At 49.5% G+C, this 122862-nt stretch overlaps 1 protein-coding gene across 5 annotated transcripts; it reads left to right on the forward strand.

Annotated features, from left to right (window-relative positions):
* The first annotated feature begins 59392 nt into the window (after positions 1-59392).
* SLC2A1 (solute carrier family 2 member 1) lies at positions 59393-96953 on the forward strand. 5 transcript variants are annotated; one of them, XM_030537568.1, is made up of 10 exons: positions 59393-59456; positions 73630-73722; positions 86867-87027; positions 89720-89960; positions 91005-91167; positions 91254-91441; positions 91786-91890; positions 92962-93063; positions 93598-93801; positions 95104-96953. In XM_030537568.1, the coding sequence occupies exons 1-10, from the start codon at positions 59403-59405 to the stop codon at positions 95299-95301; spliced, it is 1509 nt and encodes a 502-aa protein (XP_030393428.1). In that variant the 5' UTR covers positions 59393-59402; the 3' UTR covers positions 95302-96953. The 5 variants fall into 5 exon arrangements, with proteins under 5 accessions (XP_030393428.1, XP_030393430.1, XP_030393429.1 ...); XM_030537570.1 differs by lacking the exon at positions 59393-59456 and adding an exon at positions 60274-60366; XM_030537569.1 differs by lacking the exon at positions 59393-59456 and adding an exon at positions 60278-60366 and having other exon boundaries at positions 73627-73722.
* Positions 96954-122862: the final 25909 nt, after the last annotated feature.

The following is a 122862-nucleotide window of genomic DNA, read 5'->3' on the forward strand; positions in this document are numbered from 1 at the left end:
GCAAGCAGGGGAGAAGGGGCAGGGCAGGGGTGTTCGGTTTTTCTCCATTAGAAAGATGACAACCTTATGCCTTGGCTGGGCAGGGGCTGGCCTGGGTTAATGATCCGGCTCCTCCCCCTGCCCCACAGTAACTGAGCTTTTGGTTCGGGTGCCATTTAGGATTCCCAGGGGGCTGAAAACCGGGTACCTGGCAACCCTAAATGGCACCCGGACACAGGAACCAAAAACCGGACTGTCTGAGTAAAAGAACCCTATCAGGACAGCTGCGATCTGGCCTCTTCCATCCTAGTGGTTGGCATATGCATGAGAACTGGCTGGGTTGGTTCTGTGCCACTCAGACAAGGGGAATACTCAGCTGTCCTTTTAAGGCAGCTTTCCCCTTGCCTTGCACTGTCAGAGCTGGGGCTCAGGATCACACTTAGATTGTCCACTCTCTGAGCAGGGACTGGCTTTGTGCTCTGAGTTTGTGCAGCACCTGGCACAGTGGAGGCCTGGTCCAGGACTGTGGCTCTTTAGATTCTACAGCAATACAAATGAATCATAATAATAAAACTGACTGAGGCCAAGCTTCTCAAGGGATTTAGGCACATGACTCCCACTGAGGTTCTGGGCCTGAGTTCCTTGTCCTGGTCTGCTCTCAGCCTTCAACATCTGCAGGCTTGGCCATTCCACCCTCCAGCCCCGTTGGAGGCTTATCCTATTGTCAGCATATTTGTAAAGTTAGGGGGCAACATTTTCAAGCTCCTGTGTCCATCTCCTAAATCCACATCCAGGCACCCGAACAAAGCTTTGGAGGAGACCTTCACCTCCTCGGCTGTCTGCCTGGCTCCTTGCACATGCACCAAATGCATCTGAAAACCAGTAGCTGATCTGTACTAGCCCAGGAGCTAACAGGAGCTTGGTTCAGAGTCTGGTACTCTCGGTGCCTTTTTCCTGAGGAAGGCAGGAACAAGTGATAGCTGCAGGCTGCTCTACCTTTCCTTGGCCTCTCCATCCATGTCTTCTCCTGGGTCTCTGGATTTCATTCATCACTTTCTCCTTTAATGAGCAAATAATTTCCCTTCCTCTCCCACTTTGTATTTAATAAATTGCTCATTAAGGCTTCAGCTTTAATTGCTCTGGCAGAGGTCCAGTGTGTTTCCGATTTCTTTTCTTTAATTGCTTGACTTGGGGGAAACAGCGGGATGGTGACCCTGTGGGTCCCTGATCTAAAGCAAGAGGCACCAGGGAGTTCTCTGAGGTTCCACTGTGGTAGGTCGATTTTAGCTTCTAAGATTGAGGTACCACTAGCCAGCTTCTGGACTGATATCCCAGCGAAGACTGACAGCTTTCTAGCAGCACAAATCATGATGGAAGCAACCGGAATCCGTACATTCCCTCTTGCCCAAGGGACGGGCCTGGTGTGAAAGCCCTGCACCTTAAGGTCAGGAGGTTTGTTGTTGTATGACCTGCCGTGTATAGTTTGTGACAGGAATCAGGCAGCAGGGATGGGGATTTCTCCGAACCTGCGCACTCACTAGCCTGAAGAACGGGTTAGACCAAAAGGACCTTAGCCAGACTGATATCATGTGTCTCTGCAGCCAAGTGGAGAAAACATTCATGCAACAGACACAGAGCCAGTGAAGGCTAGAGAATGGGGATGCTGCTGTTTATTTTTGTGTCTTAAGGCCTGAACCAACACCCACTGACTTCAGGGGAAAGGATCCCCCTGACTTCAATGAGCTCTGTGGAAGGTCAAGCCCATAGTCCATAAGAGTCCAGTGCAGGGATAGCCAGACCTCAGTGGTTCAGGAGACAAAATGGCAATCAGCATTACCCAAAGAGCCACAGTCATGTGAATTTATTGGTTCATTTCCTATAGCGCTAGAGCTTCATATTTAAACAGTACGATGGGAAATCATATCGATCTCATTCTCACAGCAAAATGACGGACCAAGCATTATTATTTTATCAGCTGCAATTGGTTAATAACATAGTAACAGCACCCGGATTGGTTAATAATTAAATCACCCAGTGTTTTAATATCATGCGCTGCAAAGAGCCATAGGAGACACATTAAAGAATCACTTGTGGCTCGCAAGCGTCAGTCTGAGAATAACTGTTACAGTGCTTAATTTGTAACGAAAGACATGCTGGGGCTCAAAATGGCATCCTCCTCCACTCAGTAGGACCTCACATGCACCATACATGCAAAGTCAGACCTTGCATACAAGTGTAGAATTGCATGAGGTACTAAACGCCACTGGCAGAAAAGGTGCCAGGGCTCCGCCCCGGCTTGAAAAAGGGAGCCAAGGCTGAGGCCTGGCAAACCCCAGCACACATGAAGCTCTGTATAACACAGAGGTTCTTGAGTTGTGCTCTGTGGTTCACTGGTGGGCTGCAGAGAGCATGCCGGGGTCCCGGGAGGTCTGGCTTGTCACATGGTGCTGGCTTCGAATTATCTCCAGCTCATAAATTACACTTAAAAAACAGTTCAAATGCACACATCCCTGGTGTCACCATCCCATGTATGCGGTCCCTGAAGTTAAACACAGGAATGGGATGTCATCGCAAATGGCACGAGGAGGGAGACTGCACCATTTCAAAGGAGAGCAGAGGTTGGGGCCGGGCAATGGGGAATGGGAGGAGAGATGGGGGCCAGGCAATGGGGAATGGGAGGAGAGGTGGGGGCCGGGCAATGGGAGGAGAGATGGGGGCCAGGAAATGGGGAGTGGGAGGAGAGATGGGGGCCGGGTAATGGGAGGAGAGATGGGGGCCGGGCAATGGGGAATGGGAGGAGAGGTGGGGGCCGGGCAATGGGGAATGGGAGGAGAGGTGGGGACCGGGCAATGGGAGGAGAGATGGGGGCCAGGCAAAGGGGAGTGGGAGGAGAGATGGGGGCCGGGCAATGGAGAATGGGAGGAGAGATGGGGGCCGGGTAATGAGGAATGGGAGTAGAGATGGGGGCCTGGCAATGGGGAGTGGGAGGAGAGATGGGGGCTGGGCAATGGGGAATGGGAGTAGAGATGGGGGCCGGGCAACGGAGGAGAGGGGGGGCCTGGCAATGGGGAATGGGAGGAGAGATGGGGGCTGGGCAATGGGGAATGGGAGGAGAGATGGGGGCCGGGCAATGGGGAATGGGAGGAGAGATGGGGGCCGGGCAATGGGGAATAGGAGGAGAGATGGGGGCCAGGCAATAGAAGGGTAGGCGTCCTGAGACAACAGCATCGGTACTAAAGTGTGGTTCAAATTATACTGCAGTTAGAGATACACACACACACATGCTCCTAAACCATGGCAGTTACACACAAGAGCAATGAGCTCATGTTACAGCAGGAATGAACTCGGCCCGCCCTGTTCAAACTGAGTTCAGCCCAGGTTTATGCTCTGCATATGCATCCTCACTACTCGGGCTCCGGGTAAGTTTTTTATTGATTTATCATTTCCCCACCTTCTTGGTACTTCCTGGTACCCTGACAGAATCCCAGACTACATCATGCTGTGACATCACAAAAGGGTTGCCAACTGTCCAGGTTTTCCTGGGATCATCCATTTCAGAGGTGGCTGACCCAGGAAATCCGTCAGGGTACGTGTGGCCAGCTGACCAGTCTTATGGGCTCAGGATCATCCCAAATGTCCTAGGTTTTTTGTACTTCAGAGGTGGAAGCCCTAATCACAAACACTGTGTGTCTTCTGCAGACTTCTGGCATTTGGGAAAGCATCTTCTGGGAATTGGGATGGGTCCAGAGAACCAGGACTGCATAGATGGGAAACAATGATATTAAAAAGGGTTACACTCATCTCTCTGCTCAGTGCCCTCCACAAGCTCCGTTAGTGGGGACATGTAGCATGGAAACAAGGGCTTAAATCAGTTTCTACTTTTCCTTTGAAGCTCACCTGCACAATCAGGGCCGGCGCTTCCATTTAGGTGACCTAGGCAGTCTCCTAGGGCACCAGGATTGGGGAGGCCAGCATTTTGCGGCCCTCAGCGGCAATTTGGCGGTGGGAGATCCTTCCGTGCTCTGGGTCAGCGGCGGCAATTCTGCGGCGGGTCCTTCACTCGATCCAGGACCCGCCTCTGAAGTGCCCCGAAGACCGGGAGTGGGGAAGGACCCCCACCTAGGGTGCCAAAAACCCTGGCGTCACTCCTATGCACAATTACTGATAAAAGACAACATTTATTAAATCCAGAGGCTGGATTCGTTTGGAGAGGCAAACACCCCAACTTTCTCCAAATCTCAGATTAAGCTATGGAGACAGCAGGAGTCTGAGGATGGCATGAGAACAACTTTTGTCAAGAGATTTCTTGTACTTCCTCCTTCCCATCAGGATATAAATCTCATCCAGACACCCTTGCTCGTGCATTTCACTTGTATTTTGCCCCTCTGTGGATGAGGGGAAAGCAGTGGATGTGTTATTCCTTGACTTTAGCAAAGCTTTTGATACGGTCTCCCACAGTATTCTTGCCAGCAAGTTAAAGAAGTATGGACTAGATGAATGGACTGTAGGGTGGATAGAAAGCTGGCTAGATCATTGGGCTCAACAGGTAGTGATCAATGTCTCGATGTCTATTTGGCAACTGGTTTCAAACGGAGCAGCCCAAGGGTCGGTCTTCAGGCCAGTTTTGTTCAATATCTTCATTAATGATCTGGAGGATGGCATGGACTGCACCCTCAGCAAGTTTGCAGCTGACACTAAACTTGGAGGAGTGGTAGATACACTGGAGGGTAGGGATAGGATACAGAGGGACCTAGACAAATTAGAGGATTGGACCAAAAAAAACCTGATGAGGTTCAAGGACAAGTGCAGAGTCCTGCACTTAGGATGGAAGAATCCCATGCACCGCTACAGGCTAGAGACCAAGTGGCTAGGCAGCAGTTCTGCAGAGAAGGACCTAGGGGCTATAGTGGATGGGAAGCTAGATATGAGTCAACAGTGTGCCCTTGTTGCCAAGAAGTCTAATGGCTTTTTGGGCTGTATAAGTAGGGGCATTGTCAGCAGATCGAGGGACGTGACCATTCCCCTCTATTCGACATTGGTGAGGCCTCATCTGGAGTACTGTGTCCAGTTTTGGGCCCCACACTAAAAGATGAATGTGAAAAAACTAGAAAGAGTCCAGTGGAGGGCAACAAAAATGACTTATGAGGAGCATATGACTTATGAGGAGAGGCTGAGGGAACTGGGATTGTTTAGTCTGCAGAAGAGAAGAATGAGGCGGGATTTGATAGCTGCTTTCAACTACCTGAAAGGGGGTTCCAGAGGCTGGAGCTCAGCTGTTCTCAGTGGTTCCAGATGACAGAACAAGGAGTAATGGTCTCAAGTTGCAGTGGGGGTGGTTTAGGTTAGATATTAGGAAAAACTTTTTCACTAGGAGGGTGGCGAAGCACTGGAAAGGGTTACCTAGAGAGAGGTGGTGGAATCTACTTCCATAGAGGTTTTTAAGGTCAGGCTTGACAAAGCCCTGGCTGGGATGATTTAGTTGGGAATTGGTCCTGCTTTGAGCAGGGGGTCGGACTAGATTACCTCCTGAGGTCCCTTCCAACCCTAATATTCTATGATTCTATGATCTCCACTGCAGGGTGGCAAGCACTATGAAGTCTGAAAAGGATAAACAATGCTGAGAAGGAAACCAATCACATTTATCTTGAACCTCAGAAATTATCCCTCTTGAGTTAAGAGCCAAGATTAGATGGAATTTTTAATCTCTCCATAATTGTTCACCTATCCCTAAATAACCGGATTAAGATAAAAATAACATTTCACATTTCCACAGCCCTTTTCATCCAAGAACTTTTACAAACTTTAATTAAGCATCAACTCCCAAGATACATTTTACCAATGCCGCGTTGCTGGTTCTTACAGTTTTATTACAAGTCTCAGAACAGTTGAAAGAACAAGGAATACATGCTGACACAGATTAACAAGGCTACCACTCTGAAATCTGTCACAACAGTTGATGATTCTCTTAAAGCCCCAGCCCTTCGAGTCCTGTCCTTACATGAGAATCTCAATTTAATTCTTTGCAAGTGAGTTTCTAGCCCTCTTGGTTATAGAGAAAAGCTTGAAAATGTGATCCTGAAAGACTCCAAAACCAGAAGAAGATACATGTTAAAAATTATTTTAAATCTTGTGATTTTTTAAGCCAATCTCTTGTGAGGTTTGATCTTTAGGTTGGCCAGTGAGTATACTGAGTCACAGCAGAGGTAATGACTTGGCTACATTCACACAGCAAGTAGTGGCAAAGTCAAGAAGAGAGCCAGGAGTTCTGTCTCCTAGTCCCCTACTAAAACTGCTAGCCTGTACTCCCTCCCTATCTAGTCATATCAAGTCACATTAACCCATTGAAGGCCTCCTGAAAATCTGTGAAAACAGGGCCACAATGTTACCCCAGTTCAGCTGCGATTCTCTGAAATCAACTTAGTAACTCCAGCATGAAAAGGGAGTAACTGGAGAACGGGGTCAGGCCCACAGTGTGCAATGGGAGAGAAAGGGACCTAAAACCAAGTACGTCACACAGAACAGAGCAGCCAGTGCTCAGCCTGCAAGCACATAGCCAGAATGCAACACAAGGACCTAGGCAGCTCCATGGAATTATTAATGTTGGGTCTAAACTTTTGGTGAACTTTGGAGCCAAAAAAACACCCAGACTGGCCGTCTCTGCATAATCCTTTCTGAACCTTTTTTTTGAACAAAGCACTGACCTGCAAACTACTCATGACACCCCCTTCCTCAAGTAGCCATTAGCCTTTATCTCTATGCATTTACTTGTTAAACTTGCTTTTCCTGTAAAATCTTGATTGATTATGCATGACCATTATCTTTTATTAATCACTTTGTTTACTTCTGTGTATAAATATTGATGCTCACCCCTAATAAAGGGGCCACACTTATTCTAAAGCTTTTGGGGTAGTGTGAGCCCGTTGATCAACGCATTGGTGTCTGGTCTCTGACAGAATTGTGTGCCCAAATTCCAACTCCGCACGAACTTGGGTGTTGGAGAGGTGAGTGAGGACTTGCTTTATTACCTAACAATTTGGGGGCTCGTCCGGGATTCCTTCTGGTGCGGTACCTCTGTCCAGTGGTCAGACCACTCATATATGAATTGGCAAGGCGCCACAGGAGATTTCTCCCAGCCAATTCAATATTGAGGGGTCGTGTATTGGACAGCAGGGTAAACGCCAGTTGGAGGGCTCCTGTCAGACACCATGGGTCAAGGGACTAGCGTGCCTCTTGAGAGTCCGTTGGGGATTGTAAATAAGTTATGGAACGAAGGGAAACTCCCAGTACAGACAGGAATGTCTAGGAAGAAGTTGTACACACTATGTGTAAGGAATTGGACTGGGTATACCGCGGTATTGGCCGACCCGGAGATGAGGTGGCCTTCGTATGGCTCTTTCGAGCAGGCTGCCTTAAGAGGAGTAAAGAGCCAGATCGAAAAAGACCATCCGGGACAGTTATGTTACTGGTTTTGTTGGGACACAGCAGCAGAGCTGTGGAAATCTTTAAAAATTATGGCAGTCAGGTACTCTCCCGAGAGTGAACCCCCTCCAGGTTATTTCGATGAAGGGTGTAGACCACGGCGTGTTTTGACTCGTCAGCTGGTCCCCTCTGCACCTGCCCCTATTCCTCCGCAGGAGGACTCTCTCCTTGTAGCAGAGGGGAATCTGCAGGATCCCAGATTGGAATTTGTGCAGAAGGATGAGGAGGAATTGGAGGGGCAAACCTCGGGAGGAGTAGTTACTAGGCTTAGGTCCAAGCAGGTACAGCAGGGTGCATGCCCCCCCCCTGAGGATAGCCCAGAGGATGTCTCCGTCAAATCTCTTGCGAATAATAAAAGTATGGTTATAGAGATGCCTTTACAGGTGCACGATCAACCTTATATGGGCAATGATGGACGATTGCAACATGCTAGTATTGTGGAATATAAAGGATGGCTAGAATGGGATTTGAAAGAGTGGGGACAGTTGTCAGGGTCTTTTGGGGAAAATCCCCGAAAGATCATAGAACTTCTAGAAAGATTGTTTTTAAGTTATAATCCTACTTATACAGATGTGGATCAGTTGTTAAGTAGAGTTTTGACCGGAGAAGGACGTAGTAGATTGTGGATGGCAGAAAGGACATGGGGAGATAGCAATGCAGCTAATTTTACTTGGATGGATAGGCGGGATCTGGCCGCTGGCTGGAATCCCCTAGACTGGACTCAGCTAAGGCTGACTCAGCTGCAAACAGACCGAGAGCGATTGTTGGAGAGACTCAAGGAAATGGCTCGCCGCTCGCCTAATCAGGCTAAGTTCATGCAGATTCGGCAGGAATCTGATGAGCCGCCCAGAAAGTTCTGGTCGAGGCTATTGGAGGGGGCCCGAATGTTCACTCAGATGGATCCTGAGAGAGAAGCAGACCACCCTACTCTTATTTCATTTTTTGTGAATCAGTCGGTGCCCCCTGTAAGGGATTACTTCTTAAAGTTTCGCCCTGGTTGGGGAGGTGAGTCAGTCACTTCAGTGTTGGACGTAGCTGATTTTGCCTGGGAGAAAGAAAGGGAAAGTAGTAAAAAGAAAGAGAAAAAGGAAGAATATAAGCTGATGGCTTTAGCTTTTCACGGTGGTGTTCGAGGCAAAGGCCGTGGCCGTGGCAGGGGATTCCAGGGTGCCCGGGGAAGAGGGTCCTGGCGACCCCAGCCATCAGGAAATTGTTTTCAGTGCGGACAGCCTGGTCACTTTAAACGTGAATGCCCCTGGGGACGCCCAGAGGGTCTGGTTGCATCCGCAGATGCTTATACAAGTGAGGAATACACCCCTGCACCACCAGCTCAGCCCATCCCCCATGCCTGGATCAACTACGGGAAACAGCAGCAGCCGCAGCAAACTCAGCCTCCTCAATGACGGTACCCCGGGGGCGAAGGCAAACAATGTGATGGTCTTATTTCCTTAATGTCTTTAGCCGGCTCCTTTCTCACTTTCTGCCCTCCCAGCAAAGAGCCTCGTTTAACCCTTTCAGTCCAGGGACTGCCTGTCTCTTTCCTCATTGATACTGGGGCTACTTTCTCTCTTTTAAATCATGCCCCCTCTCCCTGGCTATCCTCTGAGGTTAAAACTGCGACTGGGGTGGAGGGCAACCCACAGTCTCTGGGACTCACTTTGCCTTTGAATGTTGTTTATGCTGATAAATGTTTTCCTCGCCGTTTTCTTTTTTCCCCAGCTTGTCCGATCCCTTTGATGGGCCGGGATTTACTCTGTAAGCTTGAGGCTACTTTAACCTGCACTCCTGAAGGGGTAGGATTATTGATGACAGTGTTAGGAGATTCGGCCCCTACTCAGGGTAATTGGGAAACACCTCTCTCTCTCTCCCCTGACCTCACTGACTTGCCTTCAACCCTCTGGGGAATTTCTGACACTGATGTTGGCCTGCTCCTTTCGGCAGAGCCCGTAAGGATTCAGGTAAAGCCTTCCTTAACCCCCCCCGTCAGTCCCTCAATACCCCCTGTCTCTGGAAGCCCGGGAGGGCATCCGCCCCATTATCGAGGGATTCATTGCACAAAAGCTAGTCCGCCCTCAGCGCACTCCCTGTAACACCCCTATACTGCCTGTCAAAAAGCCTCCTAAAAAGGACGGAGACCCTGTTCGTTGGCGCTTTGTACAGGATCTACGAGTTGTTAATCAGTATGTGGTCCCTCTTCATGCAGTAGTTCCTGACCCAGCTACTATCATCAGCCAAATCCCCTGGGATGCTGAGTGGTTCACTGTTATTGACTTAAAATCAGCTTTTTTCAGCATTCCTGTGCACCCAGACTCTCAGTATCTCTTTGGTTTCACCTGGGAGGGACAAAGTTATGTCTGGCAACGACTTCCTCAAGGCTACAGAGACAGCCCCACGATTTTCAGCCAGTGCCTCCGCCACGACTTGGAAGGTTTCACCAGTCCGCAGGGATCCACATTGGTCCTATACGTAGATGACATCCTATTAGGTAATCGCGAAGAAGCTGCCCTCCGCATCGATGGTAAGGCACTTTTATTATACCTACACACCAGAGGCCACAAGGTAGACCTAAAAAGATTCAGTGGGTCTCACAGAAGGTCCGATATCTGGGCTTCCTGTTAACCCCAGAAGGAAGACAGATGGACCCAGCCCGCATAAAGACTATTCAAAACTGCCCTCTACCGAACACCAAGAAACAACTTCGAGGTTTCTTAGGATTAATTGGCTTCTGTCGCCCCTGGTTGCCGTCCTGCGGGGAGTTAAGCAAACCGCTCCACCGACTCACTGCTAACCTTGCTCCTGACCCTTTGCAGTGGTCCCCGGACACTATTCAAGCCTTTCAGTTACTCAAGGACAGTGTGGCCTCCTCCATGTCTCTCCGCCCCCCCAATTACAGCAAACCCTTTCACCTTTTTGTCCACGAGAGGGGCGGAATTGCTAGTGGTGTCCTTACCCAGCTGAGCGGGCCCCATCATTTCCCGCTTGCTTTTTACTCTCAGCAAATCGACCCTGTCGCTCAGGGAACCCCATCCTGCACCCGGACTCTGGCAGCAGCTGCCCTGCTGATCACAAAGGCAAAGAGCCTAACCCTGGGTCATTTTACCACGGTTTGGACCTCTCATGCCTTGTCAGCCCTTCTGCGTAGGGGCACAACCCAAGTCTTTTCGGCCCATCGTCAGCAACAGCTAGAGGCCGAACTCTTAGAAGACACTAACCTAATTTTTGAAAGGTGTGGACCCCTTAATCCAGCTACCTTGCTTCCTGACCTGCCAGTCCCCCAGGACCAGCACGACTGTGTGGAAGTAGTTTACAGCATCTTACAGATAAGAGACAACCTGTTTGACGTGCCACTGGACAACCCCGATTGCATCCTCTTCTCGGACGGAAGCTCCTTCTATGTTGATGGCAAGCGTTTCACTGGTTATGCTGTCACCTCTGAATGGGACATTCAAGAGGCCGCCTCACTGCCAGGCAACTGGGGAGCCCAAGCCGCTGAACTCTATGCCCTGGCCCGAGCTTGCCAGTTGGCCGCTGGTAAGACCGTTACCATTTTTACTGATAGCAAATATGCTTTTGGAGTTGTGCATTGTCATATCCACCTCTGGAAGTTTCGAGGTTTCCAGACAGCTGCCGGTAAACCCATTCAGCACCTCCCCCTCATCCACAAGCTTTTGGACGCCCTCCAAAAACCCTCTGTCCTGGCTGTAGTTCACTGCCGGGCCCATACTAAAGATAGCAGCCCCGTTACCCGTGGGAATGCCCTGGCTGACGCCTCCGCCAAGAAGGCTGCCACCTTACCTTTAGCCATGCCCACATTGGCTATTGCAACCTCCTCCTTTACTCCACCGCACCCCGTACCAGTACCCGCTGCTGAACTAAAATCATGGGAAAGCCTCGGGGCCACTCTGGTCAAAGGGACCTGGCTTATGCCAGATGGCCGAGCCTGCCTCCCTCGCTCCACGTACCCCGTGGCAGTTCGCTGGCACCATGATAAAGGGGGTCACTACGGCACGCACGCCCTCGTGGACACTATCGCTCGCTTTTGGTATGCTCCAGGCATTCAACCCTATTGCCTATCAATAGTGAAAGCATGCAGCACATGTCAGCGTAATGGACCTGCTCCACCTCTTAACAAAATTAAGGGTGGAAGACCTCCGCCTGCTGCTCCATTTCAACATCTTCAAATTGATTTTGCAGATATGCCAAAGGCTTTGGGAAAAAGCACCTCCTTGTTTTGGTTTGCCCTCTGACTTCCTGGGTCGAAGCTTTTCCTACTGCTAATTGTACTGCTGCCACAGTGGCGAAGATTCTCCTTAGAGATATTGTACCCCGTTTTGGCATCCCTCTTGTGCTCGACTCAGATCGCGGACCTCACTTTACTGGTCATGTCCTTGGCCATTTAGAACAAGGACTGGGCATTTCACACTCCTTTCATACACCCTACCACCCCCAGTCTAGCGGGAAAGTTGAGCGTATGAATAGGGAACTTAAGTTACATTGGCTAAATACTGTCAGGAAACAGGATTAAAGTGGCCTCAGGTACTTCCCTTGGTCCTGTTTCACCTTCGTACTCGCCCAACCCGCGCATTGGGATTATCCCCCTTTGAACTGCTCTATGGACACCCCCCTTTCAAAGGCGGGGCACTACCACGTGCTGATGTTTCACTATTGGGAGGGGATCATATGACTGCGTGTCAGTTTCTCTCCCTACAGGCTCGCCTCCGTACCCTTTGGAAAGCCTCGCAGTTTTCCCAGACCGTGCCGCTGGAGGAACAAATCCACCCGTTCCAACCAGGGGACTTCGTCTGGGCCAAAAAGTTCATTCGTGACGACACCCTCCAGCCAAGGTTTACTGGACCCCACCAGGTTCTTTTGACAACCCAGACTGCAGTGTTCCTGGAAGGACGCAAATCTTGGATCCACCACTCCCACGTCAAGCCAGCCGTAGTGGACCACAGTGACGGACCAGCAGCTCTTGTCACCACTGAGGACACTGCCTTCGACCAGTGGACCAGCTTACCTCTCTCAGACATTAGACTTAAATTAACTCGAAAAAAATGAGAGGACCCTTTATTCTGACAACTGTATGTTTTTTATGCTTTTTTAGTTTATTTTCTGCTTATGAAGATAATGCTTTTATTAGATATTCCCACGAGGTTAAAACTCGTATTTTAGGAAATAGAAGTGATTGCTGGGTATGTACTCAATTTCCAGTAAATGCAGCACAGGGACTCCCCTTCACACCCATTCCCCTAACCACTGCTAATATGACTTGGATGCCACCGACTAGAATAAAAGATCCAGTCCAACCCAATCTTACATGGGACAAAACAGGAGTGCCAATTAACAAATATCTCAGGGTAACCAATCAAACAGGATCACTGTGTTTTGTTAAAGAAAAAGGGTCAACTTTTGTGGGAACAAGTAAATGCAACATATATTTTAATGGCACCGCCTTTAGTAAAAATCTTGGCTTCAAGCCTTGCGCATCCCACTTATCCCATATGTGGATCCCTCACCCCGATCCAACCTTTTCAACTTTTTCATGGAGGGGCAGGTTTTCAGAGTCAGTTTTTAAAAAGCCCTGCTCAGATCTCGAGGGTGTCCAACTAATTGTTAAAGGATACACAATTGCCTTCTACAACTGCTCAAGCAGTACTACACTGCCCTTTGAGGACAACACTACCAAATTGTGCCTCTGCAGTTCACACAACGACCCCTCTGCGTTACCGGGGGAACAGTGGTACAACGGGTGGTGGGTTACCTCCTACTTTGAGAAATGGAATACCCAAAACGCATTATATGGAACATACTGGGTGTGCGGGCCCAAGGCTTATTATTTTCTCTCCCCTGATTGGGCAGGGTCATGTTATTTGGCATGGCTAGCACCGCCTTCTCGGATCTCCCTCACTCCCCCTCATTTTCCCCACGTTCGTAACATCCGTGAAACTGACAGAGATATTAATCTCCGTGATGGTTTGTCCTGGCAGCGGTGGGCTGGTCACACTAGCTTGAAGGGTGCCATCATCCGTCTACAGGGACTATTAGAATCTTTGACCAATGAAACTGCAACCCTATTTGAGAATCAGGCCGGGGAAATGTCCCAGCTGCGCCAGTTGGCTTTGCAAAACAGAATGGCTTTAGATATGATGTTAGCAGCCCAGGGAGGAACTTGCGCCCTCATAAATGAAGAATGCTGTGTTTTTGTAAATGACACCTACTCTGACACTTTTCAACGTACCAAACACCTAAGGGAAATGGCTAAAAACTACTCCTCTGGCCAGCCACCTTATGATTGGTGGGGAGCCTTATGGAATTGGCTGCCCGGATTTGGGTGGGTTAAAAACCTCGGTGGGTGTTGTTGGGGCCATGGTAGTCCTTATAATACTGTGTTGCTGTATTCAGTGTGTCCCCTCCCTCATAAACTCATGTAAGTCAGTTTATTCTTTTCCCACTTCAGCTAAAAGCCTTACTCTCTTCGAATTGGCCCAGGCTGAAATTGCCAAGCGGCCCTTGAGATCTTGAAATAGGGTGTAGCTTTTTGATTAATAGTTATCTCAAAGCTACAAATGGAGGAATGTTGGGTCTAAACTTTTGGTGAACTTTGGAGCCAAAAAAACACCCAGACTGGCCATCTCTGCATAATCCTTTCTGAACCTTTTTTCTGAACAAAGCACTGACCTGCAAACTACTCATGACACCCCCTTCCTCAAGTAGCCATTAGCCTTTATCTCTATGCATTTACTTGTTAAACTTGCTTTTCCTGTAAAATCTTGATTGATTATGCATGACCATTATCTTTTATTAATCACTTTGTTTACTTCTGTGTATAAATATTGATGCTCACCCCTAATAAAGGAGCCACACTTATTCTAAAGCTTTTGGGGTAGTGTGAGCCCGTTGATCAACGCATTGGTGTCTGGTCTCTGACAGAATTGTGTGCCCAAATTCCAACTCTGCACGAACTTGGGTGTTGGAGAGGTGAGTGAGGACTTGCTTTATTACCTAACATTAGTAGACTCCCACCATGGAGAAGGCAGACTTAGGATGCTTTTTTTAGAACTATTTATTTAGAAAGTTTTGCCAAGTTTACAAATCCCTGCTATGTAACTATCAGAAACAAAATCTTTAACAGCAAGTAGCTCTCTTGTTTTACCTGCCTACTGTAATTTTCACTCCATACATTTGAAGAAGTGGGTCATAGCCCGTGAAAGTTTATGCTCTAATAAATGTGTTAGGGTTTGGCTACACTGGCGCTTTACAGCGCTTCAACTTTCTCTCTCAGGGGTGTGAAAAAACCCCCCCCCCCCCAGAGTGCAGCAAGTTACAGCGCTGTAAAGTGCCAGTGTGAACAGTGGCCCAGCCCTGGGAGGGCAGCTCCCAGCGCTGTAAGCTAATCCCCATGGCGAGGTGGAGTACGTGCAGCGCTGGCGCCACGACCATACTCGCACTTCAAAGCACTGCGACAGGAGCGCTCCCATGACAGCGCTTTGGAGTTTCGAGTGTAGCCAAGCCCTTAGTCTTTAAGGTGCCACAAGACTCCTTGTTGTTTTTGTTTAAAGAGACACTACATAGGAAAATAGTCATTAGATCTTTCTCGTTAAGAGGGTGTTACCATATTACAGAGTGAGCCTCATTACAGCACCTATGTTATTTGGAGTGATTTTATTGAATTAAGAGACACCTCTATATTCACATATTTAACAGACCGGGTATGTCTATCAAATGTTACTCTTCAAAAAATTGGATCGGTGTTCTGGTTTTCTGCTGGTGAATGTACTTTGTCTGAGTACTGAATAAAAGGTAACCAAGTATCTAAATAGTTATCTGTCCTCTGTCTATTGTCATGTGTATGTAACTGGTGTGTCCATATTTCCACAACTACAACCTCCCATCTCTTTTGAACCACTCCTCAGTGATTGGCTCTGTTTCCTTTCTCCAATGAGAGTTTACCACCAGCTGAGAAGCTCCCAGCAGAGCTTCATTCTTCAGTTCCTTTTGTGTGACCCTTTCCACCAGCTCACCCCAGGACGGTTACCAAACGATTCTCTGGTAATAAATAGCCAACAACTTGTGGTACTTGGCTATGGATTGCAGTGCAACCAATATTCTCTAATGACTGGCCACGTAAGGAGCCTTGTGAAGCACCTATGAAATCAGTCCGCGCACCATCTCGGAGGGATCGTTTTCAGGGGGGAGTTTAGTTGCAGAAATGAGCTTTCCTTAGCAAGAAGTTCACCCTAAAAAAGGCCGGCTTTGGACCCCAAGCCTGGGGCAGTGAAAAGCCATTGTCTTCGTTGTTTTCTCTCCAACTGCAAGTAAGCACCTGTACTGGGGCTGTCGTGCTGGGGCAGGTCAAGGGTGAGTCTTTCCAGCCTGGGGGAATTTTTTACTGTTCCCTGAGTCAGCAGAAGAATGTGTCTGTGTTTGATATCTGGGGCCCTGTTTTAAACTTGCCTCTACAGAACTGCCTCTAAAGGTTAACCATGATTGCAGATTAATAGCACTTGACTAGTTACTGTTCAGGGCATTGCTTAGGCAATGGGCACTAATCTCTCTGTGTTTGCTACTATAGTGATGGGTGCTAAAGGAAACCCAAAGACAGACAGATATTCCAAATGGAGTACTTCCAAGAGAGACTGTCAGCTGAAACCAGCTCAGCAGGGCTCATCCTACTTATCCGGGGGAGGTGACTCCCAGCTAAGAGCTGCTCAGGGTGGCTTCCCTTAGGCTGGCCAAGAGGAGGCGATACCTGATCTGGAGGTATAATTCTCTGCTTGGGTGGACTTACACACGAGCTTTGGTCGAGCTAGCGTTGTACCAATGTAGCCATGGTGGCATGGGCTGTGGGATAGGCAGGCCACCCGAGTATGTAGGGTCTCGTACAGGCTCATGCTAGGGGCAGCTACCTGTCCGACTAACCATGCCATTGCAGCTACGCTGCTATTGTTAGCACACAAGCTCAGTCAAATCTAATGTGCCATGTCTGGCCAAGCTGGAAATCACACCTGCAGGTCTGGTGTAAACATACCTGTAATTTAGTCAAGCTCAGCATGGCTTCTGCTCTCTGGGGTGAGGGCAGACTCATGCAGGGTAGGGTCCTGGTCTGCCGCCTGCAATGTCATCACAGCTGAGACCTGATCACCACAGCGCAAGCCTCAGCCATGCTGATGGGCTGGAGGCTCACAGAATAACTAGCTCTTGGGTGGCTGGTTGCCACTTTAGAGTCTGGCCAGACCAAGAGCTCTCTGATGAGTGTTCTGTGCTCAGGAATGGCTTCATCAACTCCTGTTCCATCCAGAAAGGCAGGGGAGAGATGTTACAATGAGAGGTCTCGGTGAGACCCTGATGGGAAAATACTCAGAGCTAGCAAGGAAGCCCTGTCCCCACTGTGGCTCAGCAGAAAGCAGAAACTCCACCCCTACCCCAGTGATGTAATGACCATTTAGAGGGCTGTCCCTTCAAACACACAGACGGAGGAATTGCCATACCTAGGGTGACCAGACAGCAAATGTGAAAAGTCGGGACACGGGGTGGGGGGTAATAGGAGCCTATATAAGAAAAAGACCCAAAAATCAGGACTGTCCCTATAAAATCGGGACATCTGGTCATCCTAGCCATACCCAGCCCGACCAGGCCTCTCTCAGCCAATAGTGACAAAGACCAGCTGCTTTGGAGGAAGGTGCTCAAACCCAGAAGAGACATTTATAGAATAACCTGCTTGTGATTGGCTCTCATTTCTCTGGGAGAAACCTACCCATCATTTCTGGGGGCCTTCTGTGAAAGCCTCTCATATACCATTGGAACAATGTACCAAAGGTCGTGTGGCGTCTCCATCACTTGCTATTTTTAACTCAAAATGGGAGTCCTTCTCCTAGATCTGCTCTAGGGATTATCGTGGGGTAGTTCTCTGGCTTGTGTTATCCCAGAGGTCAGACTATCACAGTGGTCCCTTCTGGCCTTGGACTCTAGGAGTGTTGGGTACAAGGTGCATTCCTTTCAGAGTAGTTTTCCCTAGACAAGGTTCACATTGTTTCTATGCACAGGGCAAGTCCCTGTCCCTGTGTGCTTGGCACAACCTCCTGCTCACTTGCCAAGCCCTAAATGGGTTCTTATGTTCACCCAGCTTTTTGTTTCTCATGAAGTCTGATGCCTAGCAGGAAAGCTGTCGAGCAGGAGGGGGAGCATCGGTGCCATTCAGCTGGGGTAGGCTGACATGGCCATGCGGGAATCATAGCTGACATTGTTATGCAGCTTCTGGGATGAAGATGCACTCAGAGGCATGCCAGCAGCTCCACACTTGACTGGGTAGCACTTGAGAGGCACATTCGAGGAGTTGTAATGGGAGGAAGTGAGCAGCAGGCAGCAATATGGCCCTGACATGAGCGATATCTTCATGATGAATGATTGATAGGGGATGGAGACAGTGCGGCCTGGCCAAGATTATCCTGGGAACCCACCAGGAGAACCTTTAAGGTGGTTTTACCCAGATGCCTCCTGCACGCCAATCCTCCAAAGTGTAGCAAGCACGTTTAACTCCTAATCCAGCAGACCCAGGTTAATCCTTAGGGACTGACACATTTCCCCTGGGTTCAGTTGGGCTGTCGGGTGCCCTGCAGGGGTGGTGGGTGGCTTCTGGTTGCTGGGAGAGAAGGTTGGGGACACTTAGGAGGAGCCAGTCCTGACCCACCCATTCTCCCACTCTTCTAGGAATGTTTCCATCCCTACATCCAACTCTCCTGATGTGACCTTCTTTTCCCCATTGCTGTCAGTAGACACCTTCCTCAAACCAGCAAATGGCAGAGTGATTGTGTCACCAGTAGGCTGGGTGTGGAGGTGGGGCTGGGAGCTGAGGAGGTGGACAGGCAGCAGGGGGTCCCAGCCGGCCAAGAGCATTCTGGAGGAGTTGCGGGGAGGTGAACAGGAGGGATCAAGAGTGGGGAATGGAGCACTTTGGCTGTTGGATGGGGAGGGGTGAAGAGGGTAGGGAATGGAGCCGTGCAAATCACAGATTTGTGGTTCACTGGCAATTCTGAAAAACTGGGGAACATCGTGTAGGGCCAAACCAAAAATGAATTTTTTTGAAATTTTTAGCACATTGGAAAGTAAAAAAAATCATTTCCAGTCGAATGAAACTTTTTGTTGTTGACCATTTTAAAACCTTATTCTGTTTTTAACCAAATTAAAGGGAATTTTGATATGAACAGCCATTCCCAACCAAAAAAAATCCATGTTTTAGTCTGAACATTTCTAAATGAAACAGTTTGATTTTTCTCAATTTGGGGTTTGGGTTTTTTGTTGTTGTTGTTGTTTTTTGGGGGAACGGGGGCTTGGCAACCGAAACAATTTAGCAAAACCTACATAAATTTGTGAAATATTTTGATATAATTCAATCTGTATTTTTCATTGAACAAAAAGTTTTAGCCAAAATATTTCACCCAGATCTATTCTGGAGCCAAATTGATGATAATCTTGTGCACCTCACTGGCCCCTTCCAACAGAGTGTCTCAAAGTGCTTTACCTGTGGTCATGAATGTAACCCGCAGCCCACACCAGAGCCACTCTGGAGTGACATGGGTGGAGCAGACTGGGGAGTCAGACCCCAGGGGAGTTAAAATAAATGTACAATAAAGAAGACCATCCCCCCTTGTGTTGCTCTAGGTTCCTTATTCTCTTGGGTCAACCAAATAATTAAGGATAGACAGAGACAGAGAGGGAGGAAGGGAGAGCTCTCCCACAAATGAAAGAGGTAATTATTGGTATTTTTTCCACTGGATGGGTTGACACAGGCTCCTGGTCTCATTCACAGAGGTTTGGGATGTTTCCAGTGGTAAAGAGAATTTGTTTAGGAAAGATATCTCTGGGAGATGGGTATGTTTCATTGTCCTTATACTGCAACTGAGGCATGGAGAGGAGAAGAGGCTTACCCAGACTCCTATAGTGAGTTGGTGGCAGAGTGGGGAATGGAAAATCCCAGAGCTCCCACTCCCAGTCATGTGCTTTAACCACTAGCCCACGTTCCCTATCACTGCTCTGTTTTCTTGGCTCCAGACCCTCAGAGAAGAGCACTCCAGGCAAGCATGCTCATCCTTAGTTTGCAAAGGATTAACATGTGGTTTTGTGCTGGACTCCTCACCGCTCTGTCTTTAACATATTATCCTGAGTCACTCATCCATGTGAGTGTCTCCAGGAACACGGCCTGTCTCTCACGGACCTTTGTGGGACATGTTAGCCTCCCTGCAGTGGAATTCTCCCCACAGCTCTGGGCAGTAGCCTTGCAGGGTCATTTCCCTATAGAAACAAACTAGGAGATGGAGAATACGCATTACATAAATACAGCGCCGTTGCGTGCCCAAAATCTCCCTGTGCCTCCTCAGTTGTTGTTTCTGGGATATGTTTGGGTGCAAGAGTTTCCTCCCCCTACCTGGACTCCCCTTCCTCTTTGCCATGAAGCCAAGTTACTTGTTTGTGACATCACAGTCTGTTGGCATGGAAGTGACTCTGACATCACACACTTGGCATTATGGCTCCTTGCAGGATACCGTAGGGAAGATGGGAAGGAGAGACGCTAAAGATTAAGGAACAGATTCTGATCTCAGTGTGCTGTGTTCAATACTGAGTAAATCTGCTGAAATCAGCTGAGTGAGTCCAGATTGATGCTGGAGTGGCAGAGATCAGAATCTGACCCTTCTATTTTCAATATAATTAGTCAATGTGGCAAGAAAGGCGATGTTTGCTTAGAGACCTCCCACTAACTAGAGATCCTGACCCAGCATCTACTTGTGGTAGGTCAGGTCTGCTCTAGTGGCCACTACCATATGGCACTGACACCCCCCTTACTATCCCTCTCAGGCCAGCCTTCTCTGAGCTTCTAAAGCACATTTCCCCCCATAATCTGTGAGTATTAACCTGACCCTGTTGGTGCTAAATTTATTATCTTCCCCTCTCTCCCAGCTCCTTGGCCACTTCCTGCATCATTTCGTTTTGTTTGAATTTTGTTTATTTTTACTCCTTTCAATTTAGCATATTAAAACAGCTTAGACATTACAGTGATGAGTGTTCTACTAGATAGATAGATAGATAGATAGATAGATAGATAGATAGATAGATAGATAGATAGATAGATAGATAGATAGATAGATAGATACTCTAGGTCCCTTGGCAATCATTAAGGATACAGTCCAGAGCAGTCTTTAAAACAAGCAATCAGAAAAGAGGACAGATCTCACCCAACCCAGCAACCAACCATCTGAAAGGAAAACAGCAAAACGTCCCCACCCATCAGCGATCTAAAGACCCCTCTCAACACCTCGGTCCTCCCCAGATGATGGACTTTGCAGCCTGTCAAAAAATTCAGCCAGGGCAGGAGAGAGAGTTCCAAAGCAGCAGGTGCCTCCTTCCTGCAGCCAAGAGAGAACTCAAATGAGGATGGATCTCTGGGGCCTCCTTAAACTCCGGCCATGCTCTCTCCCTGCAGCTGGTCTGTGTCCCCTACCTCCCAAAGGGAATCAGGTACCTGTTGCCTTCAGGCTTGAGCAGATCTTGCTAGAAAACTGTTCATTGCTGATGCTGCCCAAACCCCTCTCTTGATCAGTCTTTTGGAGACTGGGAGCCAGAACCTCAGCTGACGTGTTAGCAAGAGCTGCAGCTCTGACCCAGTGCTGAGCATGAAGGAGCTGCGATGGCCAAGGACGAGCTGTGCTCAGTGGCTGTGAGTACAACCAGATCTGACAGGTTAATTTGACAAGCCTGTAGGTTGGCAGCAGTTATTGGGCTTAAGGCTAGAACAGGGTTTAACTCATGGGTTGCCAGGCCCTTAATCCACTCTCCCTTACAGCCATCAATGAACTGCCTGCCCAGCTGTAAACTGGGACAGGTGGGCTTGCACCTGCCTGCTCCCAGAATTTCAGTAGCTGCAAATTGGGTCGACAGTGGAGAGGCCCCGTGTGTCTGGTGGTCGGGAAAAGCAGTTGCCTCAGCAGGGTAAAGCTTTGAAATAACCTTGTGCCGCAGCCTCCGCATGCCCCACTCTTTATCCAAACTTTGCTGGACCTGCAGCTGAGGTGAATCAGCTGAGCTCCCCTGAAATCCCTGTGTCCTGATTTACTCCAGCAGAGGATCTGGCCCGTCTAGTCAAACTAAGCTCTGTGGGACAGGGAACTGTCGTTTCACATGTCTGTTAAGCACCTAGCCTAGTTAAGGCCCTATAGAAATAATAAATTACTAACAGAATTATATTAATTAGACTAATTTCCAGAGCATTCCTGGGCAATGATGGAACATGCTTGTGTCTCTGAATTTCCCATTAGCCAATCATTGATTGCATTAGAATCATAGAATCATAGAAGATTAAGGTTGGAAGAGACCTCAGGAGGTCATCTAGTCCAATCCCCTGCTCAAAGCAGAACCAATCCCCAACTAAATCATCCCAGCCAGGGCTTGGTCAAGCCAGGCCTTAAAAACCTCTAAGGATGGAGATTCCACCACCAAACTAAGTAACACATTCCAGTGCTTCACCACCCTCCTAGTGAAATAGTGTTTCCTAATATCCAACCTAGACCTCCCCCACTGCAACTTGAGACCATTGCTCCTTGTTCTGTCATCTGCCACCACTGAGAACAGCCTGGCTCCATCTTCTTTGGAACCCCCCTTCACGTAGTTGAAAGCAACTATCAAATCCCCCCTCACTCTTCTCTTCTGCAGATTAAATAACCTCAGTTCCCTCAGCCTTGCCTCATAAGTCATGTGCTCCAGCCCTCTAATAATTTTTATTGCCCTCTGCTGGACTCTCTCCAATGTGTCCACATTCTTTCTGTAGTGAGGGGCCCAAAACTGGACACAATACTCCAAGTGTGTCCTCACCAGTGCCGAATAGAAGAGAATAATCACATCCCTCGATCTGCTGGCAATGCTCCTACTAATACAGCCAAATATGCCATTAGCCTTCTTGGCAATGAGGGCACACTGCTGACTTATATCCAGCTTCTTGTCCACTGAAACCCCTAGTTCCTTTTCTGCAGAACTGCTGCTTAGCCAGTCAGTCCCCAGCCTGTAGCAGTGCATGGGATTCTTCCTTCCTAAGTGCAGGACTCTGCACTTGTCCTTGTTGAACCTCATTAGATTTCTTTTGGCCCAGTCCTCTAATTTGTCTAGGTCACTCTGGACCCTATCCCTACCCTCCAGCATATCTACCTCTTCCCTCATTTTAGTGTCATCTGCGAACTTACTCAGGGTGCAATTAATCCCATCATCCAGATCATTAATAAAGATGTTCAACAAAACCAGCCCCAGGACCGACCCCTGGGGCACCCCGCTTGATACCAACTGCCAACTAGACGTCAAGCCATTGATTACTGCCCGTTGTGCCCGACGATCTAGCCAGCTTTCTATCCATCTTATAGTCCATTTATCCAGCCCATACTTTAACTTGCTGGCAAGAATACTGTGGGAGACCGTATCAAAAGCTTTGCTAAAGTCAAGGAATAACACATGACCACTTTCCCCATATCCACAGAGCCAGTTATCTCATCACAGAAGGCAATCAGGTTGGTCAGGCATGACTTGCCCTTGGTAAATCCAGGTTGGCTGTTTCTGATCACTTCCTCTCCTCCAAGGGCAGATCAGCTTCTCTTCCACTTCCCAAAAACGTTCCCCTCTGTGTGTTATTCCCAGTTTGAGCAATAGGCTCATTGAATGTTTCTCAGGCTGCTGAGTCACTGGCATGTGTTGGTGCCAGTTTCTGAGGGGAGGTGTCTTAGGCTGAGACCCATAAAGGTATTAGGCACCTGCCATTGATTTCAATGGGTGCAAGGTGACTAAAAACCTTTGAGGATCTGGGCCTCAGTCACTAGACCATGCAAGGAATGACCCTTATTAAATGGGTGGTGGTGTGGCACAGTCGTGGCTCAGCCGTGGATCAGCGACAGTGCCAATGAAGTTGCAGCATGTGGAGCCAGCCCTGGACTCAGGGTATAAACAGCTATTGCTGCCAGCTGGAGGGGGCATGGGAACGAGTGCTGGGTGTGAATGTGGGGCGAGGGAGGGGGAGAGAAATAGGGATGGATCCAGAAAAAACAAATGCAACATTGGGGTTGCCAACTTTCCAATTGCACAAAACCAAACATCCTTGCCCCACCCTTGCCCTGCCCCTTCTCTGGGGCCCTGCCCCCCACTCACTCCAGCCCTCCTCCCTCCATCGCTCGCTCTCCCCAAACCTCACTCACTTTCACTGGGCTAGGGCAGGGGGTAGGGGTGCGGGCTCCAGCTGGGGGTGCGGGCCAGAAATGTGAGGTTCAGGATGCAGGGGGGGCTTTGGGCTAGGGCAGAGAGCTGGGACATGGGGGCGTGAGGATTCTGGCTGGGGGGTGCGGGCTCTTGGGTGGGGCTAGAGCCAAGGGTTTGGAGTGCAGGAGTGGGCTCAGGATTGGCACAGGGGGCAGGGGTGTCCTGCCACTGCCTCACCTGGTGCTCCTGGCTCTTGCCACCGTCTCACCCAGCACCCCAGTGTCCTGCCACTGCCTCACCCGGCACCCCAGTGTCCTGCCACTGCCTCACCCGGTGCCCTGGCTCCTGCCACCACCTCATCCAGCACCCCAGTGTCCTGCCACTGCCTCACCGGCACCCCAGTGTCCTGCCACTGCCTCATCCAGCACCCCAGTGTCCTGCCACTGCCTCACCGGCACCCCAGTGTCCTGCCACTGCCTCATCCAGCACCCCAGTGTCCTGCCACTGCCTCACCGGCACCCCAGTGTCCTGCCACTGCCTCACCCAGTGCCCTGGCTCCTGCCACTGCCTCACCCGGCACCCCAGTGTCCTGCCACTGCCTCACCGGCACCCCAGTGTCCTGCCACTGCCTCACCGGCACCCTAGGGAGAGGAGCCGAGTGGAGCTGGCAGAGCCCTGTAAGCAGCAGATCAGTTCCGGTGGGGCCTTGGCCCCAGTGCAGCCTGGAAGTTGGGCATGGACCCTCCCCCAGCCAGGTGCCCAGAACCATGCTGCAACAGGCTCAGAGCCAGGCCAGTCGGGAGGGATGGGGCAGGGAGCAGCAGGGATGAGAGAGCACAGGGAGCACTCTGGGAAGGGCAGCATCCCCATCAGGGGCCCCTGGGACTCATTGCACCCTCAGAGCGACACTCCATCCCCAGGAGACTCCCACTGTCACTGCACCCCCAGCCCCAGAGAGACACCCCCAGCCACACTGTGTGTCAGTGCACCCCCAGCCATCCAGCCCCAGAGAACCCCTCCATCCCCCGAAAGACACCCCCAGCCACACTGCCTGTCAGTGCACCCCCAGCCATCCAGCCCCAGAGAAACCTCCATCCCCAGAGAGACACCCCCAGCCACACTGTGTGTCAGTGCACCCCCAGCCATCCAGCCCCAGAGAAACCCCCCATCCCCAGAGATACACCCCCAGCCACACTGCCTGTCAGTGCACCCCCAGCCATCCAGCCCCAGAGAAACCCCCCATCCCCAGAGAGACACCCCCAGCCACACTGCCTGTCAGTGCACCCCCAGCCATCCAGCCCCAGAGAAACCCCCCAGCCCCAGAGAGACACCCCCAGCCACACTGCCTGTCAGTGCACCCCCAGCCATCCAGCCCCAGAGAAACCCCCCATCTCCAGAGAGACACCCCCAGCCACACTGTGTGTCAGTGCACCCCCAGCAATCCAGCCCCAGAGAAACCCCCCATCCCCAGAGAGACACCCCCAGCCACACTGTGTGTCAGTGCACCCCAGCCATCCAGCCCCAGAGAAACCCCCATCCCCAGAGAGACACCCCCAGCCACACTGTGTGTCAGTGCACCCCCAGCCATCCAGCCCCAGAGAAACCCCCATCCCCAGAGAGACACCCCCAGCCACACTGCCTGTCAGTGCACCCCCAGCCATCCAGCCCCAGAGAAACCCCCATCCCCAGAGAGACACCCCCAGCCACACTGCCTGTCAGTGCACCCCCAGCCATCCAGCCCCAGAGAAACCCCCTATCCCCAGAGAGACACCCCCAGCCACACTGTGTGTCAGTGCACCCCCAGCCATCCAGCCCCAGAGAAACCCCCATCCCCAGAGAGACACCCCCAGCCACACTGTGTGTCAGTGCACCCCCAGCCATCCAGCCCGAGAACAGTCCCCCCCCGAAAGACACCCTCAGCCGCACTGCCTGTCAGTGCACTCCCACCCCTCTTCCCGAAGAAAGACCCCAACCCCACTCAATGTCACTGCATCCGCCTGACACCAATCTCCCAAGATGTGTTTTAGTTCATTAATTCATATGAAGCCGTGTGCCTCACTGGAAAAATACCACCATAACTAGGTAGTTTTATAAGATAACAACTGAAGGCTTTTCGTACGTATTCACATGGATACCCATTTATGAACTGTCTGTATCCAGTGCGTGAAAAACTTACTTTGGCTGGGACTATAGCAGACCCCCACCAGGCTGTTTTTAGACCACAGTAAGCCCTAGGAGCAGAGGCCTTTCCTTCCTGCAGACAGAGATGTTTCTGGCTGCATTGTTTCCATGGCATTCCTTGGGAAATGCTTCATGGTGCTCTTGGAGGAGACAGCTTTGAACAGCGAGGCGATAGCTTGCTGCTTCGCATTACTGCTCTGCACCTCATGCGGGAAACCTGAGGTCCACTGCCAGTCCTGCTCCTTTTCCGGGGCAGAGAATGCTGAAGCCCGCACTGGTCAACAGAAGAGGCCCCCTCCTCGCTCCCATCCTCTTTAATACAGGCATGTGACCACAGAGGCTTTATGTCCCAACGTGCATTGCTGCATCTTGATCCAAACAGCATCTGCTCTTAGCAGGACGGAGCATCTCAGGCTAGGCAGCAGCTCCATATTAGAGTTCAGAGATGGCCACAGTCTATTGCATTTTATGCAAATAAAACACAGTCCTCAGGGTCTTGGCAAGGTGCAGGGCCAGCTCCAGGTTTTCTGCTGCCCCAAGCAGCAATAAATAAATAAATAAATAAATAAATAAAAGCCTCGGCAGCGCGACCGCACCGCTCCTCTCTTCAGCAGCAATTCGGCAGCAGGCTTTCGCTCTGAGAGGGACTGAGGGACCTGCGGCCGAATTGCCGCCAAAGACCAGGACGTGCCGCCCCTTGGTATTGGCCGCCCCAAGCACCTGCTTCTTTAGCTGGTGCCTGGAACCAGTCCTGGCAAGGTGGCAACATGGCAGTGTGCCCTAATCGAGCAGCCATCCCACCCATGAGAAGAGCATGGCGTTCTCAGCTGTCATCTGACCTGACAGGATTAGTTCTGGAGCTAGACCTGTCAGAGAAACTGAGCAGGACGTCAAAGATCTCACAAGCTACAGACAAGCTTTTCTCTGGAGCACTCCTCAGAGGCTCAGCACTGCCCACCTAGGAGTAACAGGAACATGACTGCTTGGAAAATGTTTGGATTCTTTCAAGACAGCATCAAATTGTTCTTTGTTCCCAGCTCGCCGTGTTCATGGGAAATGGGTCTGTAGCTTGTGAACATCAGCCACAGACTGCCAGAGAAAGGCTTGCCAAAAGCAAACACCAAATTAAACAATAAACCAAGTGGTGTCATACCAGCTAGAGCAGATTCTGGAAACAAATGTCCATTTTCTCTTGTAGGTATGACTTCTCTGGAACGGCCAAGCTAGGGTGACCAGATGTCCCGATTTTATAGGGACAGTCCCGATTTTGGGGTCTTTTTCTTATATAGGCTCCTATTACCCCCCACCCCATCCCAATTTTTCACACTTGCTCTCTGGTCACCCTAGACCAAACTTCCTAGTTCCCAGCTATGGGTCCCTGAAATCAACAGCACCAAGAAATTCATCAGACCCTTTGTGTCTGAGTCCCAAGTTAGCCAGAAAATGTTATGTTTGCCCATATGCAAAGAGCAACAAATATTTTTAGCTTGACTAGTAATTGATTAGTAATTAAGGAAAAAAACAGCAAGAAAGAACAAAAATAAAGTTCTCTAGCAGAGAGCACAATGTGTGTGTCTGCAGTAAAACGCAGATGGAGGATCCAGAAAACAGGTGGCATCACAGATTCATGTCCCACAGAGTTGAGGCAGTGTTGCAGTTTTATTGCCAGGCTGGTGATATTTGGTGTTTCTCCTAGAATCCTGTGATTACATGAGAATCTCATGTGGTTTTAGCCTTGATGGTTGCAGAGAAAAGCTTGAAAATGGGAACCAAGAACAACCTAAAGCCCCCCAAGCCAAAAGGTAATTTTTGAGCATTTGGGGTTGGTAATGCTGTCAAGGGCTCCTGGAGGGGGAGGGATGTGGGAGAAGTGGCTGTTTCACTTCTTTCCTCTGTCACTTCTTACTTTCCTTCTCTCCTTCTCCCTAGCTGTGAGCTGACTGACAGAGCCCGTCACACCTACTCCCTGCTTCCTCTGCTCCTCTCTGGTAACTCTTGGGCTGAAGTCTTATTTGCTTGGGTTTCTAATACCTCTCCCCCATCACACTTGGGACAGTTTATTGTCCATTATCCCACAACCCATTAACTACTGATGGCTTCTTCTAGAGACGGCCGTTCTTAGCACAATGGAAAGAAAATGCTGCTCCCCACTGGGCCAATTCAGCAGCACCCCAGGGATAAATGCCTGCAAAAACCATTCCTTTTTCCTTAGAGTAGCCCACAGGGCTCCCATGCCACCCCCCATTTAAAGAACCTAGGGTGTTGGCTGGGGGTCATTTGCACCTCATGGCAATGACACTAAGGGCTTGGCTACACTCGAAACTCCAAAGCGCTGCTGAGGGAGCACTCCTGCCACAGCTCTTTGAAGTGCAAGTGTGGTCGCGGCGCCAGTGCTGCACATACTCCACCTCCCCGTGGCGATTAGCTTACAGTGCTGGGAGCCGCCCTCCCAGCGCTGGGGCACTGTTCACACTGGCGCTTTACAGCGCTGTAGCTTGCTTCACTCAGGGGGGTGTTTTTTCACACCCCTGAGAGAGAAAGTTGAAGTGCTGTAAAGAGCCAGTGTAGCCAAGGCCTAAATAATACACTGCCCGTAGACCAATTTGAGACCTTCTCATCTGACTCATCTGTACCAGTAAAAAGGACAGGACTACTTGTGGCACCTTAGAGACTAACAAATTTATTTGGGCATAAGCTTTCGTGGGCTAAAACACACTTCATCAGATGCATGGAGTGGAAAATACAGTAGGAAGATATATATACACAGAGAACATGAAACAATGGGTGTTACCATACACACTCTAACGAGAGTGATCAGTTAAGGTGAGCTATTACCAGCAGGAGAGAAAAAGAACTGTTTGTAGCAGTAATGAAAATGGCCCATTGCTAGCAATTGACAAGGAGATGTAAGGAACTGGTGGGGGGAATAAACATGGGGAAATAGTTTTACTTTGTGTAATGACCCATCCACTCCCAGTCTTTATTCAAGCCTAATTTAATGGTGTCCAATTTGCAAATTAATTCCAATTCATCAGTCTCTCGCTGAAGTCTCTTTTTAAAGTTTTCTTGTTGTAATATTGAGACTTTTAGGTCTGTAATCGAGTGGCCAGGGAGAATGAAGTTTTCTTCGACTGATTTTTGAATGTTATAATTCTTGACGTCTGATTTGTGTCCATTTATTCTTTTACGTAGAGACTGTCCAGTTCTGTTCCATCTGTACCAGTGTCCGTGCAGAAGCTGACAAACTGACTTTGTGTGGCTGCATTGGTCACGCAGCCTGACTGTGTTTGTGCTGGTGCATTCTGAGAGAATCTGGGTGGCTATTCCAAAATGCCTCAGTAGGGGAACAGAGCGACTCAAGGATGAGCACACAGAGCAGCACCAGCAGCCTGGGCTATAATACATTCTGGGATCTCCTCCTGCACAGATTGCTGGGAGGAGGGAGGATGGCCAAGTGGGTACACAGCATGGCTCAACCCTGCGCCAGTCAAGTCCCCTGGCAAGACTGCAGCATCATTGCCATGGTTACTGAGTGTTCCCATGCTACCTGCCCACACAAAGCATGTTTCAAGCTGCCATGGCTGCAAACTTGATGACAGGGCCAGCTCCAGGCACCAGCATTCCAAGCTGGTGCTTGGGGCGGCAGTCTACAAGGAGCGGCAGTCCCTGTTGTTTTGCCCCCAAGTAGCGTGCCAAATTGCCACTGCGGGCGGGGGGTGGGGGTGGGAGGAGTCTGTGTGCTCTTAAGGCGGCAGGCACATTTCCGCAGGGTCTGCAATTCAGCGGCAGCTTCTATGTTTAGCTGTCCGGGCCGGCTTCAGCTAAACACAGAAGCTGCCGCCGAATTGCCACCGCCGCGGAAACGCACCTGCTGCTCTAATGGTACAGAGACTGCCCCCACCCCCGCCTGTGGCGGCAATTCGGCACGCTGCTTGGGGCGGCGAAAACTGTAGAGCCGGTCCTGCTTGGTGAGCAGCTGCCAGCTGTTGTACAGAGAAAATCAAACTGACGACAGCCAGACAATGCAACGCCAAGACCAGAGTCCAGTGCTGTGCAGACCCATGGAACAAGTTATGTGCGCATCGCCGTAATCATTCTGAGCACCAGTCGCTGTTCCGGGCACCGGGTTTTTTGCAGGAGATTAGTCTTATCAACAAAAGCACAATCAGGCTTTTGGAGCCAAGAAGGGGGCAGTGTCTGCAGCTGAGAGTGGAGTCATGTCTGGTGCTCTACATTGAGCATGTCACATTGGCCCAAAGGCTGCACACTCTGCATTCGGTGAGGCTACAAAGCTGAGTTTATGCAACAGTGGAAAATGTACTGGATTAGAGCAAGATTCACTATGTCAGTGGTCCCCAACCTTTTTTGTCTAGCCAGACGACAAGCCATGGAGGACCATGGCAGTGGACAAGCATCCGCTGAAAAGCTGCAGACAAGCGACAATGTCAATAGGCGTCACCACAGACAAGCAATGTCATCCAGAGGCGTCACCACTGAAATGCCACCGAAAATCAGTGACGACGCTTCTGGATGATGATGTTTATCGGCAGCATTTTGGCAGATGCTTGTCCACCAGCCAGTACACGGGCACACTTAGACGCCCCGGCGGATGCCATGGCACCCACAGGCACTGCTTTGGGGACCCCTGCACAGGGTAACTGAGCTCACCAGCCTAGCTGGCTTCCGACTTTGGTTCTCAGTTGGAATGATGATGACAATAATTAAAGAAGGAGATTTGTCTAGGGGTGAGAGCCCAGCCGTGGAAGTCAGAATTCCTGGGTTCCTTTCCCATCTCTTGCTATGACTCAAAGTCATTTAACCACGGCATGCCTCAGTTTCCCCATCTACAAATGGGCCACAGCTGCTATGTGTTATGCTATGGCACCACACGGAGAGGTAAGAGATGGGAGTAGAGGAGACAGGCAGGTGCTGGTTAGCTGCTTCTGACAGTGCTGGTTCCAGGAAAGCGGCAGGACTGAGGGTGCTGTCAGAAATAGGTACAGCTGTGTGAGCCAGGACCCGTCCATCTTGGCACAATCAATTCAGGCATGTTTGAGCATCACAGATGTGCTGCTCCCCCTTCCCCGTCAGAGCCATCAGCTCTGCAGCAGGGGTTCCCTGCACAACAGCTGAGAAAAGCAAGATGGCCCTGCTGTGTGCTGGTCCTGACCCACCATGTGTCTGGTGGAGACAGCATCTGTCCTCCCTGCCCCATGAGCAAAGGAACATGTGCCTGTGATCGGCTGCCCCAGGGAGGGGGGAGAAGAGTCCCTTTGGGGCTGCCAGTAGATGCAGGGGATGAACTAGATACTAGAGCATTCGATCAGTTGGCAGAGGGGTAGCCTCTACCTCAGGCACTTCTGCCACCCCCATCACCACAATATCTGAGCACCCCCCCAGCAGGAAATGGATTTATCCACACAGTCTCCCCAAGAGGCAGGGGCAGGCCTACTGTCCCCATTAGGAACTAATGCAAAGACAGACCACTGGACTTGCCTAAATCCACACAGGAGGTGTATAGCAAAGCTCGGAATTGATATCAGCTACCAGCCTTCTGGGAAGCACCATGCCCTCATCACAGTGGGTAGCAAGCCCAGGTATAAGAGCCCTCACACTGCTGGTCACGGCTTCGAGGATGAACTGGCCTGCATCCCGCACAGGCCTCAGTGATGACAGGCACACACCAGCTGGGAATCGGGGCCAGTGATCCCCTAGTCCTGCTCGTGAGGTGACTACACCCCTTGTTCTCTCCTCCTCAGACACAAGCTGCTCTTCAAACAACAGAAGATGGAGCCTTTTCTTTTTCCCCATCAGCTTCTCCTGAAGTGTCTGCCCGGAATTACTAGGACAGCTGAAGGAGTAGCTGGCTTTTCTATGCAGTGATTTATGTGTTTGTGAGGGGAAGCTATGGAAATCCCACCTACACGCCTCTGAACTAGTCATCCCTTGGCTCTGAATGTTCCTTCACTCCCCAACCAGGGACTGTGGTTCTTCACAGCTCCCTGCAGTTGTGGATTGCCTTCTCATGTATTGCACAAGTGTCTTCACCTCAGCCCACGGCTCTGCAAGGTCATCTGGGCTTCCCCGCCTGGAGAATGACACCAGCTAAGCCTTGTTTGGATGAGCGATTCCTCTGCTCTGCATCAGCTGCTCTCCACTGGGCTTCTGAGAGGCACCTCAAATCTGTCCTGGGAAAGGCTTCCCAGGAGAACCTGCTGGACAGTGTTCGCTTCACTCCCCCTCTTGCTGCGTGTTTCCCCCTGCTCCCTTTGTCTATCTTGTCAATTTGAAATGTGGGCAGTGTGGTATAAAGGGTAGGGCACTGGGCTAGGACTCAGGAGATGTGTGTTCAGTTTCTGGCTCTTCCATTAGCCTGCTAGGTGACCTTTGGCAAGTCATTTTAACCTCTTTGTGCCTCAGTTTCCCCATCTGTACATTGGGAATAATGACCCTGACCTCTGTTGTAAAGAGCTTCAAGTTCTACTTATGAACAGCCCTAGAAAGAGCTAGGTGTTGTTAGGGACTGTCGCTTACTGTGTGTTAGTACAGCACCCAGCACTATGGGAGCCAGATCTTAGCTGGTCCCATTCACTACAGATAATACTGCCGTAAAAAAGTCCTTTTTAATTAAAGTAAAACTGTGCATCTGTATCCTGCACTGGCATGTGTGCTGCTGGATCTGTGACCCCCCAACAGAGCTGAGTGCAAGCCGGGGACCGTACTGCACTGATGGGCAGGGCGGGCCGAGAGATGACCTGGAGCAGCAGGCATACAAGCAAACAACCAGCCCAGCCAGGCATGAAGCCAGTCAATGTGGGATGGCAGAGGGAGGCTGATAGACTCTGAATAGCTAATGGGGATGGATGTACCTGAACCTTACTCTGGGATAACTCATTCTGAAATGGAGTAACCTGCTTCCAAGGTGGATTAATTAATGCGGAATGAGAGGCCTGATCATTTGAATACAGAGCTTTGTGTGTGGATGCAGCAGGCCAGGCTGAAAAAAATAAAGTTAATCCCAAAACCTTTGCTGGGTAGACAAGCCCTGATTCTCCTTTCGCTCTTCTCAATGTACGGCGCCAGGAACCCAGTGAGGTCTGTGAAATGGGACTGGTGTCAGCCTGGTGTGAAATGAGAGTCAGGCTCTGAGGGTTTGGCTACACTTGCAGCTGCACAGCGCTGGGAGTTAAACCTATCTTCGTACAGCTGAGTAGGGAAAGCGCTGCAGTCTGGCCACACTGACAGCGGCCAGCGCACTGTCACGGCCACATTTGCAGCATTTGCAGCGGCGTTGGGAGTAGTGCATTATGGGCAGCTATCCCACAGAGCACCTCTTCCCATTCTGGCGCCGTGGGTTGTGGGAAGGGGGCGGAGAGTGCAGGGCATTCTGGGTCCTGTCCCAACGCCCCATGATGCATCACTTCACATCCCAGCAATTCCTGTGTTTCCGTCCACATTTGGCGCTATCTTTCAACGGTTTCTGTGCAGCGCGATCCGTGTTCCGTTTCGGTCTGCGGGAATGGAGCCCGAACTGCTGAGGAGTACGCTGACGAGTCTCGCCAGCACATCACGTTTGGCGGTTGAGCTATTCCTTAAGATCCAAGGTGACAGTGAAGAGTCCGACGATGATAGCAAGTCGCATAACAACGCATACGACACGAAATTGCTTGTGGCGTTCACAGACATGCTCAGCACCGTGGAACGCCGCTTTTGGGCTCGGCAAACAAGCACTGAGTGGTGGGACCACATCGTCATGCAAGTCTGGGATGATGAGCAGTGGCTGCAGAACTTTCTGATGAGAAAAGCCACTTTCATGGGACTGTGTGAGGAGCTCGTCCCCACCCTGCAGCGCAAGGACACGAGATTGAGAGCTGCCCTGCCGGTGGAGATGGGGGTGGCTATTGCAGTCTGGAAGCTGGCAATTCCAGACAGCTACCATTCAGTTGCGAACCAGTTTGGAGTGGGAAAGTTGACCACTGGAATTGTGTTGATGCAAGTTTGCAGGGCCATTAATCGCATCCTGCTAAGAAGAACCGTTACTCTGGGAAATGTGCAGGACATTGTGGATGGCTTTGCACAAATGGGTTTCCCTAACTGTGGAGGGGCGATAGATGGGACACGTATTCCTATTCTGGCACCACCCCACCTAGCATCCGAGTACATTAATCGGAAGGGGTATTTCTCCATGGTTCTCCAGGCGCTTGTGGATCACCGTGGGCGTTTCATTGACAACGCAGGCTGGCCCGGAAAGGTGCATGATCCACGCATCTTTCGGAACACTGACCTGTTCAGGAAGCTGCAGGCCGGGACTTTTTTCCCAGAGGGGAAGATCACAGTAGGGGATGTCAAAATGCCCACTGTGATCCTTGAAGACCCCCACTTATCCGTTAATGCCATGGCTCATGAAACCATACACAGGGAGCCTTGACAGCAGCAAGGAACGGTTCAACAACAGGCTGAGCTGGTGCCGAATGACTGTGGAGTGTGCTTTTGGCCGTTTAAAGGGCCACTGGCATTCTCTGTATGAGAAACCGGACTTGGGCGAAAACAGCATCCCCGCGGTTATATCCGCGTGCTGTACCCTCCATAATATTTGTGAAGGGAAGGGTGAAAGATTCAGTCAGGCATGGACCTCCGAGGTTCAACGCCTGGAGGCTGAATTTGCACAGCCAGAGAGCAGGGCTACTAGAGAGGCCCAGCACACGGCTGCAAGGATTAGGGATGTCTTGAGGGAGGAATTTGAGGCTGAAAACCAACAGTAATGTTTGGTTCCCTGCACAGGAGTGAAGTGCAGTGGTTACAATGTTAGTAGGAATCTGTGTTTGCTAAGCTGATTTGCAGTGCCTGTTTCTTTCCTGGGCTAAGGTATCTTTAACTTTATGCAATAATAAAGACTGTTGTCAAAGCCAAAACTTCATTTACTGAAAAGAAAATTCCTTTATTGAAAGAAATACAACTTTATGGGCATCAGAGAGGGCAAGAAGGTGAGTTAGGGAACAATACAATCACAGATTTGTGTCTGTCCTGTCTGGAGTGCTGTACAATGAGTGCTGCACTTCAGGATGGCTATACTGCATGGTGATGGGGCTTGAGTGCAGAGGGTAAGGGTCGTAGTTCTCAGGGCTGGTTGGTGAACATACAGGTGTTGGAGGCAGCTGGTGGTGGTAAGAACCCAGATGTTGGGGAAGGGGGTTGGAGCTGACATGGGGGCACAAGGGAAAGAGCTTTGGGACAAGCGCTGCAGGGGCGGGGCGGGGGTGGTAGTGCTCCGCCTGCATGTCTACAAGCGCCTGGATAGAGTCCACTTGGCACTCCAGGATACTTATCAGCCCCTCCATGCTTTGCTTCCGGTGCATCGCGTTTTCCTTGCGGATCCTGCTTTCCCTCTCCCTCCACTCCTGCACTTCTTAATTCTCTGTGAGAGATTGATGCATCACTTCGTGCAGCATGTCATCTTTGCTTTTTCGCGGTCTCTTCCAGAGGTTTTGCAATCTCTCAGCCGGTGATAACACGGACAGCGAGATCTCAAGGTTGCATCTGTAAAGGCAAAATGCAACACTTAACAGAAGCAGCATTGTTTATACCAGACAGAGTAATGATTCCCCCGCTCTTAAGGAGGGCCATACAGTGTTCACAATAGCATAATTTTTCCATCCCAAAGACAGCGCACATAACCCACAGGAGCCCCAAAATGGTGAGTAAGGGAGACTGATTGTTTCAGGGCTGTACTGTCCTCTGGGTTTCTGTGCCTTGGGGAGAGCCAGCAACTGCAGGGGGCCCCTACACTGAACACTATCCCAACATTTTCCACCGGAGTTTATCCTGAAAGATATCTCGCTGCTGAGGGTGACCTGGGAAGGGGGAATGATTGTTTCAGGGCTGTACTGGGCTCTGGGTTTCTGTGCCTTGGGGAGAGCCAGCAACTGCAGGGGCACCTACACTGAACACTATCCCAACATTTTCCACAGGAGTTTATCCTGGAAGATATCTCGCTGCTGAGAGTGACCTGGGAAGCAAGAGAGGGTCTTCTACTGCAATGTGGCTTCTACCCTGGCCCCTATGCAGCTTGCCTGTGTGCAGCAATGGTCCCCCCACCCCTCGTGGCACAGTGGCGCAGACGCGTTAGCCTGACTGGGACAAGGACCACAGTGGCTCTACCAATAAACCTGCGCAAGCACATTGCCCACATTCTGGATGAGACTTTCGAAGAAATTACCAAGGTCAATTACCGCGATGTGATAGACCACATCAATGTGCTATTCCACATCTAGGCATGCATGCATGCAGCCCTAAATCCTCCCTCTTCTCCTGAAAAATTTCCATCCTGAAAATAAAACCGCTTACCGGGAACCTGCTCCTCTGTTTGTCCTCCACCAAGTACCGGCTGCTGCGACTGGCTACCTTCCTCCTGGCTTGAGAAGAAGTCCTGGCTGCATGCCTCCAAGGACTCCAGGGTGTTTCTCCCCACCCCAACTCCCTCACTCTCGCTTTCCTCCTCCTCCTCCCCCCGCTTGAAGTGTCCATGGTGGCCCTCAGAGTGGAGGTGGGGTCACCCCCAAGTATCGCGTCCAGCTCTTTGTAGAAACGGCAGGTTGTGGGGGCAGCACCGGAGCGGTGGTTTCCCTCGCGGGCTTTGCAGTAGGCACTCCGCAGCTCCTTCACTTTAACCCTGAACTGCAGTGCATCCCAGTCATGGCCCCTTTCCATCATGGCCTTTGATATCTGCCCAAAGGTATCATAATTCCTATGGCTAGAGCGCAGCTGGGACTGCACAGCTTCTTCCCCCCAAACACTGATGAGGTCCAGCAATTCGCCATTGCTCCATGCTGGGGCTTGTTTGGCACGTGGAGGCATGGTCACCTGGAAAGTGACCTGCACTCCACACCTGGCTGAGCAAACAGGAAGGGGATTTTTTAAATTCCCAGGAAATTTAAAGGGCAGGTCTGACGGTTGGCCACCTGAGGCCATGGCAGTAGAGTTCGAACTGATGAGCAGAGTGGTTAGAACCGCCGAATACTTCTGGAGGCCAATCACAGCGCTTTTGGTGGCCACACTGGCCGGGCAGCGCTGCATCAGCAGCGCAATAGTCATTATTCCTCTTGTGGAAGTGGAGTACAACCAGTATTGTAGCCAGGGAGATACAGCGCTGTATGTGCCTTGCCAGTGTGAACGGGGAGTGAGTTACAGCTCTGTAAAGCCACTACCAGCGCTGTAACTCTCAAGTGTAGCCAAGGCCTGAGTCTCCTTCACACAGACTCATATGAGCTACCGTGCTCATTTCCTTTCGCAAAGGGGTGACTTGGCTTCCTAAGGACAAAGGCAGAGGGGCCTCTCCCAGGGATTTGTTTTCACATTCTTGGATGAAAGAGGCTAAAGTTACAGCATTTTCCCACCACTAGAAAGTGGAAGCCAAGCCAGCAGATTCTGCCTTTTCAGATTCCTACAGGAAGCTTTACAAGAGGCGCATGTTTAGTGGGTCACACAACCAGCACAGACACAAGCCAGACGCTCAGAATGTGACTGGGAAAGAAAAGTTTAACTATGTTCAACGGGTTAAAAAAGTCTCTAGCAAGCTAAGGAAGTCTTCTGGCTGACGTCTCAGAGAGGCAATAATGGTAATTATCAAATTGGTGTCTCTCATTCAAAAGTCAGTTGCAAAGAAATGAAGCACTGATAGATTTTTTTTAAATCATCACAGGAAAAGCAGAGCAAGCATGTGGGTGTATAATTATAGACACCAGGCCAGACCCCCAGCTGGGGTGAATTGGAGTAACTTCATTTGAAACTGATGGAGATGTGCTGACTGACTCCGAAAATCAGTCACTGAACAGAAGCAAGCCCCGCTTACAGTCACATAACAGTGACTAGTCACAGCTGAGTGACACAGTGAGGGAAGAGAGAATCAGTATCAAGGTACCATAGTGAGTCAGTAAAGTACAAACAGCAAGGCTGCGATGAGTATGTCAGATAGGGGTGGGGACAGCTATCACAACATCCTGCAATTTCCTGGACAAACCATGTGAAATTAACTTTAATATGTTGGAGTCCATAGCATTGAAAATGCAAAGGTTTGTGTACTATTGTGGGATTATACAGAACTTCTCTAGGAGGCAGGCAGGATTAATGCAATCTCTGGGAGTTACTAGGAACTTCAGAAGACTTTTTGGGACAATACGTGTGAGGTGGATTCCCACCTCTGGATAACTGAGGAACTCCCAGTGACTGGGTAACTGAGTGATGCTCACTCATGAGACTTCTTGTTCGGAGCACAGGCTGTGACGAACTTCATAGATTCATAGATTCCCAACCCAGAAGGGACCATTGTGATCACATAGTCTGACCTCCTGTGTAACACAGGCCAGAGACCTGCCCCACAATGATTTCTAGAGCAGAGCTTTGAGAAAAACCCAGTCTTGATTTAAAATTTGTCACTGATGGAGAATCCACCACAACCTTTGGTAAATTATTCCACTGGTTAATTACCCTCACTATCAAAAATGTACGTCTTAGTTCCCTCTGAATTTGACTAGCTTAATCTTCATGTCATACCTTTCTCTGCTAGTTTGGAGAGCCTGTTATTAAATATTTGTTCCCCACATAGGTACTTATAAACCATAATCAAGTCACTCTTAACCTTCTCTTTGTTAAGCTAACTAGACTGAGCTCTTTGAGTCTATCACTGTAGTAAATCCTGTAATCATTCTTGTGACTCTTCTCTGAACCCTCTCCAATGTATCAACATCCTTCTTGAATTGTGGGCCTGAGAACTGGACACAGGATTCCAGCAGCAGTCACGCCAGTGCCAACTAAAATAACCTCTCTAGTTCTGCTTGAGTTTATGCATCCCAGGATCACATTAACTCTTTTGGCCACAGCATCACACTGCGAGCTCAAGTTCAGCTGATTATCCACCATGACCCCCAAATCTTTTTCAGGGTCACTGCTTCATAGGATAGAGTCCTCCATCCAATAAGTATACCCTTCATTCTTTGTTCCTAGATCTATACTTTTACTTTCAGGCATACTAAAATGCATATTGCTTGCCTGTGCCCAGTTTATCAAGCAACACAGATTGCTTTGAATCAGTGACCAGTCCTCTTTATTATTTACCACTTGCCCAATTTTTGTGTCATCTGCAAATTTTATTAGTGATGATTTTATGTTTGTTCTAGGGCATTAATACAAATATTATATAGCGTAGGACCAAGAACTGATCCCTGCAGTACGCAACTGAAAACACAGCCAGCAGATGACAATTCCTCATTTACCGTTTTGTTTTTAGACCAATCAGTTAGCCAGTTTTTAATCCATTCAATGTGTGCCATGGTAATTTTCTATCATTCTAGTTTGTTAATCAAAATGTTGTGCAGTACCCAGTCAAATGCCTTATAGAAACCTAAGTATATCACATCAGCATGTGATGATTTATCAACCAAACTTATAATCTCATCATGAAAAGATAAGTTAGTTTGACAGGATCCATTTCCCATAAATCCATGTTGATTTCCATTAAGAATATAAGGAATATTTTATAGAACAGAGGAATATTAAGACCTGCTATACTGGGTCAGACCAATGGGCTGCCTAGCCCAGAATCCTATCTCCGGCAGTGGCCAGTACCAGAGCTTCAGGGGGAGTATACAGACAGGGCAGTTGGAGTGATTCATTCCCAGCTTCCTATCCTGGTTTCTGGCAGTCTGAGGTTTAGGGACAGCCAGAGCATGGGGTTGCATCCCTGACCATCTTGGCTAACTTATCTAGCTGTTTTTTGAGGCCAGTTATACGACTGAGCCTCACAACATCCCATGGCAGTTGTGCATTGTGTGAAAAAGTACTTCCTTTATTATGTCTTAAACCTGCTGCCTATTGAGGAGGGATAGCTCAGTGGTTTGAGCATTGGCCTGCTAAACCCAGAGTTGTGAGCTCAATCTTTGAGGGGGCCACTTAGGGATCTGGAGGAAAAATCAGTACTTGGTCCTGCTGGTAAAGGCAGGGGGCTGGACTCAATGACCCTTCCCTTCCAGTTCTAAGAGATAGGTATATCTGCAATTATTAAACACTTACTTAATAAATTCATTTCACCAGGTAGCACCTCGTTTTTGTGTTGTGGGAAAGGATAAATAACACTTCTCTAGTCACTATTTTCACAACATTCATTATTTTAAAGATCTCTGTCATATCCCCCCTTAGTGGTCTCTTTTCTAAGATGAGGAACCCTCACATGGGCTCTCTTCATCTCTCCTTGTATGGAAGCCATTCCATACCTTTGGACACAGTATTCAAGGGCTGGGCATACATCACACACCCCTACCAGTGTGTAGGGGCGGGCGCACCTAGTGAACTCTGACTACAAAAACATAGGTGCCGATGGAGATAGTGGCAGTTTTGTGGCTCACAATGATACCTAAAAATGGGGCTTAGACCCCTAAGTAAGTTCGTGCATTGCACCCCAAGATGCTAAGGCCAGATTTTCAAAGGTATTTAGGTGCATAGAGGAATTTTCAAAACACTCAAGCAAGCAACCAACCTAGGTGCTTTTGAAAAAACACCCTGTACATGCCCTCATACCTTTGAAAATCTGGCCTTAAGTGACTTGCCCAAGGTCAGAGATTAATTTTGTGCCAGAGCAAGGAACTGAATCTGTTTCCCAAGTCCCAGATTAGTGCCCTACCCTTCAGTCTGTAAAAAAAATAAAATAAAAGAACAAGCTTTGTTTCTCTGGGCAGGGGAACGCTGAGTCCCAGATATGGAAAAGTACCAGGCAAGTTTCTTGGTGTGCCTGCAGCCCTTTTGTGCCACTCCTCCCCACCTCCTGGGGGTTCCTTCTTGTCAAGGTTCCTTACCCACTCTGAACTTTAGGGTACAAATGTGGGGACCTGCATGGACACTTCTAAGCTTAATTACTAGCTTAGATCTGGTACACTGCCACCATCCAGAAGTCAGTGTCTGGAGCACTTCCTGTCCCCCCAAAACTCTCCCCTCCCTGGGTGGCCTTGAGGGACTTCACCAATTCCCTGGTGAACACAAATCCAAACCCCTTGGATCTTAAAACAAGGAGAAATTAACCACCCCCCTCCTTTCCCCCTACCAATCCCTGGTGAGTCCAGATCCAATCCCCTTGGATCTTAAAACAAGGAAAAAAGAAACAGGTTCTTAAAAAGAAAGCTTTTAATTAAAGAAAGAAAGGTAAAAATCATGTCTGTAAAATCAGGATGGAAAAATACTTTACAGGGTACTCAGATTCATATAGCCCAGAGGAACCCCCTGTAGCCTTAGGTTCAAAGTTACAGCAAGCAGAGGTAAAATCCTCTCAGCAAAAAAGGGACATTTACAAGTTGAGAAAACAAAAATAAAACTAATCCGCCTTGCCTGGCTGTTACTTACAATTTTGAAACATGAGAGACTGATTCAGAAAGATTTGGAGAGCCTGGATTGACGTCTGGTCCCTCTTAGTCCCAAGAGCGAACAACCCCCAAAACAAAGAGCACAAACAAAGACTTCCTTCCACCAAGATTTGAAAGTATCTTGTCCCCCTATTGGTCCTCCAGTCAGGTGTCAGCCAGGTTTACTGAGCTTCTTAACCCTTTACAGGTAAAAGAAGCATTAACCCTTAACTATCTGTTTATGACACTCCTTCATGGAGGAATCCCTGGGTGGTGCAGAGTCAGGGTAGTGGCCTCATGTCACCCCCTCCTCCACTCTCCAGAGGTCCTCCCAAGGAGAAGCTCTGCTGTGCTCTGGTGATTTTCAGCTGCCCCTTGAGGCCATAGGCAGCCAGATGCAAGTTAAAGTAACCCTGAGACTGAGCTGTAAGGCTGACATAAAACCCCCTTTGCTCCCCAACTTGGTCCTTCACTGAGACCAGCTTGCCTGGACCACAGGATCCAGACCTTTACCTCTTGATACAGGTATATGATTCATTGGATAGGCATTTAGGGCCAATCCTGCAAGGTGCTGAGTGCCTGCTATGCGCACTCTCCATTTCTATTAGCTTCAGTGGAACTAAGGGTGCTCAGAACCTTGAAGATTGGGTCAAATCTTAATTGAGACAAATGTCCCCTTGTTCCTCTGGAGCAGGAGGAATAAAACCAAGCTATAGGGATCCAACTGTAGGAGCAGGACCGTAACCAGAGTGGAGTGCAAATCCTCAGACAGGAACTCTCTGGCCTGTGTACGGAAAGGCCTCAGACTAATGAGCAGAAGGGTTTATTTTGGCCCTGTACATTTTAGTTCATAATTATTGGTGATGAAAGTAGCCTATAGTTAAGGTTGCCTGACACTTTCTGTTATAAGACCCTATTTTCATTTCCTTGTAACTTTGCCAAACTATAACCGCTTAGGCTGAAATTCTCCATGCTGGGCACCTCTGCCTCCAGCTGAATGTTCTTGGAAAGTTTTGACAGCTAGGGGGAAATATATTATTTTGCCGATGTTAAAAAAAATCTTGCAACCATATTGTTGAGAAGCTCTAGCACCTCCATGCTTTACAGAATGGACTTGACTTTTGGTGAGGGGGGCTCATACTGGTGTCAGGGAAGTCTTTTGCTTGCCAATGTGAAAATCTGACCAAGTTATGGGCCTCTGCAGGGGGATGGGAGAGGAATGGTCTATACCCACTAGACAACGCTGCCTTCTGAGCCGAGAACAGAACCCAGAAGTCCTGAACGTCACCATTCTGCTGCTGTCCTCAGCAAATAACTGTGAAACCCACTGACAACAGCTCATCCACCTAAAAGATAACAGCCTTCTATTGCTGCAGGTCATTCCGTGAGCAACTGTGGCAGAGGACAACGATTCCAACCCAGTGGAGGGGTCAGTATGATTCTCTGTGTTGACATTTTTGTTTTTTTAAGTTTAAAACTGTAGGAAATGACATTTCAAAAAATACATATGTTAAAATAATGTTGAGGTGCGAAGTCAAGCCCTCGGAAGGTAGGAGATCCCAGAATTCATGTTGCCTGTGTTGCACAGTGGCATGGTCTCTTGTATCCCCACATTCTGCACAACCTCCTGCTAGACTGATGTTTGTGAGTAACATGAATACATTTGTCCCCGTTGCCCAGCTGTGGGTCTTGAAGGCCCCTGACACAGGGGCAGCTCTAGGTAGTTTGCCGCCCCAAGCATGTCAGGCAGGCTGCCTTTGGCGGCTTGCCTGGGGAGGGTCCACAGTCCCGCAGATTTGGCGGCATGCCTGCGGGAGGTTCGCCGAAGCCGCGGGACCAGTGGATCCCCTGCAGGCATGCCACCAAAGGCAACCTGCTTGCTGCCCTCGTGGCGACCGGCAGAGCACCCCTCGTGGCTTGCCACCCCAGGCATGCGCTTGGCGTGCTGGTGCCTGGAGCCATCCCGGCCCTGACAGCCAGTGCGAAGGAATGGGGACATAACAGTGGGGCAGCCACCTCAGAGTCAGACCACAGGGTGATGGCTATTTCTAAATAGGTTTGGACAAAGGTCTCTAAGGGGATCTGGCTCCTTGAGAGAGAAGATGGAGCTCAGAACAGCCCTGTCTGCTCTCACAAAATGGTTGTGGGCAAAACCAGGGGGTCAGTCTCCCTGTCCAGCTCTCGTCTGCAGCTCCTCTCCTGCAGGGGCTCAGGGGGGAGTGTCCTTCCCTCTGCTCCTTCTCCCAGAGCAGCATGGAGGCATCACAGGCAGGAGTAGGGGGTTGTGTGACCCATCCACTGTCCAGGATGCTTTATAATTAAACTCTCTGGTGAATGAAAAGATTTCCCCATGGCCATCCCTCCCCATGGAGATTAGAAAACATGTCTGCAGGTCTAGCTGTGCCAAGAGCAGGGTAACCCTCTCCAGGGGGACAGATATTGGAGCTGCCCTCTCCTTCCTTTCTCCACATATGAAGGCAGCATCAGCCAGTTGGCAGCTTTCACCATGAAGAGGAAGAAGCTGACTTGCCACCCACAGGTTTTCCTCACTGAAGGGTTCCTGCCAACTATGGGCCAGGTTCCCCAGGGTGCTTTGATCTGGGGCTGTGCATAGACCATCTGGCTCTCATTTCAACCTCCTTCCCAGTGCCTCTCAAAGCTTGCTCCCTTGGGCATCATGTAGAGGAGCTGCCCAGCCACATAGCTTGGCAGCTGGTCAGGAGCCAGAAGCACACTGGGCTGGCCTTGAGGAGTGTCCTCATGACAGCACACAGGGAGGCAGGATAAGGGAGCCCACAAGCACTGGAAGAAACCCCCTCTGTTGGCCTCACCTTTCCCTCCAGCACATGGGAGGGTACATGTACTTGGGAAGAGGGCTGCCTGACCTGCTCTGCATCTTGGGTCCCATCCTGCATGGAGAGAAACAGCTGAGTCTGCAGGAGCGCAGCTATCATCCCCACCGCCAGGGGACCCTGACCTGGTACGCCTCCCCATTTGTGATACTCCAAGTTCCTATGCAGAAACACCATTATGACTTTTACTCTTTGGTGGGGTCCTTAGGGTGCTTTCTTAGAGAGCTGCAGCATCTGGTGTCCCAGAACAGATGGCGGGGTGCTTTGCAATGTTACCAGCCTGTATCAACCTGGCCAGGCCAGCCCAGGGGACCAGGAGGTGGGCATGGATCTTCAGATAGCCCCCAGATACCTGGAGGGACCCTGCCTTTCACATACCTTCAGCAGGCACTGGTCCTTGTCCTTGGTCAGGGCCGGTGCAAGGATGTTTCGCGCCCTAGATGAAACTTCCACCTTGCGTCCTCCCCCCCGCGTCCCCGCCCTGAGGCGCCCCCCCGTGGCAGCTCCCTCCCTCCACCCTGAGGTGCCCCCACCTCGTGGAAGCTCCCCACCCCCCATCCTCTGCCCTGAGGCACCCCCCCCGCCCCAGCTCACCCCTGCTCCGCTCACGAACACAAGCACCCTGAGCGTGCCATCGCTGCTTCACTTCTCCCGCCTCCCAGGCTTGCGGTGCCAGTCAACTTAGGCACCGCAATCCTGGGAGGCGGGAGAAGTGAAGGAGCCACGGCGTGCTTGCAGAGGAGGCGGGGCAGGGGTGAGCTGGGGCGGGGAGTTCCCCTGCTTGCCGCCCCCCCTTACTTGCTGTAGGCGGCCCTCCCCACGCTCCCCTGGCCCAGCTCCCTCTGCCTAAATGTCAGCGGCAACTGGGGCGGTCAAAGATCCGGCTGCTGCGGACGCTGCTGAAAGAAATGACGACTCTCAAATCCTAGAGCCCTAGGCGACTGCCTAGGTCGCCTAAATGGTTGCACCGGCCCTGTCCTTGGTACCCACGTCCCTTGGCACCCTGGGGATGCAATGGCCTCTGGACACTCGGAGTAGTCTTGCCTTTCATGTGCCATCCACCCAGGACTAGCAGGCACCATTCCTGGCCTCTACATGTCTTGCAGCATCCTGGAGATATAATAGACCCCAGCCACCTCAAATCCTTGCTCATTCTCTTTCATCATCCACCTGGCCAGGCTAAAGAGGGGATCAGGAGCTCAGCATGGACTTTGCACTGAAACACTGAAACTTTTCACATCCAGCCTCCTGGGAATCCAGCCAGCACAGATCCCACTCAGGAATTTGCCACCCACCCTGCTCAGAATGCTGAAGGCAGAAACCTGCTCTCCTGAGTGATTTCAAAGGAATGTAGAAAACAACAGTGTGATTTCTTAAATTGTTTAGTCTGTTGATTTCTAAACTAATCCCAGAGCTTGTCTACATGGAGACATCCAGGAAAATCAATCCAAATTAATTAAAGGTATGATTCATAAGTGAATTAAACTAAACTGAATTAAGGCCACTTTAAAACTAAATAATAGTGTCCACAAAGGGATTTAATGCAATTTAACTAATCCACTTCAAATTCACACCTTCAATTAATTTGGATTAATTGTCCTGGATGTCCCCATGTAGACAAACCCTCATTTTGTGGGGTGGGGACCAATGTTTGGTATTAGAATGGTGGGATTTGGCTTCCAGCACATTAATGCACCAAGCTTAGCAATGGGCAAAATCTCCAGGGCCTCAATGGGTGACACTCTGAGAAGCCTCTGTATTTCTCATCTCAGCTTCCCCAAAGAGTGGGTCTGGGAGATTAGAGAGCTCTTTGTTCCTTCCCCACTGAGCTGCTGGGTGAAAATGTGGGTGAAGCATGGAGGTGTTTCTAAGGATGCACATGGATCTTCTTTTGCTGACAAATATCTCTGGGATTCTCCCCTGGATCCCTTCCCCCTCTTCACTCCTCCTCCACAGGGTGCATTAAGCAAAGGAGCCTTTAACACAGAAGAACATAAGAATGATCATACTGGGTCAGACCAAAGGTCTGTCCAGCCCAGTATCCTGTCTACTAACAGTGGCCAATGCTGGGTACCCCAGAGGGAGTGAACCTAACAGACAATGATAAAGAGATCTCTCTCCTGTCATCCATCTCCACCCTCTGACAAACAGAGGCTAGGGACACCAATCCTTACCCATCCTGGCTAATAGCCATTAATGGACTTCACCACCATTAATTTATCCAGTTCTCTTTTAAACTCTGCTAGTCCTCAGGCAAGGAGTTCCACAGGTTGACTGTACAGTGTGTGAAGAAGAACTTCCTTTTATTTGTTTTAAACCTGCTGACCATTAATTTCATTTGGTGGCCCTTAATTCTTATATTATGGAAACAAGTAAATAACTTTTCCTTTATCAGGGGTAGCCATGTTAGTCTGTATCCACAAAAACAAGGAGTCCGGTGGCACCTTAAAGCCTAACACATTAATTTGGGCATAAACTTTTGTGGGGAAAAACCTCACTTCTTTTCTTATTCACATTCTCCACACCACTCATAATTTTATAGATTTCTATCATATCCCCCCTTAGTCTCCTCTTTTCCAAGCTGAAAAGTGCTAGCCTCTTTAATCTCTCCTTGTATGGGACTCGTTCCAACCCCCTAATCATTTTAGTTGCCCTTCCCTGAACTTTTTCTAATGCCAGTATATCTTTTTTGAGATAAGGAGACCAAATCTGAAAGCAGTATTCAAGACAGGGCCGCAGGGGGTGGGGGAAGGGGCAATTTGCCCCAGGCCCCACAGGGGTCCCTACGAGAATATCTAGGCTCCCCCCCCCCGGGCCCAGCCACACCCCTGCTTTCCCCCATCCCCAAGCGCCTCAGCACACCATGTCCAGGAGCGGCCCTGGACAGAGCTAAGGCGCTATGGCTCGGGCGGGGCCTGAGCTCCTCCAGCTCAGAGCCGAGTGGTAAGGGGGCAAGGCTCCAAGCTCCGGGCAGAGCAGCAGGAGCTCAGGTCCCGTGGAGCCATGCCACTTTAGCTCTGTCCAGGGCCGCTCCTGGACACTGCTCGCTGAGGCTCTGGGAGAGGGGGAAGGTGGGGGTAAGCAGCATGGTAAGGAGACTGGGGGGGTTGGATAAGGGGCAGGGAGCCCCGGGGACAGTCAGGGGACAGAGAAGGAGCAGAGGTTCAGGGGAGTGGTCAGGGGATGGGGAACAGGGGGTTGGATTGTGGGTGTTCCAGGGGTCTGTCAGGACTCGACCGGGGGGGTGGATAGGGGTCGGGGCAGTCAGGGGACAGGGAGCAGGGTGGGTATGTGGGGGTGGGGTCCTGAGGTGGTGGTTGGGGGTGTCTCGAGGGGGCAGTGAGGGGACAAGGAGCAGGATGGGTCAGGGATTCTGAGGGGGGCAGTCGGGGGGCAGGAAGTGGGTGGGAGTCAGATGGGGGCAGGGCCAGGCTGTTTGAGGAGGCACAGCATTCCCTACCCTAAAGCTCATTCAGCAGTTTGAGGCTTGCAGACAGCTATTTAACACAAAGAGCCAAGCTGTTATCTTTTTCCTTAGCGCTACCATCCCTTTCACTTCTCAAATGCCAAATTATAGTCTACATTGAATTTCAGTGCCATAGGCAGATTTATGTCAGGGGAGGGTAGCCTCATTCAAAATTAGCCACTTTAGATTAACAGAGATAGAGCCAAGAGAGACGGGGGGAGGGATCACATGAGAAGAGCAATATCCTACACCACCTACCTCCTTCCGAACCCTATCAAGGGAGACGACCCCCGCCCCTCCCCTGCATTCCGAAAGGCTCCAGAGGGGTTAATTCAGTGGTTCTCAAACTATTGTACTGGTGACCCCTTTCACATAGCAAACCTCTGAGTGTGACCCCCCCCTCATAAATTAAAAACACTTTAAAATATATTTAACACTATTCTAAGTGCTGGAGGCAAAGTGGGGTTTGAGGTGGAGGCTGACAGCTCGCAACCCCCAGTAATAACCTCTTGACTCCATGAGGGGTCTCAACCCCCAGTTTGAGAACCCCTGGGTTAATTTAATTTTAGCACCCTGTGTCCATTCACAGGCATGTGCTCTTTTGAGCATTTTAGTTTTCACAACATAGGCTCATCACAGATTCTGGAACAAGCTCAAATGCTCAGTTTGTGGAGTATGTACATAAGTTATACTAAAGACAAACCCACAGTGACCGCCTCCAGTTTGTTAGGGACCCCATGAAGCCAGTCTCTAGGAAACAGATAAATTCATGGTGGATAAGTCCATTAATGGCTGATGGGTAAGGAAGGGTGTCCCTAGCCTCTGTTTGTCAGAGGGTGGAGACGGATGGCAGGAGAGAGATCGCTTGATCATTGCCTGTTAGGTTCACTCCCTCTGGGGTATCCAGCATTGGTCACTGTCGGTAGACAGGATATTGGGCTGGACAGACCTTTGGTCTGACTCAGTATGGCCATTCTTATGTTCTAACCTAAATGAACCCAAAGTTATGGAGACAGAAATGAGTCAAGGAAGCCAGCAGAGTAACAGAAACCTGGAAAAATCTGACTGGATAGGCTCAGGCGTTTGGTCACAAGCTGAGGTAGTTCAAAAATTTGGGATTTTTTTTTAAGCAGAATTTTTTTTATTGTTTCTTTAAACAATCAAACACAGCAAGCAGCAAATATTTGGCCACACACTTCTGAAACCAAACCATGTTCATGTTTTGGCAGACTAATTTCAGCTTTTCAATTAAAAAAACAACAAATTTTGAAGGAAAGCAAACATTGTCCGTGATTTTTTATGCTTTTTAAAAATCCCTAGTTTTTGATCCAAAAAAAGTTTGATGGAAAATATTTTCCAACCCTTTTAATGAGCTTTAGTGCCTTTTAGCATTAGCTGATGCTGAGAACCAGTGATAACTTGTAAAGGTGACTTGAAAAGAAGCTTTCTCAAAACTGGGTTTGTGCCGAGATGCGGAAGGTTTTTAGATGTTTATTTTTCCCAGGGCCACCAGGAGGGGGTGGAGGGTGCAAGTTGAGCAATTTGCCCTGGGCCCCACAGGGGCCCCCAAAAGAATATAGTGTTCTATAGCATTGCAACTTTTTTTTATGGAAGGGGGCCCCGAAATTGCTTCGCTCCAAGTCCCCTGAATCCTCTGGGCAGCCCTGATTCAAGATGTGGGCATACAATGGATTTAATTAAGGGCAATAAGATATTCTCCATCTTATTCTCTATCCCTTTTTGAAGATTCCTAACATCCTCTTTGCTTTTTTGACTGCCACTGCACACTGTGTGAACATCTTCAGAGAACTATCCATAATGACTCTAAGATCTCTTTCCTGATTAATTGTAGCTAAACTAGTCCACATCATATTGCATGTATTGTTGCAGTTATTTTTTCCAATGTGCATTACTTTACATTGGGATCAGCAACCTTTCAGAAATGGTGTGCCGAGTCTTCATTTATTCACTCTAATTTAAGGTTTTGCGTGCCAGTAATATATTTTAACGTTTTTAGAAGGTCTCTTTCTATAAGTCTACAATATATAACTAAACTATTGTTGTATGTAAAGTAAATAAGGTTTTTAAAATGTTTAAGAAGCTTCACTTAAAATTAAATTAAAATGCAGATCTCATCAGTTTAGTGTGATCCTTGCCCTTGCTTTTCCTTGCTGAGTTTTCCAGTGTCTGGCTTGGATTTGGATACTTTAAGCTGCACACAGGCTTCTGAGTGATCACTTGTTAACTGGCTCCGAGAGGGACTGAGGACAGATTTCATGTGTGAAAATACCTGTTCACACAGGTACATGGATCCAAATGCTGAAAGCATTGCCAATGCAATTTTCTTCAAACAGTTAAATTTCACTGGCAGGGACATCCAGCAGGTCAGAATAGAGGCCCCATGATCTCTCTCGGTAGCTTCAAGTGTGCTCTGCAGATCTCCAAACTTTGATGACCACAATTCTGAGCTTTTTAACTGAATGAGCTGCATTTCAAAATCTTCAACACCCATCCACTGAAATACAGACAAATTCAAGTCGCTTTTGTTGAACTTTTCAGGTTTAATTAAAAAAGAAAGCTTAGGGCCAAATCACTGGAAATCTTTAAAACTGTCAGAAAATTCTGATTCCTGTTCTTGCATGTACATTCTAATCTCAATGTCAAATGCAGTGCGTTGTCCCACGTGGCGTGATAGTGATGTAAGCCACAAATCAGGACTTAAAAATATCCCAGCAGTAGCGCTGGAACAATTTTTAAGGTGGGGGTGCTGAGCTGCACCCCCTCTTGCCCTGTCTGCACCCCTCCCTGCCCTAGGCTGGGGCCAGGGGCCGCAGCTGAGGGAGGATGCAGAGACCTGGGCTGGTGGCCAGGACCCCAGGAACCAGTGGCCAGGACCTCAGCACTTTGAGTGTCACTGAAAATCAGCTTGCGTGCCGCCTTTGGCACACGTGCCATAGGTTGCCTATCCCTACTTTACATTTATCCACATTAAATTTTATTTGCCATTTTGTTGCCCAATCACTTAGTTTTGTGAGATCTTTTTGAAGTTCTTCACAGTCTGCTTTGGTCTTAACTATCTTGACCGGTTTAGTATCATCTGCAAACTTTGCCACCTCACTGTTTACCCCTTTCTCCAGATCATTTATGAATAAGTTGAATAGGATTGGTCCAAGGACTGACCTTTGGGGAACACCACTAGTCACCCCTCTCCATTCTGAAATTTTACCATTTATTTGTATCTTTTGTTCCCGGTCTTTTAACCAGTTCTAAATCCATGAAAGGATCTTCCCCCTTATCCCATGACAACTTAATTTATGTAAGAGCCTTTGGTGAGGGACCTTATCAAAGGCTTTCTGGAAATCTAAGTACACTATATCCACTGGATCCCCCTCATCCACATGTTTGTTGACCCCTTCAAATAACTCTAATAGATTAGTAAGACATGATTTCCCTTTACAGAAATCATGTTGACTTTTGCCCAAGAAGTTATGTTCTTCTATGTGTCTGACAATATTATTCTTTACTGTGGTTTCAACTAATTTGCCCAGTACCAGCGTTAAACTTACCCATTTGTAATTGCCGGGATCACCTCTAGAGCCCTTTTTAAATATTGGTGTTACATTAGCTAACTTCCTGTCATTAGACACCGAAGCTGATTTAAAGGACAGACTACAAACCGTAATAGTTAACAGTTAACAGTTCCGCAATTTCACATTTGAGTTCTTTCAGAACTCTTGGGCTATCTGGTCCCAGTGACTTGTTACTGTTAAGTTTATCAATTAATTCCAAAACCTCCTCTAGTGACACTATAATCTGTGACAATTCCTCAGATTTCTCACTTACAAAGGACAGCTCAGGTTCGGGAATCTTCCTAACATCTTCAGATGTGAATACTGAAGCAAAAAATTCATTTTGTTTCTCTGCAATGACTTTATTGTCTTCAAGTGCTCCCTTTGTATCTCAATCGTTCAGGGGCCCCACTGGTTATTTAGCAGGCTTCCTGCTTCTGATGGCTCAATCCTCTTTGGAACCCCCCTTCAGGTAGTTGAAGGCTGCTATCAAATCCCTCCTCACTCTTCTCTTCTGCAGACTAAACAAGCCCAGTTCCCTCAGCCTCTCCTCATAAGTCATGTGCCCCAACCCCCTGATCATTTTTGTTGCCCTCTGCTGGCCTCTCTCCAATTTGTCCACATCCTTTCTGTAGTGGGGGGACCAAAACTGGAGGTAATAGTCCAGGTGTGGCCTCACCAGTGCCAAAAAGAGGGGAATAATCACTTCCCTCGATCTGCCAGCAATGCTCCAATTTGAACACTTTTGGCGGGGCCCTGGCAGGGATGACTTAAAAAGAAAAAAGTGTAAAAAGAAGCCTTCCCCATTTTTTCCATGTATTATTTACTTTCCATAACTATATAAATAATAAAATTGTATATTATGTACATTGCATCATATATGCTGTTGATTGGTTATTAATGACTGCCGTTTCACATGTGTGGGTCCCCGCCACTCCCTGGGGGTGTGCACATGTGTGGGTCCCCGCTGCTTCCTGCCCCCCTCATTGAAGCAGGTGTGCAGGTTACTGGCCTGGGAACTGCAGGGCAGCAGTGGACATGGGGCTGGTTCGAGGCAGGGCAGGGGCTGACTGGAGGTAGGGTCTGGCTGCAGGCAGGGCAAGGGGTGTGGGGCTGGCTGGAGACAGGGGAGTGTGGGGCGGGCTGGCTTCAGGCAGGGTCACAGGGGGGTGCAGCAGGGGTTGGCAGGGCTGGAGACAGGAGTATGGGACTGGCTGGCTTCACGCAGGGGGGTGCAGCAGGGGTTGGCTGGAGACAGGGCAGGGCGAGCAGTACAGGGCTGGTGTGGGCAGGGGTTTGTGGCAGGGATTGGCTGGAGACAGGGCAGGGAGTTTGGTAGGGGCTGGCTGTGGGCAGGGGCTGCAGAGCTGGCTGCAGGCAGCGGGGGGTGGGGTTGGTGTGGGCAGGGAGTGCAGCAGAGGCAGCTGGAGCCCCAGCCCTTTAAAAAGCCCCCAATCCCCCCACTATCCCAGGGCTCTTGGGGCTATTTAAAGGGCCCGGGACTCCCCTGCTTCTACCCTGCCCCGGACCTTTTAAATAGCCGTGGGAGCCCTGGGGAATGCATGGGGGCAGCGGGGCTCCGGTGGCTATTTAAAGGACGAGAGTGGCAGAGGCAGCTGGAGCCCTGGCCCTTTAAATAGCCCCCAGAGCCCCCTGCTACGCCAGGCTTCTCGCGTTCCGGCCAGAGCTCCAGCTGGGGCCGCGGGGCTTGTCGCGCTCCGGCCAGAGCTCCAGCCAGGAAAGCGGGGCCGCGGGGCTTGCGGCGCTCTGGTCAGAGCTCCAGCTGAGAGACCGGGGCTGTGGGGTAGCCGCGCTCCCGCCGGCACTTTGGTCAGGGGAGCAGGGCCATGGAAGACCCTGGAGCAGACCGCAGCCAGGGTAAGTAAAAAAATTTGAAAGGCACCTAAAGCGTGGGGCCCTCTTAGGCGCGGGGCCCGATTCCCAGGAATCGGGCAAATCGGCCTAAAGCCAGCCCTGCTTGGCAACAAGGGCACATTGTTGCCTCATATCCAGCATCTCATCCACTGTAATCCCCAGGTCCTTTTCTGCAGAACTGCCACTCAACCAGTCAGTCCCCAGCCTGTAGCAGTGCATGAGATTCTTCCTTCCCAAGTGCAGGACTCTGCGTTTGTTCTTGTTGAATCTCATCAGATTTTTTTTGACTCAATCCCCCAATTTGTCTAGGTCACTCTGGACCCTAGTCCTATCCTCCAGCATATCTACCCCTCCCCCCAATTTAGTGTCATATGCGAACTTGCCGAGGGTGTAATTCATCCCATCCTCCAGATCATTAATGAAGATGTCGAACAAACAAAACCAATTCCTGGGGCACTCCACTTGATACTGGCTGCCAACTAGACATCAAGCTATTGATCACTACCTTTTGAGCCTGACAATCTAGCCAGCTTTCTATCCACCTTATAGTCCATTCATCCAATCCATACTGCTTTAACTTGCTGGCAAGAATACTGTGGGAGACCGTATCAAAAGATTTGCTAAAGTTAAAGTATATCACATCCACTGCTTTCCCCATATCCACAGAGCCAGTTATCTCATCATAGAAAGTAATCAGGTTGGTCAGGCATGACTTGTCCTTGGTAAATCCATGCTGACTGTTCCTGATCACCTTCCTCTCCTCTAAGTGCTTCAAAATGGTTTCCTTGAGGTCCTACTCTGTGATTTTTCTGAGGACTGACGTGAGGCTGTAGTTCCCTGGATTCTCCTTCTTCCCTTTTTTAAAGATGGGAACTATATTTGCCTTTTTCCAATCGTCTGAGACCTCCTCCAATTGCCACAAGTTTTAAAAGACAATGGCCAAAGGCTCTACAATCACATCAGCCAACTCCCTCAGAACCCTCGGATGCATTGCATCCAGCCCAATGGACCTGTGCACGGCCAGCTTTTCTAAATAGTCCTTAACCTGTTCTTTCATCATTGAGGGCTGCTCACCTGCTCCCTATACTGTGCTATCCAGTGCAGCTGTCTGGAAGCTGACTTGGTCTGTGAAGACCACCACCACAAGTCTCTGCTAGGCTTTGTATCATAGAATCATAGAATAGAATAATAGAATCTCAGGGTTGGAAGGGACTTTAGGAGGTCATCTAGTCCAACCCCCTGCTCAAAGCAGGACCAATTCCCAACTAAACCATCCCAGCCAGGGCTTTGTCAAGCCTGACCTTGAAAACCTCTAAGGAAGGAGATTCCACCACCTCCCTAGGGAACCCATTCCAGTGCTTCATCACCCTCCTAGTGAAAAAGTGTTTTTCCTAATATCCAACCTAAACCTCCCCCACTGCAACATTGCTCCTTGTTCGGTCATCCGCTATCACTAAGAACAGTCTAGATCCATCCTCTTTGGAACCCCCTTTCAGGTAGTTGAAAGCAGCTATCAAATCTCCCCTCGTTCTTCTCTTCTGCAGACTAAACAAGCCCAGTTCCCTCAACCTCTCCTCCTAAGTCATGTGCTCCAGCCTCCTCATCATTTTTGTTGTCCTCCACTGGACTCTTTCCAATTTTTCCATATCTTTCTTGCAGTGTGGGGCCCAAAACTGGACACAGTACTGGACAAATATCAGCTCAAATGGAACTCAGCATCTGACTGTAGCTTTAAACAAGTTTATCCAAAGAGACAAGCACTTAATAGCGGTCAGATTTATTCATTAAAAGAAAACATATTTGTTTTAAACAAACTATTTATTAGAAGGAGTGTGAATTGAAGGGTTGGTAATGAGATTCACCTGAGAGTCACTGGTTCTAATTCAGTCTATACTAGTAAAGGCTGTTCAGGGGGCTATGTAAATAAGTAGGTGGGTTTTGTTCCAGCCCTGGTGGATTGGCTGTACTGCAGAGGTGGAAGTGCCCGTCTTCATAGAGGAGTTGGGTCCAGATCAGGATTCAGGCAGGGGAAGCTTTACTGCCACTTTTTTTTTTTCTTTTTCTGGGTATGTTCAGACTAGAGTTAGTGATCCTGTTCTAAAGTGAGTGAATCAAAGTCAGTGTCCAGACTAGCAGCTGCAAGCATGTTCATTCCCTCGAGTTTGTTGGCAATCATTTCAGGCCTACAAACCCTCTGTGCATGAACAGTGTCAGTCACCAGGCCTGTCAATCTGATCTCTTTCACCAGAATTAAATTGCCTTGTCTACCTTTCAAGGGAGAATTGTTCAGTGAATGTCTTCCTGGAGTTCTGGCCAGGTGAAAGCTGGCTGAGTGCTCACCAGCATTACTAAGAATATAAAGTCATAAAAACTTTCACAAGATATTTGTTCTCTCATTGCGTTTCAAAATATTTGTTAACAGGCAGGAAGAACTGTGAGTGGGAATACTGTTATGGCAGAGGGAAGTGGAAAGTGTCAGGTATGTCTGGAATATACAGCCAGAGACCAACTTTGTTTTGCAATGCCAAGGTGTTGCTTCTATGGAAATAGAAAGAAGACAACTTCCTGGAATGCTGGTAGAGATCAATCTATAGAAAGCCTGACTGTTAGTCATGTGACCAGTCCTCTTTTGGGCAAGACATGCCAATGTCAGATTTCCATATATAGCCCTTTGAGTTTACATATTGCTCACTAGATGATGAATCCAGGCACATTCTGATAAGAGTTAGTGGTTCATTCTTTCTTATTTACATATGTTTGCATCTGTTAAGTCACTACATGGGAGCATGAATAACCAGTCTGTCTGCAAGAGGAATATATACCTGGTGACCAAAGCCCCCTTCTCTGCTGGGTCCTGTCCGGCGTATATCTTTATAAGCAGTGTACTATATAAACGTTAGCTGGTAATTCATTAGAGATGGTGAGGCTCAGGGCAACTGGGTGGATCACAGGACGGCTACTGGCAAACTGAGACTTCCACTTCTAGGTCAGTGACTGAAAAATGACCCAGATTCATAGTTCAACTTTAAAGGCTGAAATCTGAAGTTTTTATGGCCCCAGTTTATCAAACCACATATGCACATGTTTAACTCTGATCATGAGCTTAATAATAATAATGCCTCTTTTCATCAGCAGAGCTCAAAGTGCTATACAAAGGAGGTTAATATCATTGTGGGGAAACTGAGGCACAGAGAGGTGACATGACTTGCCTAGGTCCCCAGCAGGCTAGTAGCAGAGGCCAGAATAGCACCTGGCTCCCCTATATCCTAGTCCATTACTCGAGCCATTAGCCCACACTGCTCCATCTGTATTCAGCAAGGCACTTAAGCACACGCTTAAGTGTTTTGCTGACTTGACTTCTTTAAGCATAGCTCCTTAGAAAGGTAGCTCGTCTTGAGGATCTGTGTCATAGAAACTATCAGAATTGGCCCTCTTGTTACCAATCTCAGCAGAAAGGTCAAAACGAGTGAACCATGGAACCCTCCTCTCACCTACAATAGCGACCCTTCCAGCTCAGAACAAGGAGGGGTGGAGATGGCATTGTGAGACAAGCTTGCAGTGCACCTATCCCTGTTGTGTGGACAGAGGAATCCGGTTTCCAGCACTGCCAGGCTAACACCTTTCACCAGCACTGAGTCCAAAAGGAGAGGGAAAAGGCCAGATTTTGTTTTGTCGAATGGAATATCGAATCCCTCCCATGTTGCACATATACCAACTGACACTGAAAAAATTGGATGGTGTCTCTGCACACTTGGACTAACAGTTAGAAACATATCCATTCTACATAATTATTAATAGCTTGTCTACCCACCCACTCAAAGGATTGGACTAGCAAATATCCCTTAAATCCCCCTGTGAACACTGATGGACCGGCCTTACTCAGCACAAAGGGAGATTATTGCCTCTGTATTTACAAAGCCCCAATAAGTTTCCCTCCATCAGCACTTCTCCATGATTTTCGCTACTAAGATTATCTCCTACCACCTTCCTTTAAAGGGAAGAAATGCAGGGTTTCCCAAGGAAACAAACAAAGATTGTCATCTCTTTGTGCCATAAGGGTAATCCTCAGATCAATATTCCACACCTTCAACTTCTATGTCTATGCAAGAGACAGGCATGTCCATGGATTGTTGAAGACAGGGAGGAGTCAGTGAACATGCATCCTGTCACATATACACTGTGAAAAGGTCTCCTCTCCCTCCCTCTCTTCCTCGTGTTTCACAAAGATTTGCTGGCTCAAGATTTTAAAGTAATCTGGATCGAGATGCCCAGATGCAAAAGGCAGATATTGGAGTCTGCATCTCATGTGACCGGATCAGATAGAAGGCACTCCAAGGGGCTGAGCCTACACCCATTGCAGACAATGGCAAAGATCTGGCTGTTTAGCATGGAGAATAACAGGCTCCTGCACAGAAGCAATCAGAAATTTTCATTAGAAAATGCTGATTTGTCAAACATGAAATATTTTACACAATATTTAGTCAACCCGCAGGCAGGATTTGGATGGAAATCTGCCTGGTTCTGAGCAAGGGTCACCAGACAGCAAGTGTGAAAAACTGGGACGGGTGTGGGAGGTAATAGGATCCTATATAAGAAAAGGACCCCAAAATCAGGAATCTCCCTATAAATAGGGGTATCTGGTCACCTTATTCTGAGCCAGGGCACCTAGTGGTCTGCTGGAGACCTCAGGGCTTTCAAGGATCCATGGCCCCCAGACAGCTACCATGCAGTCAGCCCCAAAACTGGGGACCCCATGGTCGTCTGCTCTGGGGTAGCTCCACCATGTGGTCTTTCTCCCCCAGGATGCGGGAGCCGGGCAGAGTGGGGAGCCAGCTGGCCAGGGAATTTGGAAGCTCTGGGGTCCACAATGCTGGGGCAGTCTGCATGACAGGGCTGCCCCGATCCTGGAATCTCTTGGAGAGAAATTGACATGATTCTTGTCAGTTTCATGTCTTCTGTTTAGATATGGGCAGCTGTGAAATATTGACATCAATGATGTCAAGATCACTTAGTTACTGGGGTTCTGGGATGAAAAGTGTTTTGGAAATAACATGTTTCCATGTTTCCTAAATGAAATTTTTGGAATCCTCAGTTCTGAGAAGTTTAGAAAAATCTGTTTTGTGCATGAATCCACCTGAAACAAAATTTCAAAATGACAAAAATTCCTGGGAACTGGAAATTCTGGATTTTAGTCTTCTCTGCCCAGATGTACAGGTTCAGCATGTAGTAAAAAAGTGACTTTAAAACCAAAAAAGCAATCCAGCAGGGAACAGATGGGGGAGATGATCTCTCTCCATTGAAAGGGATGACAGAGTAGTAGAATGTCTCCAGACTTATATTAGGAAGGTGTTTAGAAAGGATAAAGCCTTGTGCTACAGGCCTACAATTGTTTGTGTGACGAGGTTAGGATTAGGCAGAAATTGCCCACTATGGTGTTTATTGCCCCTTCATCTGGTGCTCGCTGCTGTCAGAGACAGGATCTCATGAGATCTGGCAATTCATGCCACCTTTATCCATGGTCACAACTATAGTAGATGCAGGTTCCTGTTGTTTCTTACTTGTTTGTTTTTTTAATGCTTTACAGTGATAAGAAAGCACATTGATGCCGTCACTTCGTTTTGTCCTGGTGTTAATCAATTTGCTAGTATTAACTTTTTACAGAGCTAAAACATTTCCACAGGAAATTAAAATTCATTCCTCATGTTTACTCAGTGATCCTAGTCACGCACAGGGCCCACCGTGGCAAATTTCAAAATGCCAATCAAAACTACATGCCCAAGAGCTCTTTGGCTGTCTCTCTCTTCCTTATATTAGTATTTAACCTGCGGTCCTGGCAAGACTGATTGTTGTTCAGTAACAAGTGATTTTACTCCGTTCTTTTCCCTCTTCTGGAGAAGGGACCCGGAGCAAGGGGGTGGGGAAAATATGTTTTGTTTTCATTACATGAAGTGTGGAATAGAGTCAGTGTCCTGTGTGAGAGCCTCCAGCAGACGGAGCAAAAACCTTTCAGTGAGGGGCCAGCTCCATCTTCAAGCTCACCAGGTGCAGTGAGGGCCCGAAAATTCACAACAGCGAAGCCACCGAGGGATGAAAACACAACAGGAGAAACTCTAGTGTGAAAACACTGTTTAAAGCTGGCACTGCCATCCTCTCCCCTCTCTGCCCCAGCACAACATCGCCACTGGCTGAGTGAACTGCAAAGGGAGGAGTTTGGTACCGAGCAAGGAATGAATTGCAGGCCCTGTTCCTTTCCCCCGGACCCTTTTATAAATGAGGTGGTTGTGGCGTGTGTATGTGTGAGACAGAGTGTCCATGGGAGGAGCGTAGCACCTTTAAATCTCTGTCTCTGGCCAGGCCAGGCAGGAATATTCTCTAAGGCTGCTGGTCTATCAGAGAAATGCCAAGCAGGAGTCCCTCGGAAGAGGAGACAGACAGACACACACACACACCGGTGAGCAGCTGGGGAAGGACCCAGCCAGGAGGATTCTGCATGCCAAGGATATAGCTTCAGGCAGGGCCGGCTTTAGGAAGTGCGGGGCCCAATTCGAACAGTTTTGACGGGGCCTGGCAGGGATGACTATAAAAAAAAAAACCATGTAAAAAAACACCTGGGGCTTGTACTCACTGGGCGGTGCGCCGAGTCTTCGGCGGCGGGTCCTTCACTCGCTCCAGGTCTGCAGCACTGAAGGACCTGCCGCCGAAGTGCCGTGGAAGACCCGGAGCACTGCCAGGTGAGTACAACTTTAAAGGGCGCCTCTAGCCAGAGAAGAGATTCTTCCTGGGTGCGGGGCCGGATTCGGGGAATTGGTGGAATTGGCCTAAAGCCGCCCTGGCTTCAGGGACTGCAGTGCTGCCCTCGTGTTTGCAGCTCGCCTCTGCAGCGCGCTCCTGAGGGATCGGTGCGGGGTGCAGAGAGCCGGGAAGCGCCCGCGGGAGCCCGCCCCCGGCTCAGCCAGTGCATTAAAAATTAGACCGAAATCCGCTCCCCCGCCCCGCCCCCCGCCGTGCGGAGCCAGCGTGGGGGGTGCCATGACGGACGGACGGGCCAGCCACTCAGGACCCCGCTGCCCGCCCCCTCCGGCCAGCCAACTACACACCCTCGACACACCCCCGTGCCCCTCACGGCCCAGCCAATCAGGAGGGCGCTCGCGACACACACTTAAGCCGGGTCAATGAGCCGCGGCGGTGGCAGGGTTTGCACGGCGCCTTGCGAGCGCGGCGCAGGCAGCAGCGCGCGGGGACTCGCGTCAGCTCGCGGTGCGCACAGGGCTCCGGCGGGAGCGTGGCCGGCTGGGCTCGGCCCGGCGTAGCTGCCTTCGGCGGGAGCGCGCGGGCGCAGCACCATGGAGTCAGGCAGCAAGGTGAACGCGCGGCCGGCGGGCCCGGGCAGGCTGCCCCGGCTCCGGGACCTTCCGGCGGGGGTGGGGGCAGCGTGTGCCGGGCCGTTTTGGAGGGAAGCGGGACTTGGGGGCGGGGCGAGCGGGCTGCGGGAGGTCTCTGCTTTACAGGCTCTTTCTGCTCCAAGCATCCCCCAGCTGCAGCCCTGGGCGGGCTCCCCGGCCGAGCCTCATTGCACGGCAGCGCGTGGGGCAGGGTGGCTGGGCTGCGCTCGCCCAGGGACAGGGCACATCACATTCCCGGCAGCCATCAGCTTGGCCGCCGGTCTGGGGGAGGCCTCGCTGCTATTCGGGCGCCGGAAGCCATTAGAATCCCCCCGCCCCATGGAGCACCCCCGGTGGCCGGGGCTCCCGGGGGGCGAGGCCTGGGCGGCTGTTTTAAAACAAGGAAATGACCTTCCCTTGCGGGCTTGAGCCGCCAGCTGCTTTTGGCTCCCTTAGCCAGTGCCCCGCTGGCAGTGATGGGACCCGCGGCTCCTTCCTGGGACTCGCCCTCCCTCATTGCCGGGCATGGGCGCTGGTACCGGGGGGGGGCAGTATTGCATGTACTACGCAGCCCACCCGGCTCTGAGCAGCGTGCGGAGTGGAAAACTTTCAGCCTGAATCGGCGATCGTGTGTTTAAAGTAACTAAACAAACAAATTAACCCCCAGACCAGTGACTGGGGGGCCCAGGCGCAAATGAATCGACCCATGTCCGAGGTGTGGGTTAAAAAGGCCAGTTTGCAGCTTAGGACGGGGTTCCGCTCCGGAGCCTTTGAGGATGGACGCGGGGGGTTGGGGGTCGTTCAGACTTTGTGTTGAAGCTTGGTGGGAAGGATGTCCGCGCCCTGTAGCCAGTCTGTGGTCAGTTGCTTAAAATACCCCGGTCCTTCTGTGTGCCCGCCTTAGGATCGGCCCGCTGCCAGCCTGGCCTGGCAGACACCGGGCACTGGGGACCCCAAAGCTCAGACTGGCACAGCGGCGCATGTCTGTAGCCTTACGGGTCAGAAGGGGGCTCGATGTCCCGCGTTCGCAGAAAACTCCCCCTGCTTTTCCAGGTAGTCTGGGACGAGAGGATGCTGGCAGACTTGCGATGTTGCCAACTCCCGGGGATTTGTTTTATTGATACTTGTCGGTTTTTTCAAGCCCTACCTACTGGAATCGAGGGTTTCAATGAGAATCTGCACTTTTTACATGTTTTTCTGAGCACTCTTTGTAAGGGAGAAATGTCTGGGAGTGAGCCCAGGTGCCCTCTAAAGTTTTAGAAACTAGAAGGCAAATAACCCCCCTCCACAAAAAAATCTTATTGGGGGAACCCCATGATTTTTAAGCTATGTGGGGCCTGACTCAGTACTTTTGAACATGTGGGGTTGACAGTCCTGATCGATCGGTCATTAGTTAGTTTCATTACTTCACGGTCCGACCATTATGATCATCTAGTCTGGCCGGAGAATTTCATCTGGTGGTATTTGTGTTTGAACTAGAGCGGGGGTCTAATCCCAGAGACATTGAGGTCCATGGCAAATATCCCATCGATTTTTTCACTAGGGCTAGGATTTCATTCCATGTTTAAAGACTCCGAATTAAAAGGCTTCAGGGCTTTTCAGATTAAAACTGATTCAGATAAAAAGTTAAACTGTTTGTCTCTAAAGCGAAATGTGATCTCTACCAAGGATACAGTCTTACAAATTATACAATCACAGTAAGGCCTGACGGGGAAAAACAGTATGTGCGTATTTCTAGTAATTCTTCCCTTGAGTTGGCCTGGCATCAAGGTTCAAATCTCCTATAGTCTAATCCCCACACAAACTTGATTTTTTTTCCCCCTCTTTGGTGCATTTGCAGGACTGTGTTAAAAGGATTTTTCCCCCCCTTGGTTTTTATTTGCTTGGTGGAAGAGCCCCTCTTCAGGGTAGGGACACTACCTCTTTGTTCTGTGCTTGGACCATACCTAATACCATCCAGTGCTGATCTTAAACACTAAAGGGATTAATTAACCCTTAGTCTTTGTTTTTCTTTCCCCCTCCTCCCCCGCTCCATCCACAGCAGTCAGCTTGTTTGACTTTCTTGGTCATATGGGGGATGTAATATCAAGAGTGTTCGTGTGATGTGATTACATTGGTGCTCGTGGTAAAAGGAGTAGGTTTTATAACAAAGAAAAAGGTGAGGGATCCAAAGCAAAAAACAGAAAAATCCCATCCCTGCCCAACTCCAGCAACAAGATTCAGACTGCGGCTCGAAATTGGGCTTTTCTGATCTGACTTCCTGTGGGTCTCGAATACTCCGAATGAGTAACTCGTTCCTCAGTTGCTCACATCTTCCCTGGTGACCTTCCATTTCACAGGTTCATCCTGTTGCGTTGCCCTGATATAACTGATTTGGGTGGTGCTACCCCAGATTACAGCTGCTAAACCATGGCCGTGGAGCAAACATTTGTACTATGTCGGGCTGGGAGCTGCACCAGGCGAGTTTATAACAGTGTATAGTTAAATACTGAGTATCCATGCGAACCCCTATGTAGCCTCTCTTTTGGTATAAATCTGGCTTACATGATTTAGCTTAAATTGATTTCTTGCTAATTTAAACCAAATCAATGTATGACTGGGTTAAATTGAATTAAGAGCGTCCACAAAGAGGGTTGAACCAGTTTAACCAAATTGATTTAAAATGATGATAGTTACACTGGCAGCTCCTGTGTGAAAATAAATGTGTAGACTAGCACTTAAATCACATTAAGTAACGAGTCAACTGGTAATCAATGAATTCAAGTTGCACACTAGGCGGTCGGCCACAATGTGCAATGAAAGGGGATTCCAGGGCGTGGGGTTCAGTCCAGCAGGCTCCTACCCTCTCCTACGATCTCTTTTAAAATAGCCGGTCTTGTGACAATGCAGTGGGGGCCCACGAGCAGCAATGCCCATCTTTGCAATGGCGTTCCCGCAGTCTGGTGTCTTTCTGGGTCAAGATGCTTGTAAAGCTTTTGTGCAACACTGTCTCCAGATTCCCTCCTTTCTCCCTAGCTGCGGAATGTGTTTTGGGATCAGCGCGTTACTGTATTTAGTTCGCTGAGCATTTCCAGGAGTGCTGCTGGCGGGGAGGGGAGGGGAGCGTCGCTGGGCTCTAGAGCTGTGGGTTTGGAAGCGGAGCTCTGGGACGTGACAGCCAGGAGCACCTCACAGGCAGAGCCTGGAGGAGGCGAAGGGCTAGGGGGCCATAGAAATCCAACACCCCGCGCCAGATTCTGATCTGGGTCTCGGTGGTGTAACTCCGCAGTAGGTTGCGTTTCCTTCTAGAAGCCCCAAAGGGGCACAAGGGGCCGGTTCACCTACAAGAAACACTGAGGCTGGTCCCAGTCCGCTCCGTGGTGTGTGTGTGGGGGGGGGTGTCAAGCTGTTTCGGGTCGAGACAGTTTAATCATAAAGGGCCTGGGGGCGAGTAGAGCCCAGAGCTCTGGCCAAGCACCCGTTAAGCGCCCCCCCCCCCCCGGGGGAGGGAGGCAGGGAAGCCCGTTACCCGCTGCTCCCCTCCAGCCGGGCCCGGGTGGAGCTGCCTGACTTGGGGGCGCCCCGTGCTGCCCGGACCGGGCGTGGCTCTGTCTCCCGGGGACTTCCCGGGCTCGGGTGGGATTTCCCCGCGCTGGGCTCGCGCAATGCCGGGGCTGCCCGCGGCGCGGCGCGGCCCCGCCCGCTCGCCTCCATTAGGCGGGGAGCTGCCGGCATGTCCCCGGCGTGCGGGGGGCGGGGGCGGAGGTGTCGCGCCAGCCCCGGCCATGCAGGCCAAAGGGGAGCGCCAGCCCCGCCCCCGGAGGCGGGGCCTCGACGGAGCTCGCTCCCCATTGGCGGCCGGGGACGAGCCCCTCGAGCGGGCTAAGGGGCTCCCAGCGGGGGGCCGAGCCGCGAGCCTGGGGGCGGGGATAGGGGGGCACAGCTGGGGGCGCCCCCGGCTGCCTTTCTTCCGCCTCTGTCATTTACCTTGGCTTGCCCGGCAGGGTGCGGCGGCTTCTTCTGGCCCGCCCAGATCTCTCTAATGGATCGAGGCCATTGAGATCCAGTCATTGCTCTTTTAATGTCCCATGCTGTCTGGGCAGAGAGAGGGGAGGGAAGTCCCTGGTCACATCCCGAACATGGTAACGTTGACAATGAAACCTTCCTCAGCTAGCATGATCTGGACAGGACCATGCAACCCTGGCTTGCAGGAATTTGAGGGACCACTTGGGAGGAAGGATTATGTACCCGAGTAGGGGGTTGCAGCTCAGACTGTATTTCTAATGTATGTCACAAGACCAAGCCTTATTCTCTCTTTACAAAGCACCAGGCATGATAATACTAAACCAATGAATATTTGACTGACGCACCCTCCCTTGTACAGCTGCAATACAGCCCCTTCTGATGCCAGGCAGGGCCCACAGCTTTGCTTGCAAAGTGCTGTAACCTTCCTCTTCCCTCTAGCCCTCCTACCAGTAGCCTTCAGACAGAGCCCTGATACTTTTTTATCATGTTACAGGATATGCTGCTACTGACTGGGTCATGTTATGTAGCAGATTGCATTACACTTTTTATCCTCAGTCATTTAAAAGGTGGAAACTCCTGTAATTTCCTTCCAGGACTAAATAATTCCTTACTTCCTGTGCCTTAATTGTAGGCTGAGCCCTTTGAAATAAAGTTGTGAGGAATGAATAGGTAAAAGGATGGAGGGGAAAGACAAACGAAGCAAATACAAACCACAGTAGAGAGACAATCAGCTGTGGATACTCCTGTCTATCAACTAGACAAACTTAAGTCTTAACTCAGTGGTAGACTATTTTGTTGTGTGGCTCTAAGTTTGAGATAATGGATGATCCATTTGGGATAAAATGAGTCCATTCAGACTTTCAACTAATTTTAGCCCTAAATGAACCTTTTGTGAGAGTCGGAGGCTACAAATAACACCTTTAAAAGTACTTTCTTTGGGAGTGTCTACACTTCCTGGTTCAGGCTAGTCCATGAAGCAGGAAGTGGCAAAATACCATGGGAAAGGCTGTGCTTACAGAATTTCATTCCCAATCTTGCAGACTCCAGATATCTGGGTAAGATTTGGCTAAACTTATCTTTAAGGGTGCCTGATCTGACCATTAAACCTATTAAAGAGATACAGATCAAATTTAACCCAAGTTTAGGTTTTGTAAAATTTATTGGTGGAGTTTCTATTATAGGAAATGCTATAAGAATTTCCTGGGGACAAAAACAATAGAATTGTAGGTAGAAACTTAATTTGGTTCTATAACAATTAGTCTCAATATCTGCAGAATTTAATAAAGCACAAAATCCTCTTCATATGAGTTTAGAACCATCCTTTAGAATTCTATAATAAAGATGTCATTTTATTTGATCTATATAATGTTTTTTTTTAAAAATCCTGTAGAAAAGTTAGGGTTAGGGTGATTTTTGGATGCCCATCTTGAAATACCTTAAAGGGGACCTGATTTTCAAAGTGCTGAGCACACATTCTATAAACTATTTCCCCTTTATGGTGCTCGAAATATAGCTAATCACTTTTTAAAATATTGGCTATGGTGTAAGATGACTGTTAGATGTTCAGCCACTGATAATTTAAACAGTCCTGCAAGAGGAAAGGCACATCTGGCTGAGGAGAACACAGATCAGTGTGATTCCAAATGTAATCGGAGAAAGCACATTGAATGGTGAATTTATAGTAGCATGTGTGGATCAAATTCCCTTTAAATGAGAGTTTTTTTGAGAGAACAGGTACAGTACCTGACTGTACCAGACATTCAAACCCCTCAAGGACCTGTGCTACAGTCTCCTTCCATAAAAGCTCACTGTACAAATAATTAGTTTTATGCAAACAGTGTGGTGCAATCTTATTGACGTAATGCTTCATGGTACAATATTCTGCAGATCCATTTATTGTTGCCTGGTCATTCAAGGTGTGCAAAAGCATGATGACTAATTAGAAATATTCTTGGACTTTCAGGCTGGTGTGAACTGCTCTGCTCTAGCACTGAGCAGAAGGAAAGTCTTTCTGTTTGGTAGGAGCTGATTCCATGATAGCAGGGGAGAGGAGTCTGCCTCTTGGCCCTTTCTTTAAGGGGACAGGGGATGATTTGCGTGCTTTACATAAGGCTGTGACTACTGGCCTTTTAAAAAAAAATAAAATCATTTTATAACGGTGTTAGGTGATGTTCAAACACAAGCTGCTTTTCATGTCCACGATGATGAAGCACTGTAGCTTTCGTAGGGGGAAGCTGTTCTGTGTGGTCATGGTGTGTCAGTGATTTAGGCAAAATAGCCTTGGGAAATCAGCTGTGCAGAAAGGAGTGCTGTCTGTTGGACAGAGTATGGGAAAGGGAGTTGTAACTTCAGGAATCTGTTCCTGGTTTGTGTAACAGGATGGCTTGACGCTTTAAGGGCTAGAAGCCTGGCTAGCCAATCCTAGTTAGGAGGCAGGCACACCTGTGCCAGGGATCAGGTGATTACCCTATAAGGAGCAGCAGGAAACTGCAGATAGGGAAAGGGGTTGATGCAATCTTGAGAGAGAACTAAAGGAAGCTGTGGAAAGCAGTCAGCAGCTCCTGCAGGAGACCCTTAACTAGGGATAGATTTGAGCCTGGAAGCCAGAGAAGGCAGATGCCACAGCTGTAAGAAAGAAAAGAGTCTGGCCTGGCAAAGCAGGAATGGCCCCGGGCAGGAAGGCTGGAGTTGGAAGAGAAACTTTTGTAGTCTTGAATTTAGGACATGGAGCTCTTTTGTTCAGATGACTTGATGTTAAACCTGACCCAAGGAGGGGTATTTTTGGTCACAAAACCTTTTGGTCACTGATGGTTCAAGAGGGCGAACAGCAGGGCTGCTTTCAAGCCTGCCCTGAGGCCAGTGGGGCATGTGAGAGGAGGACACTCATTGACATCCTGCCACTTGCTTCCTGTGACCTTGGGCAAGTTAGCCTTGCTGTGCTGCAGATCCACTGTGTGCTGTGCTGATACTGACCCATGCTCCAGGGATCAGGCTTCGTTCAGTGCTGCCTTGAGATCTGCTGAAAAATGCCAGGCTCTGCAGCACCAGTCTGGTCCAGCTCCATCAAGTGCTGGTTTGCTGGGAAAGATTCCCATTGGATTAACTGGGAGTTGGATTGAATCACTGATGAGAGGGAGCTGGCACAGAGGGGGCTGCTCCACAGCTGTCCAGCCACCTCTAGGCCTGTCTGAGGCATACAAGGCAACCCATGTTTTCTGCTTCTTCCAAACCAGCCACAGGTTGTAAAAAGACAGGCCCTGATCTTGCCATACTGCTAAGGATGGCAGGGACCACTACGATCAATCCACAGGGAGCAGCTTTCAGGACTGGAGTCAGAGGCTTCATGCACACGAGATAAACGAGTGTGTCTAAGAGCTGCATTAAAACCAAGCTATGGCCAAAAAAGGCTGAAATGCTGTGGGGCTGGCCAGTGGGAATGGCTTATTTCTTTTGATTAGCCCAATTTGGCCCCATCCACTGTAGGGCTTGGTCCTACTTGCATTTAAGTCAATGTCAAAACTCCCATTGGTGCCAGGCCCACGGAGGGACCAGGGTGCCAGCCAGGCTCCCAGCCATATGATGTGCATGGCAAGCAGTTTCATGATCACTGTGGGTATCACCCAAAAAACCTGGCACATTGCCAGTCAAAAAATGAAATGAGCAAGGCAGTACAAAAGCTAGCCAGGTGGCAAGGCCAGACCCAGAGCCATCCTACCACATGATAGTTCAGTGTGGATGGGAGCACGTGGTGGTTTGTGCATTACCCAGCATAATGGGGCCAGATCCTTACTGGAACTTGAGGGTGCAACTGTATTAACCACAATGGGCCCCACCTTGTGCCTTCTTTAAAGAAGAGTTTTACATAGTAGACAGTAAACATAGTCACACACACAAAGCCTCCTGTTCAATGGTCTCTTGTTAGCAGAGAGGCAGCAGGTAACACCGTGGGTGCTCAGCCTTTGCCTGCTGGGATTCTCGGGTTCGTTGGTTTCATGCCTTTTAAGGGACACACCACTTCAGAGAGTAGCACTAGCGCTGGTTGTATGTGCTGCAGGAGCATGAGTGTCAGCAGGTGTGGTGGCTGGATGCCATGCCTGGCACTTGGGAGTGTGAGGTGGGAAGGGGGAGCATGTATTGCTGGGAAAGAGGATTTCTTTCCCCTCTGAACCTGTGCAGACAGGATGTGGCCCCTTTCTACATACGCTCAGCAAAGCGCCCATGAGAAACAGGAACAATGTGAGCAGCTAAAGGAATCATTGTAAACCTTTCTGAAAACCTCTGCTTCTGCCTGAATCCCACTCTACACTTGCCCCATGCATCACAAATGGGGTGTGTGTGTGTACTCACATGTGCCACCCCTTCCTCGTTAGTCTCTGGTGCAGGCAGCTGGTGACCCAACTCAAGTGAGACCTTTGTCCAGAGCCACCAAAGTTGACTTCATATGTCGGCTCAGTGTCCTCTTCATTCCCCCCCTCCCCTCCACAGCCCTTTGGGTGTATGTCCTTGTCCCTCAGTGTGTTTGGGGAGATGGCTCCTGGGGAGCTCTGATCAGCTGGGCTTGAGGGCTAGCTGTACCCAGAGCTATTCACTTCTCGCAGTGTCCAGTATCTCCGGTCCTTATGATGTCAGGCTGTAGAACCTGGCTTCCCTTAACTGGAAGGGATACAGTAACCATTACCAGTACTTCCACAGGGTGAAATTCACCCCTGTGCAGACAGACATCCCCAGTGGGGCACAGTCTTGTGGACTTGTGTGCCTTGGAACTTGTACTGGTCTTCTTGATGCTAGCTTCTGTTCCTTGATTTTTTGAAAGCCAGCCTGCATGCTCCTGTATGAGTTAGAGCAGCCTAGGGCCTGCGCTAATTTATGCCAGCAGCATATGGACCTTATATCAGCTGTAGACTGGGGTTGCAGGTTGGAACTCAGTCCTGTCCCTCCCCACTAAATTACTCTTTGTGCCTCTTGTGCCAGGCTGGGGGAAGAGTAATTGGCACATAACCCAGCTCTGATATCTTTACACTAGCTGATACCCCTGCCACCGGCTGGCCACTGACACCTAGAGCCTGGCTTCTTTATGCAGTTGGCAAAACTGGCCCTGTGTCAAAAAGTGGTGCTTGGAGCTCTGCGACAATCATGCAGTGTTTCTTTCCTTAGCCCTAAGCCCCTCTGAAATCCAGGGGAAGCTGTCTGACAGAGGAGGGCCTGAGTCTTAAAACAAAACACATCCCCCTTCTCCCCATCTGTTGCGTCACAACTGAGAGCACCCTCCAAATGCAGGGCCAAATGTGCTGGCATACTCCAGCCACTGTGCTCATCTGTCACCTGAGCAGGGCAAAGCTACTGGTGGCTGGCCTGCAACATACTTTTCACCATTCACACCCTTTGTTAACCTTTTGCATTTTACTCTGCCTTGTCAGTTTCCCTTTACATAGGCTCCCAGATCATACAGCTAGAAGGGACTGTTAGGATAACCTAGTTGGACCTCTTGTGTAATACAGGCCAGAGGACTTCACACAGCGATTGGATGACCACTTGTGACTGAACTAGGGGACCTGGCCAAGGAAGGAGGTTTTGCTTCCAACTGAGCTGCGGGGAGAGATGCAGAGCCCAGGCAGGTGGCTAAGCCAAGAGCTGCACAGGAAAGGGCTCCTGAAGCCGGGCTGCCGAGGGGAAAAGATGAGGGATCTGAGCTGTGTGGCTTGCTGAACCCCCCTGTGGAGGGGTTAATGAAGGAGGCAGTTTAAAGGAGGATTTTGACATGAGTAAGGGCCCAGAGGGATCATTCCAGGACAGCAGGGGTGATGTAAGCAGGCAGGGGGCATGTGCTAGTGTCTGGGGAGCCAAGATTGGTAGATGCTGTAGAGCAGAGTTGCTGTGGTTAAGACAGAGGAGGAGCCAATGGCTAGTGCACAGGGCTCAGTCATGGTCTGACCTCTGCAAGTCCTTCCTGAGCAGAGAAGTAATTGCAGTTAATTGTGACTCTCAGAATGAATCTTCCCATGTGACCAGGCTCTCGGTCCTGGCTCTGTACAACAAAGGGGTTGGGGTGGAGCTGGATCATTGCCCCATTACCCCTAGTCAGATGCACATGGCCCAGGTTAAAGGTTTGGGATCTCCAACAAAGGCACACTGAGATTTGGCAAATCTGCACTGCTGTTTCAGCAAACTCTGCTTCCACCAAAACCAGCATTGCTTCCGTGAGCTGGTGTGAAGCAATCAAAGGGGCTTTAATTTCACATGGCTATTCCAAAGCTGATCAGCCCAGCCTGTGAAAAGTGGATCCAGTTTTCTAGGTACAGCCACCAGGCTGAGCTGCTGGTGACTTTCCTGCCTGGATAAATGGGCCATTCATGGAGGTGTCCCGTTACCAGCCTGTGCTGACACTCTCTACCCCTAGCAGCTTGGGACTTCAGTACCTTGCCTTGTTTGCAGCAGGCAAGCATGTCTGGCTCAAACACAGACCCAGGTCTGAACCACATCCCCCACAAGCTGCAGGCTTAACTGAAAACTGCTTAAGAAGTGCTCCTGCCTCCAGCACTCTGAACCCCATTGGATCTGGGTATCCAACCCCAAATAAAGCCATTTTACTCTGTATAAAGCTTGAACAGCTGTTTGCCCCCCTCCAGGTGTTAATACATACTCTGGGTTAATAAGTTTAAAAAGTGATGTTATTAAATACAAAAAGTAGGATATACATGGTTCCAAGTCATAACAGACAGAACAAAGTAAATTACCAAACAAAATAAGATAAAACACGCAAGTCAGCACCTAATACAGAAGGAGACTAAATGCAGGTAAATATCACCCTCAGATGTTCCAATAGTCTGCTTTGACAGACTAGCCTCCTTCTGGTCTAGGCCTAATCCTTTCCCCCGGTACAGCCCTTGTTCCAGCTCAGGTGGTAGCTCAGGGATTTCTTATGACTGCTGCCTCCTTTGTTCTGTTCCGTTCCCTTATATAGCTTTGGCACAAGGCAGGAATCCTTTGTCCCTCTCTGGGTTCCCACCGCTCCTTCTAAATGGAAAAGCACCAGGTTAAGGATGAATTCCAGTTCAGGTGACATGGTCACATGTCACTGTAAGACTTCATTACCCACTTGCCAGCACATGTAGGAAGACATACAAGTAAACAGCCATTTACAACCAATTGTCCTGCTTAATGGGAGCCATCAAGATACCAAACAACCATTAATGGCCCACACTTTGCATAACTACAATAGGGCCTCAGAGTTGCATTTTATATTCCTAATTTCAGATACAAGAATGACACGTTCATACAAATAGGATGAACACACTCAGTAGATCATAAGCTTTGCAAAGATATGTTACATGGTATGTCTAGCATAAAACATTCCCATTATGTCATATTTACACTCATAAGCATATTTCTGTAAACCATTATGGGGTGCATTGTCACAGTAGATTTGTGGTGATCAGCTTTGCAGAGATTTAAACTAGTGAACGCCAATACATGATTCTTATCTTGCCTACACTTAACTTAAAGCCAGAGTAACTCCATGAAGGTCAATACAGTATCACTATTATTTATTTAGCATGTGCCTAGTGTAGCCAAGCAATGACACTTTCAGTGGTGTGATGCAGTTCCTGTAGGCCACCGCTGAACCTAGTCATCAGGCCTTCATCGATATTGTGCATCATCATCTCTTGTGCCATAGCTGCACAAAAGGCTGTCACGGAAACCTCGGCGATACTGGTTAGCTGCACAGAGACCTTGCCCTGCATGCCCAGATTAAAGGGCAAGGCAGGCCCGTGCCTATGGCCCAGTACCTGGAGTCACAAAATTTCAACATACATTTAAAAAAAAAAAAAATCAGCCTCTGTGGATTGAAAGAAAAGCATGAAAACTTGACCCAAGTTTCCTTAGATTGTAAGCTCTTTGGGGTAGGGACTGTCTTTTCTGTTAGTACAGCACCTAGCACTGTGGGATTCTGGTCCATCACAAGGGCTTCTTGGCGCAATTGCAATTAATAAATGACTAATGCCTGCCTAAGTCTGCAGACACCCTGAAACAGTAGCCCCAGCCATCTTAACTCTGAAACCTGCTGCCTCCCCAAGAAGGGACCACAGCCTCAGTATGGTGATTGGGGCTCCCATCTGAGATGTGCTGAGGGTCCTGGATTGTTTCGTTCAGGCCTGTATCCTTTTAAGTGAGAGGAGATTCAGGCACCATATCTTTCCCAGGAAACTGCTTTTCCTAATATCATACACATACACCTCTTCCTCGATATAACGCTGTCCTCAGGAGCCAAAAAATCTTACCGCATTATAGGTTAAACTGCGTTATATTGAACTTGCTTTGATCCACCGGACTGTACAGCCAGGGACGGCGCTTCCATTGAGGCAAACTAGGCAATCGCCTAGGGCGCCAGGATTTTCGGGGGGGGGGGGGGGGGCGGCAGGTGGCTCCGGTGGACCTGCCGCAGTCATGCCTGCGGAGGGTCCGTTGATCCACCGGAGCCAGGGACCAACAGACCCGCCGCAGAAATGGTTGCGGCAGCTCCGTGGGAGCGGCGCACGGGGCGGCGAAATGGCCGTGCACCTAGGGCGTGAAAAACTAGCGCCAGTCCTGTGTACAGCCAGGCCTCCTCCCCCGAGCACTGCTTTACCGTGTTATATCGGGTTGAGTTTTATTGAGATAGAGGTGTACATGTATATATTAACCCCTGAAAGATCTGGTCAGACACTCTGCTTTAGAAAATGGGTGGATTTAATCGATAAATGCATTGATGGAACAAGTCATGAAATGCTAACAAGGGATAACCTTATGGGATATTAACTCAGTGGGCCAAACCTGGCTTTTCATGTAAATCAGTGCAACTCCACTGCAGCTTGTGAGTTTGCATGGGTGGACTTTGGATTTTTTAATTCACAAAGAGCTACACCATGCCCTGATCTGCAAGCCTCTCCACGAGGAGCTACTTTTCTGTGTAGGGAGAAAGCTGGGGAAGGGCTGCTCTGCTCAGCCTCTTGCTCAGTAGCGGATATGCTGGGAGCCAGGAAAAGATGAGCCCTAATTCTCCTGGCTCATTGCAGATGGGAAGGGGACAGGGACGGGTGTACAAGTCTTGTACGTGCACAGCTGCTGTTTGGTTGGATCCTACAATGGTTCAGGTCAGGAGCCAGGTGGGTGCCCTGTATCGGGGGGCTGCCCTCACAGTCCTGCATTGGAGAGAAGAGTGTTTCCCAACTTGATTGCATGTTGTTTCTCTTGAAGCAGATGACGGCTCGCTTGATGCTGGCAGTGGGAGGAGCAGTGCTGGGCTCCCTGCAGTTTGGCTATAATACTGGAGTCATCAATGCCCCGCAGAAGGTAAGGGTGAAAGGCTTGGTCTAAGTACAAAGCTCCTCTGCTGTACTCATACTGCCCCCCGTTTCTTTTGCAGTGCATCCTCACACCGGCAGACCTACACAAAGCACACACCCACACAGCATGCATCCATTGCACACTCCACAACATGACACCTCTCAAACTGCAGCACACCACCACACATGGAAACAAACTGCCATGCAGGTGCATACATGCAGAGTAATGCAGCCATCATTGTAACACAACACTCGCATGCTGCAACACAATATGTGAATACTTGCACACTCCAAAACAACTCCACACATGAAAACACACACACACCTACACATACTACCCACCACACCTCCCCACTCCAAGCTCAGCTAAAATAGCACATCCTGTTAGCAGCTTACTGATTCTAATGAGATTTATTAAGCAGTTATTTAGCTGTTCCCAGGAGCATTAAAGTTTCCTCTTTGTTTACTGTTTTGTTAAAGAATTCTGGGGAAGTTATTACATAAACTGACCTTGTCTCATGACTAATGAGAGAGGCCCCAGCAATGCAGATCTGAGCATTCCCAAATTAGTTCAGACTCAGGACTTGGATCTGGGACCCTTTTCTAAAGGTATGTTTACATTGCAGTTAGACACCCGGGCCAGTCCATGCCAGTTGACTCAGGCTCATGGGCAGAGAGGACCCATGCCTGTGACTAGGGGGAGCAGGGAGGGCAGCTGGCTTCAGCAGTGTTACTGAGCATGTTCAGTACAAACCAGGCAGCAAATCTTAAGGAGCATGTGACACTACACATCTCTCCTCCACCCCCCGCCTGCCCCCACACACATGTCGCCTCTGCTCATGGTGCTCAGGCTAAGGGGCTGTTCAATTTGATATTTGGATTCTGGGACCCTCCCACCTCCGTTGGGGACAGTGATGGAGGAGCCTGTAATATAGATGGGATTCAGGAGTTTTTGTGCTGGCTCAGAGCAGGTCTGGACACCACTGAGCATTGCCTAGATTATAGGTCCTGCTGTTGTGATGCCTTTGGGCTGGGATAAAGACAATCTTAGCTGCTCTGAAGCAGGGGGAGTTTTGACAGCCTTTGGTTCTGCCCGCAGGGAACCTGATCTCTCCAACTGCACAGGTGCTGATAATGGGTATTACCTACACTTTATTGGCCACTCTTACCCTCCTCCATGTTCCTTCTTGTCTGCTCCCTCCCTGTGCTGCTCTTTTAGATCAGCTGTCTGAGTGTTTGGCCAGCTGAGTCATACCGCAGCTCTGCATCCTCATGCTGAGATTATTGCAACCAGGGTGGGAAGAGACTCCCTGTGAAAAGGGATCGTAGTCAATAGGCAGAGCCTGAGCCAAATCCGGACCACCAGATGCTTTTGAATGGACCCCAAAATCTTAATTGATAACTTATGGTTATTGAGGTGTGAAAAATGTTTCTCTGGAGTCTGGACCTTAACAAAAACCAAACTGCCCCAGCTCTAAAACCTGATTCCATTTAACCTGCTGTCCTTGAGGGCTGCCCAACCTCCCTTCCTAGCTAGCTCGCAGGGGCAGGGTAGCCAATACCAGTGTCGGAAATACTGGGCTTTCACTCACACTTCTAATGGAGTTCCATTAATTCACTGGAGTCACTCCTGATTCTTCCTGGGGTGAGCGAGGGTGGAATCAGTGGGGAAGTGCAGCGCTAAGGTACCTAATGATCTCCTAGCAGAATACAGCTAACTCCCAATAGCTTCAGCAGGGTTACTTGTATTCCCTAGTGCAGGACACTACAAGTGTTGGGGACTGGAGCCTGGGAGAAGATGCCTAGGAGACAGATGAGGAGACCAGGGGGAGAGTGCCCTGAAGTGGGGGTGGAGGGGAGGTAATGCCAAAGAAACCAGGATGGGGTTCTGCTCTGAGTGGATCATCACCCAAGGGTCGGGTGGGGTTCTGACACCTTTGTGTGTTTGGTGCCTAGTGACAAAGCCCTATTGACAGTCAACAGGAGCTGGGAACTAATTCACTTAGGTGACTTTGAAAATCCTACCTATCACTGTTTCATTCTGGTATCTAATGTGCACGCTGGAGATTCAAGAGACTTGTAGAAAAAGCTCCAACATGTTTCTCCCAGATGCCAGACTGTTTTCAGGGCCCCAACATGAAGGACAATCCACCCCCACCCTGATGATCACACCTGCTGCCCTAAGGCAGACAAAAGACAAGCCTTGAACTGACTGCAGCCGGTCAACTTGAAAAGGACCAGGCATTCCAGGGCCATGGAGAGAATTAAAACATCAAAGCATCTGTGTACAATCCCAAATAATTAAAAAATGCAGAGGTAGAATTTGTGCTGCAGGAATATTAAACCTATTGCAGGAGGGATCAGCAGGCCAGTGGCACCATTTGAATTACCATTTGTTACTCTGAAACAGCTCAAAGAGGTTAAAAAAAAAAGCTTCTTTTAAAAACTTTCTAATCTTTGTAAACAGTATTGAAATTTGTAATGACTTGATCCATATTCATTTGAGGTGAAAATGGATTATCTAGCTAATTAGACTGCATGTTGCAATGAAAAACATTCTTGCAAAGTACAGTTGTGAGCCAGAAATCTTGTTTTGGGGGGGTTAACCCCTTTGACATCAAGGGGTAGGCTACAGTCTTGCAAGAGCAGAGCTAGTGTTTGCACAATTCTCTGAAGAGGCAAAAATGCTGGCTGAGCACTAGAATCACTATTCGGTGATGCAGCTAAACAGAGTGATTCTGCACGAGGGGTTTAATCCAGTGAGATGCTGAAGAGCCAGTGAAGTCAGTGGCAGCCCAGGATGCTCAGTGTTCACCAAGAGCACTGAGTCTGTGGTGGTGTTGGCTGCAGATCCATCCCCACTGAGCAGAGGAGCAGCCTTCCCTGTCCTGCAGAGCCACAGTAGAGGGAGGGCATGGCTGCAAAGGAGAGAGCCAGAGCAGCCCTGCTGCACAGCCCTACGGGAGTTACTGAGTCCTCGCTGGTGCTGCAATCCCTCGTGTGTGTCGCTGGGACTTGGGGGTGCACCCCATAGTTCTCCATGCTGCAGCAAGCTGAGCTGCTCTGATTCTTGCCAAACTTGTTCGTCCTGTTGGGCACATGAGAGGAATTGTGGGAAGGCTCTGGAGGGCTCATTGCAAAGAGGGCAGATTACCAGCCAGAGTGGAGGTGCCTGCGCTGAAAGGCTGTTGTGGCATATTTAGAGTTAGTGGGACCCTGTGCACAGCTTCATTTTTCAGGGCCCTCCAGGACCTAACCAAGAAAAACATTCTCATCTCCCCCTGTTTTCATTCTTTTTTCCCTCCTCCTATCTTATAAGTAGTAAGAAGTAAATGAAAATCAAGTGAGGTACCTTGATTGGGGGAGGGGGTGCAGGGGTCAGGCTCTGGGAGGAAGCTTGGATTCAGGGTGCAGGCTTTGGGCTGGGATTGGGATATGGGAGGGGGTGAGAGGTGTGGGCTCTAGGTGGAAGTTTGGTGCCAGCTCTGGGCTGGAGCAGGAGGTTGGGGTGCAGGAAGGGTCAGGGGGTGGCTTACTTTGGGCAGTGCAGCTCCCAACTAACCAGCGCACCCCTCTGGCAGCGGCTCCTAGGTGGAGGGTGTAGGGGAGACAGGGGATCTCTGTGTGCAGCTGCCCATGGGGGCCACCCCCACAGCTCCCATTGCCCACAGTTCCCAGCCAATGGGTGCTGCAGAGTTGGCGCTCAGGGCGGGGGGGAGGGGGGGGAGAGAAAGCAACACATGGACACACACACCCCGCAGGGACTGCTTCCTGGACTGGTGAAGCGTGGAGAGGGGGAGGCAGCGTGGGTCCCATCTCAGTCCTGCTGCGCTGCTGCTGGCATGTCTCTGTGTGCCCCTGGGGGGGGGCCGCACAGAGCATGCAAGGACATGCCAGCAGCCAGCCGCTTCTGGGAGTGACGTGGGGCCACCGGTCACAGCATGCAGGGAGCCACCAGCCAGGACTCGGGCAGGTTGACAGATGAGATTTGTCCTGCATTTGGGGGGGGCTGTCACTAAATCCACTGCTGTTGTGCATGGCCGTGACAGGTAAGAGCTCTCAGGCTTACAGCTGCAGCGAAGAGACCCTAAGCAAGAAAGTTTGGGCCCTACCCTGCCCCCAGGAGGCCTTTGCTCCTTCCAGCCCAAGGGCACCTGCAGCCCAACTGTTAGAAATAATCACATCTGGTACTCTGCACGGGGAAAGGTGTGAGGAAGCCTAGGCTGGATTGTAGAAACCTGGGGTCTCAGCAGAAATCCCCCTGCCCCACAGTGGTTTATTCCCCATAACCTCCAAATCTGAGTTATTGCTTTTCAGGATAGAATTCCCCATCCCTTATGTAGGGCCTGCATTCTTTGTTCCTGGATGCAGACATTTGCATTTAGCCAGATAAAAATACATATTTGACTTGCACCCAGATGATTCTAGATTGCTTGGTAAGTGACCTGTACTCTTCATTATTTATCACTTGTCGATTTATTATCTGCAAACTATTGTGGCGGTTTTGTTTTCTTCCAGGTCATTGGTGAGCCTGGCAGCTGATGGAGTGGTTGTTTGACCCTGTGACGATAAAGTAAAAGCCCTTACACACAAAGGGATGCATTTGAGAAGTGAATCCCCAGTAGGTTACCCAGGCCTTGGCAGGGCGTACAGGGAGGTTATATTGGGAGCATTCCCCATAGCCCGTCCATGCTACTTTGTGGAGGGGGGGGGGGGAGTGTGTCCCCACCAGGCCAGGCATGATCCCCTGGAGGTGTGCACAAAGGGCCAGTGGAAGTCTGAGTAATACATTCCTTATGAAGAGGGTTTGGCTGGTTTTGATTTAAATGATGCATTTGGGGGTTAAATGCTGCCCTGTGAGGAAGGAGGGAAGCAGGATTTAATCAAACCCATGAACATTAATTACCCTCCTGGGTTTCTTTGTGTCCTGACTCTCTAAATTATCTGCAGAGCCAGTGTCCAAGCCACTTCCCTGTATAGCCAACCTTGACCAGCCCTGCTGGCTGGGCTCAGCTCAGTTCTGAGGGTGCATTGTGGAACAGGAGACTTCACAGGCCTGCTGCGGTGTGCGGGAGGCAGGCTAGCTGGGAGGGGTTGTGCTGTGGTCCAGTGCCGAGGGGGGGGGTAGGGGAGATAGCGCTGAGGGGGATTGGCAAGTGGAGCTGGGGGAGAAGGAGCTGGGAGTGATCCCCTGTTGCTAGGGGACCACTGGGGAGAGGGAGAGGAGAGGTCAGGGCTGTGTCAGGGAGAGGGGGGGATGTGGAGCAGCAGCAGCAGTTTGCTGAGGGGCCTCCCAGCTGCTTGGGCTCTCAATAGCCATTTCCCTGTGAGCAGCCTGGCTCTGGCTGTTCGCTGGTTCCAGCCTACGGGGTCCAGGTGCAGCTAGGCTCACTCCTCTTCCCTAGGCATGGGACAGGGTCTCTCTACTGCCTTCCCCCTTCGGTGGGCACTGAAGGGAGTGTTTGTGCCAGGTCGTTCCATTGCACTCCAGGGATGAGGTGGTGGGGCATGAACTTTGTCACTTTTCTTCTCCGTGGCTGGCCTTGATGCTGTTCAATGTGAGCTGTTGGGAGGCGAGGAGGTGCAAAGTACCAGTAACCTGGCCAGCCCGAGTCCCCATCAGTGACCTGGTCAGGCTGTTGGACAGTTTGGGGTTGGGATATGGAGCCAGTCGGTGTGAATATTGCCTGAGCTGCTAGCATATGATCGTTGTTATTGGTGATGGCTGGGGAGTGAACGAGCAAATCCCTCCTGGACAGATACCCCCAGGACATACCTAGCATCATTGCTGGCCAAGAGTTTAAGGGGCTGTGGAGACTGAAGCCCCCTCTCACCTGAAGAGACTGGGGCTGAACCCCCTGGACAGAGCATGGCACAAGCTTATGTAACTCACTGGCAAAGTGTGGGTTGTGCCCACCCTTCTGCCCCAGGGGCTGGGCTGCTAGAGGGCAATAGCTGATGACAGCTGCCAACCAATGGAGTTGCTTTGTTGGCTCAAGAGGTGGAGATCAGTGCTGAAGGTCTTGGGTTTCAAACCCTGCTAATGGGCCCTGTGAACAGGCCTCTGGGCTGCAGGGCCCTTGGGCCACCCCCTTCCACCAGCACCTTATTCACCAAGCTGTGTTCAAAGATTTCAGCCTCTGGGCTACCCTTGGGAGCTGCTGGCCTGTGTTACGCCCTGCACACATAGTTGCCCAAGCTCCTGATGAGCTTGTTTTGACCATAGAACAATGGTCAAGACGACAACGGCTGCAGCAATTTGGTTTCCTGGCACTGCTGTGCCCATAAAGACACCCCCATGCTTCAGCAATGCAGCAGCAAAGCTTAGCTGGTTACAGAACCTGACTCACCAGGCAGCCTGCAAGGGTAGGGTGAGCGCTAGAAACAGGGAGACTAAATGAGAACTGCTGCTCTTTAAAATGACCCTCTCGATTTCGGGACAGCCTGGGAACTTGGGCTGGCAGGGTTGGCAAACCTAAGCATTGTCCCTGCTCTCCAGGGAACACCAGCCTGGGATGACAGGTATTGTAGCTAATAGTCTGAGTAAAATAGCTGGTGGAGCAGAGCTGCTGATCTACATCTAGAGAACCAGTCAGGTGGTGATGGAGCTCCAGCAGCAGAGACCCTTCACACCTGGAACAGTTAAGTGGGATATTCAGCTAGTGTAAACCAGTGTTGCTCCACCAGTTGTAATTGGCTGGATTTCATGGGGTAGCTTCAGTGGTACAAATGGAGTAATGTTGACTTATCCCAGCTGAGGATCTGGCCCTCAGGTTTCCAAAAACCTATGTTGTGCTGGAGGAGAGCCAAAAAAATCCATCCTTGCAGAAGATCTTCAGGGCAAACAGTGGGGGATGAATAGCTGCTGTGCTGTCACTTTAAGATCCCCCTCCTCTCTCCTCCTCCTTCCCCGCCCCCCCCCCACACATTGCTGAAACAGCTTCTACTTAATTCCTTGGGACGTGGGGGGGAGGGGTGTCAATACAGGCTGGACTAAGTATTTGCCAAATATGTAGGGGAAGGTCTCTGCCGTTGACATTGTGCAGTCAAAGCAGCTGATCCTGCTCTCACAAGCAGCGGCAGTGAGGGCTTGGGTAGAACGTTTTTCATTGAATCATTTTTCTGCTTGGAAAATGGCTTTTAACAAAACAGAAAATCTCATTGAGGGGAAAACCCAAAATATTTTCAATAAAAATGGAGTATCTCAGTGGGGGGAAATTCTGTGGGGGATGAGATTGGCAACTGAAAGGTTTTGATTTTAAACAAAATCTGGTTCTTTACAAACACCCCAAATTTCAGAAACAAATTTTCCGTCACAAATGTTTGTGAGGGCTGGGGAGACCTTCCCAGCCAGCTGTACCTGTGCTCAGATCTCTGTTTCCCCCTTTCCCTTCCTTGACACAGCAAGGACACCCCTTGTGTTCTCACTTGCTGCACCAAACTCTATCCCCTCCCTACCCCCACATCCTGCACTATTTTCTGCCAAACTTGAACCAGTTCATAACCCACCCCCAACCTCCCAGCAGGGAGTGCTGGATTGCCACTGCAGTACGTTTCCCCATGCCTTGTGTGAAGTATCACGCCGCACTCTTTAATAGATCAGTCAGTTGGTGTCTTCTGCTCTTCCTCCTAACGTGACAGCAGGGTTTGGAGTAGCCCAAGCTCTGAGGCAGGTCAGAGGTCACTGGGATTTCAGATTACATCAGTTTTCCTCTAAATTCTTTCTCCAAAGTATTGATAATGTCTCTTCTGCCAGATCTGAGCAGAACTAGAACAGCACATGCGTTCCTCCCATGCCTTAAACTGTTTGCAGATTAGCTACCTTGGCAGCTGCAGGAGGCGAAGCGCAGAATCTGAACTCAGACCTTGCCAGAGGTGGGAGAGAAGGAAACTATTTCCGAGCTGGCCTTTTGCAATCTATTTGCAATTACACAGAGTCCATTGAAGTCGACGGGAGCATTGGATAAGGTCCATAATGAATAAGTACAATTCTATGTTTGGAAGGGGAGATTGTGAACATGAGATAATGAAACAGGCTCTTGCACATAAATCTGCACCTGTACTTCCCTTAGAACCCTGTTTTTCAGCTGGTATGGCACTGTCAGAAGAAATATCTGTGTAGGTTGAAATCCAGTGATGGATCCAGTGTCATCTTGTTGGAATCAAATTTGGTCCCTTTGGGGAGTGTTTTCTTTCCCTCTGTCTGAGAAGAGCAATAAAATCCAGTTTCTGACATTTTCAGTCTGATTTTTAAAGGGACACAGGCAATTTGAAATCTAATCTACTTCAAAAATGACCAGTCGTCACATTGGCCGTGCCTGCCTCAGAGTCCCACTGGCAATCTTTGTAGTTCCACAAACACAGTTTCCTCTTTTTAAAAGTTTTTCTTTTCCCTTTTGCAGTGTGGAAAATTCTGTAGGGGAACTGATTGGGGTGGGGTGGGAGGGAAGCTGTGAAAAGTAGTAATCACAGAGGCACTGGCAGCGGGCACCCGGGCTGTCAGGATTTAGAAATCCACTTGTAGTTTTTTTTTGTAAGTCATGGTTTTTGCCCTCCATCAAATCAACCAGGTACGCAAGGCCCCAGCCTCGGGACGGCAAACATACGTTTAAAAAATAAAATGATGGAGAGAACCAGCAAAGCAACTCAAGGTGTTTAGCCAAACCTAGAGATCCCATGCCACCCTCCCCCCACTCCCAGCACGTTGACCATCTGCCCCACTTCACTCTCCTCAGGATCAGGGATGTAATTGATCAACATTCTGCCAAGTGTTGGGCAACTTGCCCTTCTCTCTCCTCCTGAGGGTCCTTGCTCCACCCACCCAAGAGACTCCCTGAGATTTCACATTCTGCCATGCAGACCCCTGCGCGATTCACCTTCCGATTAGTAAACATCTCCTTTCTCTGCATTCACATTTCTGCCTGGTTCTGGCCTGGGGGGAGCCTCTCCTTCCCCACAGGCACAGCAAGGAGGCAATTTCAGAGGTCCTGTGGTTTTGTTCACTGTCACTAGGGTGAGGTCACAACTTGTCTGGCTACATTTCTTTGCAGGCAGTTTCCTCCCAGTGAGCTATGGGAATGTTATCAACTTGCTGCTGGCCTGACCTGTGGGGACGGGTTTGGTGATTCCCATCTAGTGGAGGAAAAGTGTCATTGGTTTAAAAAGACACTCCAGCCTCGTGCCAACAAGGGGGTGAGCTCTGTGACGCAGCAGCTTGTGACTGAGGAAGACACGAGCCAAGCCATGTGACTGAGGCATATGGCCCAAGTATGGGGGGAAGCGAAGTAGCCTTTAGGTGAGGCCTGGGAATTTGTGGCATTTGTCACTGCAGATGAAATCCAAACTGGAACAGAGTGTCCATGGGGATGGGAGGAAAGGGACAGCCCTAGTGCCTGGACAGTAAATTAACAGCCCGGGAGAGTTCCTTGCTTCTGTCACTGAGCAGGAGTAGGCTCAAGGGTAGGCACAGTGGTTCATCTAAGTAGCGGGAGTAATAATACTTTGCAGTGCTATAATGTGTTCCCAGAGGATCGCAGCACATTGTGTCTGGTCTGTGTCTCTGAGGTTCCTGCACTGGCACACATTACCATAGTATCTGTACAGACTATGGATGCAGTGGTCGCTTCACTCTCCACTGAGATGCAGCCATTTGTGGGGAGGAGCATGGTAACAGCACCCAGTAACACAACATGGCAAGGAGAATTTTGTCTCCAGTTGAAATGGAAGGGGGAATTTAAAGAGGCAGAAGACAGTTACCCAAAAAGGGGCTGCCAGGTTCACCGCCCCAACTCTTGTGAAAATTGCCATGTGTCTCATCTGACATGCAGCCACGGGCTGGGGTATCGATTCAGTGTTGGAGATAACAAAGGAGCTAAGTTATTTGCTCCATTTGGAAAGCACTGCATTTGGCTTTGGCATATTCCTGGGTCTGGCTGCAGGGCCGTCCTTAGGATTTATGGGGCCTTACACAGTATTCTTAAACTGGTGCCCCTATGCCTGACGGCAGCCTGGGCTTGCAGCCCAGGGGAGGGACCAAGCACCTAAAGATACCATGGCCACCTCATGGTGGCAGAGAGTCACAGTTCCTTGCAGAGACCCCTCTATCTCCCTCATGCAGAATGCATGGCACCACCGGCACCGGTGCATTCGGCTCTGTGAATATGGCCCTTGCCTAAGGACACTGCAACATGTGCTGGGTGTGCGGAGCCGACCCTCTCTTATCTGCTGTCATGGGCAGAGGGTGAAGCTGCTGCTTGGGGAGGCTAGCTCCCCAGCCCACCTCTTCTGCCTGTGACCCTGCCCATACCCCACCCTGCTCTGCCCAGGCCCCACCTTCTCCCCGTCTCCCTCCTCTGTTCCTTCCCCCTCCCTGCTCACCCCCTTCCAGCCAATCCCTGAACCCAAATGAAGCAAATGACATTTGAAAAAAAACACTTTTCTGCAATTTCTTTCTAAAGAAAGTGGCACGTTTTCCACTGCATGCCAGATGGTGAAGACTGGACATGCAGAGGGTACCTAATTAAAACCATGAAATTTGGGAATAAAAAATGTCAGTCACAGGTTTTTTGATCTGCCCTGAAGTTTGTCAGAGATTTATTTGCAAAAACTTTACACTGAGGGCAAGTCAGCTGTCCTACTGAATACAACATTAAATATTATGGAATACATGATACAGCTCTTCTGTTTTACATTTTCTTAATCAGTATTTTTAAGCTGATTTTATATTTTAAATGTACTCTTTAGCCTTCATAGAATCATCATTCCAGATTACTACATACACCTCTACCCCAATATAACGCTGTCCTTGGGAGCCAAAAAATCTTACCGCATTTTAGGTGAAACCACGTTATATTGAACTTGCTTTGATCTGCTGGAGCACAAAGCCCCTCCTGCCCCTCCACCCCACCCTCCGGAGCACTGCATTGCCACATTATATCCAAATTTGTGTTATATCGGGGTAGAGGTGTATTTATCTCACTGAAACAAAGACATTATTTTAAAGTAATCAGTTACAGAGGTTTAGTGTGTTCATAACAATGTTCATTGCTTTTAGAAAAAGGGAGCACTAATTTACTTTGTGATCACTGTAACAATAGATATGGTTATGAAATTTCACCAACTTTAAAAAATGTTTCCAAAGATTTTAGGAACAATAAAGGATTTTATATCTTACTAAGGTATGATTTTGCTGGAGGGTTCTCTTCTGACTATTTGATGAACTAGTTTTAAGTAAGGAAAGAAATTAATTTGTCCAGCTATCTGGAAGGAAAGGGGTGTTGTCCTTTTAAGGGCTCTCTTTAACAGGAGAGAAGGGAAAACGGGATGGCCAGGAAGACTTTGGAAGCAACTTTTTGTACTATAGTCATGAAAATTAAAATGTATTTTAGATCAGGGGGGTCTTTTGAAGGATTTATTTAAAAAACTACGTCTGGAGATCCTAGCTAAAGATGAATACTCAGATTGTGTATCTAAAACTCTGTGCAAGGATTTTTTAGAGATGTGATTTTATAATCTTCAGCAACACACTGATGAAAAATTTTAAACTCAGGTTACTGTTCTGAGTAAATATTATAGTGACGCACAACTGGTTGTGTCAGTAAATTCAGAAACCCCGGGGTTGGCAAATGCCTGTGAAATGGCTTCATTACCCCTTGAATGGCTCTTCAACAGGGTTGCTGTTGTGCTGATAGGCCTGGCAGGCTGGAGGCTTTTCCCACCTAAGGGCCTGGCTACACTTGCAGCTGTACAGCGCTGTGAGTTAAACCCACCTTCGTGCAGCTGAGCAGGGAAAGCGCTGAAGTCTGTCCACACTGACAGCTGATAGCACACTGGCGTGGCCACATTTGCAGCAGCATTGGGAGCAGTGCATTATGGGCAGCTATCGCAGCATTCAAGTGACTGCAACGTGCTTTTCAAATGGGGGGGAGTGTGACGGAGCATGGGGGGAGCAAGAGGGGGGTTTTGGAGTGCTGAGAGTGTCAGCACGCTGCCTTGTAAGTTCAGACCCCCCTCCCTCCCTCCCCCCAGTGAAAGCAAACAGCAGCTGTTTCTTTTTTTCTCATAGACACCCCCCCCCCGCCTCTCTCTTCAAGCAAACGTTAGCTGTAGGTACTCCAAATGGGGCCCCCCTGCCTGCCTCTCACTCATTCAAAGCAAACAGGAGCTGTGTTTGGTTTTTTGATGAGCAGCCCGCAGAGGAGCTTTGAAAGGGCACCTCCTCCGGAGTGCACAACAAAACAAGAGAGAACGCTTCAGTTAAAAGGATTATGGGGCGTTTCCGGAGGTCTGTCAGTGCATTGCTCCCCGTTTACACTGGAGCAGCAGCCAATACGCAAGAGCTGTTATTCCTCTCGGGGAGATGGAGTACCAGCAGTACTGTACGTGCCTTGCCAGGGTGGACGGGGAGTGAGGTACAGCGCTCTGGGAGGCTTTATTGCACTGTAACTGGCAAGTGTAGCCAAGGCCTAAGTCACTAGATCCCCTCCGGAGGAAGACTCCCCAAGCTGCAGCAGCCAGCTGTTGGAACCTGCAGGAAGGGTCAGAACAGGGATAGAAAGAGGCAGGAGGGTGGACACTTAAGACCCAGGGGTGTCCCAAATTTTTGGGTGCCCTACGCAGTTGTATATGCCTAAGGACGGCCCTATCTGGCTGCCAAGTCTGGGAACTCTGAGCTTGAGAGAGGCTGGATGGTTGAGTGCTTATGGATATTAGCCTGGGACTTGGGGGACTCCAGTTCAATTCCCTGCTCTGCTACAGCCTTCCTGTGTGACCTTGGGCAAGTTGCTTGTATTATGTGCCTCAGTTTCCCCACTGATCAATGGAGATAATAGTGCTGCCCTGCCTCAGGGGTGTGTGAGGATAAATACATTAAGGATTGTGAGATCCTCAGCTGCTACAGTGAGGAGAGCCGGATAAGAACTGTAGGTAGATAAATATCTGGCTAATTGTAGCAGGACTTTCCCATATTAAGGAGTCTCTGGTTGGGGCAGGAGCTTAATATGAAAAATCTTGAAAGCTACAGCACCAAGTGTGGGTGGATCTGTGCAGATAATGGATGAGAAGTGAGACTCTAGGCTTCACGTGGAGCCTGTGAGCAGGGTGAACCTGGGTCTGTCCCTAACTGATTGGATTTTCCTCTACCCCCGATGCAGGTGATTGAAGAGTTCTACAACCAGACGTGGCTAACTCGCTATGAGGAGCCGATCACCGCTGGCACCCTCACCACCCTGTGGTCCCTCTCCGTTGCCATATTCTCCGTTGGGGGAATGGTTGGCTCCTTCTCCGTTGGGCTGTTTGTCAATCGCTTTGGCCGGTAAGTACCATGCGTGCTGGAACTGTTCTTTCCATCCTGGGGCTGGTGGGGGCCTTTCACCTTAGTATTTGGGTACATCTCAATCAGCTCCCCCAAGTGGTAGGCCGATACCGTTATCCCCCCCACCCTGCCTCCCATACTGTTGTCCTCTAGCCTCCCAAGCGCGCACACCCATCACCTCCATAAAAGGCAGTCTCTTAAATCCTCTTCCTTATCTGTTAATTTCATCACATCGGAATCCTCTTGAAATCCCTCCACTGGCTCCTCATCAGATCTAAGCTTCTTGTCACTACATAACTCTGCCCCTGCCACCTCATCCTCCCTCCCCGCACTCCACCAGCATTCCCAGGCTTGCTTACCTCTGTCAGCTCCCCCCCAGGCGCCTCTGCCTTTTCCATCATGCCCCACCATGCATGGGACCAACTCCATGAGCTCATCCACAAGGCCTCTGCTCTGCTGTGTTTCAGTCCCTCCTCAGCTGTGCTGCCTACCTTGAACTGAGATGATTTGTGTATCCTGCCTGTGGCTGTTCCGTTTCCTCTATCTCTAGAGCAAGGGCCATCCTTCTCGATGTCTGGAATATGCCCGGCAGACAGTGGGCACTACAGAGTGGGTCCTGAGGGACAGCAGAGTTCATTGACTTATCCACAGCTTCAGAGAGGCAGGAACAGAGCACAGCTCTCGAGTCCTAAGACATGGCTTTGCCCATAAAACCACCAAGCTGCACTCGGGTAGCTCGACCCCACTCACCCTTCTGAGAAGATGGGACCCTGGAGCCGGGGCTGCTTTAGTGCAGAATTCTATCCACACAGGCCAAATGTGTGTAATCTCCATGTCCCATAGAATTTTTCTATTGGTTTCTCCAGCTCTGTGTGCACACTCCTGTCAAACAAAGCTGCGTTGAGAAAGTAGATACTTCTCATAACACAAGAACTAGGGGTCACCAAATGAAATTAATAGGCAGAAGGTTTAAAACAAATAAAAGGAAATATTTCTTCACACAACACACAGTCAACCTGTGGAACTCCTTGCCAGAGGATGGTATGATGGCCAAGACCATAACAGGGTTCAAAAAAAGAACTAGATAAATTCATAGGTCTTAGCCAGGCTGGGCAGGGATGGTGTGCCTAGCCTCTGTTTGCCAGAATCTGGGAATGGGTGACAGGGGATGGACCACTGGATGATTCCCTGTTCTGTTCATTCCCTCTGGAGCACCTGGCACTGGCCACTGGTCTGACCAAGTAGGGCCATTCTTATGTTCTTACTGTGCTTGGGTCCTAAGGTTGCCGCTTGCTGTCAAAGGAGAACTTCATCTCTCCCTTCATGACCATACCCAGTGTCTCCATTCATCACAGCTACTTGGAGCATTTTGCTCATACTTTGTGTGAAGGCTCATGAGCTTAATCATTACCCCACGCCGGTGTTAGGCCTTGTTTGGTGTGTGGCTCTGGCCTCAGATAGGGTGACCAGGTGTCTGGTTTTTGCATTGAACACCAAGTTGAAAAGCAATCCTGGTGGCTCCAGTCAGCACCGCTGGCTGGGCAAGTGACTGTCCAGCTGGTGGCACTGAACGGCGGGGCTGGTGGGCTCCCTGCTAGCCTCCACGTGGCTCCTGGAAGCAGCGGCATGTCCCCTCTCCATCTCCTACAGGTAGGGGCAGCCAGGGGGCTCCACCCAAGCGCTGCCCCTGCAGCTCCCGTTTGCCAGGAACTGCGGCTAATGGGAGCTGCAGGGGCAGCGCCTGTGGATGGGGCAGCATGAGGAGCCACTTGGCCGTGCCTCAGCATGAGAGTCAGAGGCGGGACATGCCACTGCTTCTGGGAGCTGCTTGAGATAAGCACCACCCGGAGCCTGCACTCCCTCCCACTCCCACTCCTGCCCCAGCCTTGATCCCCCCCCTCCCGCCCTCTGAACCCCTCAGTCCTAGCCCAGAGTACCCTCCTGCACCCCAAACTCCTTATCCACTGCCCCAGCTCTGCCCTCCGAACCCCTCAATCCCAGCCCAGAGTACCCTCCTGCACCCCAAACTCCTTATCCACTGCCCCAGCTCTGCCCTCCGAACCCCTCAGTCCCAGCCCAGAGTACCCTCCTGCACCCCAAACCCCTCATCCCCATTCCCACCCCAGAGTTTGCACCCCCAGTCAGAGCCCTCGCACCCCTGTCCCAGCCTAGAGCCCCCTCCCGCACCCTGAACCCCTCATTTTTGGCCCCACCCTATAACCCACAGGCCCAGCCCACAGCCTATATACTCCTCCCACACCCCAACCCCCCACCTCAGCATGGAGCCCAGGGGAGGGGCAGGGCAAGGGTGTTCAGTTTTGTGCGAGTAGGAAGTTGGCAACCCTAGCCTCAGATCATTGCAACAAAGGATTTGAAAACCAAGTAGAGTTTTCACCCATCCTTACTTTGTTTATACATTTTTTTTGTATTTCATGCAGCTTGGACACTGGAAACGGCTGTGTGTGTTTCATTTTCAACTACTTCATTCCACTTGGTTTCTTGTTCACATGTTCTGCACCTGTTGCCTGGGTCACTGATTCTCTTTCCACGATTAGGCTTTGGAAACCTTCCTCTCTTCTTTCTACCAAGAACTAAACTTTGGGCTTATGTGATTATCCCAGTGCCCTTTGGATGCAGCACTGGTACAGCTGCCCTGCTGCTGGCCCTGACCTCCCTGTCTTTGCCTCCCCAGACGGAACTCCATGCTGATGTCAAACAGTCTCGCCTTCCTGGCAGCCATCCTGATGGGGTTCTCCAAGGTGGCATATTCCTTCGAGATGCTGATCCTGGGCCGCTTCATCGTCGGGTTGTATTCTGGCCTCACCACTGGTTTTGTGCCCATGTATGTGGGTGAGGTGTCTCCCACGGCGCTGAGAGGGGCTCTTGGAACGTTCCACCAGCTCGGCATAGTCGTGGGCATCCTCATCGCACAGGTGAGTTGTTCTCCAAGGCACCTGCTGCTGCACTGGTATGCTGACAAATGGTCCATTTCTCAAGAATTCATCTGGTTTCCTGCCTTTGTTTTTAATGTTGCATTGACCAGTCGGTGAGCTTTTTATGAATATTGATTGGCGCTGTTTGAGGTGCTTTGAGCGACAAAGGGTGATCTGGGGCCAGGGCTCTCGACTGGGATTCAGGAGCTCTGGGTTCCGTTTTGAGCTCTGCTAGTGAGTTGCTCTGTGTCTTGGGAAAGTCTTGTAATCTCTCTGTGCTTGTTCCTCACCTGTAGAATGGTTATAGTGACTGTCCCCGTGACTCGACTGTGCACTTACTGGGGGGTGTCTGTGCAGCATCTAATACAATGGGGCCCTGTTCTTGAGGTGCTCCTGTATAATGGGCAGATCTAGGTTTGGTGCTCATGAGGTACATGTCATCTCCTTGTGGTGTGGTATCCATGGGGACTGAGGATGCTCAATTATCCTGTGTGGTCTGGCTCCTCTAGAGAGACTGGGATCTGGTGCTGCCCTGTGTGCTGGCTTGGCCTGTGATGTTCTCTAGTGGCTGCGCACAGAGAGGGCAAGAGATCGAGGCCTAGGGCTGTGGTGCTGGTGCTGTGGTTCCCAGGTTCTCATGCTGGCTCTGCAGTCACATGTGACCTGCTGTATCCCGTGTCTGATTGTCTATGGTTCCTGCATTCATGGCATCGCTCAGGCGGGAGGCGCGGGAGCTGGTGGGGCAGTATTGTCTCTAACGCAGTTTGGCTTTCTCTCCCTGCTGGCCTACCTAATGAGGTTTGAATCTGCTGCTGCCTCCAGACCTAGGCCTGCTCCTTTCGCTCAGGCAGGAGGCGCACAGTTTCAAATCCAGACATGCCAGGTTCAGTCCCTGCCGCTGACCCCACTAGGGCCCATCGGTTGTTGGGTTTAATGGGCGGGTGCTAAGTGGCCTGTGATACGCTGGACTAGAGAATCTGGCCTTATGCCCTGACTGTTACCGCCGCGACTGCAGGAAGGGCTAAACTCGCTGTCTCTGCACAGGTCTTTGGGATGGACTTGATCATGGGGAATGAGTCACTCTGGCCGCTCCTGCTGGGCTTCACCTTTATCCCTTCCTTGCTGCAATGTATCATCCTGCCCTTCGCCCCCGAGAGCCCCCGGTTCCTCCTTATCAATCGCAACGAGGAGAACAAAGCCAAGAGTGGTGAGTTGGCCGCCCCTGCCTGGGGAAAGGCCCTGCGGGGCCTGCGCCCTTCAGCGCTCCTCACCTCTCCACGTCCTTCCCCTCAGTGCTGAAGAAGCTCAGAGGGACAACGGACGTCAGCAGCGACCTGCAGGAGATGAAGGAAGAGAGCCGGCAGATGATGAGGGAGAAGAAGGTCACAATACTGGAGCTCTTCCGCTCCCCTTTGTACCAGCAGCCGATCCTCATTGCCATTGTGCTGCAGCTGTCGCAGCAGCTCTCGGGGATCAATGCGGTGAGTGCAGCGCGGCCGAGTACCGGCCACGGGTGGCTCTCACAGGGCTGTACCAGGAGAGGAGGGCAGTGAGCTCTTCAACCCCAGTGCCACATCCAGGGTCACGCTCAGAATGGAACCCTTGGGCCAGTGCCCTGCCCACTTGGCCACAGTGCCTCCCGTTGATGCAGCTTTGCAGGGCTGTGCTGAACACCACAACCAAGCCTTGTGGTGTTCTATATACACCCCCCTCATGAATGGCATTGGTCAGGCGGTTTGAAGTAATACTCTTCCTGTAGATGCTCAGAGATGCCTCAGGCTGGGATCGGCAAAGCTTGTTCATGGCATGTTGCTTTGTGTTGTAGGTCTTCTACTATTCTACCAGCATCTTTGAAAAGTCGGGCGTGGAGCAGCCCGTCTATGCCACCATAGGCTCCGGGGTGGTGAACACAGCTTTCACGGTTGTCTCGGTGAGTGTCGGCTGAATAGTCTTCCTTCCCTCTGCCTGTCCATAAGTCCTGCAGGATTGAGGCCAGTGCTAGTGTGTTAATATGGCTGTGAGCAAGGCCCCATTAGATAAATACATACCCAAATGTGATGATCCTTCACACTGCTCTAGCACTCCTCCATTGATCTCAGAGCACTTTGCCAAACATGCTGAGGAACATCCCCCATTTCACAGCTGGAGAAACTGAGGCACAGTGTAGTTAATGGCAATCTCGTTAGAGGTGTCGAGCCCTGCAGGTCCCACTGGCATTAGTGCCTCTGAAAACGGGGCCACAAGTGACTTACCCGAGGCCATGGAATGAAACAGCAGCAGCGTTGGGATTAGAACATTGGCCTCTGGCTCTCAGCTTAATGTCTTAGATCAGGGGTTCTCCAACTTCATTGCACTGCAGCTCCCTTCTAACAAATTACTACATGACCAAAGCCTGAGCCTGCCTGAGCCCCAGCTGGTGAGGGGGCGGGGGCACAGTGGCGGCGAAGCTGAAGCCCACACTCCACTGCCCCAGGTGGTGGGTCTTGGGCTCCAGCCACGGGCCTCAGCAAGTCTAATGCCCGGCCTGGCAACCCATTCAAACAGGGTCCCGACCCAGAGTTTGGGAACCGCTGCCTTAGACACTGCTTGGCTAAAGAGCGGCTTAGAGCAATAAAAAGCAAACGTCCTTAGTGCTCAGCTCTGATCCAGCCAATCTCCTCTCCTCCCTCCCCAGAGCAGGCGCCCTCCCTCCTATTTCCACTGACTCCTGCTGAAGCACGGCTACTCCCCCTCCAACAGACCAGCTGCTTCCTGCTACCCTGGGCTCTATCGCATTCTAGGCCCCCTGGCATTGCCATGGCATGGCCAATTTTTACCTAGACCACATTAAGTTGCTTGAGTGCCTTTTCCTTTGCCCCTTGTTGGACTCACAAGGTGGGGCTGCAGTCTGGTTAGAAAGCATGAGCGTGTTCCCCAGGGAGGGGTATTGGTGGGGCAGGACATGGGTCTGTCCCCTGGCTGTAGATGTGCTGAGCAGTGCTTGGCTTCCTGTGTCTGACAGCTCTTTGTGGTGGAGCGAGCCGGGCGCAGGACTCTGCACCTCATTGGCCTGGCTGGGATGGCTGGCTGCGCAGTGCTCATGACCATCGCCCTGGTGTTGCTGGTGAGTGAGTGCTCCGAGTTCAGAGTAACCGGTTCTGGGGTTGGGTGCTACCTGAAGACATCCACTGAGTAACACAAGGAAAGGAGGGGGTGGGACACTGAGCACTCCTCAGCCCCAGGGGGTGGTTACTCTGTGAGGGCTGGTGGAAAGGGAGACCTTGCAGGGATGATATCACATTGTTAGCAATCAATTCCTGATGTCATTTTGAGAAACCCTTCCTTCATGGGGTCGTAGCTCTGGAGAACGCTGGTCCCTGGGATGGCAGTACTCATTGCTTCAGAGGCACTGGTCCCACAAGACACCTGCCTCCAGGCTTGCCCAGCACCAAAGTTAATCACCAGCCCACTGGAAGTGCCTTGAGGTCATTTGTCAATGGAATAGAGCAGGAGTGGCAGAAGCTTCCTAAAAGTGGTGGGGCCATGGCCACCTGCCCCTCACATCTGTTCTGGTGCCCCTGGAATACGGTTGTACCAGAGATGCAGGGTCCACGTACGTTTGAAGCAAATAACGCTCTCTTCTCTTTTCCTGTGCTAGGACCAAATGGCCTGGATGTCCTACATCAGCATCATTGCCATCTTTGGGTTTGTGGCTTTCTTTGAGATTGGCCCAGGCCCCATCCCTTGGTTTATCGTGGCAGAATTGTTCAGCCAAGGCCCTCGCCCTGCCGCCTTCGCCATTGCAGGCTTGTCCAATTGGACCTCCAACTTCATCGTGGGCATGGGCTTCCAGTATGTGGAGGTAATTCCCCTGCCCTGCTTCTCCTCCAGCTCTGCGAGTGCTGTGAGCCACCCGCAGGATTTCCCTGCCCTGATTGGGGCTGGGACTAGGCATCCACATCTGCATTGGGGTTTGGACCCATCTCTCTCTGCAGCCAGATAGGCTGTCAAATAGTTAGAGAAGGAAGCTCTAATGGATGCAGACACCTGCTGGGGCAGTGCAGGGGTAAGCGAGTAAGACCGTGACTGATTAGCATCCAAGAGTTCAGACTTAGCCTGGTGTCAGTGGGTTCTGCCCCCCGGGAGCTCCAGAGGGTGTCCAGCTGTTACAGCCTGGCTGAGTTTGGTTCCCTGGCTTTCTATAAAGACCAAATGAGCAGCAGTGCGTTGGATGAGGATGACGCTAGCGAAGTAGGATTGTCTCATCCGTTGATCTCTTGCAAGCCCTGTGCAAAGGAAAGTCAGTATCATTATCCCTGTTGTACAGACGGAGAAAGTATGGCCCAGGGAGGCTAAAGGACTTGTAGCTAGCACCCAGGTCTTCGGAGCCCCCAGCAATGCCCATCACACCACCCTGCTGCCTCCTCCTATGTCAGCCAACCAGAAAGACCCACGTGTATTTTCCCCAGCAGGAGTCTGGCATGGCTCTGCCTCTGCCCAGTGCCTCAAAGGTTCAGTGATGCCTCAGGCATGGTGCTGGCTCCATGCCCGGAGCTGAGTTTCACTCGCAGTGAATGGTACAAAGACACAGGCCAGGTCACCTTGTGAGGATCCACTCTACTGAAAGGGCACACCCAACCCAAACAGCTCAGCATTGCTCAGCCAGGAAAATCTCCTGCTTTCCACACAAATGAGTTCGACCAGGTCCCCAGCTGCTCAGGGCCCTGTGAGAGCAGAAGGCTTTGGTCTGAATGAGGCTACTCGGGCGGAGGAGATGCAGGTTTGCAGCTCCTCTTCATGAGGAAGCGACTGAGACTGAGCTGAAGCTGCTGCTGGTGCCTTTGTAACCCCAGGATCAGCTCTGTACATGGCCCTCTAGGTACAAAGCTGCCTAGCTCCATCATACAGGCAGAGCTGGGGCAGGTCCGTTTGTTGCACTGCATTGGGAGGGACGGGTTGTAAAGTTCGCCCGGGGTCGGGTTCAGGAGTGTTCTACACTCTCTGGTTAGAAATATTTACTAGATAAGGAGGCAGTGGGTGCTGCTCAAGACTTTGTAACTTAGTGCCTGGCAAGCTTTGTGGTGCCTCTGAGCACCCCACACCGGGCAACCCCTGTGCCAATGCCCATCGGCACCTCACCGTTTCCCTGGCTGTTCCTTTTCAGCAACTCTGCGGCCCATATGTCTTCATCATCTTCACGGTGCTGCTGATCCTCTTCTTCATCTTCACCTACTTCAAGGTGCCTGAGACGAGGGGCCGGACCTTTGACGAGATCGCCTCCGGGTTCCGCCAGGGCAGTGCCAGCCAGAGCGACAAGACGCCCGATGAGTTCCACAGCTTGGGAGCAGACTCCCAGGTCTAACAAGCCAGCAGCTCGTGCCTCTGCTCCAACCACTGAACTTCTCTCCCGAGTGTTTTAATGCTTGTACAGAAACCAGGCAGGAGGGATTTGAGGGGTGGGGCGGTCAGGTGCATTTGTTCCGTCTCCAGAGTCCCCCACCTGGTTGGCCAGCAATATACTGACACATTTGCTAAGAACAATTGTAGCTGGTTTCACGTCCAGGATTTCAAAGATGATAGGTTCAGAAACAACTACTAATGTTTTAAACCAACCAACCACCTCCAGTTTTGTGAGCTGGAGGGAACTCCCTTATTAACGAAGCAACAGGTTTTTTAACGTGAAGTTTTTAAAAGGTCAATATTTTCAAGGGTTTTCATCACCGAAAAAAGCCTGTTGTTTTATTATGTATTTTAAAAAGCAAATTTTTAATGTCTCAAACTGTCTAAAATTTCAAACCCCCAGTGGGTTGGGGGAGCAGGATTCTACCCTCCAGAGACTAGGGGGGAAGTGGGCAAGGATTTTAATGTTAATGGATTCATTCTGTTCTTCTAAAACTCTGAGCAGTAGCTACACCTGAACTGGGCCCCAAGAGAAGCTCTGAAAGGGCTGTAGTGCTGTAGTGATATGTGGACAGTCCTAGGGGGACCTATCTTCTGGGGTCACCGCCACATCTCCCAGGATTTAGACTCTCCAGTGGCAGTTTTTCAGTCCTTCAGAACCTGTCCCCATCCAAATCTACTTCCCCCACCTGAATGAATCATTTCCTCTGAGTCAGATGGGTACAGTTTGGGTGGGGTGAGGGTTTTGTTTGGGGGCTGGGCTCTTTGGGGGTTGGGAGAGAGTTAAAAACTACTGTGGCTTGTTTTAAGTCTGGCAATATTTGCCTTATAGGTCAATTGCAGCGTATGTGGGCAGGGGAGCCTCACTACTGAAAAGTCAGCAGCAACCTGCCCGCTTTGCTCATTGTTAAAAACAAACCAACTCTCCGGAATTGAAATCTAGTCTTGCTTTGCTCCCACCACAAGCTACCCTTGTGCTGAAAGCGTATCTGAGAAGCAGGAGTGATATGTTTACAGGCCGCAAAAGCCAGTTTGGGGCAAAATAACCTGGCTGATGAGACAATACAAACACTAGCCCAGTCACTACCTTGCAAGCCCGAGACTCTCAGAAATTAATCAGTTGAATGAAGACACACATTTCCTGCTTTATGTATAGACTGGAAGATTTTTATATATATATATATATATATATATTTGTTCAATGGTGTTAATAGTAGACATTAAGTTATAGTGTTTCTGATTGACAAGCAAAGTACTGTAAATATTCTTGAACTATATTCACATTGTACAATGTAAACAGATACAGACTTATAGTTTCTATAGCAACTGTACCGAAAGACTTGTTCAATAGAATGAACTTTTGTACAGTTAACTTACCTGCACTGTAGTTGCATCTGTTGCACTGAATTTTAGTCTTCGCATATTACAAACAAACAAAGAAAAACCTGTCATTTACAAAACAAACTCCTTCCCTAGATTGCATGTTTTAGAGGCTCATGGCACATTTCCAAAGCAAAACGCAGCTATTTAATAGTATTTTTTTTTATTTATTTGTCTGTTTTTAAAGTGGCTACATGACCACACTTGAAAGAAAATAAACTTAGAAAAAAATCATCTCTGTGTACAGCGCAAAGTCTGAAAGACTAACTCCTTTTTTTAAACAAATAAATAAAAGTGCCAAGAGAAGGAAGAAAAACTCGTGTGGTGTGGAAAGAATTTAAAAAAAAAAAGTACACAGGACAAGATGTGCAGTGTTGTGTGGATTTGTTCCAGTAGGGGGCAATGTTCAGACTTTGCCAGCTCAGGGCTTCAGAGGCAACTTATCAGAGGATGATTCTACAGGTGATTCAGGATTGTCCAGAGTTCCCTGCTGAGGTTCCCTTGTTTTGACCCTAACACCTACACTCCTGTCCCCGTTTTTCATTGTTAGAGCTGTGGAAATAAGTGGATTTACTTTTTGTTTTTATTAGTTCAGTGGCCAAACCAAAAAAATCGAATCTAAAATTATATTGGTTTTTGATCTGCAATAAAAATGTTTGAAATTTTCAGCAAACTAAAAATTAAAAACAAAATTGTTTTGGGTCAAACGCAAGACTTTGGAAAATGAAATTGAAATAAAATTTGAATTGAAAAATTAATTGAAATATTTCGACTGTTTTGGTCACAAAAAATCTCCAAAAACTTTGCAAAATACTCTGGTTGACCTAAATCTGCTTTTTGTATAAACCATTTTCCTAGCTCCTGTTTTTGCCCCGTAGTTCTGGTTGCTGTAGCCGCGCCCTCCTGCAAGAAGTGGGTCTTTTGTTCAGATGACCACTAATACAATGCTGCTGTTAGGAGTACAGCAATGTGTCTGTCTCCTAGAGGTAGTTTAAAAACATTCTGGGGGAGGTAAGGGGGGAACAAAATGGATGCTTTGTCAAAAATGAGCATTCGTTTGGGGAAAATTACAAGTTTTTTAGATTTTTTTTGTTTTATGAAATTCAAGCCCAAATGGCTTGGTGCCCCCACTTCCCTCGTTCTCCTGTAGCACCAAGGAGGTGAGGGGGAAAAAAGTCTTTTTTAAAAATTAAAATTTTTTTAAAAAACATGAAGTTTGTAGGATGAAAATGTTCAAAGCAGCAGCTCTATGGGCCAGACACTAGGGCCCTCATTTTGAACCATGCTGCATTGCATGCTGGGACTCGTAGTCTCTAGGGGAGGCAGCTCCATTCGAGAGGATGCTGTCCATGTGAGTTAGTGTTCAGCCCATGGGTGAGACCTCTCCTATGGAGCCTGAGAGAGAGTTCTAAACTCTGCGCTTGGCAGGGGTGGGGAGGAAGTGATGGGAGGCTGTTAGGAAGAGAAGTATTTCTACTGAAGCTGGACCACAAGGGCTCCCCTCTTCCAGGCTGAGGATGCTCTGACCCATCCCCTCTGTGCCCCCAAAGCCTCTGCTCTTGCTACTTTGGGCTGGGGTTATATTAGGCAAAAGCAGATGTGGAGCCTGGGGGCAGAGCAGGCATCTTGGGTGATAGCAACAAGGATGTACCCTTACACTGGTGCATTGTGGATTATCCAGAGTGGCCGTACGGACGCCTACAAATGACTGCACAGACAGGGATAACTTGGCTCTCCCTGCTGGGGAGTGATGAAACATCTGCCATTTTCATCCTTGAGGAGCTTTTCTGGCAAAGGGTAGCGGTGCCCGTTCCTAGCTCCCAGCTCAGTGCTGCTTGAGGAGAGCACAGAGCAATCACTCCTTTTTTGCTCCTAAATACAGGGCCTGGTGCAACTGCTGCTCTGGTCTTCTGGGCTCCTAGCCCCAGTCTATCAATTTATTAATTTTTAACAAGCTGGGCAGTGGCGGATTTAGAGTTAGTGGTGCCCTAGTTGCAGCTTCATTTTGGGGGGGCCTCCTGGGGACCCAGCCAAGAAAGAACATTCTTTTATCTTCTCTCTTCCCCCCCACCTCCGGTTTTTCATTCATCTTCCTCCTATATTATAAGTAATAGGAAATAAATGAAAATAAAGTGAGCTACCTTGATTGGGGCAGGGGGTTGAGGTGTGGGAGGAGGTGGGGGAGGTCAGGGTCTGGGAGGGAGTTTGGGTGCAAGCTCTGGGCTGGGCCAGGGGGTTGGGGTATGGGGATGGGTGCAGACTCGGAGGAAGTTGGGGTGCAGGCTCTGGGCTGGGGCAAGGGATTGGGGTGTGGGAGGGGGTGAGGGTTGCGGGCTCTGGGTGGGAGTTTGGGTGCAGAGTTTGGGCTCTGGGCTGGGCCATGGGGTTGGAGTATGGGAGGGAGTCGGGGTTGGCGCTTACCTTGGGCAGTGCGGCTCCCAAAATGACCAGCACACCCCTCTGGCAGCAGCTCCTAGGCAGGGGCTCGGGCAGGGGATCTCTGCGCACCGCTACCCACAGGTGCTGCCACCACAGCTCCCATTGGCTGCAGTTGCCAGCCAATGGGAGCTGCAGAGTTGGCGCACGGGGCGGGAGCAACACGTGGACGGACAGCGGGAGCAGGGCCAGCGCTTCCATTTAGGCGACCTAGGCAATCGCCTAGGGCGCCAGGATTATTGGGGGTTGGCATTTTGCCGGGGGGGCAGCAGGCAGCTCCGGTGGACCTGCCACAGGTGTGCCTGCAGAGGGTCCGCTGGTCCCGCGGCTCCGGTGGACCTCCCGCAGGCACACCTGCAGCAGCTCCACCAGAGCCGTGGGACCAGCGGACCCTCCGCAGGAACGCCTGCGGCAGGTCCACCAGAGCCGTGGGAGCAGCGTGCGGGGTGGCGAAATGGCCGTGCACCTAGGGTGCCAAAAACACTGGCACCGGTCCTGAGCGGGAGACACACACACACTCTTTCTCTCTCTTCTGAAGGCGTGCCAGCAGCCAGCCACTTCCTGGAGTGGCATGCGGCCACTGGCCACAGCATGCAGGCAGCCTGCATGCCTGCCTGAGCCCTGCTGTTGTCAGATGGGATTTGTCCTGCATTTTGGGGGCCTCCCCGTCATTTGTTTCATGGTAAATCCACCTCTGAAGCTAGGGCCTCATTGTGATAGGTGCTGTGTCTGTCAGCTACAACCAGCCAAACACCTGCCACCCCAGGTGAGAGTGAGGAAAAACAAAGAACAAATATCAACTCTCCCTGGGACAGATGCGCAGTGCATCTCTTCCACTGTAAAAAATCCTCCCAGCCAGGCACATAGCTCACGTTTAAAGGTGCAGACTGAAGAGAACAGCAGCACAGCGCCATGCCCCACACTAGGCATTTGACAGCCTTGGACAGTTACATTTCTGGATCCCCTACAGGCCTGAATGCTAATTACCTGTGAGCATGTTAATGCTGAATCCCCTCTGCTGTCGGCACAGGCCAACAGTCTTGCAGAAGCTTCTGAAAAAGATCTGCAGCTCACACAGTTTCATCAGCCAGGAGTCTCACCATTCAGGCATTGGCACGTTAAACAAGGCTGCAGGGCCCCAGAATGTTGTACATCCCGCTCCCTCATCTTGTGCCATCGAGCACTCTTTCGTGCTGGATGTGTTGATAGAATGGGGTGATCAGTCACCATCTGACAGAAACACAGGTGCCAGCTAGCAGCAAACAGGCAGCCAGGCAGTGGGAGACATTACCCCATTGCTCCACACTGCAAAACCCACTTCTCAGGAGCTTTCCTAACAGTTGCAGCACTGCCAGTTCTTGTGCATTTATATTAAAGCCCCAGCTCCTGGAGTCATGGGATTAGGTGAGAATCTCAGCTCTTTTTTTTTTTTTTAACGGTAAGTTCCTAGCCCTCATGGTGCTGGAAAAAAGCCTGAAAACATGACCTGAATGGAGCATGGGAGCTCAGAACCCAGCAGTCATTAAAAAGACCCACACATTTATTATTTAAAAAAAAACCTTGTGCTTTCTAGTCCTAGCTATGTTGGGCGGGGGCGGGGCTGACACACCACGCTTTGAATGCTTGGGGTTGGCAGCACTGGAGCTGTGTTTATAGCTTTCATGCCAGCCTTTGTGACTCAGGGCACATTGTTTCCATAGCACAATCATACACAGCTCTGATCTTTGCCTATTTCTGTAATCCAAGGGCCTGCCTCTCACTGGCCTGCATCCTCAGTCACAGCCTTTCAGTCTGTAAGAAAGAACTCAGCCTGTCACTCACCAGCTATGCTCAGCACACGCCCCTGGCCTGGACCTAGCCCAGTTCTCAGTGCCCCGCTTCCCAGGATGGTTTGACCTTGCAGGCCAATGTTACATTCTTTCAGCTCAGTGGAAGAGGCCTGGCTGGCAGATAAGAGGGGAAACAAGGGAAAGCAAGTGTGATTTGGTTTTCATTTTTACTTCTCTGGAAATGGTGCAATGTTATTGGCCATGGCAGGTTTCTTTTTTGTTTGTTCGGTTGGTTGACTATTGGCAGTATTTTAGAGAGACAGCACTAAGGGCACAAGAACAAACAATCTCAATGCATAAGAAAGGAAGCATGGTAAAAGACCACCTTGGTTTAACCAGGTGATCTTCAGTCATCTGAATCTAAAAAAAAAAGAGTCATACAAAAAGTGGAACCTAAGTCAAATTATATATAAGAATGTTAAAAAAACACCACCATACACATGTAGGGACAAAAGTAGAACGGTCAAGCCACAAAAATGAGATTAAACTAGGTAGGGACATACAGGGTAACAGGAAAACATTTTACAAATACATTCGAAGCCAGAGGAAGGCCCAGGACAGGGCAGGCCCATTACTCAACAAGGAGGGTGTTACGGGGCCTATTCCTTCACCCTCTCACTTCCCTGGTCCTTCTCGCATGAACAGAGAGCAACAATACCTGAAGTCCAAAGGCGCAAACTATTCAATGTTTATTGGAGTGAACTTCCAGCAAGCATGATTCCAGTTTCCTTCCTCAGTGTCCCCCTTCCCAGTTCTGAAACCACAGAGCCTCGCCTGTGTCCCTGTTCCTGTTCCCATTGCCCCTTTAGCAAACCATGATCCCAATTCCCCCACCCCAGTCCATGTTCCCATTCCGCCCCCCCTTACTTCCTGATTGATTGCAGACTATATAGTAAAACTTGAGTTTTGCTTAGCTATACCTTAACCAATCATTTTACTGAAATTTAACTAACCAATCCTAACATATTGTAACATGGTTATTTAACCAATAAATTCCACCACCTTAATTGGTTTACATCCAACAAAATTAATTATACAGCAGACAGAAACCCTCACAGGATTTCACATCCCAGCTATTGATAAGTGAGTTCTTGCCAGACAGGATACTATCAAACTAAGGGTATGTCTACATCTACAATTTTGCAGCGCTGGTTGTTACAGCTGTATTAGTACAGCTGTATAGGGCCAGCGCTGCAGAGTGGCCACACTTACAGCAACCAGCGCTGCAAGTGGTGTTAGATGTGGCCACACTGCAGCGCTGTTGGGCGGCTTCAAGGGGGGTTCGGGGAACGCGAGAGCAAACCGGGGAAGGAGACCAGCTTCGCTGCGGTTTGCTCTCGCGTTCCCCGAACCCCCCTGCAAACCGCAGGGAAGGAGACCTGCTTGCTCGGGGATTCGGGGAACGCGAGAGCAAACCAGGGAAGGAGACCAGCTTCGCCGCGGTTTGCTCTCGCGTTCCCCGAACCCCCCTGCAAACCGCAGGGAAGGAGACCTGCTTGCACGGGGGTTCGGGGAACGCGAGAGCAAACCGGGAAAGGAGACCAGCTTCACCGGGGTTTGCTCCCGCGTTCCCCGAACCCCCCTGCAAACCGGGGAAGGAGACCTGCTTGATTACCAGACGCTTCCTCAGGTATGCTGGGATACCTGCTTATTCCACGGAGGTCAAGAAAAGCGCTGGTAAGTGTCTACACTTGATTACCAGCGCTGGATCACCAGCGCTGGATCCTCTACACCCGAGACAAAACGGGAGTACGGCCAGCGCTGCAAACAGGGAGTTGCAGCGCTGGTGATGCCCTGCAGATGTGTACACCTCCTAAGTTGCAGCGCTGTAACCCCCTCACCAGCGCTGCAACTTTGTGATGTAGACAAGCCCTAAGTTTCCTTTTACATCTTCTAGACTCTTCCCTTTCTCTGGAGGTGACAGGAATAACAGGACAGGATTGTATTCCTAACAGCCCATTAGCACCTTATTTCAATGTGACTGGTTTGGGAGGTGAGGATGTGACCAGACACTTCCCAGCTTATGGCTGCCCCTGCTGCTTAGCCAAAGGTCTTAGCCTAAGAACCAGGCCTCAGACTGTCACAGTAAGAGAAGGCCATTACATCAGCAGACAGTGATTTTGATTCTTTCTTTTATACCTCTATAACTAGCTAAGTGATAAGAATACACCTACATTCTTAAAGCATAGGCCTTTGCAGACAGGCCTGAATACCTATATCCTAATAGAAGGAAAGACAATAACAGAAAACCCAACAATGGCTGCAGTATTTAATGCCTTTTTTATTTCAGTTTTCACCAAAAAGGAGAGCTGTGATCAAATGACTAACATAGTGAACGTCAGTGTAAATGGGGTAAGATCTGAGGCTAAAATAGGGAAAGAACAAGTAAAAAGTTACTTAGATCAGTTAGATGTCTTCACATTGGCAGGGCCTGATGAAATAACATTCTAAAATACTTAACGAACTGGCTGAAGAGCTCTCTGAGCCATCAGTGCTTATCTTTCAGAACTCATGGTGGATGGGAGGACTGGAAAAGGGCAAATAGAGTACCTAGCTATAAAAAAGACAAACCAGGGAATTATAGACAGTTGACTTATCTTTGGTACCCAGAAAGCTAATGGAGCAAATTATCAAACAATCAATTTGTAAGCACCTAGAAGATAATAAGGTGCTAAGTAACAGTCAGCATGGATTTGTCAGAAACAAATCATGTCAAACCAATTCAGTAGCCTTCTTTGACAGGGTAACAAGCCTTGTGGATGGAGGGAAGCAGTAGATGTGCGTTAGCTCAACTTTAGCATGGCTTTTGATACTGTCTTACATGACCGTCTCATAAACAAACTAGGGAAATACAACCTAGATGAACCTACTAGAAGCTGGGTGTACAAATGTCTGGAAAATGTTACTCAGAGACTGGTTATCAATGTTTCACAATTAAGCTGGAATGGCATATAGAATGGGATAATGGCAGAGCGAGTACACTCATAAATTTTGCAAATACTAGCAAGCTGGGAGGGGTTGCAAGTTTCCTAGCTTTGGACGACAGGATTAGAATTCAAAATGATCTTGACAAACTGGCGAAATAGTCAGAAATAAATAGGATGAAATTCAATAAGGAGAAATGCAATATACTACACTTAGGAAGGAACAATCAATTGAACAAATACAAAATGGGCAATGACTGCCTAGGAGGGAGTACTTCAGAAAAGGCTCCAGGGGTTATAGTGGATCACAAACTAAATGAGAGTTGACAATATAACATTTTTGCAAAAAAAAAGCAAACAGAATTCTGGATTGTATTAGCAGAAGTGTTGTAAGCAAGACACGAGACGTAATTCTTCTACGCTACTCAGGACTAAAAAGGCCTCAAGTGGAGTATTGCGTCCAGTTCTGGGCATTACACTTCATGGACAAATTGGAGACAGTCCAGAGGAGAGCAATAAAAATGAGGAGAGGTCTAGAAAACATGACCTACAAGAAAAGATTGAAAAAATTGGATTTGTGTAGACTGAAGAAAGGAAGATTGAGGGGCACGTGATACCAGTCACCGTGTAACAGGTTGGTATAAAGAGGAGGGGGATAAATTGTTTTCCTTACCCACAGAGGTCAGGACAAAAAGTCATTGGCTCAATTTGCAGCAAGGGAGATTTAGGTTAAACTATATGGGTAGTTGAGCAATGGAATAAATACCTAGGGAGGTTGTAGAATCTCTGTCACTGGCGCTTTTTAAGAGCAGGTTAGACAAACACCTGTCTGGGATGGTCTAGATAATACTTAGTCCTGCCTCAGTGCAGGGGACTGGACTAGAGACCTCTCTCGAGGTCCTGCCCAGTCCCCCATTGCTATGACTGTGAGAATGGGGAAAGGAAAGGGAATCTAAATACTGTTTGCTCTTGGTGCTTGGACTCATCTCACCTGACCTTCACAATGTGGGGCTGCCTTGAGCACTGTCTTGCTTTCCCACTACAGACCCTCACAGCTCAGTTGCCAGGGAGTTTGCAATCTGTGTTTGGGATTCTACATGTGATCTAAGCATGTTCAAGGAAATTCCCCTCTGTCTCTTGTAAAGCTGGCAAGCCTCAAAGATCTGGGAGAACTGAGCTGGAAGAGACCATCCACTTCTCTTCAGCTTTCCTGAATCTGCTTTCCCAGCCCAGCCACATCATTTTCTTCTCCCCTTTTACAGTCCTGTGCTCTGGTGTGCCTCAGGGGAATATGGCCACTGGACATTACAACAGAATTGGGGTTTGTGAGTCAGGAGCAAACGAGGATCCAGGGTCCTGCAATATTAGACCCAGAATGAAGACAGCAGGCATGGCTGAACCCTCCCACTCTGAAGACGTCACTTTTAGTTTTTTGGTGTAATTTATGTTTTTGTTGGGTGCTTAGGGCTCAGTGATACCGGCTGTGCCTCATTCACTTGGCCTTGCCTCATGGCTCAGAGACGCCGTTCCCATACTTCCAGGTTTCCCTTCTCTCCTTAGTGAGGCAAAGTGTCTAGTTCAAAGGGTTTGTGAACGTAATGGGATGTAGGGGGATCTCTTGAGGGTAGTCTAGTTGTTTCCACTGAACAGAAGCAGAATTGATTTCATAATAATAACACTCAGCTCTTACACAGCTCTTTTCACCAGGAGCTCTCAACGTGTGTTACAAAGGGAGTCAGTAGCATCAGCCCCATTTTACAGGGGGACACTGAGGCACAATGAAGGGACATGAGACCCAAGAATCTCAATGCCAGCTGGCAAGAGAGTGCAGCGGGGACACAGACATCACATGAGTTTGGTGTGTCACTTCTAGTTCACTAGAGTATCATATGAAGTCTGAATAAAACCTGTGTCCCTCTGGTCATCAAAATCATTGTGAGAGGTATGTAAAGATCCTGTGCCAGGAGTTCTGTCTACATACTGAACATATGTTCTTAAAGTCTGTAGGGATTGGGCACCAGTAGAGGTGAAAACTAGGTTTTCTGTCAGATAGGAGATGTTTCTTCATCTATCTGTTGACATGTAAATTGAGTATTGTTTACTTCACAATAAGTTTCTCATCACCAGCGTGAACGGAATGCAAATGAAGGATGATAAGAACTTCAGAGAGAGGACCTAACAGAGAGAACAAAACAGTGGGGGGAAGAAGATCTGCGAGACCTGAGATGGAAGATCCTAGTTTGCTCGACTATATTTGAAGGGGAGAGCAGAGAAGATCACTGAGGCTATGCTTCATGACAAAGGGGGTCTCAGTCAGGCTTGTCTGAAAGTTCTGAACAGAATTCTGGGTGAGATAAACTTCTCTAGACAGAAAGTCAGCCTGTTAGTTAAGTTTAGTCTCTAGAAAGCATGTTATGATTTTGTTTTGTATGTAACCATTTGTTTCCAATATTCTCATTCACTCACTTATAACTCTACTCTTTGGTAATTAGCATATCCTTGTTTTGACTACAAATATGTCTCAGTGCTGTGGTGTTAAGCAACGTGCTGAGCCTGGGCTGAATCTAACAAGCTGCTCCCTTGGGAACAGCCAGGCCTGGTAATTCTGGGAGTGTTCAGTGGATAAGGGTCTGGACACTGTAGGGAATGCTCTGAGGACTCAGGGGATGGTGGGTGCCAGTCACTACTTGTGCAGACCGAGCAAGACCTGCAGAGGCCTGGAAGCCAGTGCCGGTGATGCAGAGACTGGCGGTTTCAGGCAGCTGCTCCCAGGAAGCACAGACCATACTGCCTCATGCTAAGGGCAGGTAGTGGTTAGTCTGGTTACCCTGAGGTGCATCACAGGCAATGACTTATCCAAAGTCACCCCATAGCCAGTGGCTGAGCTGGAAATAGAAATACTCAGACAGGAACAACGTCCAGGATGGTTCATTTCCATCCATGTCTGGTGAAGGTTGCAACACTTTTGGATGGGTGGTGGATATCTGGTATTCTAACCCTCCTGCCACTGTTTGGCTGCCAAAAATGTGTGTAGGTGTCTCTCCTGTTTTACCACCCCTTCTCCCCCAGCCTCTCAGTTTTTGAGTTCTTCAGTCTACAGGGTTCTGAAGAGCAGCAGTGAAACCGACAAAACGTTCAGGCAGTTTTCATTTTGCTGTAGCTTGGCAAAGTTCTGAGCAGCAGTAGAGGTACCTTAGCAGCTGCTGATGTATCTGTCTGCAGACTCAGGCAAATCAGGGGAATTGGATACTGTCAATTCACATGTAGATGTTTTTTCCTGCGATCACAAGGGGCAAAATCTTGGTTTAAATTAGAGATCATATTAAGCAGAAGTTGCTGGTTCCCACCTGGGAAAGATTCCTACTCATCCTGGGCAATTTGATTTTTCAAGCCAGGCCCCAGCCCATACACCATGCTGCCATCTTGCACCTGTTTGTGCCTTGCCCCACAAAGAAGGAAATCAGTGCTGGTTCCAATTAAGGACTTTAGCTAAGGAGATTCCTAACCCTATTTTAACATGATCCTCTCAGCAGAAGGTCAGATTAGCAAGTCCTCCATCTAATCAACAAATTGAAGTGCTTCATGGCTAAGAAAAACAACCTCATTAACAACATCTCTTCCTAAACAATGTCTTATGCGGGGTTAAACCTTGCTGCCACCTGCTGACTGCTGAAATTCTGCACTCAGACTCTATAGGAATCCCTGTGAACACAGCAGCTCTAATAATAGAAATTGTCCTATTGGAAAGAACCGATGGCTCAGCTACTCTGCTGTCCCCACTTCCTGCTCAGTGGTTTGCTTATCCTGCTATTCCCTCCTCCTCTTTCACTGGGACAAATCAATGTTCCAGCTACTCCAATACCCAGCCTCCCACAGGGGCGCATATTGGGTATTTAAGAAAAATGTGAAAAATCCCCAAAATGCATCTGGTCTACTGCTACTTGTGTGTGGGGTGTGTGTGTGAGTGATTTCTCCCTGTCCCTGATCAGCAATTTGTTCACGCTGTATCGCGCAAGACCTGAAAGCCCTTGTATTTCTTCCCAGCGAGTGCTGATGCTAGTCTGAGTTGTACAAACACCTAATGCTTTCCGAAGCTGTCTTGCCCATTCCTGCAGCAGTCAGTTCCACAGGAGCAGCACTGGGGGGAATGGAGGGTTGGCAGAGGAGAAGCGCAGAGAACACAATGGGGAATGGGGAGAGAAAGTAGAGGGAAGGGATTCAAGGGCAAGTGGGCGACAGCTGATGTAGAGAACAGAAGGGTGTGTTGTCTGCCAGGAGCGAAGCTCTGGGATCATAGAACCACAGACTATCAGTGTGGGAAGGGACCTCAGGAGGTGTCTAGTCCAACCCCCTGCTCAAAGCAGGACCAATCCCCAACTAAATCATCCCAGCCAAGGCTTTGTCAAGCCTGACCTTAAAAACCTCTAAGGAAGGAGATTCCACCACCACCCTAGGGAACCCATTCCGGTGGTTCACTATCCTTTTAGGTTTTCCTAATATCCAACCTAGACCTCCCCCACTGCAACTTAAGACCGTTGCTGCTTGTTCTGTCATCTGCCACCACTGAGAACAGCCAAGCTCCATCCTCTTTGGAACCCCCTTTCAGGTAGTTGAAAGCAGCTATCAAATCCCCCCTCACTCTTCTCTTCTGCAGACTAAGTAAGCCCAGTTCCCTCAGCCTCTCCTCGTAAGTCAAGTGCTCCAGCCCCCCGATCGTTTTTGTTGACCTCCGCTGGACTCTCTCCAATTTGTTCACATCCTTTCCGTAGTGGGGGCCCCAAAACTAGATGCAATACTCCAGATGTGGCCTCACCAGCGCCGAATAGAGGAATAATCACTTCCCTCGATCTGCTGGCAATGCTCCTACTAATGCAGCCCAATATGCCTTTAGCCTTGGCAACAAGTGCACACTGCTGACTCATATCCAGCTTCTCATCCACTGGAATCCCCAGGTCCTTTTCTGTGGAACTGCTGCTTAGCCGGTCCGTCCCCAGACTGTAGCAGTGCATGGGATTCTTCTGTCCTAAGTGCAGGACTCTGCACTTGTCCTTGTTGAACTTCATCAGATTTCTTATGGCCCAATCCTCCAATTTGTGTAGGTTACTCTGGACCCTATCCCTACTGTCCAGCTTATCTACCTCTCCCCCCAGCTTAGTGTCATCCATGAACTTGCTGAGGGTGCAGTTCATCCCATCATCCAGATCATTAATGAAGACATTGAACAAAACCAGACCCAGGGCTGACCGCTGGGGTATTCCGCCTGATACCTGCTGCCAACTAGACATCGAGCTGTTGATCACTACCCATTAAGCTTGACGATCTAGCCAACTTTCTATCCACCTTATAGTCCATTCATCCAATCCATACTTCTTTAACTTGCTGGCAAGAATACTGTGGGAGATCATATCAAAAGCTTTGCTAAAGTCAAGGTATATCACATCCACCACTTTCCCCATATCCACAGAGTCACAGAAGGCAATCAGCAGGGGCGGCTCCAGGCATCAGCACACCAAGTGTGTGCCTGGAGCGGCAAGCCGCGGGGGGCACTCTGCCAGTGGCCACAAGGGCAGCAGGCAGGTTGCCTTCGGCGGTATGCCTGTGGAGGGTCCGCTGGTCCTGCGGCTTCAGCGGACCTCTCACAGGCGTGCTGCTGAATCCGCGGGACCGGGGACCTCCTGCAGGCAAGCCACGGAAGGCAGCCTGCCTGCTGTGCTTGGGGCGGCAAAATACGTAGAACCACCCCTGGCAATCAGGTTGGTCAGGTATGACTTGCCCTTGGTGAATCCATGTTGACTGTTCCTGATCAACTTCCTCTCCTTCAAGTGCTTCAAAATGGATTTCTTGAGGACCTGGTTCTTGATTTTTCTGGGGACTGAGGTGAGGTCTGTAGCTCTCCAGATTCTCTTTCTTCCCTTTTTTAGAGATGGGCACTACATTAGCCTTTTTCCAATCATCCAGGACCTCCCCTGATCACCACGAGTTTTCAAAGATAATGGCTCTGCAATCACATCAGCCAACTCCGTCAGCACCCTCGGATGCATTAGTTCCAGACTCAGGGACTTGTGCACATCCAGCTTTTCTAAACAGTCCTTAACCTGTTCTTTCACCACTGAGGGCTGCTCACCTCCTCCCCATACTGTGCTGCCCAGTGCAGCAGTCTGAGAGTCGACCTTGTCTGTGGACCTGAGGCTGAAGAGGAGCTTAATGGGAGCAGGAAAGAATCCACTAATTGTCCTTCATTTGAGACATAGGCACCGACTCCGTGGGTGCTCTGGGGCTAGAGCTCCCATGGGGAAAAATTAGTGGGTGCTCTGCACCCACCGGCAGCCAAGCTCCCCGCCCTGCCCCCCCGCCTCACTTCACCTCCTCCTCTGCCTCCTCCTGAGTGCACTGCATTTCTGCTCCTCCCTTCCCCCCAGCACTTGCTGCCGCCAAAAAGCTGTAGCAAGCTCTGGGAGGGAGGCGGGAGGAGCGGGAACGCAGCACGCTCAGGGGCGAAGGCGGGGAAGAGGTGGGGCCGGGGCAGGGATTTGGGGAAAGAGTCAAATAGGGGCATGGAGGGGGCAGAGTTGGTGCAGGGACTTTGGGGAAGGGGTTGGAATGGGGGTGGGGGGTGGGGCAGGGGTGGAGTCAGGGCAGGGCCAGGGCAGAGTGGGGTCGAGCATCCACTGGCGCCAGTAGAAGTCAGTGCCTATGATGTGAGAAGAAATAATACAGCTAGATTCTCACTGGAATGTATCAAGGGAGACTATGGCAGGCCAGGGAAGATGCTTAAAAAAATGGCAGCTCAGGTGATCTTCAGTGGGAGATCCCTAGAGAAGGAGAACAAAGATGAAGTAAGATTATGATGATCGACAGATGGCCCAAGCAGTGGTGCTATGAGGGCAGCTTTGGGATGTTTGACCACTGGGAGGTACTGATGGACAGAGAACTGTTCTCATGGGATGGACTCCACTGGAGGAGGGAGGGAAATAGATTTCTGCCATGAGGGTTGGCACAACTGGTTAAAACAGCTTTGAACTAGGAATTTGGGAGGATGATTGGGAGATGCTCATGTAATCTCCACACCTGATTCTAACGTTGACTGGGAAGAAAATCAAGTAAGAAAGGACACAGCAATGGAGAAAGGAACAGCAGTGGGTAGGAGAATGGACAATAAGAGGAAAGTATCAGAGGGTAGCCGTGTTAGTCTGGATCTGTAAAAGCAGCAAAGAATCCTGTGGCACCTTATAGACTAACAGACGTTTTGGAGCATGAGCTTTCGTGGGTGAATACCCACTTCCTCAGATGCATCTGAGGAAGTGGGTATTCACACACGAAAGCTCATGCTCCAAAACGTCTGTTAGTCTATAAGGTGCCACAGGATTCTTTGCTAATAAGAGGAAAGATAGTGCTGATACCAATGAAGCTAGAAGTCAGGTAAGCAATACTGGCAGTAGAATGACTGTACCTAATCAGGGCCAGATTAACCTTTTGTGCACCTGGTGCCAAATTTATTTGTGGGCCCCATGAGACATTACAGCAAGAGTGCTAGAAACACCCCCCATCTTGCCAGTCGCTGCTCTCCCTGGTCCCCCCTTCCTCATCACTTGATCTTTCCACCTTCCCCCCAGCCAGGGATTTAAGCAAAGTGAATGAAGTCACTGTGTGCTTTGCTTTTGTATGTCTATATACTTCCTTCCTGACAAACAAGAATAGTTAATCCTGTGGACCAGCTATCCACTTCCAAGAAATACAAAGCATAAACTTACATGAAACTTTCCCCCATAAATGAGTGTAGTTTGGTCTTTCATAACCCTATACAATTTTTGATCACTCAGTGCATGGCTCTTTCTAAGGCCAGACCTTAAGTACATTTATTATTAAATAATGTCTTAATCTGATAAATAAGACTAATGTTTAATTTCTTTGACATCCAAAAATCAAAGATTTCTGGTCATGGTAACAAGCTCTACATAATAGTAACATTATACAACCAAACTCTATATTATATAGATCTACCAGAACAGAATTAGAATTAAAATACTTGAAATTTCAGTATGTGCACAGAGGATAAAATGCACAAACTTCCAGTTACAACAGAAAAGTAATGTCTAATGCTCTTCTCACTGCGCTGAGGAGGGTGGGTTTTTTTTTGTTTGGGTGGGTTTTTTTGTGGGGGGGGTGCCTTCATCTATCACTAGTCCTTAATTTCTGTGGAGGGGGGAGGGACACAGGGCTGGGCTGGCAGGGGGCTGCAGGTCAGGAATGAGGGGCACTGGCAGGACTGGGCTAGCCGGGGGCTGCCCAGATCGGTCCCCGAAGCAAGGCAGGGGCTGGCGGCGAGAGCACAGCAGGGTTGAGGGCAGGGTTGGTCCCAAGACTGAGGCAGGAGCCGGGGGCAAGCTCAGCAGGCATAAGAGGAGATAGACAGGATCCCTCCTTTCCATGGGTGGCATGGAGCCGGTGCCTGCCTCTCTCTGCCAGAGCCGGGTCCTTGGGAGCCAGTTCTCTCTCTCTCACTGAGCTGCAGCTCCTGCAGGCAGCAGCAGCTGCTCTTCCCGCCCTCCTGGCAGGGAGGTTGATTGTGGTTACTCCTTTAACTGGACTTTTAGTGTCCGGTCAGCAGTGTTGAACTGACACCACCAGGTCAGCAGATCCTGGCAACAGGGGCGCTGGAACGGGGGGGGGGGGCAGGGGGCCATGGCCCTATCATTTATTTTTAAAAGTGGACAGAAGGGAGCAATGGGCATGGGGGGAGTGGGCAGGGGACGGAGAGGAGAGAGTGAGGAGGAGCAAGTGGTGGGCAAGGACTCAGGGGGAAGAGACCCAGCAGGGGCGGGGCCTCAGGGTGGAGCGCAGGCAGAGCCAGGATTAAAATTACTCTGGGGAAAAAATCTAACAGAGGCTCCCCTAGGATAGTGATTGGGGTTTGCTGCAGACCCTGAGGATCTGATTTGGTTATGGATCGAGACCTCTTTAATGTTTGTAATTAAATAACTACTACTGGGAATTGTGGGATTATGGGAGATTTTAATGTCCCAGAAATAGGTTGGAGGACAAATGCTACACACAGTAGTAGGGCCCAGATATTCCTGGATGTGATAGCTGACAAATTTCTTCACCAAATAGTTGCTGAAACAACAAGAGGTGATGCCATTTTAGATTTGGTATTGGTAAGTAGTGAGGACCTCATAGAAGAACTGGTTGTAGGGGGCAATCTTGGTTCAAGTGATTATGAGTTAATTCAGTTTAAACTAAATGGAAGGACAAACAAAAATAGATCTGCAATTAGGATCCTTGATTTCAAAAGGGAAAATTTGAAAAAAAGAAGGGAATTGGTGAGGGACGTGGATTGGACTGAAGAACTCAAGGATCTGAATGTGGAGGAGACTAGGAATTACTTTAAGTCAAAGTTGCAGAAATTATCTGAAGCCTGCATCCCAAGCAAGGGGAATAAATGCATAGGGAAGGGTTGCAGACCAAGTTGGATGAGCAAGCATCTCAAACAGGGCCGGCTTTAGGAAGTGCGGGGCCCAATTCGAACAGTTTTGACGGGGCCCCGGCAGGGATGACTATAAAAAGAAAACATGTAAAAAAACACATAGGGCTTGTACTCACTGGGCGGTGCGCCGAGTCTTCAGCGGCGGGTCCTTCACTCGCTCCAGGTCTTCGGTGGCACTGAAGGACCTGCCGCCGAAGTGCCATGGAAGACCCGGAGCACTGCCAGGTGAGTAAAATTTTAAAAGGCGCCTCTAGCCAGAGGAGAGATTCTTACTGGGTGCGGGGCCCGATTCAGGGGAATTGGTGGAATTGGCCTAAAGCTGGCCCTAATCTCAAACAGGTGATTAAGGGAAAGCAAAAAGCCTGCTGGGAATGGAAGATGGCATAGATCAGCAAGGAAAGCTACTTCTTGGAGGTCAGAAAGTGTAGTAGAAAAGTGAGAACTGCCAAAAACCAAGCAGAGTTGGACCTTGCAAAAGAAATTAAAACCAATAGTAAAAGGTTCTATAGCCATATAAATAAAAAGAAAACAAGGACAGAAGAAGTGGGACCGTTAAGCACTGAGGATGAGGTGGAGATTAAAGACAATCTAGGCCTGGCCCAACGCCTAAACAAATACTTTGTCTCGGTTTTTAATAAGGCTAATGAGGAGCTTGGGGGCAGTGGCAGGGTGGCTAATGGGAATGAGCATATGGAATTAGGAATTACCACATTCAAGGTGGAAGCCAAATTCAAACAGCTCAATGGGAGTAAATCGCGGCCCATATAATCTCCATCCAAGAACATTAAAGAAACTGGCACAGGAAATTGCAAGCCCCAGAGTAAATATCCCCCCAAGCCCCTTCACCCCTTTTCCTGGGGAGGTTTGAGAATAATCTACTAACCAAATAGGTAACCAAGGTGAGCACAGACCAGACCCTTGTGTTTTTAGGACACTAAACCCCAATCAGATTCTTTAAAATAGAACTTTATTATAAAGAAAAAAGTAAAAGAAGCACCTCTGTAAAATCAGGATGGAAGGTAATTTTACAGATAATAAGATTTAAAACACAGAGGATTCCCCTCTAGGCAAAACTTTAAAGTTACAAAAAAACAGGAATAAACCTCCCTCTTAGCACAGGGAAAAATCACAAGCTAAAACAAAAGATCATCTAATGCATTTCCTTGCTATTACTTACTATTTCTGTAATAATAGATGTATCATTTCAGTAAGAGCTGGATTACTTGCTTGGTTTCTCTCTTTGTCTCAGAGAGAACAACAACACAGAGCACAAAGCAAAAACCTTCCCCCACAGATTTGAATGTATCTTCTCCCCTTATTGGTCATTTTGGTCAGGTGCCAACCAGTTATTTGAGCTTCTTAACCCTTGTCATAAACAGATGGTTAAGGGTTAATGCTTCTTTTCCTGTAAAAGGTTAAGAAGTTCACCTAGCCTAGCTGACACCTGACCAGAGGAACCAATGGGAGGACTGGATGTTTCAAAAGGAAGGAGGGAAGTTCCCTTTGTCTTAGTCAGTTTCAGTTTCAGCCGGAGTGGAAAAGATCAAGGAACCAGCCTCTGATTAGAGTAGTAAGTTTTAGAAAAGAATAAATAGGTTTATGTTTATTTTCCTTTTTTGCCTTTGCCTTTGTGCAATTAGAGGAATAACCAAACTGGGAATTCTTTTGTGTACTAACTTTTGCCCAGGTGAACATCCTCTGTGTTTTGAATCTGTTGTCTGCGAGAGTAGCTGGTATGCTAATCTCGCCCAGAAGTTTTTTTTCTTTTACCTTTCTTTTCTTTAAAGCAAAATCCTTCCACCACAGATTTGAAAGTATCTTCTCCCCTTATTGGTCCTTTTGGTCAGGTGCCAACCAGTTATTTGAGCTTCTTAACCCTTTACAGGTAAAGGAGGGATTTTATGCTACCCTTAGCTACTAGGATGATCTGAGGAATGGAGGAACCTACCTTAGGAGAGGAGACTCAAAGAGCTTGGCCTGTTTAGCCGAACCAAACAAAGGCTGAGGGGAGAGATGATTGCTCTCTCTCTATAAATACATCAGAGGGACAAATACCAGGGAGAGGGAATGTTATTTAAGTTAAATACCAATGTGGATGCCAGAACAAATGGATATAAACTGGGCATCAACAAGTTTAGCCTTGAAATTAGACAAAGATCTCTAACCATCAGAGGAGTGAAGTTTTGGAGCAGCCTCTCAAGGGAAGCAGTGGGAGCAAAAAACCTAACTGGCTTCAAGACTGAGCTTGATAAGTTTATGGAGGTGATGGTATGATGAGACTGTCTAGAATGGCATGTAGTCCATTGGTGACTGCTAGCAGCAAATATCTCCAATGGCTGGTGATGAGACAGTAGGTGGGGAAGGCTCTGAGTTCTATAGAGAATTCTTTCCCAGGTGTCTGGCTGGTGGGTCTTGCCCACATGCTCAGGGGCTAACTTGTCACCATATTTGGGATAGGGAAAGAATTTTCCTGGGACAGACTGGCAGAGACCCTGTTTTTCCCCCCCTTCCTCTGTAGCATGAGTCATGGGTCAATTGCTGGTATAAACTACAGATGCTCCCCACTTACGCAAGCGTTCCGTTCCGAAATGCCTTGTGTAACTCGAATTTTGCATAAGTCGGAAATGTGTATCCAACTGCTACACAAAAAAACAAACAAACAAACAAAACTATTTCTAGCTTACAGAACTTTTCCCGTAAGTGCAGATTTGCATAAGTCAGGTTTGCATAACCCAGGGGGCGTCCGTAGTATAAATAATGGATTCTCTGTAACTTGAAGTCTTTAAATCATGATTTAAGAACTCCAGTAACTCAGCCAGAAGTTATGGGTCTATTACAGGAGTGGGTGGGTGAGATTCTGTGACCTGTAATGTGCAGGTCAGACTAGATGATCAAGATGGTCCCTTCTGACCTTAAAGTCCATAAGAGTAGAGGAGGGGAAGCTAATTGCATTAGGGAGGTGAGCATGACTAGTATATACGGACTGGGGAGGGAGAAATCTGTGTGTAACATACATGGAATCACGGATGCGGATTGGGGTGAGGAGAGTCTGTATGTGTACACCTGGACTCTGCTTTGTACGAACCCAAGATATGATCCCTGTCCTGAAGAGCTCACTATCTAATGTAAGAGACAATGGTGAGTGTAAGTAACACTAAGAGGAAAAAGGAGACAATAGAGTGACAGGTATAGCATGTGCCTTTCAATAGACTCGCTGGGCACAAAACTCACTGGCTCTGAATTATTTAAATGCTTGGGTTTGTTTTGTTTCTAAATAAATATCAGGCATGCCTCTGGGGCAGACTCTGAACCGTTGAACCAGATCTGAAACACAATGGAGTGACGACCAGTTCCACCAGCTGAGACTCTGTCCTACTATCCATGTGTAAGCAGAGTCAGGATAAGCTCTACCCTGATATCTGGTGGAAAGAATGTCAGAGAGTGTATTTGCATAGGCACGCCTACCCTATCCCAGACTGCTGAGCGGTGGGACTGCTTGGTGACAAATGACTCACCCTCAGTTGGGTGGTACTTGCTAGACAAGGGACATGGGTTCCAAAACCCAGTGAACTGAGAGAGGCTGGGGACAGGCATCTGTGTCTGGTGGTGCAGTTGCCTTGTGGAGCCAGAAGCACCAGTTCCACCCCCTCCTCTCTCCACTGTGGAATGTCAGAGTTGATTTTTTTTATTTCCTCAAGAATCTAAATACAGGTTACTGAGCTGAATGCACTTTGGGCTAATGGTGCACTAGCACTGGGGTTCCTCCACTAAGACCTGAGATCACTAAGAGTTGAAATCACGAAAGAGCTGAAATGACTGAGCTGAGAGCACTGAGTACTGTGCTAACTAGTGGGGGAGCCTGAAGCTATACTGTGGAACAGTGCAGCTGGTGGAGTGGAGCAGTTGCGGGGGTGGCTGGTGGCAGCAGCGTGGCTGGCAGAGCGGAGTAGCTGTGGGACGAGTGGAGCGGCCCACAGAGCGAGCGGAGCTGAGCAGTTTTGCAGAGCGGCTCATGGAGCAGAGCAGTTCCTGAGGACGGCTGGAGGAGCAGAGTGGAGCAGCTGGTAAAGCGGAGCAGTTCGTGGAGAAGGTGGAAGCAGAACCCACGGAGAGGCAGGGCAGTTGGCCCCCGGACCACGTAAGGTGCCCCTTTCTACCCAGGCTGGGGGGAGGGACCTCTACAGATAACTCTTGAACTCTGGGGTGGCATTGACCAGAGATTTTTGGGTTGTTGGACTTTGGGGTGATTGGACTTAAAACCCTAAGAGGAAAAAGGACAGTGCCAAATGTACTTGGAGGTGGGTTTTTGTTTATGGTTTGTGTTATAACCCTGTTTGTGGTGTTTCTCCAATGGGATGCCGCATTGATTCCTTCCTTTATTAAAAAGATTTTGCTACACTAAGGGCTTGTCTACATCAGAAAGTTGCAGCGCTGGTGAGGGAGTTACAGCGCTGCAACTTAGGAGGTGTACACATCTGCAGGGCACCACCAGCGCTGCAACTCCCTGTTTGCAGCGCTGGCCGTACTCCCGTTTTGTCTCGGGTGTAGAGGATCCAGCGCTGGTGATCCAGCGCTGGTAATCAAGTATAGACACTTACCAGCGCTTTTCTTGACCTCCGTGGAATAAGCAGGTATCCCAGCATACCTTAGGAAGCCTCTGGTAATCAAGCTGGTCTCCTCCCCCGGCTTGCTCTCGCGTTCCCCGAACCCCGAGCAAGCAGGTCTCCTTCCCTGAGGTTTGCTGGGTGGTTCCGGGAACGCAAGAGCAAACCGCGGCGAAGCTGGTCTCCTTTCCCGGTTTGCTCTCGCGTTCCCCGAGCAAGCAGGTCTCCTTCCCTGCGGTTTGCAGAGTGGTTCGGGGAATGCGAGAGCAAACCGCGGCGAAGCTGGTCTCCTTCCCTGGTTTGCTCTCGCGTTCCCCGAGCAAGCAGGTCTCCTTCCCTGCGGTTTGCAGAGTGGTTCGGGGAACGGGAGAGCAAACCGCGGCGAAGCTGGTCTCCTTTCCCGGTTTGCTCTCTCGTTCCCCGAACCCCCGAGCAAGCAGGTCTCCTTCCCTGCGGTTTGCAGAGTGGTTCGGGGAATGCAAGAGCAAACCGCGGCGAAGCTGGTCTCCTTCCCTGGTTTGCTCTCGCGTTCCCCGAGCAAGCAGGTCTCCTTCCCTGCGGTTTGCAGAGTGGTTCGGGGAACGCGAGAGCAAACCGCGGCGAAGCTGGTCTCCTTCCCTGGTTTGCTCTCGCGTTCCCCGAACAAGCAGGTCTCCTTCCCTGCGGTTTGCAGGGACGTTCGGGGAACGCGAGAGCAAACCGCGGCGAAGCTGGTCTCCTTTCCCGGTTTGCTCCCACGTTCTCCGAACCCCCCTTGAAGCTGCCCAACAGCGCTGCAGTGTGGCCACATCTAACACCACTTGCAGCGCTGGTTGCTGTAAGTCTGGCCACTCTGCAGCGCTGGCCCTATACAGCTGTACTAATACAGCTGTAACAACCAGCGCTGCAAAATTTTAGATGTAGACATGGCCTCAGACTCCGTGCTTGCGAGAGGGGAAGTATTGCCTCCTAGAGGCGCCCGGGGGGTGTGGTATGTGAGAGTCCCAGGTCACTGGTTGGGGGCTCGAGCCGGTTATGCACTGTGTTACTGAAACGGAACCCCTGGATACTGAACCCGGCCCTTGTTGCTGCCAACTCAGAGGGGCAGAAGGGTTACACATGTATGAAAGAGATCTCGTGTTATGGGGAGAGGTGGCAGGGGGGTTTGTGTGTGTGATTTTGTGAGCAGCAGGGAGAGTCAGGACAGCAGGTTGTGTGGATGATTTTTATGGGTGTGGAAGGACAGTGTGCATGAGTTTGCATTGGGGGAATCTTAGAAATGTAGCACTGGAAAGCAGTTCAAGAAGTCATCCAGTCCAGGTCCCGGAGCAGGAGAGTGCGTGAGAGGAGATGAAGGAGGAGAAAAGATGGGAAGATAGGAATGGGGAATGAGAGAGAGGGAAGAGACTGCAAACGTAAGGGAAGGAAGATGAAAACACAACACAGGAAAAAGGAGGAGAGGAAGGGGAAAGAGGTCAATTATTACACACAGTACCAGGTTTGCAATGGTACCAGTGGCACCATGGTGCCAGGCCCACACTTGGAAGGGGTCCATAATGACTACATGGGGGCCCACAAGTATGTTCGGTGCCAGGCCCACAAAAGGTTAATCTGGGATAACACAGTAACATTTTTCAACCTGACAGAATAAAAGATCAGATTTCTTAAGCCGAAACAAGGAGTTCTGAAAAGAGAGGGCTATTCCCCTTGTGCAGTAACTGAGCTTCTTTGAGATGTGTATCCCCATGGGTGCTCCACTGTAGGTGCAGCAGCACCTTTGTGTCTGGAGTCGGAGATCTTCAATAGCAGTGCCCATCGGACCATCCATGTGCATCTCCCCTCCCCCATGCTGTGCATGGATAGTATAAATAGCACTGTGAGGTCTGACCACACTCAGTTCCTTCTCTGCCATAGAGCACAAATGTTATGCTCCGAAGGAGGAGGGTGGTTAGTGGAGCACCCATGGGGACACACATCTCAAAGAACTTCAGTTACAGTGCAAGGTGGGTAACCCTCTTTTCTTCATCGAGTGATGTCCCCAGAGGTGCTCCAAAAAAGTGCCCCTAATTGGAAGGTTGGGGCTTCGGAGCTGCCAGTATCACCAAAGATAGGACCATACATCCGAGAATGATGTCCATCAGAGAATCCTGCAAGATGGCATAATGTTGGGTGAATGTTGCTGCCCTGCATATATCTATTATGGAAACATTACTGAGGAATGCGATGGAGGTTGAGAGTGCTCGTATAGAGGGTGTCTTGATAGAGGCAGGTGGTTGCTTATTGTGAAGTTCATAAGACATGTGTATGCACTGGGAAATCCATTGAGAGAGGCATCATTTAGATACAGTGGAGTTTTTAGCACGTTGGGCAATGGATATGAACAAGTGGGACGAATTCCTGAACAGTTTGGTTCTATCCAAGTAGAATGACAATGTGTATCTCACATCTAAGGTGTGGAGAGCTGCTTCTTGGTAATTATTGTGTGGTTTGGGAAAGAAGGAGGGGAGGTGTAGAGGCTCGTTTAGATGGAAGGTCATTATAACCTTTGGCAGGAATTTTGGGTGGGGACAGAGGCTCACTTTGCCCCTATAAAGCATTATATACGGTGGGTATGCCATAAAGGCTGATATTTCTTGCACGTGCCGATGTAATGGTGAGGCGGGAGGCCATTTTCTTTGCTAGATGAAGGAGTGAGCAGGCTGCCATTGGGTCAAAGGGAGGTTTAGTCAGAGAGTGTAGGACCAGGCTGGGGTCCCAGGGTGGGGGGGGGGGAACATAGGTAGGGTATAGGTTTCAAATACCCTTAAGAAAATGTTTGACAAGGGGATGTGCAAATACTGAACATCCCTCAAAAAGGCAATGGAATGTGGTAATTGCAGTCAGGTTCACTGTAAGAGAACTAAAAGCCAATCCATGTTGTCTGAGTTGAAGGAGATAGTCCAATATGAGTGGTAATAGAGAGCAGGCTGCATCGACCTGTCTGTTGGCACGCCAAAGTTGGAACCATTTCCACTTGTGGGAATAGGTACTTCTGGTAGAATCGCTGCTATTTATCGAGACATGTTTTACTGAATCTGAACAGGTTATTTCCGAATCCCGGAGCCACGAAGGAGCCTAGCTTTCAGGTGGACCATCTTCAGATTGGGATGGTGAATGCATCCCCTGTCCTCTGAGAGGAGCCATGACGCTGGGGGAAGGTTTATAGGCTGAGAGAGTATCATGCGAAGCAGGTAGGTGTACGAGACTTGTCGTGGCCATGTTGGTGCTATAAGTATAACCAGAGCTTGATCTTCCTGTACCTTGTGTAAGGCTCAGAACAGGAGGGGAAAGGGAGGGAAGGGGTAGGGAAGTGGCAGGTTCTAGTTAATTAGGAATGCATCCCCTAGTGAACTGCATCCCAGGACAGCTCTGGAACAAAACTGAGGAGAGTGGGTGTTCTCGCGAGTGGCGAAAAGGTCTATGGTGGGGTGACCCCATTGGCAGAAGATGCTTCGGAGTGTTCTCGTCCAGCTGCCATTCATGCTAGTGCGAGAAGATTCTGCTCTGCGTATCCGCTGTCGTGTTCTGATGTCCAGGGAGATACACAGCAGAGATGGAGATGTCATTGTACATACATCAATTCCATAGCTTGATAGCTTTTGAGCACAGGGAATAGGACCTGGTACCTCCTTGCCTGTTGATGTAATACATGCAAGCGAGGTTATCCATCATTACTCGAACAGGCTGATTTCTGAGGAGTGGCAGGCATTGTGGGCCGCCCTCAGTTCCAGGAGGTTGATGTGTAAGGTGGACTTGGTGGGCCCTGTATAGTGTGTTTGCATAGATGCGTTCCCCAGCCGAGGAGGGAGGCATCAGTGGCAAGTATCACAGTAGGTGGAGGTTGAAGAAAAGGGACCTGGGCACTGACATTGTTGGGGCACATCCACCACAATAGTGAGTCCTTGACCTGGGTTGGCATGGACAGGAGTTTTTGCATGGTGTGCTTGTGAGGAAGATATAGCGTATGGAGCCAGCACTGAGACACTGCATGTACAGCCTCACGTGTTTGACCACAAACGTAGCTGCAGCCCTATGTCCCAGAAGTTGGAGGCATGTATGTGCTGAGATTTGGGGGCATGCTCGGTTGGCTAAGAGTAGTTGTGTTATCACAGTGAACCTGTGAGGTGGTAAAAATCTCTTGCCTGCTTGGCATCAAGTACATGGCCAATGAATTCCAGTGTTTGCACTGAGGTTAGTGTGGACTTTGCAAAATTGATAAGGAGGCCCAGTTTTGTAAAGTGGGTCATTGTAGTGAGGACTGCTTGGAGTACTTCGGCCTCAGATGGCACTTTGAGACGGGAAAATGGTGATGCCTTGTTTGCAGAGCAAGGCTGCGACCACTGCGAGTACTTCGGAAAAAACTCATGGAGCTGTGGATAGTTAGAAGAGTAGCACCCTGAACTGGTAGTGACCATGGCTGATGATGAATTGTAGGAAACGTTTGTGAGCAGGATGTACTGTGTGACGTTACACCCCATATTCTTCATAGAAATATTGTGTGACACAGTCCCTCCTTTACCTTGGTGGGTCCTGCGCTTATTGGAGGATTTGCTCACCTCAGTGATCTTCCCCTCTGGTGGAACCCACAGTCTGGGTCAACTCCTCCTGTGTCTGATCAGGAGTTGCGAGGTTTGGGGGGAACCCAGGCCCGCCTTCTACTCCGGGTTCCAGCCCAGGGCCCTGTGGATTGCAGCTGTCTATAGTGCCTCCTGTAACAGCTGCATGACAGCTACAACTCTCTGGACTACTCCCCCATGGCCTCCTCCAAACACCTTCTTTATCCTCACCACAGGACCTTCCTCCTGGAGTCTGATAATTTCTCAATCCTTCAGTAGCACAGAGTACGTC

This window comes from Gopherus evgoodei, chromosome 18 (genome assembly GCF_007399415.2).
Source record: "Gopherus evgoodei ecotype Sinaloan lineage chromosome 18, rGopEvg1_v1.p, whole genome shotgun sequence".
Lineage (NCBI taxonomy): Eukaryota > Metazoa > Chordata > Testudines > Testudinidae > Gopherus > Gopherus evgoodei.

What these genes read in the sequence shown, in the direction of transcription:
- SLC2A1 (XM_030537566.1), top strand. Translation starts at nt 65,364, where the DNA reads ATGAAGCAGGAAGTGGCAAAATACCATGGGAAAGGCTGTGCTTACAGA. An exon ending in TTTGTCAATCGCTTTGGCCG is followed by an intron (nt 87,028 to 89,719) that starts GTAAGTACCATG and finishes TTGCCTCCCCAG; the next exon opens with ACGGAACTCCATGCTGATGT. An exon ending in TGGGCATCCTCATCGCACAG is followed by an intron (nt 89,961 to 91,004) that starts GTGAGTTGTTCT and finishes GTCTCTGCACAG; the next exon opens with GTCTTTGGGATGGACTTGAT.